The sequence below is a fragment of the Lytechinus variegatus genome, chromosome 7 (genome assembly GCF_018143015.1).
Source record: "Lytechinus variegatus isolate NC3 chromosome 7, Lvar_3.0, whole genome shotgun sequence".
NCBI classification, from domain to species: Eukaryota; Metazoa; Echinodermata; class Echinoidea; order Temnopleuroida; family Toxopneustidae; genus Lytechinus; species Lytechinus variegatus.
In genome coordinates, this window is record NC_054746.1 from 31,850,886 (window position 1) to 31,958,519 (window position 107,634).

At 35.2% G+C, this 107,634-nt stretch overlaps 2 protein-coding genes across 15 annotated transcripts in view; one reads left to right on the forward strand and one right to left on the reverse strand.

Annotated features, from left to right (window-relative positions):
- The window catches only part of LOC121419027 (THAP domain-containing protein 5-like), a 15,305-nt gene extending 13,899 nt beyond the window's left edge, over positions 1-1,406 (reverse strand). For 2 of the 3 annotated variants that reach the window (XM_041613289.1, XM_041613286.1), the window contains exon 1: positions 1-26. This exon is cut by the window's left edge and continues 225 nt beyond it. The gene's annotated coding sequence lies outside the window, so the exon portion shown is untranslated. Of the gene's footprint in view, positions 27-1,190 lie in introns of those variants that run through there. The other variant, XM_041613287.1, reaches the window with a different exon arrangement.
- A 17,490-nt stretch (positions 1,407-18,896) lies between these two features.
- LOC121419028 lies at positions 18,897-106,201 on the forward strand. Of its 12 annotated transcripts, none has more exons than XM_041613290.1 (28): positions 18,897-19,049; positions 24,187-24,278; positions 24,630-24,739; positions 29,684-29,826; positions 36,509-36,576; positions 38,748-38,845; positions 41,084-41,146; positions 45,528-45,701; positions 48,258-48,355; positions 49,725-49,802; positions 51,864-51,992; positions 52,932-53,051; positions 53,851-53,902; positions 54,840-54,977; positions 56,659-56,741; positions 60,749-60,778; positions 62,661-62,696; positions 65,951-66,108; positions 67,521-67,574; positions 68,376-68,596; positions 69,634-85,910; positions 87,609-88,248; positions 88,671-88,691; positions 90,786-90,847; positions 92,644-92,708; positions 93,140-93,305; positions 99,845-99,967; positions 101,927-106,201. In XM_041613290.1, exons 1-28 carry the CDS (start codon positions 18,927-18,929, stop codon positions 102,188-102,190), a joined length of 19,686 nt encoding a protein of 6,561 aa, XP_041469224.1. In that variant the 5' UTR covers positions 18,897-18,926; the 3' UTR covers positions 102,191-106,201. The 12 variants fall into 12 exon arrangements, with proteins under 12 accessions (XP_041469224.1, XP_041469228.1, XP_041469226.1 ...); XM_041613294.1 differs by lacking the exon at positions 41,084-41,146 and adding an exon at positions 42,525-42,545; XM_041613292.1 differs by lacking the exon at positions 88,671-88,691.
- The last annotated feature ends 1,433 nt before the right edge of the window (positions 106,202-107,634 follow it).

Genomic DNA, 107,634 nt, shown 5'->3' on the forward strand with positions numbered 1-107,634 from the left:
TCATTACATGCAGAAACAGATCTAGAGGGGGGGTTGCAACCCCCCAAAAAAAAAAAAAAATCTGGGGACCATTTTTTTTAAATCTTATCTTTTTTAAAAAACTTGTAATTTTATTTTATTCTATTTCTATGTAGTATTCATTTAATTTATTATTATTATTTATTTGGGGGAGGGTTGGGCGAACAAATGTCACATAGTCCTTTTTGCCCCCCATCAGCTTTTTTGAGGACACGGGCCACCGCGGAAGTGACAATCTAGGCCAGGGTTGCTGATTCTCATCCCCAAACAAAAATCCCCCCATTAAAAAAAAAAAAATGGGGGATTGCAACTTAATTTTACAAATTTTCATGGGGGTTAATTTGGCAACGACCTCTATATCAAAAATAGTGGTGTTTTAGATGCAAGGAAACGCCATTTTCACACACAGATTTTCAAAAATTTTCCCTACGTGGGAGGGGGGACACCCCCCCAAACACCCTCGCTTGCTCCGCTCGCTTGGACTCGGTCGCTACGCTCCCTCACATACCACCCCAACCCCCCCTTTATAAAAGCTGGATCCGCCCCTGACATGCCACAGCGCACAGAAAAACCAAGCCATTACTTAGAAGTGGTGTGTTTAATGCCTTATGGACGTGGACATCACTTGCAGAAGTGGGATCGCAGCAAGCCAGCATGCGCGACCCACTAACTCATTAACTGTCAATTCGAAATCCACTGCCAAACATGGTTCAATGGTTTAATTTACCAGTATTAATACTAACCTCGCAATGCGTGTGGGTGCCCAAGCTAAAGCTGTTTTTAATAATCTAAAAATAAAATCACGTCAATCACTGACTCAGTCTCAGACAGTCAATAATTATATAAAATTTGTCATCCAATGAAGTTTCCAATTTCAACATGCATTTTGCTCTGAGTCAGTCTGAGTATGAATTTTACACCATTTATCAAAATCTAGGCCTAAATATCAGCCTGTATAATTCATTACCATTTTAGGTGTGCACAAAAGACCAATCCCCCTGGCATGCCTGGCCTGGCATGGGCATGGTCGACTACAGTAGGACCCTACACAAACTTGAATACACGGGACTATAAATTGCACAGCTTCTTGCAAATGCAAGTTTGGCAACGACTAACGAATTCCCATTTTGTTTTCAACGTAATTTTGAAGTCGAAAACATAGCTAAACTTACGAATGCAATGTCCGTCCACATTCTACCAATTAGAGAAGTTGTTTGCAGCTCTCGTTGACATGAATAACGTGAAATCTAAGCTAAACAAGAAAGGTTCACCAACATGCCGACCTGTGAGTGTGACCGTCCCGCGCCCGGATATCGATCGAGCGAAGATATCGGCTTGAGCAAGGTGCAGCCAATCAGCGACGATCTCATATTCCCTGCCAGAAAGAGGAGACAGAATTATTTTACATGGACAGAATTTTTTGTGATGTGACACAAAATCATTTCGTCGACGGAATTTTTTGTGATGTGACACAAAATCATTTCGTTGACGGAATAAATATTTGCATCGCAACGAAATTAATTTCGAGGACGCAATTTTATTTCGTCTCGAGGAAATTGATTATAAGTGTGACACAAAATAAATTTCGTATACGAAATCAAACTGCATCATGACGAAATGAATTTCGTTGGAGTGAAACACATATTTTCCTACAGAATTTTCCTTTGGACAATTGGGGTGCTATTTCGTTAGATCAAAATTCATTTCGTGTGTACGAAATAAATTTTGTGGACCAAATTACATTTCGTCTCGACGAAAATTTATTTTGTGTGACAAGAATAATTTCGTATACGAAATAAAACTGCGTCATGACGAAATCATTTTCATACGAACAAAAAAACTTTTGTGTACGGAATGACGTGAATTGGACGGAATTTACCATCGGACATTTGGTGCGCCATTTTGTATGGCACGCCAAATGAAGTTTGTGGACGCAATTACATTTTGTCTAAACGAAATTTATTTTGTGCATTTCGTCGAGACGAAAATGATTTTGTGTGACACAAAATAAATTTCGTGTACGAAATTGGAAAAGCGTCATGACAAAAAGATTTTCGTCTGAATAAAAACACATTTTGTGTACGGAATTGCTTGAATTGCACAGAATATACTGGCGTACACTTGGCACGCCATAGAATTGAGTGGTCAGTCAAGGGCTATTGTAATGCCCAGATGCCTGGAGGCTGAGTCAAGTGAAAGTTGATACTAGTACAGTAGGCGGTTTCAAACCGCCTCGATCACAAGAATCCCCGTTAAATTACGGGAACTGTTTTCGGCTAAAAAATACCCGTTAATTATTCCTGCATTCACACCGCCCCGAAACACATCCTTCGGGATAAGTTCCCGAAGTTACGAGCATGCGCATTATGGTCTGATAAGCAGGCAAGGCGCGAAATTCAAAATCACTAGCCCAGCAGCCACCCACGCCAGGGTGACCAGATTTCACAAAATGAAATACGGGACAATCGACAAAAAAGATCAACAAAGAAGGCTACACAGTGTTACACCCAGTGGCGTACCGTGAGTCACGGCATTGGGGGGGGGGGGCACCAGCAAAAATTTTGATTCACCTAGTGAGCGCGCTCAGTTGCTAGGTAATACTGACCTATAGAGACATTTTAAGGACAGTGTCATTAAAGGAATGTGTATGTTACTGATCACATAAGCGAGCGCGAAGCGCGAGCTGAAATTTTTGTACATATTGACCCCAAACGGACACTTTAAGGACTATATTGTAGGAATCTATTAAGAGTATACATATCTCACCATAGTAATCTAATGTGAGTACCAAGCGCTTGCTGATTTTTTTAGAATTATATGCATCCAAACACATAAAGCACCTGTAGTCATTGTAATCATGATTAACATGCACTTCTCACTAATCAAATATTGCGAGCGCGAAGCGCGAGTTAAAAAATTCACACCTGAAGAGGGGCATTCTAAGGCTTGTTTGTAGGAATTCACGTAGTCCATGCCTATTTCACTAACCAAATGATGCGAGCGCAAGCTGAATTTTTTTAATATTCAGATCAGAAAAAGAAACATTTTAGGGACTAGTTTTAGGAATTCATGAAGAGCGGACATATCTCACTAATCCACTAATGCGAACGTAAGCGCGGACGTGAAATGTTTGATAAGACCTAATGATGTCACTGCATAAAACAATAATAATTCGAAGTGCGAGGAAATATATTTGGTGTATATTGACTTGAAAACGGGAGGTTTTAGTACAACAGAATTATATATCTCGTTAAACAGACAATGCGAGCATCAGGAACAATGAAGACATAGGCCCTGAGCAATTATGTTTCATAAAGTTATGATATCTTTTTTTATTTTCATGTAATATAACATAATTATAATATAACATAATATAATTAACAATAAATTTTCCTTCCCACTACGTTTCTCTCACTTTCTCCCTCTTTTCCTCTTTTTCCCCCGTTTTTATTGGGCCAGCCGATTGGGGGGGGGGGGCACGTGCCCCCCATGCCCCCCGTAGTTACGCCACTGGTTACACCTGTGAAAAATTATAAAGCATTGGAAGGGTGGGTGAACGAAAGAATGAAGGAGAGAAAGAAAAGACGAAAGAAAAGAGATGAATTGAGAAGAAAGAAAGAAAAATTAAGGGGGAAATGAAGGAAAAATGAAAAAAAGAATAAAAGAGCGAAAAATGTTACCGTCATTCTTTGAAATGAATACAGAAAGAAAGAAAAAGAAAGGAATGGAAGAAGGATACAATGTGCGAAAGACAACATAAAGGAGAGAAAGAAAAAAGTAAGAAAAATAAGGAGGAAAGAAAGAATGAATGAAAGAAAAATGTTTCCTTCATTCTTTGAAAGAAAGAAGCAAACAGATAAAGAAGGGAGGAGGGAAGGAAGGAGTGAATTAAGAGAGGGAGGGAGATAAAGAATAAGGGAAAGAATTAGAAGGAAAAGTAAAATGAACAATGAAAGAACGGAGGAAAGAGAGGTAGAAAGAATTTATGTGAGGAGGGAATGAAAACATAATGGAAGAAGAAAAAGAATTTAAAGAAAAAGGAGAGGAAGGGAGGGGGAGAAAAAAAGTTTTAAGAAAGAAAGAATATAAAAAGGGAAATTTGATAAAGAAGACGGGTAAGAAAAAGGGGGAAAGAAAGAAAAATGAACAGAGAGAGAAAGGATCAGGAAAGACAAATATCAAATAAAGATAGATGGAACAAAAAACGGGCAAGCAGGAAGGATAGAAGGATGAAGAAAGAAGGATAGAAAAGAAAGAAAGAGGAAAAAATTTCAAACTTCAAGCAAAAAATCCAATCATCTAACAAAAATCATAATGATATTTGGTGTTTTTCAAATATAATTTTAGTATTAAAAATAATGTTTTAGAAATGAATAAAATTTCAAAGTGAATTTTTTTCTTAAAAATTAGATGAAACATCGCGGCATCATACACAACAAGACTCAAAACGAAAGCTGAAACAACTAGATCTAGTTATGAAAACTCAATAACTTAATTGTTCCTCCGAGATTCGGGCCGAGATTACATCTCCAAATCAGTAATCTGAGAACCCATAATATAGTCATACAAATTTCCCGCCGATTTTGTGATTATTTTGGCATGTTTGGTGGAGAGAATCTGCTCAGATCCTACATGCCTAGCTAGTAGCCTGCCACACAATGGCAGGAGGCCAGTTAGTTTATGATGTAATTGGGTTAGCAAGAAAATCACCGTAGAACTTGCAAATCGATTTTATTGTTGTCTCTGCTTCGTCATCTACCTCTGTTGGTTATTTTGATGAAAATTCGTCACTTTTAAATACATTTTGTTTAATATTCTGAAATACGGGACAAATAGGCGTCCCGGGAAGGGTTTGTCGGGACGCCGGGACAAAGAAGCAAAATACGGGACAATCCCGGGAAATACGGGACGTCTGCATGGTCACCCTGACCCACGCCGCCGCGCCCAACGACACGCTGGGCTAAAAGTTCCCGTAATTTGCTTTCACATCGCCAAAATACCTGCGACCTTGGAAAAATCCCCACGAAAGTTCTCGTAATTTCGCCAAGTACCTACTATTTAGCGGGTATTTTCTTTCGGGGAAATTACGCGTAGTTTGCTTTCACATTACCAAAATACCTGGTATTTTCTGATCGGGGTAAATTTCCCGATCAGAGAATACCTGGAACTGGCGAACTTCGAGGCGGTCTGAAACCACCTAGTGTGTCTATTGAAAATTTTGACTGGAATAGTAGACACACCCAAGGACAAAAGCAGGGGTGTAATTTCAACAGTCAAAAGTCGGAAGCTGCTTTGATATGAATCTATAGAATTAATTTTCTGAGAGATCTTGAACTGTTCCAGAATAAAGTCCATTCATTTGGTAGTTTGAATGGGAAAAATTAAAGGCTGTTAAAAGATGCATGTGAAATATTCGTAATTTGGGGATCATGGCTTGTCAGAGACCTACATTTATATAAACAAGTTACATGTATTTTTATATTAAGGAGAACCATGACAGAAATCAATGCATAATTTAAGATTAGCAAAAATATGTACATTGTAGGACAAGGATTAAGTAAACCTGTTCATATCCTTCATGTACATGTACATTGTACATGTACATCTAAGTAATGAGATTTTTTTTTCCATTTTAGAGCCTTAAAAATGAAAATTATAAATGATAATTCCATCACTCTGGCCCTATACCAGAGACTATAGGCCTGTATGTGTAGGTCTACATCATTTAGAATACTGTTAATTCAATTCTATATTACTAGGCTTTTTACACAGGATTTTCTTAACCCCGGACTATCGCTAACCCCGTACTATCCTTAACCCCGTACTATTTATTTTCCTTTTCACACATGCCAAATTGTTTTTGCTAACCCCGGATAAGGAGTGCTTGCTTTTTACACACGAAACTCGCTAACCCCGGACTATTGGTAGCTCATGAATATTCACGAGCGCACTGAGGGGTCATTCGGGTCATATCCAAAATCGCTGACCTCTGGCGCGCGCTTTTTTTTCATCGCCGTGATCGCTGTTCATGAATATTCATTATACTTACCTCTGATTGGACAACAGGGCCGGCTCTGTTGCGGGGCATGAATGGGAGCGCTTAGCCCACTTTCGTTTTACACATGCGATCTTAACCCCGTACTATTGCTCTTAGCACCGCAATTGGTGGGATAACCCTGCTTTTTTGCAGGGCCAAATAATCCCGTACTATAGGTGGGGTTAGCCCACTTTGCAAAAACGCTGTGTAAAACGAAAGTGGGCTAAGCTTAACCCCGTACTATAGGTGGGGCTAAATTGCCATTTAGCCCCACCAATAGTACGGGGTTAAGGAAATTTTAGCCTGTCTAAAAAGGGTATTTGTTAATTAACATTTAACTGTTTACCATACAGGTTGTTTCGAAACCTTTCCCAATGACGAAAATTAAATGATCAATAATTATTGACTGAAAATACTGCTCGAAGTTGTGAATGAATGTGTGACCATGAACAATGAAGAGAGTAAATTGGACCACTGGAAAGTGGATACAATTAATGTACACCAAGAGTATACTGCGATAGGGCTATATTGTGTAATCATATTTAGAGTAAAGTCCTTGTATTATTTTCAAAGTGGGAAAACATTTTATTGATGTACATGCTATTTAAATGTACCCATACATGTAATCTTGGTTATTTTTCCATTCATTTGGACATTACAGGTTGCTGTTCATCAGACTACAAACTGTTGAAGTTCCATGTTTATTCATCCCTCCCTTGTTAAAATTGATTTATGTACATTTGTCTGCATGCACATTTTAACTCATAAACTTTGCACCTACTACTACTAGTATTAGACACATATAACTGGTGGGGGGATGTACATGTAACCTATGTATATACTTATATTTTTAATGAATGATTTGCATTTTCACATTTGCATCAGTTATAGATAAAAATGGTTGCATTTTTCACATTCTCCATAATCAGGGGCGGAAATCTCTCCCAAAAGGTAGGGGGACAAGGGTCTGGAAAATTTGACAAGCAAAAAAAAAAAAAAAATTTTATATTGTGTCCCCTCCTACTATTTTGAGTAGGGGAGAACACGTCCCCTCTGTCCCCCCTGGGATTTCCGCCCATGTCCATAATTCAACTGTAGGTAATTTTCCAAACCTCCCAAATATATCTTTCACTTCTCTGTACATACATGTAGGCCTATAATGTGGATTTATTCTTGACTCTATCTCGGCAAATGGATAGGAATTTATGTCCTTGCCATTTATTGATAACCAGGTTTTATTGACTGTGAGTTCACAGGAAGATGAAATTGTCCTTTCTCCTCAAAGCTAAACAGAAATCAGAGAATATCTACCAATTTCTTTCAAGGATTGAGTACAATGCACTTTCCACTTTGCAATCAAGCATTTTACATATTTGTGCCTAAATTGAAAGCTAATTATTAATCCTGACATATTTATTAAGGAAAGTAGCATTGAGTGTGAATGTCAGTGTGCTTCTAGCAGAGATATATTTCTAAAATTGGATTATTAAAAGTGTTAGCTAGCTAGCTGTAGGGAAGTTATGACATTAATAAAGCAGAGTGAGAGGAGGAAAGTTGTTCTACTGTAATGAAATCAAATCAGTGAATATACATGTAGCACTTTCACAGTGCTATTATGAACATTAGTAATCACAAAATGAACACTGATGCTCATATCAAATTTTGGTTCCAAAATCCAAATTGTATAAGTTAAGGAGGAAAAGTGGATTTTTAAAAAATTATTTGGTTGCTAGATGTACCTTGATTTCAGAAAAAAATTCAAGCATACTACAAAACTCACCCAAATAAAAATCACCAAAAAGGTGAAGCTGATAAGACACTACATATACATTTGTTGTACAAGTTCTAAAATTACTGACTCATCCCTGCCCTGGAAAGAGCGTTGTCATTGTTCATCAGATATTTTTAGATGGAAAGAAAAGAAATATTGAGCTCAAAGAGTAAAGGAGAAAAACAGTGTTCCACGTCATATTACTAGTATATCTTGTGATTCTCATCCCTTTGATGTATGGAGAGGCTGAGGTGGGATGATGTCTGACGAGTTTGGGATTGAGTTTAGGGAAATTAGACTAACATGTATGTACGCCTAATGGAATTAGTGAGTGATGGGGGTAGCAGAGTTCTTGTTCATGTCCTCATGGTCTATTTTAAGGTATGATGTCACAATGACCAGGCCTGGATATGATATAGGCCATCTTTGAAATCAGTTTAAAAATTTATTAGTCACTGTGAAGAAACATAGTGTAAAACTTCTGAAAAGCAAAAATGATTCATAGCATCATTCATGCATTACCCATTTACCCATCTTATTAGTGTGTTTAAGCCTATATTTTTTTTTAATTCTATGTTGATTAAGTAGAAAAATATTGAATTTGAATAGGCAATATGAAATGACACATGCCTATTGGTCAGAGAAGAAGATGGAGATGAAGAAGACAGAAGTATTCTCATGCAATAGACCAGTATTATCCATTATTGGTTTTCATATATTTTGATTTCATTGCACACAATATTTACATTACCAGTACAATGTATATCAAAATTCAATTAATCAACAGTTAAAGTGAAAACACGACTTTGAACTTGCTCATGGCAAGGTCAATTTGGGTTATAAATCACTTATCTGAGCTTAATCTGTACCTACACTTTTGTAGGCCTAACTCTGATGATCTATACCATCCTTACCCCTTCATGATTATACCTTGATTGCCGAGTCCCACTTCGACTGGTATTCAAGCTTTCCTTTTTCAACAGAAGAATAGGAAGATATTCAATGGCAGGCCTGGTGTCTTTATTACTTCAGTAGCTTAACACAAAGGTGTGGTCAAACTTGTTGTAAATGGAGATGGTTTTGAATAGGATGGGCATAAGGGGCTATTAAAGAATACCTGTATTGGTTGTAATGTAGGGGGTGAGATGTGTACAAGAGGCTGAATGGTGAAAGAGGCAAATTTTTTTATCAAAAAGATTCCAAGGTAGTGCTTATTATTCTCTGGAGTATAATGTCATACGTCATACATGTACTTTTGAATGCGGAGAAGTTTATCTTCATTTACATGTACATGCAGCTCTGAGGGGGGAAATCCAGAATGCTGAGTCCACTTTCTTTTTCTTTTTTACTGGAATTTTCCTTTTTTTAAGTCACAATTTTGTTTCTTGATGATGAAAAATGGGTCAAATGTTGCAATAATTCATTTTATTGATCTTGTTATTCACATTTTCTTCAGTACTCCCAACTACAATATACATGTAGAAACATTTTTTGATGTGGAAGCTAGTGACGTCACGTCAGAAGTGATGAAGATCTCTTTTTATAGTCCATGCTTTTAGAAATGAAACCTCCGAAAGATTAGATATATTCAAGTTGTACTCAAGAGCCTGAATTTACGAAAGTATATTAAAAACTTAATATCCTCATTCCTCACAGTGAAATGCTGGAAGGCCTTGTCATTCTTTTTTTAAGTTGATGTAGCCCTGGGGATACCTGTAGGCCTACATTTACATTTATGCCTACATGTACATAATACCATAATCAGGGAAAACCCAAGTTAGATTTCTCTAATCCAATGCAAGCTGTTAATATCCTCAGTCTAAACTTTTTTGTATAGCGTCAAAATGGGATTAGAAAAGGGGTATAAAGCTCAAAATTAATCCTGTTTATTCCATGTTAGAATCTCCTTTAGACATCTAATTCCTTTTAACAGGAACTGAGTCCTCTTTGCTGATTAACTGGATTGTTCTGATCATGGTATTGATGCAGACTACTGGTGTTTATTGTTAGGAACACAAGATTACATGCTGGGTTGACACAAAAGCATTTTGTATTTGATTGGTTAAAATTGAACATTAATAAAATGATATAAAGCACCAGCAATATAACTTTTTTTTCTTAATAATCAAACCACAAACTGGATTGGGACAGAAAAGTTTGGAATTATGACCCTATACACTGTATAAGTACATCATGCATTACTGAACATTGCTTAAAATGAATGAAAAATAATAACTTCTTACCATACAACTTGTTATCATTTAGTATTTACCGTTTTTTGCAAATGAAACAATCCATGGTTTCTGGACAAAAGTATGATAAGTATAATCTATACTTTAATGTACATGTAGTGCCTATCAGATGACTATAAGATGTGATCGAATAGTGATGATGTTATTGGTGGTGATGATGATCTACAAGTAGATTATCAGGATAATGATGCTACATCTTATACCTCGTTCACACTTTCTCTACGGTGGCTGTATGGCGAGTCTGATTTAAACAGCCATTTTATTTATCTTAATTCAAACCACCTATATAGAGCTGGTTTAAAAAAAACGACTGAGGTATTACTCTTCATGCATTTTATATTGAATGCCTTGAAAAGTATGAAGACTTTAAAATGTGGAGTCAAGTACTGTATATGATCAGTTAATTCACAAGTACATGTACATTGTACCTGTATTTTGTACCGGTATGCTTTGGGGGCATTCAAATCTAAGCTTTAAACTAATTTTTCTTCCATACATCACTCACAACAGTTAGAATTACAATATATTTGCTTGTGCTATGTGGAAGTATTTTTAAAATGCTTATGGTGTTAATATACTGTACATTGTACCTGTGTTGACAAACAATATATGGTTCTGTGCCTGTGATTTGCACACAATCTCATACAAAAGCCATTTGCCGCTGCAATGTACATGTGTGATTGATTGCAGCTTTGCTCCAGATGTCTGTATTGGATTAAGCTCTGCAGGGGGTAATATGAAGTATGAACATGAAAAAAATGAAGAAGCAACTGTTCATATCGTCGGCCTTATGCCAGAAGGGCCTTAACCCGATTTTAGGGGTTCTGAATATTTTATAATAAATTTAACACATTTCATGTAAAACTTAATAACTTAACACGTTTATCGAAATTGGCTTCAAAAGCAAAAAAACGACCACAAACTTTTGATTATTAGAGAGGCCAAAACCTTTATAAACGCCATTTTCTCGGACTGGCCAAAAGCAGTTAAGGCCCTTTTGGCATAAGGCCGACGATATGCAGAGTTGAATGGCACAGAGTGGACTTTAAAGCCACTCATTTTATGGATAATTGAAAGCTCTGTACGTGCAAATTTAATCATGCATTTTTCTTTCAAATAAAACTGAGATAAAGATGTTCATTTCAGTCATTTGAAATAATTTACAGTAACTTATCCCTTTGAATACTATTAAGTGCTAATTGTTACATACTATAAAGAAATTGTATTGTGTGGAATGATGAATTAGCCAATACCTTATTCATGCATTGTTTATCATATCCAGGAAAAAACATTCTGAGTTCTATGATGTTGTATCCTGTACCATTGTTTGTGTTTGATATATGATGTGAATAAATACTATACTATACTATTTATATTGCGATGTAATACTCTAAGGGGAATACAAAATATGAGAAATGTCCTTGAAAAATGTCTTTATAAGTGTTTTCACCGAAACCCAGCAGTTGCGAATGTCTACCTGACATTCTTCCAGTATTTTTTATTGAGTATTTGATAGCATTCATGATTTTAAGGTCATGGAGGCCAGTATCTTCTTCACCTTTATCTGAGTGCAGACGCAGAGAGGAAATGAATGCAAGAACCCCCACTGAAAGTACAATTCCCTCCCTCCCAAGTCTATCCTGTATGTTGAACTCGTCTTTAATCCTTATTGTAAATCTACATGTAAGAGATTAGAAGTTGTGAATGAAGACATATTGTAGGTTTGTTCCTCAAAGACATTGATACAGTAATTCTAGAAATTAATGTAAGAGTTTTTCTTGCAATAAATGTTTTTAAAGTATCAAGCAATGTTTCTTTTTTTCTCCAATACATGTATCTAATTAAGCATGTATTGATGTAATATTTTTATGTATACAAGTTATAACAAACAATACAGCCATTTTATTTGTTAGTAATGTCTCGTTACAGTTACATGTAGGACCTATGTAAATTGCTTTCTGAAAGCATACCAAATGGAGTTGCACAATACCTGATTACTGTAAAACAGGAGTGAAACTTCTAGTACATCTCTGATTTTTAAAACCCTTTACAGCAAATACCATATCCATCTTATTTTATCTTATCTTATCCTATCTTATCTTTCTCATGAGCACTGCTATTCTTGTCAGTATTCTTTATTTTTTGCATTTTTTTCAATACCTCCTTCCCTGTATTTGAGATGATTTGTCAGCACTTAGCATGCATCAGTAATGTTTGTCTCCCTCTGGACATAACATGAATTATTTCTAAATGGTCTTCCCCGTTCAGTCCCCCATTTTCATTCAATCATATTACATGTGACTGTGTTCATGTTGCAGTACCGTAATAAAGAATTTGAACTACTAGTTAAGCCTACTTATTCCACAAGCTTCAAGAATAACATTAATTCACATTCTATAGAAATGATGACTATTCCAAATATCATACAAAATGTGAAATGGTAAGAACATGTTGAAATTTATGAAGTGATTGTCCGTGCAAATACCGCTCAAATTGTTGGATTTCTTGGTTGGGACTAGGCCCAATTTGTAATTAATACAAGAAGTATCCTTTGTGTGTAGTAGTACATGTAGGCCTCTATCAGTTACATAACTTAAAGGTCAAGTCCACCTCAGAAAAATGTTGATTGCAATCAATAGAGAAAAATCAGACAAGCACAATGCTGAAAATTTCATCAAAATTGGATGTAAAATAAGAAAGTTAGGATATTTCAAAGTTTTGCATATTTTTCACAGAATAGTTTTGAACGAGTCAGTTACATTCAAATGGGAGAGTCGATGATGTCACTCACTCACTATTTCTTTGGTTTGTTATTGTTTGAATTATACAATATTTCAATTTTTACGAATTTGACAAATAGGACCTCCTTGCCTGAACCACAAAATGTTAAAAATAATGGAATTCCACGTGTTCATGGAGGAATGAAACTTCATTTTATAAGACAATGACGAGAAAATCAAAATATATCATATTTCATATAATAAAATACAAAAGAAATAGTGAGTGATGTCATCAGTTCCCTCATTTGCATACCGACCGAGATGTGTATATAACTGTTTTGTGAAATGAAACGAAACTTTAAAATGTCATTACTTTCTTATTTTACATCCGATTTTGATGAAATTTTCAGCGTTATGCTTGTTGGATTTTTCTCCTTTTATTCAAATCAAGTTTTTGTTGGGGTGGACTTGTCGTTTAAGATTATAAAGTCTCATCTGAACACAGCTAATGTTATTCAACATGCAAGGAATGAGCTAGTTAGAGCAAGTAAACAAGGATTTGATGAGCAACCTATCTTCTCGTCCTAATTGCCAATCAGATCTCTCACCTAGCACCTGCTATGTCTACCATTTCAACATCTTCTGTTTTTGTTTTGGTCAGGTACATGTATATTGGTGTCAGTGACTTTTTGGTGAACCATACATGTAAGATCATAATATATGGTACACTATATTGTTAGCAGGTAAATATACACGTGTCATAAAATAATTCATTGCATTTGAAAGGAAACGTGCAATGAGGGTAATTCATTACTTGTTCTGATCTTGTTTGTTGAATTGCAGGTTTTGTCTGTTATGCAATGAATGAGGCAGAAAAAATAAGTTTACAGGAAAAAAATTCTTGACTGTGTAGGTCTATACATCAAACTCATTTCCATGAATAATTGACAATATCTGTATGTTGGGAAATTAAGAGCAATTGCTTTTGAAACTATAAGAATATTATTAAATAGGTTCATTATTGCGGATTGAAATAATCGCTAGAGGGTATTCATTTGTCTCGCAATCTACATGTACATGTACTATGGTCAAGGAAATTCGTGATCACTCTCGCAAAAAGTGTTCACTGGCTTTCTAGGAAATTCTTGATCACTCTCGCAAAAAGTGTTCACTAGCTTACAAGTTCACGAGCTTTCGAGTGCCGCTGCAACTCTTTATCAAGTGACGAAAATTATCGGATATCGTACTCTGTTTATACTAACCTCCAAGACCATACGCACGAACGTGAGAACAATAGGTGGGCACTGATCCGTTGTGCGATTGGTCAGGAGTTATGCAAATAAGCCGGGGTATATGCAAATACGCCGTGGGTCGGCAATATGCAAATGAGACCCCCCCAAAAAAAAAAAAAATTGGCGGGCTCGCTAGTTTTCGTGGGCGGGGGTTGACTAGCTGAGCGGTCCCTCGATCGGGGCCGGGAACGATCGGAATATTATTGATTTCATCAGGATCACAACACATAATACAAAAGCAAATTATCACATCAACACAAGAAACTTAATCAAAATAAAGATGAAAGAAAAAAGAAGAGGAAAAAGATTGAAACTTGAAAGGGTATGGGAAAGATTGACTGGAGGAAGTCAGTGAATAAGTTAAAAGCTGAGATAGGGACACAATAGAAACCATAAACTCCTTAACGATCTAGCAGAGTAATTTAGCTACGTTTTTAGCAGAATTCAACGGTTACTTTCGGCATCTTGCCAAGATTCAAATCATTCCTCATATCTGGTGTCGTCGTAATTTGAGAGTGCATCCCAATGCACTGGTATGTGGCTGATCAAAACAAACTATTCCAATGAAACTCAGAAATACTCTCATGTCTGTAAAAACTTCACAATCCACCAAGTTCAACTGTCATTCTATTTAGCAGGTTAGACTCCCAATTCAGACCTTGGTTTTGATTTTTATGCTTGATTTGAATTTCAAACTAATCATTCAAACCATATTCATTTACATAACTTTAACTACTATCGTAGTGGTAACAACCGGAAAAAGAACCAAGTCCATGTTGATTTGATAAAGAACTTGTAAAAGTTAAAAGCTGTACCCTTAATTGTAAAAAGATATATGTCACTGAATTTTTGGGTTTATAATTCTACAGAATCATACATGTATGGTATTTGTAGTTTGGTGTTTGCCTTTGACGATATTGATCATTAATCAAAGTTTATGTACTGCTTACAAAGTTATAGGTTTGTGGTATGTCTTCAATTTAACCCCTGAAGGAACTCTCTCCAGTTTGCATAAATACTCGAATACATGTACGTGTACTTTCTTTCACATAACATGAAAGGGCTGAATTCATGAGACTACATTCCCAGGAATGATCTCCAAGGGGTCAAACCTGTGGAGGTCCACCATAACAAGAAGCAATGCATGTACCCCTTTCAGGATCAGGGCATTTCCATGGCAACGGTACACAAAAACCTGTGATATATTGGCACATGTACAATTCTGGAAGTGAGTGCAACGGCTGCTTTTATAGGGCCTATGCTTTATCATTTGTGTACAAAGTCAACCACTCACCCATGTCATTGGTTGCGTGTATAAAGGCTTCTAGAACTACAAGAAGTTTTTTGTGTGTGTTTATAAACTGTTGGTAGACAGGTAGAGTGTTACAGAGATAATGAAAATGGGTTTCTTGGTACAGACTTTACAGTTAGGGAGATCAAGCATAGATTTTTTTCAAGCACAGAAGTCAAGCTAGAAAAAAAGTATGGTAGGGCCTAAACTTTTTGTGCCCATTTGAAATCTCAATACCCTTCTTGAGAAAGATTGATAAATCTAAGTTCCATCATGTTCTGCCGTAGGTAAAGTAGGCCGACATGTAAAAACTGTAGGCATGTATAAAACTTGCATGAAATCGATCATGTTTATTTTCAATGAGACAAAGTTAGCTTTGAATCTAACATTGTGACCTTTGCTTTGAAAAACAATATTACATAGTGATTACTGAATACATTGCACTCTGTATCAGCAAAAGAATATACTGGGTGATATAATTTGTGTTCTGGTACTTAGTATATTTTTACATCTGCTTTGTGAATAGGCTATATTTATCTATGAGTATGAATAATTGATGATATAGAAATAGTTAAGAAAGTAAAAACGTGTTGTTATTAAAGTTATATGAAACATTACACATTTGCAGATAATATAGGCCTACTTTCATACTTTTAGTATTAACCTTTCTCAGTCTCTCTCTCTTTTTTTTAATTGGGGGGGGGTGATGTATTTAGCATTGACTAAATAAAAATTCCATTACATTACATTCCATTGACTTACAAAAGTTCAAAATATGTGTGATATATGTTCAGTTTGTTGCCATTTACCATTATCTGTCTCCCATTAGAAGTACTGTCAAATATTAGGAGAGCGCTAATATGGCCTTGTAATGTTTATTGCACAGTGAGTGGGCATATGAAAACCATGCAAAGCTCTTAGCATGTGACACACATTATAGCATTGATGCAGACATAATCTTTGACATGAAAGGTCCCAATCCAAAAGACAAATACTCATTCTGTCCCCTGTAAATGCGCTGTGTAACAGGTAATTACAATCATCTAGATTGACATGTGAAGTCGCTCTTCTGACTTGGGAATCCTTTCCTCAAGATTCATAAGACCCATTACATTCATAGGCAAAAATGTGATGGGACAAGATTAGATGTGGATTTTTTTTTAGTTACTAAAAGAAAATCATTTCATATTCAAATCTTGATAGCTCTTGACACCATTTAATTTTTCTTCCATTTTTTTTCATATGAATAATAAAAAATCATGAGCATGTTTGAAGGCCAACATGCAACATTGTGAGACCGATGTAATGTACATGTATAGGCCTTGGCTTCATATACATGTACAACTGCACATTGCTTGAGTCTTTAGTAGAAGCATAGAAGCTATACTTTTATGGTAGAAGTAAGATGCATCTCTTATGATATTAACAAAATTATTGAATTTAATTAGGTGATTGAATTTTCAATCATTCAGCTTGGTAGTCACTTAGTCAGGCAGTCATTTTCATTATCATTGAGGAAAAAAATAGATAAAGATATTGTTATTAAATGATATAGGCCTAAATCTACATCGAAAAGCCTATACACGTATTTCATCAAGATCCATTTGTTGTTGCCTGGTTGTATAAAGGTTCCGTAACTTTCTTCGTACTACACAGTACAAGAAAGGAATGGTACAAGTAACCAGGGATTGTGTTTATGAAGTCTTACAAATGTACAGATGCACATATTCATGTACAGACTTCCATTGAATCCTTCATTGTATGAGAGCTCTGTAATACCCTGTCTATGGCTCTCCCACTCCAACCCATTCCCCAAAGCGGATTTATATCAGCCTGCAAAGACACAAAGGCATCACCAAGCTAATATGGTAGTCAGATTTGTAAAGGATGCTCTGTAGTAGGAAATACTACATCTATATACAGACCAAGTCCCCTGACTGTTTACAGAGCTTTTGAGATGGGTCCTTTGTTTAAGAGTTCCCTGTGTACCCCTTGTCAAAGGACACTGGTCAAACATTAGTTTAAGGATTTGAAGAAGAAAAGAAAGAGAACCTTGATTGTTTGAACTGTGCCACCCAACTGTCATTTCCAGTGTTACTGTTTGTAAACATACAGGTAGAATCTATAAATATGTTCCATCAACTAGGAAGGATGTTTTTGAGAGGCATGTGACTTGTTGAAAATAAGAGGCATACATGTAGATACATGGAGGGGGAGGGGTAGTGTCATTTTTCTCTTTCATCATCTAGAACATTTAGGCCATCCTGAAGAGTTTATGCTAGCCCAGATCTTGAGGCTGGCCTAAGATCTGAACCATTCCAAAATGGCCTGGGCTTTTGACAAGGTACAGAGGCTATTCCTTGGTGGGCAGGTACTTAGGGGAGACTATAAAGCAGCAATACAGACAAGAGAGACAGAGTGTGAATATGCCAATAGATCAATGTCTGGTAAATGATCCATTACCAAAAGATCAATGTTACCTGATTTATCCTACTGTACTGTGCATCCAAAATATTAAAGAATGATACCTTTACTAGCATAAAATGTGCTGAACATGATTGGTATTAAGGAATAAAAAGACATGAAATAGACTATACATGAAAAATGAATTACTGAGGGGAAAAAATCATACAGGCTTACAGTGTAATAACTTTATTTATTTTCAGTGTGTAAGGGAGGTTCCATTTGAGGGTTTAAAATCATACGTTCTGTGGATTCCCTCAAAACTGTAATAGGGTTTTCATTTAGGGTGCTTCTTAAAAAATAATTTCATGGATGACATGCAATACTCAATTACACATTCTCCTCTTTCTAGAAAGTTGTATTTCCCCCCAAACAGAGAAGTGAAATGTCTATATATCTTTTATTGTGGGTCTCTATTTTGAAGCCTCACATTTTCATCATGGTAATAAATAGATGGAAGTCTTTCAAGTTAGCATAAAATACCTTCTGTTTTGTAAACTCTGTTTAAAGCAAAAAGTGAACTGCACTTTTGTTTCACACACTGATTCGTGTAGGTGTGCATAGTAGTGTGCTTTACTTTTAGCTATTTCATTTTACTTATAGTTATTCCAGATTTGTTTAATAGAGTGAACTGCATGAGTAAACTTCAAATTGTCTCCTGAAGTAGATCAGAGAAATCTACAATTTTTGTTGTGTTTTGATAATTTTCGCGTAATTATAGATAAATATACACTTGTATTTAACCTTAACAATTACAACAATGTACATGTATATAAAAATGCATTCACAACTTTTTTTTTACATGTACACAATGATGTATAAATAAACTCTTGATCAGAAATCTTCAAATTGTTGGTTCAATTACATGTGTATTCCTCTAACAAGACTTGTTGCAATCCTTGCTTGTAGAGCCATTTTTTGGATGTCCACATCGAAACAGTCATGAACTAATCCAATTGTTTTTTTAATTTCATGAGCCCTTTTATTTTGAAAAAGATGTTCAGCATTAAAGATTAGTATTAATCTACTTTACGTATAAATATACGAAAAATAATTTCAATCTTGATATTTTGTTGTTTCCAATGCAGATTTTCAATGATCTTGGCAGTGAGATATTGGATTCAAGCTTCGATGGATATAATGTCTGTCTGTTTGCCTACGGGCAGACAGGATCTGGAAAGACATTCACCATGATGGGAGATGAGGTAAGAAAATATTGATTGAGGTATTCACACATGCTCTAAGAGAAAAATATAAATATCAATTATAAGAACTTGTTACTGTATGTAAACCTCACAGCATTTATGTCTGCCAGAGCCAGATGAAGTTATTTTAGTTTTGAGCCTGCAACAAGAGTCATGCATAAAAAAAGAATATCTCATAGGTGAGAGTTTTTTCATAAAAAAAAAAAACAGTTGAACTCAACAACATATTCCTTAAAAAGCTTTTGGACCGACTATGATGTTTTTTTCAAATACTTTTGGTGAATTTTTTTTTTACATACTTGCCTCATTTTTTCTATCCAAAAGCCTTTGAACAAATAATGCTTCCCAGTTTTTACTCTTTCCCAAATAAGTCTTTTGTAACCAGAAGTACTAATACATGTAAGTGGGGGAATTATGTAATCCTTATACTGCTGGGAAACTAGTTTTCAGAACTGAAGTGACTTCCCTGGGTAAATATACCTATATTATTATTATTGTTATTAATATCACAGGGTAATATAGATACTAGTATTGTCATAGTTCATATCATGGATATAGTAGGATCCATGTCCAGATTAAGTGTGATGAAAATTTTGCTGTGAAGTATTGAAACAATTTCTGAATATTCTGGAAGAAGGAATTTTTAATTTGGTATCGCATCACTAATTTGACATGAAAAATAAGAATCTGAATTCTCATAGGGTTGTATTTTTTCATGCAACACTTGCTGGATTTTGAAAAAAAGGGAAAATGTTATGATATTAAACAAATAAACAAAGGAATTTAGTTAAATTATCTTACATATTTTGAAGAGTAGGTTCTGGTTAATCCAAAATATATAATCCTGTATTAAATCCAAATTATTTCTCAAAAATAATTGCAAACATTTCAATGATAGTGTGCAAATAATTCCACAGAAGTTATTGTTGTACTCCAGGTGTAGATGAACTATGCTCTGACATGAAGTCTAGCTTGAAACTCTGAGCTCTGAGCTGATCCTTGAAGAAACTGCCAGCTTTTATATATAAATTTCCAATATACTGTAAGCTTTTAGTACTGTCTTTAAGAAGAACATACTGCTTCTTCCTTGAACAGTCCAGATCTACTTGTTTTGAAGACTCTTGAATGACCTCAATTAAATTAACAATGTAAACAACATAGCTAAACATATTGTCCCTATTCCCTGCCAGCAGTCCCTATTGTCCGTCAAGTTCATTGTACATTACAAAAATGCCAAAATTACTCAGCCTTATATTATTTAATATGTGTACATATCAAAGCTTAATTGAAACATTCTGGAATATTCTTATTACGTAATGAATATCCATAATCCTTAGAAAAAAACAAGCTAAATGGATGAATGTAATTTCTCTTTCAAGTAACAATATATTTCCATTCTTTGTTCACAGTTTTATAAACATTTCAAAGCCAAAGAAAATACAGTTACTTATAATTCATATTAAGCCCTTGTGATAAATCACCAAACTAATTTAAAAATAAATGATGTTGATAGATTCATTAATAGGTCTCTGGTGTAAAAAAAATCATTGAACTCTGTCGAGAGTTCACTAAATGCTTTCATTGTGTAGATCTATAGTTTTTATATATATATATATACACTGTATATATATATATCCGAAGATGTCCGATAATATCTGTAACTGTAGCCATCTCACGAGATCTTGATATCTCGTTAAGCGTCCTAATTACAATCTCATATGGGATGAAGGGCCGGAGAACCTGCGTTGCCTAGCGATCGGATCTTTTAACTCATCCATGGATGGCAATATCTCATCATCTGTGCGGTTAAGAATTAGCTCTAATCATCCTCTAAGTTCATTTTCTGGATGTTGCGCACCAGGCCGTGTCGGATGTTGAGAAGGGATGCAGGGAGATTACTGGTACAGTGTGAGGTATCTTTAGCAGTTGCAAGATAAAAGTTATGGAAATTGACATAACTAATTTCTCAAAATAACCACATTGTAATCTTTTAAGATTCAAGATTATTTTATTGGTCTATGAAAGCAAGCATAGTAGCATACAAAGAAATTTAGTTTCCAGTGGCTTTGAAATAAATACACAAAGATGAAAAATACAATATATCGTAATAACTATCATAATCTTTTGTCAACTTTGGTTGGTAGTCATCATAATTCATCATAAGTTACAATTAACCAGAGCTTTACAACTACTTTAAGAACTACAGTGCGTATCAAAAAAAAGTTTACACTTAGAAAAAATCCTGTAAAATTATATTTTTGTAATATCCTGACGATTTTTCCAAATTTTAGCATTGGTACAGATCCATTTAAGCAAATGACGATATAACTGTCGAAAAATATTTCCGCTTGAGTGAGCACCACTTACTTTTGAAAAGTTGGTGAAAAATGATTTGCGCAGAACTTTGAAATAGTTATGCGAAAAAAAGTAGACCTTAATCATGAAGAACACATGGAAATTAGTTAGTAAAATTGATTTGAAGATATCTTTTACCTTTTTAAACTTGTTTCCTTGCCCAAACACTTCAAGGAGTGCATTGCGCCCCACCCCACTCCCCCACACACCGAGTCCATCGTAACAATATTTGCTTTACACTGAGCTGTGATTTACAGGAAATGGCTTAGGCTTGATTTTTCATTTTGTTAATCATTGCCAAGCTTGGGAAAAGTGTGGAGAAACAAGTATTAAATGAAAAATGAAATGTAAGCCAACTTTAATGATAAAAACTAGTGAAAAATGCTGGAGATATCTGATATAAACTTTTGTTCAGATTCAGTTATGTCCTCAGATCCAGCTGGCACAAAAAGGGTAAAGGTTGTGCTTACTAAGTGTTGAAATTTCAAATTTGGGTGGCAAAATTATTACAAAATGCTTGAATGTATCCATTTTATGTCAATTGGCTAAAAGTGCTAGGGAAATTTATGAGAAATGCTTCGCAGGGTAATTTTGATTTCGCCCTTTCCCCTTGACACAGCATGAAAACAAGCATTTCTGCGCAAACAGATTTCTGCGAGCTTTACAAAAATGAACAGTGCTCACTCAAGTGTAACATTCTGTCAAAATTTTTTATTTCATTGGATAGATGAGACCCAAACCCATAATTATATGTGAAAAAATTACCCACATGTTGCATATTTGTTAATTCCCATGGCTTTTTCAAAGTGTAAACTTTTTTTTGATACGCACTGTATAGTCTTTAAAGACAATAAAAACAACGTTTTGTATTTGTCTTCAATATTTAGCATACAAATATTAAGCCTCAATATGCCAAATCAAAATAAAGGATAAGACATTAAAATGTGGATGGGAAATGACCAGGGGCTGTTACCGAAAGCATTAGCTGAATATATTCCTTTGCTAATTGAATGAGTTCCTTATAACTGTAACTGATTTTTTACAACTCACTTACTGAAAAAAAATCATATTTAAACTATAGCTGATGGGAATTCTAATGATTGATGATCTGACTTAGCACTTAAAATATTTCATTCTTTCAAGTATCATGCATTACTTATGCATGATACAATTCATGAAATATCTACAAAATTACAAATATAAACCCAGTAATATAGAGAGCAGGAAGTCATACAATAAAATTGGCAGTTACTATGTTAGATTGCTATTGAAAAATTGAGTTTAATTTGTTATGTATCATTTATCATAAATGTATCATTTATGATGATGTAGAAAAATGTTTTTGTCCTTATAATTCAAGTCGTATTCATTTCCAAAAAAAAAATAATTGCAGAGTATCATAGACCAAGTAACTTTATTTCTTTGAGGAAAAAAAATCACACGCTTCTATCCCAACCACATCGGCACTTCCTGCTGAAACACCCCTCAACACCCATGTTGAAAATGAACAGTTGTGAAAACTGACATCTGTCTGTGTCTTGTTCCTTGGGGGCGATATTATTAACGGCTGCGTTTCCCATCGGCTGAATGCCTATTAGTGCTGCTTTCCCCCTTCAGAACAAAAAATACATTGCTTTGTGTGCACAGTAATTGAGATATGATGTTCATGGTCACGATAATGCAAAGGTATTGATTTTCCATCCTTGGAATTTTCTCTTAATTTGATTAGTGGTATGGAGTTCCTTTGTGGCCAAAAGGGTTTTCAAATGCATGCTCTTTGTAGCAAAGATGTTGCATAGAGTAGTGATTGAAGAATATAGGTCTGCAACATTTCTGGATATCCCTTTTAATCAGAGATACACTGTACAAATGTTGGAGAAAAAAAAGGACAAATAGCAGAGAAAATGTGCTCTTCTCTTTAAATTTAGGTTTACCTCTTCCCCCAACCCCACCCGAGTAGTGCCCTCTCTTTGTAATGTATTTAAAAAAGGCTCTTTGAACACTTACAAATTTAGTGATTGCATACATGTATGTTGGACAGCTACAAACAATGGAAATTACAAATAAATTGGCCAAAAATGGCAATTATCACAGCAAGAGTTAAAAATTAAGTAAGTATAAGACGGGCTAATTGAGACTGCTCTCATCTTTAGTTTCCAGTGAAATGTAGAATAATATGATATATGTATATAATTTGAATATCTTTAGTGAAGGTATAATGCACCATAATTCACATCGATATTACCATTACTTTAGCATACAGTGTATTTCAGATTACGTTTGTTTTAATCAGTGAGATAAGGAATATTTACCAAGCAGACCCATTTTATATTTGTTGAGTAAATAATAGAGATCTTTGCTCTTCTATGGTTCAGGTACATACATGTACGTGTATGTATGTCATTCTCAATGACACATATTCATATAGGTGTATTTGAGTTAAATCATGTATTATTAAATCATTGATGAATTATTGGCAGCCAAATATGGGAACTCTGTTTGTTATTGTGGTACTAACAAAATATATCTGTGCTCCTTATACATGATGGAAGTGTTTTTACACTATAGATTTAAGAACATTTTCTGTCACTCTGCGGAAATAAAAAACCATGTTGCCTAAATATGGTAGGCCTACATGTAATATAGTGGAATGTCATCTCAAGGCATTTATCTACCTTTACCACTCTCCACCCGGGTTTAGTGGATTGTTACCCAGCATAGGAAGAAACTCCTTGAATATATTGTAATTATGAAACTAATATTGTTTTTCTTGTTGTTTAAGGCGGATCAAGGAGTCATCCCTAGACTGTGCGAGAGTCTTCTTGAGAGGGTTAGTAGCTATGAGGAGGATGTCACCTTTAAAGTGGAAGTCAGGTAAAATTACTTCTTTAACATTTGATTTGATATTGATCAATCTATGCATTTATACCTCTTACATGTATCTCTTCAGATTCTACAATTTGATAAGAAATTGTGCATCTGTTTTGATCTCCATTACTGGTGATCAAAACTCTATCAGTGTTTACATTGATTCAAAGAAATCTATTTATTTACTTTTCTCCTTTCTGCTTGTCTTTTTTCATATGTATTTTATTCATTTTCTTTAGAATTTACAATCTGATTATTTGCTTTTTTTAATACAACTATAACAAATCTATTTTGATCTTCATTGCTGATAATTAACACACCAATGCTTTTTTTTTGGTATTTTCTTTTCTTTCTCAGTTTTCTAGAGATCTACAATGAGAGGGTACGAGATCTGCTGGCTCCACCCAACAAGGCCAAGTACTCACTCAAAGTACGGGAACATCCTAAAGATGGACCATATGTACAAGGTAAATAAATAAGAAGATTAAACTGTATGTAATTTTCTACATGTTGTCTTTTTTCTCAAATTCAAAATGAAGTTTTGAATGTGTTATTTTGTAAGCAATGTTCACATGTACATTTTGATCACATAATGACTTTCAAAGCGGTTAAATGGTACATTTAGCACTGATGGAAGTTAAATTGAGCATGATGAATGTTAAATTGAGTGAGAGGGATTAGATTAGGCTTAGATTGACTTTGAATCCAGGTGTTCAAAATATTGACCTTGAAATTCCCCTCATCAATTACCCCACTTTTATTTACTATGCAAGACACATCTTCATCAGCGTTAGTTTTCAAAATCTTTTGCTATTCCTGATCAGGCTAACTATCTTCATAAACACAATCTCAAATTTGTAATGAAGATGCTATTATTTTCAGGATTGTGATCTAGAGTCAATAAGGATTTAGTAAGTGCAAAATAGAGCATGACATGTATTTGATTATCTTCCAGCTAATTAGCCAAAGTGAAGATGCACTTGAGTTTTATCTTGATGAAGAGGCATTGGATTGCATACACTAATGTACAGGCCAGTGCTGATATAGAGACAACTGTTTAGACTGTTTTCACTCCACTTTATATTTCCAAAGACCATCACTTTCTTGATTAGCTCTTTTCCCATGGAACATACCTGCCACTTTTTTGCTCCCCCCTCAAGTCAGATCTTCAGTATATTCAAAATAAAACTGATTCATTTAATCATTCCTTTTAATCAAGTTAAAAATTACCTTTGTTAAGTCTTGTATTTTAGTAAGTGCTATTTGAAAGTCCATAAAACTTGTTATTGCTCTTTCTTTCATTGAATTCATTTGATTGGAGGAAAAGATTCTGATATTGTAATAAGCTCTATTTCGGATGCATTTACATGCAGAGCGTAGGGGGTCACTGGCAATGCCTTCTTGTAGCATTCCCAGCATATACAATATCAGAGTACCTGAAATGAATAAGGCTTGTCTTTCCTCCTGGATGCTCAGGTTTCTGCTCCAGCTTGAGAAATGTTTATGACCAAAACAAGCATACCCTTCTTGGCAAGGATTGGGTAGAGCTTGAGTGAATGGAAAGCTGATATGAAGCAATAAGCTTATTATGTCATTCCTGATGATGTAAATCTCTGCTGGATTTTTCTTTGGTTTGGTATTGACTAGCATGAAGGGGAATGACCATTTTTTTTTCATTTTGGCTGCAGAAAACTACTTGTATGCCAACTGATACAATTGTTGTAGTAAATCAATGTATCTTCAATATATAGATTAGTGGTTTTACTTCTATAAACAAGTATTAGTTTATGCATGTTAGATGGGGGGGGGGGGCCAAATGAAAATCGAATGATTACAGGTAGTTCCAAAGAAAGTTGGTGTTCTCCTATTTATTGTTTCTTATCTACAAGATTGGCCATCTAGACATATCTTACTGCAAAGGAAGTATTTCCATGTTTGTAAATAAGCAAATTATTGAGTGTTGCAAAAGCTGTTTTACAATCAAATGCAAGTTAAGTTTAACATGTACACCTGATTGATCAATTTGACCTAAAGCAAATCAATTAAGCAGGCCAGCAATTAATCACAATTTTTGTAATCAAATTAATATATTGTGACTGATTTATTGTGTTTGAATGTTAAGTTTGATTTGAAAATTTATAACTCAATGATCAATTTAACATATAGAAAGCAATTCATACTTAATAAAAGTATGAATTATACTTAAGTATACTTATTACACTTTACAAACTAAATTTGATTGGCCACTTTTTGTACTTTACTAGAATTACAAGTAAGATTCATGAACATAGATCTAGGTTTATATGTCTTATCAAATCTCATTTATTTCTATAACCCTTCCCCCTTAGATTTAAAATGAGTAAAGAAAAAGTGCAGGATTTTATTTTTTTTACTTGAGCTGCAGTTCCTTCCCTTCATAGTGCTCCCTTTTTTCAAATTGAGCAGTGCATTTTCCAAATCAAAGCAGCAAAATATATGTTTAATTTGACATGTGCCTGGAGATGTTTAGAAAATTTAACAAGTTGTGATTTATTACACTTTACAAAACTGAATGTGTCAATTGCCTTCTCAGACCTCTTAATATCCCAGTAGCACATTTCTGATTGGCAGTGACCTCAAATGAACTTTTGGTATCAGTTAAGCATTTCATTATTCCTAGTGGATGGGGTATGGAGGTCATTATTACAATAGGCTAATCTAGCCAGACCCTATTGTTCATTACATGTAGATCCATTTTGTTTGTATACAACATACTGTATTATTTGTTATTTATACTGTAAAGTATAGCATGATTTGATGTTAACGTTGAATTTGGTACACATTATAGTTCTTTCAAATTCATGAATGTACATTGATATACAAAAAATGAATGTTTATGAGTGCAATGGACAGAATACTTCATGAGGTGAAAAATGAAATGATCCATTCACTGAGGCGTAGCCGAGTTGAATGGATCATTATTTCATCTTTCACCGAATGAAGTATTCTGTCCATTGCACAAATGAAAAACATTCATTATTTGGTTTATGTGACACATAAAGATTGATTTTTTTTTTCATGTGAAATTTATGAATTTAGATGCAAAACATGCTCATGCAGTGCGAGTTCGGTCTGTTGATTGTTACGTCATTACAACATGCGTATTTATTTGTCCATGAGCTGTCTCGGTGTGCGCGTGCAATGGACAAAATCGTATGGATCCAAAATTGCACAGTTGATGATGTCATTGCAAAATGGGCTGAATGAACGATATCAAACAACCAATCAAATCGCAAGGATCTATCTAGGTGTACTATAATATACTCTGTAGAATTATGCTTTATAGGCCTAGTTTATGTTTTCATTTTATAAAATAAAGAATAATGCACATTAAGACTTCTGAGAAATGAAGAAAAGTTAATTGTAAAATGTAAAATGTATCAATGACATTTGCTAAGTTAAACAAGTTTACAAAAGTAAATATATACCAATGTTAGTTATATGTCCAGTATTATTAAACTGTACATCTTTTGCCAGCTGTATAATCACCTTCAGACAAGACAAATGTGCAGGGGAAATCTCAATGCCTCAGGTCCCACTTTGAGGAGGTGCAAAATGAGGGGAAAAGTAATCCCCTAAAAAAAATCTAAATAAAGAGTACTCTTAAAGATTAATAAACTTAAAAGCAATGAAGTCATAATTTCATCCCTCAGATCCATGCACTGTTTTTCATCAACATGCCACCGCTCCAGATCTGTACATAATTCAGTAGTACATGTATGATGTATTATTTATGGATTGGCTTGCAATATTGATCACCTTTAATGATTAATATGGCATCCTGTAGCTCTAATATAGTGTTTGCCCACCCATAACATACATCCTATAGTGAGATGACATTTGCCTACCCTAGCGCCCCCCAACACAAAGGTTAGTGATTAATTGTACTCTTGATTTTGAATATTGATTGTACATTGTAGTCAATGCAATCATTGTAAAAAAAATTTCTACAATGATTTCTGAGCTTTGTGTTAAGGGACCTAGATGTGCATGCATGTCTTTGGCTTGAAACAGATCTTGATGTCCTCTCGATATGGACATTATAGTACTTACCTCCCATTGAGTTGGAGGTTTGTTGACAAGTCAAGGATGTTTTTAATGAAGGAATGTTAAACATTTATGTGTGTCTGTTGAGTGATCATGTCATTATTTGCTGTTAAGTGTTTGCTTTTGTGACATGTTAGCTACACCAAGCACTGAGTTTGAATCATAAATCTTTATTAATTGACCATTTGAATTGATGTAGAATTACATGAAGATTTGCTCGCTTTCTTATATTTCAACCTATCTTTCCCCGTATGATGAGGCAACTCTACAGTCTATTATTAATGGTTTACAACTCATAGTCAAGCAACTTAAAGCAATAATAATTTGCTACCAGTACCCTCAACTTGTGAAATTTGGAAATCAGTAATCAAATGCAACATTTTACAAAGTTTATTGTTAATTACTGGTGAACAGGTGTATGGATTGATTAACTTCTAGCCATGAAACTTACAAATACAATTCAGCATATGAACTGGGCAAAAAGCTTCTATTAAAGGTCAAAAGCATTTAAAATTAAACATCTGGAACCAGTATTTTTTATTTTTTAATAATCATTTTTGAAAATGTTAGAATGGGACGTTGAATATCCCACTTTTGAAAACTTGAAAGCGTGATGTTTTGAAGAGGACTGGGGAAGTGTTTAGACTAGACTATAACCTTGGCCTTTACAATGTAAGTGCTATTCCAGAGGGACTATTCTTTGTCCATTCCTGTCACTTCACAGCTAAGCCCTGGCTTAGGGCTCTATTTATTCTAGCACATATGGGACTATGGAGAAATATGTCTTTACCCAATGAGAGATTTCAAAGCATTTTTTTTTACCTGTTACACTGTGTGTTTGAGAGTTTCAAACTTTGGTTGCTAGGATAGATGTCATTGAGTTCAGATATTCGTCCTTGGTATTAATGGATTACCTTACAAATCTAAAGAAATAAGTGATGTATAATTTTACAAAATTAACTTTGATTTATAAGCATATTTTCTTCTCCTGACATTGTAGTGTGTAACATTTATCTATGAATTTGATTAATGAAAGTATTTAAGCCCATAACATGGAAAAAAATTATTTCAGTTTAATTCACATGTTCCTTCCCAGAGGTCTTCTCATCCTACTTGAAATTTGCAGTATGTAGCTGGTACATTTCATGCTCCACACAAATAAAACAATTTCATTTGAATTAATTGAGGTTTCCAATATGATTCTATCTAGGAATACATCATGAAATATTTCAATTCAGTTATTGAATATGAAACATTTATTAATTTGAGGAATTACATACACTAACTTGCTCATCAATCTACAACAAAACTTCTTCCTACTTTAGATCTATCCCATCATCTGGTGTCAGACTACGCGCAGGTGCTTTCACTAATGCATGATGGGAATCTCCAGCGGACCACAGCGGCGACCCATATGCACGAGCTGAGCAGTCGATCACACGCCATCTTCACCATCACGTTCATACAGGTTCGTTAGACTCGGACGGAAGAATTAATTAACCTTTAAAATGCATTTCAATGGGAAAAACAAAAGATTTTTTTAAACAATGCATTATAGAAGAGAAGAAAAGTTAAAAGTACAAGACTGAGTCATTACCAACTGTTTTCATAGAATGTCTGTAAAATAATTAAGAGCTCATGACTCATAAATTTATGAAGAATAAGAGCTGAGCATTTTCAAAGGTTATAAGGATGGAAAATGAATTACTAATACGAAGAGACGTGTGTTCCCAGAAAACTGACATACAATTTATGGCATTAGATACATATCGACTGCAATTGCAATCTTGATTTGAATTAGTTTAGTAATTAATTAATCAGTATTGAGCCAGAGATAATTGGCACATGGGTAGATGAAGGTTCCCCTGCAGAAATTTAAGCGTGCCGCTTGCTAGTAACTAGCATGCGACTAGCAGGGCGCTCGCTTAATAAGCGAGTGCATGCTAGCGAACAGTCCCTGCTCGCTAAAAGATCGCTTAACTATTACTCTGCATGCATATCACACGCTTATTAAGCTAGCCGCATGCTAGTTACTAGCATGCCGCAAGCTTGCGCAAGCTAGTCGCACGCTTCCCGCAAGCTTGGAAATTTCTGTAGGGGTTAATTAGTTATAGAATTCAAGTAAAGCTTAGCTTTTGAAGATTATAATGATGGAAAGTTAATTTGCTAATAAAAAGCTTGTGTTCCTTGAAGCCTACTTACATTCTATCTAATAGGTACTAATTGTAAATTATTTTCATTAGATTGAATAATTAATATATTGGTAATGAGCCAGACACAATCTGCACATGGGTAGATGAAGGTCAATTAGGTCATGTAGGAATTTGAAACCTTACCTAGATAAATGTTTTACTGTTATGCTTTCAAAGGAAACCCAGATTTATTGTTGGGAGCTAGAGTTCTTTGCAAGAGGGAAAAACAAAGATATCTGGGGGGGGGGGGGGGTATTGTCATTACTCATTAATGTAAATGCATGGAAGGGGACATCTTCAGATCCAATAAATTTGAGAATATCAGGGTCACTTTGCTCATTTGAACCAAAGCTTGTTACTCAAAAGCCAATTGTGTACTTGCCTAATGATGCAATGGAAGTTTGATTGTATCAACACGAGATGCTACATGTAAGTCATTAATACAGTATAAGCTGATAGGATAAAGTATTTTTTTTTGCAAAAAAGTTTCATTTATTACCTAAAAAGATCCTTTTTGCAAGGTCTTTTTGTACTTCTCTTTCGTCCCCCCCCCCCCCACTTCCTATTCTCTTTCTCTTATTTCCTCCAGTCGTGCAGGGACCTGGGAAGCGGGGGTGCTGGGGGTGCTGAAGCACCCTCAGAAATTTTCCTGTGGGTGCTCCGTGTATTATTTCCATAGGCAGCACCCCCACGAAATCAGGTTCCCCCTGTATATTTTTTAATATGTCATAATGTACATAATTATCACATCCAAAAATCGCAAATCATTTACATAGTCTTTTACATATTCCAATAACATCTCTCCTATCATGCCTATAACGCGACTCAATCAAGCTCGGCACCCCGATACAGTTTACACCAAAGGTTTACACACTACTCGATAGCAGGGAGAGTCACATGGGTGTGGCTGGACTTGAAACTTCCCGGTTTTATGTCGAATTCAGTGTTTGCGCGCCCGAACGCCCGTGTTTTGTATAAACAATTACAAGTCAGACAATAGAAATCAAATTTCAGTCTTTTTCACCCTGGTCCCATGGTACTGGGAAGCGGGGTTGCAGGGGGGGAGGAGGGCTGGGGTGAAGCACCCCCCCCCAAATTTGGGGGTGCTGCATGTCATTTTCCATAGGCAGCACCTCCTGGAAACCTAGTGGTAGGTATGATAAATGATTAATGTAATGAAAATGAACAACGTTTTGTAGACCCCCCCTTCAGAATTTTCCGACACAGTACTTAAAATTGTGTTTAGATTCACCCTTTTCAGATCGGAATATCAAATATTTTCTGCTCGCGCTTCGCGCTTGCATTATTGATTTAGAATGCCCAGATACTAGGTCTATCTCTAAACACGCGCATGCATGTTTATTCATATACGCAGCTTTTGGGGGTACTCCAGGCTGAAAAATATTTAAAAATATGAAATACTTTTTATCAAAATGAATAAATTTTATGCAAATCTGATAACAAATAGTTCAGTTATTTTTTTTTTTATTCTAAATTTCAGCAATATTTTATGAAAATGGTGATATGCATGTCATCATGAATATTTAAAAGGTGGGTTGACATGGGCGGAAATCTGTCCCCAAATGTAGGGGGGCCAGGGCCCGGAGAATTTGACAAGCAAAAAAAACACAAAAGGTTATCACCCTAAATGTTAGGTCATTTTAACCCTAACAAAATTTGACAAGCCCCCCCCCCCAAAAAAAAAAAAGGTTTTCACCCGAAATGTAAGGTCATTTAGTCAAAAATACAGGTATTGTTTCGATTGTGAAGTGATGTATTTTTCTCCATAATGAAAGACCCAAAATAGGAGGGGGACATTTGATATTGTGTCCCCCTGTGCCCTCTGGGATTTCAAACCAGGTTTGAAGATGTCACATTCCCACTATCCTGTTTCTTGTGTTATTACATAGAATCAACATTATTTCATTTTTTTTCAAACCAGTCTGAATGATATGTCTCCCTTATAATGAAGTTGCAGCAAAGAATATCTAATTGACTAAATCAGTTGTCAAATCAACTGTTTTTTGGTTCTTGAAGGGAAAATATTGAATAAACCTAATTCTATATAATGAAATACAGAAGGACAAGTGGGGATATGACATCATCAGTTTGCTCATTGGATATTAATGAAGACATGCTTAAAACTGTTTCACCAGAATAATGCTAATCTTTAAAATACAATAACTTTGATTTCCTTGTCGGATTTTGATAAAATCTTTATTCTTATCAATTCATCAATTGTATATAGTTATATACCTATTCTGTTCATGATTAGAAAAGTGTTTAAGATGTCCTGTTTTTAGTTTTGAAATCTCATTTTATTTCCGCTCGCGCTTCGCGCTCGCATCAATTGTATAGTTATATACCTATCCTCTTCATGATTAGAAAAGTGCTTTTGTTTCCGCTCGCATCAATTTTATAGTTACTTACCTATCCTCTTCATGATTAGAAAAGTGCTTAGAATTTTTTTGGTCTAAAATCTCAATTTTGTTTCCATCAATTGTATAGTTATATTCCTATCCTCTTAATGATTAGGAAAGTGCTTAGAATGTCTCTTTTTTGGTCTGAAATCTCAATTTTGTTTATGCTCGCGCTTCGCCCCAATTGTATAGTTCTATACCTATCCTGTTCATGATTAGAAACGTGCTTAAGATGTCCCTTTTATAGGTCTGAAATCTCATTTTTATTTCTGCTCGCGCTTCGCGCTCGCATCAGTTGTATAGTCATATACCTATCCTCTTCATAATTAGAAAAGTGCTTAGAATGTCTCGGGGTTTTTTGGTCTGAAATCTCAATTTTGTTCCCGCTTGTGCTTCGCAATCGCATCAAATGTATAGTTATATATCTATCCTGATCATGATTACAAAAAGTGTTTAAAATGTCCAGTATTTAGGTCGGAATGTCAAATTTTTCAGCTCGCGCTTCGCGCTCGCATTATTTCATTGTTGATGGGTAACTGCAAACAGTCCTTGTAACACGTCCCTTTCGATCAGGCCAGAGCGTATATGAAAAATATCTGCTCGCGCTGATCACGTTCGCAGTTATTATTTGTTACAAACGCATCTTGTTCAGGACCACAAACATTTCTCAAAATGTTCAATTTTCAGGACAAAACACCTAATTTCCCCCCCCCCCAAAAAAGCTCGCGCTTCGCGCTCGAGTTCTCTTATTATATATCTATGTTCTTTTATAAGAAGAAAGATAAGAAATAACTGTTATTGTCATATACATATATATAGTATTCAACCTAGTCAATCTATATATATATATGTGTGTGTGTAATTATGGAAAACTCAATGGTGTCCCCCCACCGTTGAGGAGAGATTTCAGCACCCCCACTGAAAAAATCGTTCCCAGGTCCCTGCAGTCGTGCCTTTTTAATTTCCTCCTCATTTTCTTTAGTAATTTATAGATATTGCTTAACAAACTTCTAAACCAATTCCCAAAATCAACCATGCATAAGTTTTACTTTAATATAAAATCCAACTATGTGGAATAGTCTCCCCACTACATATCGCTCATTACAAAATTTTATTAAAAAACAAAATATGTTTATTTTCCATCTAATAATTATCCTCTTTGAATATTGTAAATTGAAAGCACTGGGAGAGCAAAATTACTCTTTGTGTTTTACTTTGTGGGCAGGTGCTGTATAAATGCCACAATGTATGTACCGGTATATAAGTTTATCAGTGACACCACTAAATTCTAACCATGACGTTGTTCATGCATGCATTTATGCTCCTTTTGAAATTATTTATGAGAAAAGTGCAAGTAAGTCTAACTTTACACGTAGGTGACTGTCTCCTCCACTGGCCTCAAATTAGTTGTCCGATCGGGGGTATAAGACAGCGGGTCTTTGATATTGGATTATTAATGGAAGCAGCATCCGAGAGGATAAATGAGGGGCTATATGAGAATGAATAATGATATCAATTTTTCACTATGAATTTTCCATGACGACATGCCTTATTTTTAGCATATGACCTCAACCTTGAGTTCGTCAGAATCTTGTAATCCCAGAAATGGTGGCGCTTGTCCTATAAGATGTGAACTTAGTGTTTCAAAATTCTTTCAATCATTTTTTTCTTTTTACTCCAATATATTTTTCTCTTCTTTTTGTCTTGAAAGTAAAGGGAACATCTTAATCCTTGATAGGATTTAATGCTACCCTTGCTTTACATGCAATGTAATATATACTTGTAAGAGCATTCTCTGTGTAATTTTATCAGTCATTGAATGGATTGAACATTCCAAATAGGTTTGAAAGAGGATTATTATGTTTTTAAATTGTTTTTCACCAAGTAAAGTACATTCTCTACACTTGATATAAACTAGAAAATAATTGTTAATCTTATTATATATAATTCTGATGAATAATGGAATATACTTGTTATAAATGGATTCTAATAAGTAATGCCATTACAGTGAGTCAGGGGAGGAGGGATATTTTCTTCACATGTACTTATAACAAGATCTGTTGTGAAAGTAGATTTATTATCAGACTCCTTTTTAATCTAGTACTTTGATAGCCAGAAGGTATATAGGTTCTAAAGTTTTTGTTAAGGTCGCTTGAGAGGAAAGTGCAACAGTGAGAGACACTGAAAATTATTGTAAAATGCAAGAAGGATTTTGAGAAATTTAATTGAATAATGTTTCAAATCAAGATAATTAACATGGCCAACTTTTAGCATATTTAAGCAAGTTTATACAGTAGGTCTTTATCGAAGTATATCACCTGATTGAAAAGTATGTATTCAACTTTAAAAATAAAAGCTAAAAGGGAGTACAATTTTGTAAACAGATTCAAGTGAAACTACAAAATATATCACAGACCTGCCAAGTTTCAATCTTAGTAAATGTCAGAATTGTTATTATTTTTCTGCCATATAGTCTCTCATATTGATTCCATATCTTCCATTGCTTGGGTCTCTTGTGAATCTAACATGATATCAAGATAATAGCCCTTTGCAATTAGTGTCTGAGCATGCACATGTTAACACCTTTCATACTCTCAATGGTTGATTCATGAACCATGAGTGTTACGCTTCACATGAATGACTTTGATTGAATGTAACATGTGGACCTTTATCTTTAGCTCCCCATACCACATGTTATCCAATATCTATTCTTTCCACAGGTATATTGATAGTGTTTTATTTAAGAGCTGTCTTCATGAAAGCAACCTACCATATCTAATTGAATAATGTCCCTTATAAAATCCAGTAAATCAGAACATAAAGAGTAATGCGAATCATGTCTCACGTAAGATAAGCTATCCATTTAGCTATCTGAAACGGCCATCAGAGCTCAGATTCATAAAGTAAATTACTGAAATCCTTGGGTAATGATTGACCGATATGTACTGACTCTGTGGTAACTCATTAAATATCAATTTCATATAGCTGTATACAACTGTACATAGGTGATCAATCAGATTCTCGTATCATTTTATTCCCATCAGCAGCTGTTGATTTAGAAGGATTAAAAAAGTTTCCTGTTGACAAGCATCTTAACACAAAGTTTATCATTTGTCTTTAATTTTATAATTGAATGCAGCAAATCAAATGGAATTGAATGTGGTATTGGCAAAATTTGAGAAAAAACGATGACCTTAAAATTAAAAGGACATAAGGATATTAGGGTTATAAAATATTCATTTATACTTTGTTGAATGCAGGGATACATGTATTTAAGGTGTGTCATTTTGCACCTGAGAACATATTTCGACCATGTATTAACCTTGAAGTAATGTGTGAACATCTTTATAAAACACTCCTTTGTCCCAGATACTTTTTATTGTAGCATATTTGATGACCTTTGATCCAAATTTCGGTTATTTGCTTTTAACATTAAAGTGTAAGTACATTATTACTGTTTTTTAAGTGTCTTTAGGTGATGATTCTTAAAGAAAGATGTTTTATATTTTGTCTTTTATTGTTCGTCTCTATGTTATAGGCTAAGATGTCTCATGGGATTCCAAGTGAGATAGTGAGTAAGATCAACCTGGTGGATTTAGCTGGAAGGTAAGGATATCAACCCATTATACTGCTCTACATTGACAACAAGAAGCAAGTAACAAAAGTGTAATCTCATGTAAAGGAGCAAAATGTGTTTTTCGACACCAATACATTAGAATGATGGTGGAGCAGCTATGAAATTGGCCCAGGATAAGAACTTTATTTGTTTAGTGTAAACATCAGAGGAAGTGTGATATGCTCAAACAAATGCAAAATAAAACAAACATAATAAAGAACAGCTACATATTTTCATAGTTTCATGACTGGCACTGTGGATTACTGTACAATATCAGGATATGGCTTAATATTAATCCATTGATACATGCATTGGATGGAGCACACTTTTGGAATAGCGTAAACATGTTTGAATTCCTATGCTATAAAGATAAAGATAAAGATGCAGCATGGCACCTGATTGAACAATAAATTATAAGACGGGTATTTGTGCTTGGTCTATTATGATATAACGTAGGCACTTAACACCACAAAAGGTGTACATTATAGCTATTAAGTATGAATGAAATTCATGCTTGGTGGAGCATGATTGTACTCCCGTGAATGGGGAGGCAGTCTGGCATGAAGTGCATGAAGAATGATGTATATTGAGACAACTTCATCCAAGGTCGCGGTACATGCTCTTATTCTAATGATATGTCTGTCTAGATATTTGGTACATAAAGTCTATTATTATCTATAGGATACTATTATTAAGTCCATCCCAGGAAATGTTCTTATAATTAATAGAATATTGCATGAAATATGAAAATTGTAAGATGTTAAAATATGATCATTGTCAAGGCAACTTTGATTATGTTCTGACAGAAACCAAGATTGAGACATTTTATTTTTGTGACTTTAAAGATCTACCCACTCGCATCTTGAATAACAATATGATATGATAATATATCCCATGGGAACTAAATATCTACATCCCTGGATGCTCATCTACTTTTGAAAGCATTGCATTTGATAAATGCCTCTGTTCATTGTCACAAAAATGCTGCCTGAATAAATATCGAATATGAAGTCAGTCTACACACAAAATATTCTTTTTATTGCTCTTGCACAGTGTTATTTTAGGGACTAGATACCAAATGTTTTGATGTTGACTTTTTTCCTTTTTGTCCATATAACCTTGCATGCTCTCATTATATCGGTCTGCATAGATAATGAATGCTTGTGCAATTTCTTCAGCTTTTATGTTTGGTAAAAAAAAAAAACCCATGTATTATCGGTGCTGTAGAAGTTGAAACATAGTGCCAAATTCAATGTCTCCAAATGTGGAAGTGCATTATATTAAAGCTTGAAGCATGACCAGTACCTTCATGTTGGCTCAGTTTAAGGCAGAAATTGATTGGGGATTTAGAAACGAGGTTATGTAATTAGGTCATTGCATGATAGAATTAGTGATGTCGTGTCACACTGATGCAACAGTGCAGTACCGATGTCATATTTGATTGGTTCTGTTCCTGCTATCCTCCATCTTGCTTTATTACTTGTCCTCTTTTGTCTCCTCCCTTCATCCCTCTTCCTTTCCTTCCACTATTCATCTTAAAGGATGTTTCCAATTCAGTACAGTTGAGTTTTGTTGATTTCATATCTCACAAAATATGATACAATGTAACATCCAAGAAGAAAGAATGAACCATTAATGATAAAAATAATATATTACAATAAGAAAGACAATGGGAATAACATTTGAACCTTCCTGATTGGAGACATATATTTTTTAAGTCAAGATAAGAAGGGTAAACTATAAAAAAAAATGTTTTTTACTTTGTCCATATCTCTTCAATAGCTACATGTACATTCTCCCATCTTTCCTTGGTTCTTATCTGCTCATTTCTCATTTTTCGGTCTCTTCTTTTAAAAATCAAAAGTTCATTGCTTTGAAAATTTGTTAATGAATTTCTTCATTTCTGTCACTATCTAGCAGTTTTTTATCTATATCTTGATCACTGTATTTCTCTATTCCCTCTTTTATTTCTTTGTCTCTCACTGTCTAATGTTTTTTTTTCTCTCGCTTTCCCCGTATCTTATTTCAATATCTCTTTCTTCATATCTAGTTTCCCCATTGTTTGTCTCTACTCATAAAGGAGTATCAAATGATCTCTTCTTTTTAATGATTCTACCCCATTATGTGTTTACCCAATCTCTATTTCTTCCTTCCTTAATAGTGAACGGGCATCGATCAACACTAGCAAAGACAGATTGCAAGAGGGCGCCAATATCAACAAATCGCTGGTAACCCTGGGCAACTGTATACAAGCACTAGGTAGGTACAAAATTGGCTTTTATTGCCCCAAGAGTCAATATTAGCTTAGGAACTTCAGATTAATTAAACCTAATGGTAAATTATGGTATTGATATCCTTTGCCTACTTTTTGTTTTCAAGATCAACGGAGATTTATTATATTTTTCATAACTGACTTCGCCCTGTTAAAATGAAAGGATGATTTGAGTAGATTTATTGAAACTTTTTAATTACATTTGCAAAATAAGTACAATTACACGAGTACTATTACAGCATTTTTTTGAGAGATAATAATAACTCATATAGCGCATATCACTCATGTAAGATAGTCCTTATGCTCTTAAAGATGTACTTGTATTGAGAGAAAATCTTTCCATGCGCAAATCCACCACTAAAAATTCCATGGAGAAAAAAACCTGGACAGCGGTGTAGCTTTTAATCTCAACCCTTGTGTTTGAAGAGGGATACCTTTGATAATGATTAGGAGAAAAGAAATAGATAATAAAAAAGGTTATGGGAAAATCTGTGGTTCTCTTACAAAATAAACCGAGCTACAATTGTTCACACCTGTAATCACTGGAGTGTAGATTGGTAAATTTTAGAGTGGTTAAACATTGATAATTAAAGGTTAATAGAATCATGAGAAAATGAGGGTAGTTATTTGTCGATATGACAGTACTGGAACAGTGAGAGCAAACATTGTGTTACTTCATCAAATACTACACTCCGATGAGCAAAAGAAAAATGACAATTTAAAATTGGCGGGAAATGGCTCCAATTATACATTCTTCAAATTATGTATGAATTTTTTCCACAACAGTGAAAGCAAATATTGTGTCACTTCAACAAGTAAATTTTATTCTCTGATGAGCAAATGAAAATCACTTTTAGCAGGAAATGGCTCCAATTACCTATCCTTCAAAGGTATTAACTTTTTCTTCAGATATGTAGATTGAGTAAGTGCTCTTCAATAGATGATTGAGTGAGGGAGTGTACTGTAATTAATATATTACTTTGATTTTTAAGTCACAAATCAACAAAAGCTTCTAAAAGTAATTGTTCAGTGGAAAGGTAATTGGATTACCTTTACTACAGATTTTACTGATTACAGATTATTACAGATTTGTTTATGCCCCCGCACGTATAGTTTTCCAAACCAATGATAGTTTTTTGAACCTTCATTAAATATATTATTTTTTGTTAAAGACCCAGACAGGACCCAAAAATGAAATTGTCAAATTATATACCAATCGAAAGCTTATAAGCTACTAAATACAGCAATGTATGCTTTATGCATTTTCACCGCTTCCCAGCTGAGTATTTTGCTTAAGAATATTCCAATTATCGGGCTTCGAACCCGGCTTAGAAAATAGGCTTTATTGTGCTTTTCACCTGCCTCGAGACCGTGACGTCACGTTGTGTAAGAAGCGTCGTTATTCCATAGGTTTGTACACAGAAAAACTGATTTTTTTTTTGCTTTCCAGATAACGCATTTCATTCTCTTCACTTCTATCACAGAGGGATATCACATATATTTTTTCCCACAAGCTTGAATTTATGAAATCTACAGTTTTGAACTAATTTTTGCCATATTTTATTTCCTGCTTATTTGGCGCAGATTTCAATTCTATTTGCATTTAGATAATGTAAAACAACTTTTCCTGACATAGCAATTTAGGCCCAATAAGAGCCAAACAAAGAAATCACAAAAAAGGTAGTGAATACTTGTAGGTTTACATCAATTTGAACAGTGAATAATTTTGAGTGCCATTTTCATCTGAAAACGAAAAAAAAAATGGATTCATAACATGGAAATGGAAGAAAATACCCAATGCTTTTGTACACAAACCTATGGAATCACAACCCTCCAGACACAACGTGACGTCATCATTTCCAGGCGACGTGGGGGTGCTCAATCGAAGCGTACTTTGGAGAAGTTTCTTTTTATTTTTATTTAATATTTGTAAGACATGGAAGGAGATATATGTAATATTTTTGGTATATTTGTATTGTATGAATCATTACCGTTCTTTTGATTTATGTTTGTTTTTACACCGGTCAGGGTCTTTAATGAATATCAAATATTGATTGGTTGAATTCACATTTTTTATTCTGACATAGTATCCTCTACCAGTTTAGTGTTGGAATGATGTGAAGTTATTCAATAAAATTGAAACAAAAATATTAATGCCTTTTAAGGTTGTGAATTGACAGTATTCCACAAGAGTCACCCAACATTACAAATAATATCCCCTACAGGACCTCATGTGGATCTATCCAAATCTCTTCCAGAGAATTGGTTGACATCTAGGCATAAGAGAGGTATTACTGTATTCTTGCATAAAGACAAACATATTACTACTCTCATTATCACATGTACATCCCGCTCCCTTTTTCTAACTTAAATCCTATATTTGTGGTCAACTCAGCCAGTTTTATGACATTCAATCATATGTGACCTGATCCAGCAAATATGGGCAACTGTCAGCAAAAGTTCATTTGACATTTTTGCAATCAGAAAAAGAAAAGAATTATTTTACCATTGTGAAGTCCATAGCAAAAGTATGAATAATTAATGTCTCAGAATCATCCCTTACTACAAGTTACAATATGTAGAAGTCAATTTATTTGATGCTGACATTTGCTAAGATGTAGATTTGGTCACATATTGTGTTTATAGTTGTAGCGTCATCATGTTTCTTATTTTACTTTTCTCAGACCAGACCAGTAGAAAATGGAGATTTTCTTTTTAATAAATTCCTCGAATTGTTTTAAAAAATCCTAGATTTGCAAATATACTTTTTTACATTAAAGGAAATCTTTAATTCCTATCATTCTTAAAGTTTAAGGGTCTTAGATTAAAAAAAAAGAATTTCATTGCTAATTTCATGAGTAAATGTCAGTTCCAGGCTAGATATTTTGTTCAGTCCTTTTGCATACATTGCTAAGACCCAAAGTGGTAGAAAGATACTCTACCATTTCTACCAAAAGTCTGCTGGCTTTTATGGCCAGATTCCCACTCCGCATCTTTCATTCCAGCATCCCTTATTGCTTTTTGTAAAGTGAAATGGGAGGATTTGAAATGAAAAGATGCTGTGCAGAATTATAGTTTAAAGGCTAACTTGGTTCTGATTTCTATTAAGGTGCCAAATATGATTTCATGATTAGTATAAAGGTATTGATAAACAGACTTGGATTAATTTGAATCGTAGGACAAATCTATGTGTCTGGTCTGGTTTGGAAATGTAAGAACTTCAGGAAGTCCATATCATACAGAATTCTTTTTATTTCTTCAAAACCTATCATTGACTTTTGAATAGATAGATGAATATCATTCTGTGTGACTGTTATGTATTGGTTTATCTTTAATAGAATCATATTAGATGCATTGAAAACTCTTGCAAAAACTGACAAAGGCCGCATTGCATAAAACTAGCATTCTGGTAATTTTGATATTAATGATAACCCCCATGGAAACCTTGAATTTAACTGAATTCTGAGTCCAATCATTTGATGGAAATTTTAACACTTGGTCCTTTAAACCAAAATAATCACATTTCATTGACCATGGTGTATTTAATTATGGATGGTAGATACATTTAATGATAATTTTTATGCAATGCGGACCTGTGTTTTTTTATGTTTCCTATGTTCATCAAATCATATTTCTATCTATGTGCAATGTTTATGTATACAACAGGAGATGAAATGATAGATTCTGGTAAGCTTTCTCCAACAGTTGTTTTTTTCTCTAATACTTCCACTATGATTTCACCATTGAGCTTCTATTATAAAGACTTGATCATGCAGATGCAAAAGTATGTATTTCAAGTCCTATTACTGGAGCATACACACAAAAAAATCTTGTGAATTTGGACAAGCACAATTTCTAAATGTGCATCAGTAACTTCAGTTTCTTTTCCCGTTTCCCCTCAAAATGATGTGTGGTTTCCACTGATTGCTTGAAGATTCTTTACAAGGTCAATCAATTTGAGGACAGAATCCAATATTTTTGCATCTGTGTGTGTTTTTGTCCAACAGCTTAACAAGAAATCATGACCTTTCTTGCTTTTGAATTGACCACTTTTTATTGACCTCTTATTAAAATTGTATTCACAATGCACAACAATTTGTTGCATGGCAACTTTTGGGTCTGTACACAGCTCCAAATAATCAGAGAGCACATAAAAAGAGCTTCGCATATTTATTTCTTTTGTAGACTTTTTGAACACATGTACATACATATTCCCTGCACTTGGACTAAATTATACTAAAATTATATTGGAATAGAGTTATATATAATTATATATATTCCAAATACTTTTGGGATAGAATATATACACTTACAATTATTAATATAAAATTTATTATAATTATTATTTTTCCAAATTCTAGAGAAATGCACGTGTTATGTTGCAATTTACAAGTTTGTTAAGTTAAAGCATCTTGCAATCAAAATTACTCCAAATCAATTAGGAATTGAAAAAGTATTAATATTGCCTGTAAGAATGACAGGACAAATGCACATAAAATACACTGAATGAAATTTGCAAATATGCTGTGTACTGCACCAAGATAAGGCTCATGACTCTTTGTTGGTATGGTGATGATAAAAAAAAGATCATATTGATCCTGATGGAAGGTGTGTTCTTTGTGTACATAATCCAAAAATGTTTTTGTCTACAATGACTCTAGTAATTTACAGTGTTTGCTGAAAATACAGTACAGTAGTTTTGGCTCATTACTTCATGACTTTGATTAAGATTGTATATTGCTTTTGAATAAAAAAGACAAAAATGATATGAATTTTTTTTGTTGTAAATAATGTATGAGATAAAAATACATTTGTTTATTTATTTAAAAAAATATATTATTAAATGACTTTTGGAAGGGGTCAACTGGATTGCAAAAAAAATATTGCTGTGCGTTGTTTAATCATGTCGAGTGTTGTGAAAATTTCCTGAAAATCAACTTATTCCAACTTAACCAGTTTTTTTTTATAAAATGTACCGTAATCTCTACATAATTTGTATTTTCATTCAACACAGTGGATTACTTGCAGTAACCATAAGAGCACACCTTCCTCAACTTGCTGTACATCTAATTTCTTGATTTTTCCCTCTCCCATCTCTCTTTACAGTTGATAGTGTTTGATTTGTGTTATCTTGTGTTTTACAACTGCACAATCTATTCATCATGCTTTGACCTGTATTAGCATTGTTTTGAATAATTCTCTGCATTTCTTTAAAAAAGAAATCACTGTTGCTATTAAAGATAATATTTTGATCCCAACATCACTATTCTGGGTAATTTTTACATAAACTTTAATAAAGCTATGAATTTCAAAGTGATGCTCCATCTTTTTGTCTTAAGTTATTTCCTTATTTTCATTCTTTCAAAATTGCTTTCTCATCCATTCTGAGTTCAATAACAATGACTTTTTTGTGTTTGAAGTTATAACAGACTTCAGAGTTCTCACCATTATTTGTCAGTATTTTCTTATTCACTTTAAACTCTTATTCAGTATTTTGATTATTTTGTCTTAGTAATTTGATTGATATAAAACTTTACGAATGGTGTATTTATTGCTCTAATTGTTCCTATTATGTGACTGGCATAAGCTATTTTTGTTATTCTGAATTAGATAAGTGAATCAGTAAATTATTTTAGTGTCTTGCCATTTTTTTTATGTAATGAAAAATATTGGGTAGCATATATTTGTAACTTATATACAGGTCTAATTTTGTATTCACTTGGTAGTGATACACTTGTATCAAAATAAACATATCAGTTCTTCTCAGTGGAGGTTATAATATTTATAAACTCGATATGATATTAACTTCCATTATATACCTCAATTAATTAATTATATCTAGTAACAGCTGTATTTTCAAAATTAATTTTTAAGCCACAATATATTTTTACCAATATAAAACTATGTTGTATACTGAGGAAATAAAATATGCATGCATATATGTATGCTTTATGATAATTGATTTAACTAGTTATGCTACTGATTTGTAATTTAAATTGATTTATATATCCACTTTATTATCCATGTCAACATCATATAACAATTAATCCATTATTATTATATTTATTATAGCAGTACTAGGTTTAAGAAAGTTATATTAGCACTTATATAATGGGTACTTTAGAGTAAGCATCTTTAAGAAATAAAAAAGTACATTAGATTCTGTACTTGTGAGGGAAAAGTTTTTTTTTTTCTTGGTCATCGGCAAGAAATATTTTGTCTTATGTGTTGGGCATTAATCATGAAGCTTTGTTGCCATTGATAATGCTGTGTTTTTAAAAACATCCACTTGGTTTCTTGCGCGTTGCTTTTGCAGTTTTGAGTGTCTTTAGGTGATGGGGTTTTTGTTTGTTTTGCTTCTGATCAACATTTCAGAAATAATTGTTGATGTTGCATACATGTTTGAACGTCATGTATATAAATTCTGCTCTCGTGAAATAGTTCATATTTTTATTTCAATTAAGATATTCTTGATACTCATTTTCCATTGGTTCAGTCAGTTCAACAGTACTGTAAGTACTGTGAGTACTGTAAGTCAGTGTTACTTACAGAAACAGGATAATGTCAAAATGAATGCGGAAGTTGAAAAGCTAAGGGATATCAATGTAAAAACTTTTTTTCATTTAATTTTGATATTTACAACTCTGAATCCTGTCTATTTGAATGCAGCTGCTGACAGTGCGGCTATGGCTGCTAGCATGGAGAGTCTATCAATGAGTGAAGACTGGGACGCCCTCTCTGGTCCTCGACGCAGGACAAACTATGTGCCTTATCGAAACTCCATCCTTACCTGGCTTCTCAAGGATAGTCTGGGAGGAAACTCGAAGACCATCATGATTGCAAGTGAGTATGCTTTTATGTCTGTCTGTTGGTTTTTTTGTTTGTGAGTGTTGCTATCATGCACGCTAAAAACTGAAATGTTAAATGAGCAATTGATAGGTTGGAGGAGTGACAATCTATTCCAAATGTTGCATTTCCCAACTTTAAGATAAATTTCAGTTGTGGTAATGATCTCAAAATGACTTTTTACAGAATCCAATATAATGACCACCCAGTGTCTGTTTATATGAATAAGAAATATGTGCTGAAGGATTCTGGAAGAAATTCTGTAATTGCTGAGAAGTAAGCAAAATAAGGATTCGGGCACTTCCGTCGGGTTTTTATTCCAGCAATATATACACTGTCTCACGTGTGACTATCTGTGTTGGTGATCTTCAGTGTGATTGTTTTTCAGCTTAGATTTTATGATTTCACGAAATGCAACTGTATCAGATCTAGATTGACGATGATATAGTAATACTTAACCTTGGTTTTACAGACTTTCTCACGAAATCAGTGTTTTACTGCAACTACTGTAATTTAGCTTTAAATACTCCAATCTAACACTTACATTTAAGTTGTTGAATTCAGCTTTATGCAAGGTTATATGTACAACATTTGGAAAAGGTTGCCACTGTTCAAACATTTCAATTGCTGATTTCAGTTTTTAATTTGTGACAAGTGAGTGTGCTTGTTTGTTGGTGTCTGTCTAGTTTTTTTTCTTGCTATTGGTATGTCTTGAAGGAATCCCACAGATCATAATGAGTGCAAGTGAGTCCGATTGTTTGTTTCTTATCATTAAATGGATGTCTGGGAGGAAATTAAAGACCATGATGACTGCAAGTGAATGTAGTTGTCTGTATGTTTGTCTTACCATCTTTAAAGGATACCAAATGACAGTAATAACAAATCAGTCTATCTATTTATTTGTTTGACTTGACTTGCTCTCAGTAAATCTGAAACAATTGCCCTGCGTGTGGTTGATGCTCTTTGAATATAATTGATAACTATGCAATGAGAACATGATAATCAAAAATAGAAATGATACATAAGCCTTCATGGACCATGATTATGTACTCCTAAGGTCATTGTCAACCATGTCAGCTTTCCTTCATGATAACTTCAGTTGATTCAAGGGCCCTTTAACTCAAATATTTATGATTTAAGACTGATTGCGTGCATTGATCACTGAAAACAATCATTTGTAAATCAGGATTAGTATTTTAGTTTTGTGTTACTTAGCCCAGAAATTGAATGTTGTGTTTATTGAATAAGATGAAGCATGTTAACTGAATCCTTTTGAACACGAGTGAAACATGGGATTGTTATTCAAAATGAACAAACATTTTCTTGGCAAACCGTCAATTCTTCCCCAAAATATCAATATACCGGTAGTCGTTACAACTGTATATGTTCAAGTCATTCAATCAATTACACTCCAACCACAGTCCCATTGACAGAAAAAGAGAAGGTCTTTAAAGAAAGGACAAATCCCCTTTAATTGCCATTTTAAGAAGGAGGACAAAGGCCTTTCAATTTGCGGGGTCTCCTTTGCTTTTGCGGGACAATGCTCGGAACACGACACCTCTATAGCGGCTGCTTGTTTGTGAGTGTTGGTAGAAGACCCATTAGCGTTTTGGACATGTGCTACCTGTTTGTGTTTTAAAGGAGTGTTTAGAAACTTGTGAATTTTCTTGGAGTCTGGTGATAAATGCAGTAATTTTGGATTGTGTGATGGCAACAGCTTGTTTCCAGCAGACTCAGGGATAAATTATGTGATGTGAGTGGGTAAAGTTGACATGTGATTTGTGTAATATGACTGCCTTGCCAATTTGTTTTGATGTTTCAGATTGCAAATGAGCTTTAGTGTAAGATGTCCATTCTTGATCAAAACATGCTACATTTACTTCCATCTTTAGTTTAGATTCTTGGGTTATATTCTTCCTCTTTTAAATCTTAGTGTTGTGATAATAAAATATATAAAACTGCATTGTTAAAATGATCAATGTGAATATAAAATATGTGATTATAAAATATATAATACTGTAAAATATGTGATTATAATATATATAATACTGTATTGTTAAAATGATCAATGCCCAAATGTACATGTATATCATCTTTGCCACTCAGAATTTTCATTTTTATTTTCTCTACATAGTTTAATATAGTGTAATTCAAATGTCAGTTTGCTGCTAATGTTGATGTTTTTATACTTCAATGGCTTGCATTCAAATGAGGTATTTTCAGTGAATTTTTTTCTTTCAAATGTGTTACTAAACTGGCAATGTAAGAAATTATAGATCTGATGAAAATATCAGTTGAATTAGAGATCTTTTCTTTCCTGAATAATCCAGGTCACAAGGGTTACTTGATGAATAACGTCCCTTGGGTTTGAAAATTATGACTAAACTCATAGGTATTGCCTAGTGCTGTTTTAAAATGCCATTTTTTTTTTTAATTTCATTTTGGAGATTATTGTTGTGCTCCAATATGATATCTTTCCATTTACATGTCAGTCACCTGGTAAATTCATTAACGAAGAATGAATTTAATGTTATCATTGGTTTTCTTTTATAGCGATCTCACCAGCTTCCATACATTATAATGAAACAATGAGCACATTGAGGTATGCAAGACGGGCCAAACACATAGTCAATCAACCCATCATTAATGAGGTAAGTTATTCATGTTTTTGATTTTTTTCTACTTTAACAATTATGATAAAATCATTGCTCCTTTTTTATAACAAATTTTGTGAACCATCTAGGCCTATTATTCTTCATTGTCATTTGCACAATTTTTAAAGGATGAAATATCTATTCACTACTACTTTATATCCAATTTTTAATGCAATCCAAATCTGGTATTTTCTTGTTTCCGTTTTGGTTGTGCTCATTTTCATTGAATGTATCAATTGATATTTTAAAAATCTCTTTCAACCACATTTCTCCTTTTTTTAGAGAAGAGCTATTGATGAATTTCCTTTGTCAGATTAATTTGATTCTATTTTTCAGTCTACTCATCCATTATTATCATTATACAAACATAAACTATGTTATTTCTTGTATTGTTTTGGCTAAAACAGTATTTTTATTTAAATTGATAACAAAGTTTTGTTTTGTGTAAAAGATGATCTTGATATCAGTTTTTCATCAATGTAGAAGGCACTTTTCTAAATTCAGAGCAAAGTCTTTTAACACTAGTCCTGCTGTAAAGAGCATCTTTTCCTTCATTCCCATTCTTTTGTCTACGATGTGAAGATTAATTTGCAATGAAAAGATGCATGCATGAAGGGAAGCTCTGTCTCCCTCCATGCTCTGACTTTTGGTAGGATGCCTTAATACTCAGGTCTGTATTATCACCAATGTGACAAACCCCCATTGTTTACATCAGATGATTGCAAATGCCATCAATATTACCTCATCAAAACTTGATAACAATCTTTTTACTGCAGGGCCCATTATAAAAAACCTTCATGTACCTGTGCAGGAACATAGCTTGTTCTGTTGAGTTAAATATAACTGTTCTTATGCATGCATACTTGAGATATGACTGTCCCTCCTAATGAACCTCCTATGGTATGCTTTGTTTTTGAAACCCTTGGGTAACCTCTTGATAGCGTATCTATATCAAATATTGTCTTGTAAAACAATCCTAACAACCCGACCATGCGTACAGACTAGGGTAACGCTACCCCTGTATTGACGCCTTCTTTTAAGATGTGCCTCCCTTGCAGTGGCTGGGGTTTCTGAGGTTTGTTCAAGTGTATGCATCTTTTATGAACCATTGTGCCATTTCCTGAGGCCTGGATGTTTTATTAGCATTCGTGCTGCACGGCCGCTATCAAGTCCAATTCCCTCATCAACGGCACGGAGCAATTCTCTCTCGCTCTGTCTCTGTGTTTGACATTTTAATATTGACATCACAGTCATTATGTAGCAACTCCACCATCTTGTAGAAAACCTTCAAAAGTAAAAATTGATTATGATGAAGCGGAGAGCTCATGGCGTAATATTCCTTCACCAACTTTCTCCCCCTCGACAGGATCGTAATGTGAGGCTGATCCGCGAGCTGAGGGCAGAGATCGACAGGTTACGGATGCTTCTGAACAGCGCTAGCCTAGTGAGTTACCATTGTGAGATGAGATGGTGTACATGCAATGAGAAGAGTATTCCCGTCTTGTTATGTTTGTTTGCTTGATAACGTGTGATGCGGCTTCCCAAGCCAAGTAACTGTACATGTATTCCAATGTATAGTAAATCAAGGCCTTTTTTAATAGAAGTGAGAATGAGATGTCACAGTTTACACATTATTGAGTAGAATATTCTTGTCTTGTTCTGACTGTTTGTGTGATTGTGTCTTGCATGCAGCAGGCCCTTTAGAAGAGGGGTATGTGTTATTGCATAAGACTATTATCCCCTGTGAAGACAATGTTATTCAATGTTATTTATTGAGTTGAATAATCTTATCTTTTCATCGTATTGTGCGTTTTTTTTAATGAATGCAAGATAGCATTTACACTATTTTAAGATAAGTGTCCATCTACCTCTTTTGAAAAAAAAATGTAATACATCTAAAACAGATTACAAATTTGCTTCCATAAGCAAATTAAATGACTTTAAAGGGGAATGAAACCTTTGGAACAAATAGGCTTGTGTAGAAACAGAAAAATCAAAGAATAAGAATAAAGAAAGTTTGAGAAAAATCGGACAAATTATGAGAAAGTTATGAGCATTTGAATATTACAATCACTAATGCTATGGAGATCCTCCCATTGGCAATGCGACAAGGATGTGTGATGTCACTGATGAACAACTTTCCCTTTGGTGGACTATAAAATACCCTCAAAATGTCTCTTTTTGCTTTTTCTTATGATGATACAAACTCTTTATCCATGATGTATTCTTAAAAAATATGTATTACATGCCCTCATGTAGAAAGAACACATGATCTATGGATAGATGTGATAAAAGAGGCAATTCAAGTGAAATATATACTAAAGTAATGGGGAGAGTTGTTCATGAGTGACATCACACATCTTTGTCGCATTGCCAATTTGCTATCTCCATAGCATTAGTGATCGCAATATTCAAATGCTCATAACTTTCTCATTTTTTGTCAGATTTTTCTCAAACTTTTGTTGATCTGTTTCTTTGATTTTTCTGTTTTCACACAAGCTATCTTGTTCCAATGGTTTCATTTTCCTTTAAGTTGAAGGTAGCTTCATTATGATATAGATAGTAGTAAAAAATATTTTATGTGACATGTTCTGCATATCAATGAGTGCAGGATAGAGCCAAATTTTAGAGCCCTGCTTACAAATGATTCAAGGGATGGAAGTTGGAATGTTATGAATAGTTTTAAGTATTGAATATGAAATCATACAAATGGGTCTTTGATTATTACATGAATGAAAAATTAGATAATGGATTTAAAAAAGAACACGAGTACTTTAATTTTGCATCTTATTAAATAGGAAGCTTTTAACAATACATACATTATTGGATTATTTTGAAAATATCAATTATATGTAGTGTGAGGTTTAATTCACATTAGCTTGTTATAATTCTAAAGGCTGCTACAGTATTAGGATACTGAAATAATTCTTGTTTGCTCTTAAATTTTAACCATTTGTTTGTGTGATAACTGTAATAGATAATCAACCAATCATTGATAAGGCTGATACTATAAGTGATTGGGTCAAGAGTGTGCTTGCCATTTATTTTATACATTTCAATGTATAAATATATATCTGTATTGAATGAGAATGCTTGAAATTGTTGTCATAAGTACCATATGAATTCTAATTTGATGATGTTGAGTAGAAGTAGTAATCTTTAAGTCAGATGAAGTGAAAGATTATATAATGCAACGCATGTGTAAAAAATGTGATTTGAAATCTTATGAGAGAAGTGTTTGAAAGGCCTCCATAAAACAAAGTATGACATCAATAAAAGAGAACTCTCAATCAGATATAGTGACCAAAATCATATATTTTTAAAGATTCAAACAATGATGATAAATTAATTGAATGTAAGGATATTAGTCTCAGTGGAATTCACATTGAATCTTTATCAAAACATAAGACAGGCTTTAAGAAATATCCTTGCACTTTCATGTCCTATGTTGTTTTCTGATTTTCATATTTAATAATAAAGTGCAATAATTATTGTTTTGATACAGGCGAGTTCACAGGCTTCATTGATTCAAGACCAAAACATCTGTCGCATGTTGCAAGAGAACGAGCAAAGAGTTGATCAACTGACAGAAGCCTGGGTGGAGAAGTGGAGTAATGCAGCTCGCATCATGCAGGTAAGGTTATATAAACCTCATATCATGTTTTCATCAACAACGTTATTTGTTGTTCTCACTAGGTCTGATCTCTCATTGCCTTGCCTTCATTTCAGTGGAAAGTATGCACTGTGGTACCAAGTAGAGAATGTTGCTGATTTAGGCTGAGTCAAAGGGATGATGGGTTTACTGATACTACTTCTCAAATTCTCGGATTTTACGAGCTCTTTCTCGTTCAATCATTTTACATTGCATTGATTACAAATGTTATGGACTTTAAGCTTGCATTAGAAGGTCTTGCTTTGAGTCAGAGAATATATTTTCATTATCATCATCATTCGGGTATGTTCTAACACTATTTGAAATATCCACTGTGTTATAAAAGGCACAGATATTTCTAGACAGTTACATATTTAATGCATTCTTGTGATTCAATAACTTTCAGGTCTATATTATTTATAAGCCTTTGCCCAATAGCACAAGTTTAGCCCTTGATTGTAGGACTGATTTCAAGATTAACTTCATTGATCATCATGTTTATTGTGGAGCGCTGTGGCCCAGTGGATTAGTCTTCGGACTTTGAAACAGAGGGTCGTGGGTTCGAATCCCAGCCATGGCGTAATTTCCTTCAGCAAGAAACTGATCCACAATGTGCTGTACTCAACCCAGGTGAGGTAAATGGGTACCGGTAGGAAGTAATTCCTTAAAAAGCTGTGTGCGCTATGAACGCCCAGCTTAGCCGGGTAATATAGGAGCACCTTGAGCACCTAGCAAGGTGGATATGTGCGCAATATAAATAACCTATATTATGTTTTCAGTCAGGCACACAAATTAGCCGTATGATTAATTGCTAAGCTTTGTGTTGCAGACCTGGTGTAATATTGAAATAATCGTGATAAATTTATTTGTAATGAAAGGACACAACACATTTATTTTTCCTGTTTTCTCTTGATTATCTAGGAATGCAATGTTGGGATTCGTAAGGAGAGTGTTGGAGTGATTGTAGAATCCGAGCTACCTCATCTTATCGGTATGGATGATGATCTTCTTAGTACCGGTATCATCCTTTATCATCTCAAGGTATTCAATTTTTCTCTGATGAGTGCATGTCGAAATGCTTATGTATGTTCGTTTTTAAGGTCATTTTACAAGGTATTTACCAGTGATATTCAAATAGATTTTGGGAGAAGTCTTTTGGAAGCCAGAAGTGGTGTCACATGGGGGCAGGTTGCCAGGGAACAAAGCCTTTCATTATTATTTAGGCAATAGATAAGAGAAAGGGAAAAAAGAAAGGAGTGCTCTGAACAGTAACTTATTGTATTATATGATACCTTTTTTTTTCATTTAGAAAAAATTCAATTTTGATAGCATCATTCTTCTTATGATCTTGCCAGTGATCAAATAATGAAGAAAGAGAGGAAGGAAATAAAAGATAAAGTAGAAAGAGTGCATAAGGATTAAGGGTGTGTAACTATTTGATTCCCCTAATTCTTTATTGAGAAAAATACAAATAAACTAGCATCTTCTATTGATTTTAGGTGATAAAAAATAAATAAAAATAAATAAATAAATAAAAATTAAAATGATTTTCAAGTGATCAAAATGAAAAAAAAAAAGACAGAAAAAAAACAAAATATAAGGAAGAATATTATTAGAAAGAGTTGACTGGTTCTTGTGAATATTCAAACCCATATTGTGTTATAGAGAAAAAGTTATTAAATTTATTATATAACATTATGCTCTCTGTTGCAGTTAGTCATCTCTCCATATGGAAGTTTTTTTGTCTGCTGGGTCTGACTTTAGAGCCCCACATCATTCTTCACATTGATGTAGAGTTCATGCTCAGTAAATTGCATCATTATTTTCATTTTCATTACAGGAGGGAAGGACCAAAATAGGCAGAACAAACTCAGTCAGTCATCAGGATATCGGTAGGTGTTTAATATACCTGACTCTTATGTCTACATTGCTATTATTGAACAACAGTTAAAACCAACCAGCATATTATCCATGGGCTTATAGAACTTTTTGATTAGGATTCATGAAGGAAGTTTATACAGCCTCCTGGTTTAAATCTGGGCAATTCCATAAAATCAACCTTTTTGTTTGTCCAACCTCCATTTTCAAGTCTTACTGCACTTCATAAATTGACCAAGTCATGGTCCTTTGAGAACATTACAGAATGTCAAAAGATCAAGAAATCAGAGACAGAAAACTTCAGTAAGGTCCCACATATAGGTGGTCGGACGTGCATATGGAATTGCCCATTTTCTTTTGGGTTTTGTAAGTGTGCACACAATTCGAATCTGATGCAATAGGCCTACATTTTCTTTGAATGTACATATGAGCAATGTGCTCTTAGTTGTACTTACTTTTATGTGTTTACAAGCGAGGTCTTTTAATCCTGTTATGGTTTGAACATCTTGATAATTCAGGGTAATGCTTTTGTGCAAAAAAGTTTTATAGTTTACTCTGAGATAGATAATGCACTTATCTGGATGATGTGTAAATCCCACCGCTGCCTCCATCTTCTCTGCTTCTCTATAATTGCATTTACATGGACTGTATAGTTAACTCTTGGATTACTGTGAGCTTCAAGGGGATTAAATTTTGAAGTTATTTCCTTAAAAGTTGACGTATCTAAGGTTATTTAGTATTTATATTTAGTATTTGAGTGGAAACTTTAATGTTTATCACCTTTGAAATTATGTTATTCAAAGTGTACTCATGATTTAAACAGGGAAAACCATGGTTTAATATTTTGACATTTCATAATCAAGTCATTCATTAAGTCATTTTTAATCTAATAAGCAACATCTTGAAGTGGCCCTGATAATATATTTTTGTTCTTTTTTTTCTTTGTTTCAGTATTGTATGGCCCAGATGTAGAGGATGAACATGCAGTCATCATCAATACAGATGGTCATGTTGTACTCACACCACTCAGGAACTCAAAGTGTGCTGTCAATGGGATCAATGTCCACAAACCAGTAGAACTCACACAAGGTAAGCTTGGAGTATAGTCTGCATTGAAAGAAAGTGTTATGGTCAAATAGATTGATGTCCACAGACCGACATAACTCATGCAATGTAGACTCAAAGTATAGTTGAAAATTTGCTTTCAACTAACTCAGTGTCACTGACTGGTAGAACTCAACACAATATATACTTTGAGTACAGTAGTTATTGTGAGAAAGTTGGCTGTAAATGGGGCCATAGACTGGTAGAATGTTGGTCAGAGGGATCTAATGTCCACAGACTGATATAACTCATGCAGGTTATGCTTAGAGTATAGTGGGTATTGCAACAAAGTGGCGTTCAATAATCTGAATGTCGAATGGTAAAACTCACACAAGATAGGCTTTGAGTGAAGTAGGTATTGAACAGTAGGTATCGGGGGGATGGTTTCAGCCCTCTCCAGACTTTTTTCCAAAACTGTACAATCAGCCCCCCCACTTTCAAAACCGTTCCGCGACCCCTGCCAATGTCCAGAGTGATAGAACTCAGACAAGATGAGCTTTTAGTGCAATAGATATTATAGTTAATATCTATATATAATATAGAAAGTTGGCTGTAATGAGATTATTGTTCCATACTGGTAGAACTTGCACAGAGTCAGTTAAAATATTATGTGCATTAAAAGCAAACAAAGGGATATATCTAAATTTGAGGCAAAGTGGGTTGATTTTGTTTAATGAAGATGTAACAATGTGTATTCCATATGTTTCCCTTTATGCTGGTCCTTTGATAGTACCTATACAGGTTTTTTTTCAACTATCCCTGCGGAGTAAATTTCCCATTTCCTTGGATTTACTTCCAATTCATCTAATGCCAATTTGTCCAATTACCAACTTGTCTACTATCATTCGGTCTACCATCAGTTGGTTCATTATCCACATGGTCTAATTGCCAATTCATCCACTCACCATTTCGTCTAATATCCAGTTGGTCCAAAAGCCATTTAGTCCATATACCATTTGATCTAATTGGACTAAGAGTTACTTGTGCAAAATGAATGAAAATGAAATGGATATTAGACCAACTGGTATTGAGACGAAATGGTCCTAGAAGAAATAGTGATTAGACAAAATGATGATTGGATCAAATGGTTATTGGACCAAATGGTTGTTAGACGAAATGTTGATGGAAGGAATGGCATTAGACTAAATGAAGGGAGACCATATGGTGAGTGGATGAGTTGGCAATTGATGAATTGGCAATTTATTCTTCCTTGTAGCCAGAAAGGCTGTATAACTCTTGTTCTTTAGGATGCAAATTATTACATTTATAATCTCCAATATACTCTGTAAGATTTTCCATTAATAACTGAGTGGTTGACACGATTCGATTAATCAATCATATTAGGCTGTGTTTATGCTTCCACTTTTCATGCCAGTATCAGCATTTCCATACGTGATTAGTCCAAAACATGGTTGTGTCCCGCATGCTTACTTTCATTTAAACGACGTTTCAAAACTCACAAAAAGGTGTGTTTGTAAACGTCGTTTGACCAGAGTTTACAATCAGCATTTTGACTCGTTTGAAAACACTAATTCTGTCCTCGCAATGGAAGCATAAACACACCCTAGAAGCGTTTGCAGTGACAAAGATTATATACTCATTGTTTGAAAGTTTTCTGCACTTTACGAATGTATTATCAATTATGTATTGTTATTCTCTTGACCAGGTGCTGTAATCCTCCTTGGAAGTACCAACATGTTCCGCTTTAACCATCCTGCAGAAGCAGTCAAACTCAGGGAAAGAAGAGCTGTAAGTTCCTTGACATTTTTTAGAGGTAGTACAACATAATGAAACCTGCCACACCTGTAGTGGTATTCCATAAAGCTGTGTGGATGTTACACACAACTTTCAGCATGACTGGGGACCCTTTCTTTGACCCCTATCTTTTTTTATTTCCGTTAGCTTGCGTTCAAATCTGCTCTTGTTTGATTTGAATTTCATTGATCTTAATGAAAAATACAGTATTATGATAAGTTTGATGAGGGTCATAAGAAATGCAGAAAAGTTTGGGTACCTGTATGTTATTTAGCACAAAACAGTGTCACCTGGGGGTGTTTCACAAAGATTTAAGTATGACTTAGAGTTGCACTTAAATATCTAGAAATGTCTTAAATGTCTTAGTTGCGCACTGTATAAAAGGCATGACAGTATTGGTCAGAGGACGCACACTACTGTGTATTGCTCAATAAGATTGCGCGTTCCATATCATGTATGCGTCGGCATTTAAGTGCGACCTAAGTCATACTTAAATCTTTGTGAAACACACCCCAGAAACAACTCCATGAAACACCACCCAGAAATGCTAGATGGAAAGTGGGCTAGTTCTTGGTCCCGTAACACAAAGATTAGCAATTAATTGTATGCGTGATTCTCATGATTAATTGTATGTGGTAGTCAATGCAATCTATCATCTAAAGTGTTATAGGCCCCAATTGTGTGTGATAGTGAAACACCATCCAGACATGCTAGATGTAAAGGCTCGTTCTGAACAAATGAACCAGTCAGGGGAATGGATCCTTTCTATATTAAGCTGGTTCAGTCTACTAGCCTTCAATTCAACCAATGTCTGCAGATTACTCCATCTTGAAATAACTTCAATAATTCCCTTACACTGTTTCGCCTAAGTCATCATCCATACATGTTTGTTTCCATTTCAATATCCTGTAAGCAGAAGTCGAGTCTAAAATCACTTGCCAGGCATTGAATGTTCTGGATATGATATTCATAGCATTTTTTAGATTTGCAGTTCTATATATCAGAGTATTCACAGCTGATAATCACATTTTAAAAGGTGTATTTCATGTAACATAATGAGTGTATATGCAATCTAGTTTGCCTCACCGCGTGATGTATTCTATTTGTCATAAATTTCATCATTCGTTGCAGACATAATTCTTTTGCTTTTAAATCAATGCTTTGTATAGAGCAGCTGGCAAACAGATTTATACCATGAAAATTAAATGGCTTTGTATGTACTGAAAGTTTTATTTAGTTAAGTGGGTTTTCTCAAACCAAGCTTCACCGAGGAAAAAGGGTTCAACTGTTCAAATTTGAACAACTCCACCTTCAGATTTCAACCGAGAAAGAGAACTGCGGTGTTGAGATATATGTAAAACATATTTAAAGGATGCTGCTCTGTATTCATTTTCATTTATTGAATTTTGTTAATAAGATGCATTTATATTTTAGTTACTTCCTCAAGATTTTGTGTTTTGATGCCAAATGATTTGCAAATCCTTGTATTTCCATAATTATCTTACAATTTTAATGTTTTTTATTTCTTATATAATTTGAATTTAAGATTAAACATGTTCCAGAATTTATTCATGTTCAGTTTTGATTGAGAAAGTATATATTTTGATTGGCTCAGAATGTGAAATAAGCAGAGTTTTAGAACAATTTATGAAATTTGTATTTCCCATTCTAGGTTTATACCCAATACCTGAACAATGCAATTAAGGGTATAGCCATGTTCCAGTAATTTTCTTTTTAATAAATAACGATACAAAGTTGTCATTAGTATTGGTAAAAACAAGCCCCAAATTAACTTAATTATATTCAGATTTTTTTAATCAAGGGAATGAATTTTGTCAATGGGTTGATTGTGAATCATATGGATAATATTGTTTAATTGAGAGAGAGTATTCTGTTTGATCACTCTGATGACTATTCTGAGAACTTTCAAAGTTTGGTAATATTTTTTTCCTTAGGGTTCATCTTATAAAGCCAATTATATTGAAAAAAAAGGGAACTGTTATAGGCTACTTAATATCATAGCATAAAAATAGCATGTTTTGAGTACAACTTGTGTCATTACACAGGGCCAAGATTCTAAGTGGAATATGTTTTACTCTATTTTTTTTAATGAAATTTAAAGAGGATTTGTAGCATCAAGAAAAAAACATGTATTGACTGTTTTTCCCCTATTCCTATCATATAAAATATGTAATTTATTGCTAGAAATGGATTTACTCGACAGTGGGGACATGCTTCTAGGCAGCAAGCTAATACAATACAAAATGTATGTGTGTGGTCTTGAAATCTAAGCTTGCCCCACCTCCTGAGTGCCACGCGACAGATTAAATGATTAGATATCCATTGCATGGGTCGACACCCATGAATGAATCGATTGAATCAAATTCAATGATTTAAAGTTCACTGCTTGATGTGAGCCAAGAAATATTGGACGAAAATACCCATTTCTGATTAAATCACCTTTATTAAGTTTGTGCATGCATGCATGTATGTTATTATTCCTAACAGAATGAAGAATAATAATTTTCCTTTTATTCTCAAATGGACCTTACTTGTACAGTTGTAGAGAAAAGGAGAGAAGTGAGATAGAGAGGAAAACAAGGGAAATAAATTAGGGTGCCTTGTTTACCTCCACATTGGTGTTGGCATGGTAACCCAAAGCTAATATTTGCGTGAAGTTGGAGTTGACAGGGTGTGTGGGTGTTAGTGCGTGAGGCCTGACTGATTACTGAATTATGGAATAAGGAAGCTCTGATATTTACACATTTAGTCACCCACAGGATGGCACAAAATATTGAATAAAGAGCATTCTATTTTTTCCGTAGGGGATAGGTCTTTGGGAGATTTTTGTCCAAATTTATATATTGGCATATCTTAACAGATTTTACTTGCTCAATGATTTACTTGTCCACACAATGAATAAATGTATTTAACAATGTTAACTTCACAGTATGTGTCTGGAAGATTCTGGATACATGTTGTAATATTTGTTAACACTTATTTGAATCATGGATTATAAATAAGGTGTTTATAAACTACATTTTAGATTATTGTATTGGAAAACCCGAAATCATAAAGTTATTTTGCAGTTGTTGTTAATTTAAAATCAAATTATAAAATGCAATATAGGAGTGTGAAAAGGATTTCATTGGATTATAAAGAGATTAATGTGATTGGTATTAATATTTCTAGTATTTATTAATTTGATAAGAATGATAAGATAATATATAAGTGTAGACTCCCTAAAAAATATAAGCCTAATTCAAATGATATCAGTTTCATCCTAAAGAAAAGGGACATGTATCCATAAATCCTGATTTTTTTGTAATCAAAATGTTGTGTAAAAAGATCATGGAAGGATTGATCATCTGATCATCTTTGCCTTTTTGGAATATTATTGTCAATCTATGTCAAAGGAAAAAGATAAATTTTTTAAATGTTGCGTAAGTGGTACTCACACTGAGAAGCCATTTTCTGTTGCCATGGCAACTTCATTACAGGTACATTTAAAAGCTTGCTCCCTGAATAGAATTTTTACTATAGTCCTTTGAGATGCAATTAGTTTGTAGACAGGAGAATGGATTTCTCATCAATTTGAGAGGTTCTGTACTTACGTTGCCTCTGCTACGTTATTGTATTCTGGGGATTGTAAAACGGGGTTAATGAATAGCATCAATCAAATGTGTACCAGGAAAGAATGGTGCAGTTTTTACACCATGAGCGATCTTAGAAAATGTGTTTCAAATCTGTATTCAGGTTGTTCCATAGGAAGGATTGGTATACATGGACTGCAATGTTCCAGGTTATTTTGTTCTAGTTAAAGTTCTATATTAATGTGCATAACTCATTCTGTAGGGGATATTGGAGATAAACCTATTTTGATTCATATGCTTGCCAAATGTATGACTGATTTGGAGACCTGCATGTATTACCTGCAACTAACCAGCATATGCTTGTGTGCATTCTCATCCCTTTTCCCTCCCTACCGAACTGAACATTAGTCCAATATACCCGGTCGTGGATTGAGAAGAGTAAGTGCATGAGTTCCTTACCTTTAGTTTTTTGTGTGTCTGGTCTGGTGTGGCCCATTATTATTAGTTTTTTTTTTATTGCACATTGAATTGTAATTTGTGTGATCTGCTTCAGTGCTTCATCATTTGTTATTATTCTTTCATTTTCATATTTTCACTGTATGTACATCATTCATTTTTTTCCCTTCAGTTTCAGTTTCCAACTTTCTTAATGCCCGGTACCTTTCTAATTGGTGTTGACATCCCCCATCATTACTGTGAACTTCTTCTCTATCTATTCTACACGATTGTATGTAGTTTATTGTGGAATCTCCATCTTACCTGCTTTCTCTCTCCCTCCCTTTTCTTGTTCTCTTTCTGTATCATGATGGCAGGCAGAAAATGAATTTATTATTTTAGAGGCTATACTTTTCGCAACTCACTACATGAATCTGCAACATTGGATAAGATCTAACATTGCAACAAATGGGGATTTTCTAGGGCTCCTTTTGTTAGTTTCTAAGGCTGTTTTCAGCATTCGGGGAGCTTAATCACCCCCAGCCTCCGTGTAATTTTTTTCCTGCAAGAAGGGTTAGGAAGACTCTTTGGTCTCAATTTCTCATGTATTCTCTTCTCTTTCTCCTTGTATCTCTCTCCATTATCCATCTCTCTCCCTTTCTCTCTGTTTATTATCTATTTGTTCTCTTTCATGCTTCCACCCTTTCTCTATAAGTAATACCTGTATTTTTCAGTCCCACCATTGCTCCCCTCCTCTCAGTCTTTCACGCCCCGACCCTTCTCTCTCTCTCTCTCTTTCTCTCCTTTACTATCATTTTCTTCCTCATCCACTGTCTCATTTATCTGTGAACCAATTTACCTTTTCCTGTATTATATTTATATCGTAATTCATTTGCCTCATCTGTATGTGCATCTTATTCATATCAAATACCAAATATGTTTTTTGTAATAATTATGTTATTGATGTTATTGTTTTCCCAATATGTAAGTTGTATAATATATTTTCAGTAATTATTTGGGTTTTATCTGAAAGTCAAGTCCTAATTATATTGGACAAAATGCATTTATGGGCCTCAACTTCTTATATGAATTGCATATTTGGTGTATATCTAGAGGTAATTAGATATTGAAGGCATTTGAGTTATTTGGGAATTTATTTCAATATATTATTGATAATTAGATATGTTTCATCAATGTATTTTATACAATTTTACCTCAGAAAGCAGTGTAGGTTTACACCCACTAGTTCTTGGTTATATATACATAGGACATAAATTTGTATTCAATAAAGATATATCATAAGGGATAAAGAGAGAGGAGGACAAGAGAGATGATGAGAGGGTTAGGCACCTAGTTTGTCCATGTTTGTTTAATTGATTATTTGCCCATTATATTTACTTGGTAACATTGACTTTGCACAGCACCAATTTCATTATATCACCATATCTAGTACACCAAGCCAAAGTATGCATACAAAACTAGCCTCACTTCAGCAAAACAGGTTCATCATTATCACTAAACATTTTTATTCAATTATATATCGCAAATTTTTAAAGAACCCATTATAGTTATTAAATACCGTTAAGCAGGAATTTAAAGTGCAATATTTTATATGAACTTCAAGGAAGTAGTGGGAATCTAAAGCTGCAGAAAATGTTGTTAACATACTTGATTGGTTCAGATGTTTGTTCAAGCAGCAAATTTTGTGAACTGAAGTAAAGACTAGATAAACTAAAGGTTCCTCAAATGGAGTGCTGAAATGGCGAAAGAAAAGAAAAATGAAAGGCAGCATTTATTTACGGTACGGTATTACATGTACGAGTGTAGCTTCTGTCCGTTTGCTGATTGTATTTTTGTGCTTCCATTCGCACTTTCACACATCCAGAAAAGCGTCACACTTCACGTACCTAACTCAGGGGATGTAAGTAAAAGAATGATCAAATTCATTATGTAATAATCCATCTTTGCTAACAATCACCCATTGGTATTTCTTTAAAAGCTCTTCTGGTTTAAATCTATGTGTGGTTTAAATCTCTGTTTCTTTTCTAGTATTGATTATCATTGTGTTCTTTCTAAACTCTTCTCTTAAGAGAACTCAAATGTATTTTCATGGTGCGCTTAACAGTGAATATTGTATTTCATAATTGTTATGTGTCCATATTTTTTGTAGAAACAATCATCTTTCTCATATGTTTACCAACCATTAACATTTCTCTTGAACAGTCTTATCTTTATATTCTCTGTGTTCTGCTGAGGATATTTTTTGTTATGGAAGGGTGTGAATTTTTGTAAAGATTTATATCATATACTTTTTTCATGAAGTGAAATTGCATAAACTGATACAGAGAGTGTGGATATATGTATCTATTTCTAGTGTCAATGTGTCTTTCTTTAAAGAAGTAATAAAACTAGGTAAAGAGGGTGTTCAAAAATCAAAATTATCCTAGGAATTGAGAAGAAATTCTAGTTCCATTTTAACTTGTCTCTGACGGTAATTAAGACATACATGTTTAAGACCCATTTTATAGTCATTTTAAACTCACAATCTTGATAGAAATTGTTAATTTCCTTTAATTATCTGCTTTGAATCTGTTTTTCTTGCAAAGAAATAACTTCAATGTTCATGATATTTTCTGACATTAATAGTGTTTTATGGACTCATGTTGAAATTGTTAGTTCTCTCGTTTTGTTCCATATTTTGGACTCTTTCTAACTTTCAAAATTATTGAATTATTGTTTGTTTTTAATGTTTGTCCATTAATATTTTTCCTGAGCCATCAAATTTTCTAAAATATATTAATTTTGTACTTCATAGTTTATGTAAGATACATATTATCCAGACTATGATGTTGGACCTAGGTGGTATTTGTGATTAAATTCATTCAAATTCATTCCTTTTTAACACTTTGTACCACACCAAACACCACAATATGTATTGACTGATTTACAGACAAAAATAAAATTATAGTCATCCAGTGGAGATTATATTGGGAGATCAAATTCATTCACATTTTGCATATAATAAGACAATAACAATGGGTGTATGCAAGCGGGAGGTATATCAATCAACGATTACATTGAATGGTAAGGTCATGTGATATATTGTATTGATTGGAACTGGGTTTGATGATAAAAGACAGAAAGCCATTTTGCATAGTTCAGTCTCACACTTGCTACGTGCAGCCGTTAGAGCAAGATTGTACTGGTTGGTTTGCAATGCTTCTGAAGATATTCATTGGTTTCCATGGTAACACTGTACTTTGTTGTTAGTGTGCTGATCAGGAGGAGCCTTTGAAATACCATCCAGGCTACCTAGAAAAGGTATAAGTTCTAAAGGGCAAGGGTAAGGGCAGAAATCAAAGTTAGCATTTGACTCTTGATGCATGCTGTACATTTTAGAATTGTTCATTTTGTCATTGGTGATGATATACAGTTAAAGAAAACCTGAATAATAACAATGATAATAATAACAATGATAATATTTATATAGCAATTTACAAATGTTTTGATGCATTTCATACTATTACACTTGGTTTAGATTTTTTCTTTTATATTTTCAGTTGGGTTGGGGGTCATTATCAAGGGACACCCAAGATGATCATAGAAAGTATTTCATGTAGATCATATATGTTAGTCTACACATTAAGGCACTTGTACTTGTTAATCAGGTAATGTGATTGTTTAATATCTTTAGGTGATATCATTCATTACTACAGGATAATGACATGAGTTGTGCAGAACATTATGTAAAAAGTAAAACATACAATTAAAGTGAAATTCAGCCAATTGCAGTAAGAAGTGGTAGAATTTTGTTAATTGATTAGTGTAGAAATTGTGTATTTGATGTGCACAACATCACTCGCTGAATATTTTTTTAATGTAATATAGGAAAATGTTTAGAAGCAGGATTCTCCCAACAGGTTCTAGATTCAAATTTGATTTTTGTTTAATTCATAACATTGTTCACACTGGAACCAGTCACAAATCTCAATGTGAGAGCAATTGCAAAAACTTCTTATCCCTAGCAGTATCAATTTTGTTGAGAAGCTTTTAACCATATGTACTTGTAGTGAAAATAACAACATATTCCCTTTGATCCACAAAAATGAATTTAGTGCCTTTTGGTACGAACTCATGATCATGCCATATGAATGGTTTTCAGAAGAAGATTGCTTTATAGAGCCCCATCATGATATATGGTTCTTCTGTTTGCACGCCATTGTTCATCAATCTGCAACCCGGATCCTCATACCCATGAGCAATCTTTGTGAAATAAATCAAAAGCAATAAGTGTTTTTCATCAGCGCTGCTTCACCATATTCCTTGTGCCGTATGCCAATATCATTTCTCATTACATTCTACCAGCTATCATTCATATCTCTGATTGAATGTTTTGTGAGTGCTCCAATTAATGATTTTTCTCTGGGCAGGAATCTATCTTTGGTATGTACATTATGTACTAATACAGTATTTCTTTCAGGGCAGCTAATACATGTATCTTGTATGCTAACAGTTTTCATTTGTGGTTATCATTTTAGGTGTTGTAGGATTTTCATTCCATATCATTCATATTCTTTTATTTTTGCAGATCATTTTAATTTCTCTCCTTTTTTTCTTTGATTTTCAAGGAACTCCTTGACTAATTCTATTGGTATATATGCTTCAACATATTCCTGTCTTGTTGAATTAAAAGTTTATTGATCTTTGTCTTTGTGTTGATAAGGCATTTCAAGGATTAAAGTATTGATCTTTGTTTCTGATGAAAGAGGACACTAGAAGGATTTAAAATGCCATCTTCTGAAGTCTACATGAACATTGTAGATAGAGTTGCATTTAAAAAACAACTTTAAAAATCAAAAGTCCCAAGTGAATTATTTTCATTGGTTGGAAATCAGTTGTGTTGCATTTGATCGCAGCTCCTACATTGTATGCCCATGGGACAGCAGGATCTTGGCTTCATGCGCACTAAGGGGCTTTCACAATTGGTTGTGTTATCATTTGTAACCTTTCATTAAAAATATATTTGAAACAAGCAATGGTTATAAAGTGTCACACATCCAATTATGAATGCCCTTTAAAACATGTCAAAATTCTTCTGAAACTTCATCTGACTTGAGAACTTATCCTTTCAATCAGTATTGACTATTCAAAACATGTATTTCAATGCTGTTGCAGGCACTTTCTGCCGAGTTTGGTAAAAGGATTAGTCTATCGATGAGCTTGGATGGATCATGGAGCGCTGAACCAGACAGTAACCTCAAGAAGACTCCTATGCGATCATCTTTCAGTGACCTATCCTCTGATATATCACCTATCATGATGTTCAATCCTGGGTAAGTAGTCATTGAGAACCCCTCACATAGTTTTTAAAACTTAAAGGTCAAGTCCACCTCAGAAAAATGTTGATTTGAATCAATAGAAAAAATCAGACAAGCACAATGCTGAAAATTTCATCAAAATCGGATGTAAAATAAGAAAGTTATGACATTTCAAAGTTTCGCTTATTTTTAACAAAATAGTTATATGAACGAGCCAGTTACATCTAAATGAGAGAGTCAATGATGTCACTCACTATATCTTTTGTTTTTTATTGTCTGAATTATACAATATTTCAATTTTTTACGAATTTGATGATTAGGACCTCCTTGCCTGAAGCATAAAATGTTAAAATAATGGAATTCCACGTGTTCAGGGAGGAATGAAACTTCATTTCACATGACAATGACGAGAAAATAAAAATATTTCATATAATCAAATACAAAATAAAATAGTGAGTGAGTGATGTCATCAGTTCCCTCATTTGCATACCGACCGAGATGTGCATATAACTGTTTTGTGAAATGAAGCAAAACTTTAAAATATCATAACTTTCTCATTTTACATCCGATTTTGATCAAATTTTCAGTGTTATGCTTGTTGAATTTTTCTCTTTTTATTCAAATCAAGTTTTTGTGGGGGTGGACTTGTCCTTTAATGTAGAAACGTTTTGAGGTATTTTTTACCAGTCACCCAAGGGATAGGTAAAGCCATTGAATTGATACAATTACATCATTTTGTTTTTACTGGATGGATAATACATGGATTTATTGTAGAAGTGGTGTGTAGAGAGGTCCGAACCAAATTTTCTGAACCATACCCATGAGTGTGTGTATTCTAACAAGACAACTCCCCAAATAACCCATTATGTTTCTGTAGAATGCATCTTATTTTATGGAAACTTTATGCAAGTTTTTGTCTCTCCAGAATTCACCTTACCTAAAGGCAACTCCGTCTTGAACAAATTCTAAGTTACCAAGGCAATTGTCCTTAAAGGGTTTGACCTATACATTGTCTATGATCTGATCAATACACAGATAAAAACTTGCAGAGCTTTTCTCTCTTTGAAAGAAAAATGAATTTAAATTGCCATGAGTTCAATTTATTCTTAGAGAGACACCCCTTTCTTCCATCTGAGAAATGTCCTGACATTCTACCTAGATTGAACTCGTGTACTTTGTGATTTAACCCAACACTGTATTAAAAGAATAAAAATGATTTTATCTCTAACGTAAACCCCAGAAGTTATATTTGCTAAGGGTATTATGACTTGCCTCATGATGTAACTTCAATTAGGATTGTATACTTTACTACTGTTGTACTCTCTTCATTACTACTCTGCCATATAAACTCATACTATATGTGTGTGATATATTGATGAAAGCTTGTGTATTTATGGTTGAGGCTTTACTATTTTTTTTCTTTGCAGATTGGAACTAGAGAGAAGACACAAGTTGGAGGCTGAAAAGCTAGAAGATACAAGGTATTTATTACCCTTGAGTACATCTATCCTGTTATTATTATACTGTTAACTGTTATTGGTTACATTCAGCTTGTCTTATCTTACAGTCTTCAGCCTATTCATCTTTTCATGAACTAGTTTCAATGTTTGTATCATTTATGAATAAGATTGTGTGAAGTATAACACTCACTGAATACCGGTACTGAAGATAGATATTTTGTATCTTATAAATCATCATCTAGGATAATTTTGAAAAACACCCTCTTTATAAAACCAGGTAATTAGTCAAAACTTAATTTTGGTGCAAAATACCTCTTACCCAGTATTTTTGCCTATCATATAGAGGTGTTTATGGGCGGATCTGAGAAATGAATTGGACAGTTTTGTGAAAAGAATTGTCACAAGGACTGTCTCAAATGCAACCTATTAGAATATTTACTGAAAATAAAAAACCTGTTATTGTGTTCTTTCATTATTTAGACATCAAAGACTATTTTGTCTGTTGGTGCCGAATATTTAGATGTCTTTAGAAAATGGCGCTCTATTTTGTCCAGAAAGATCGTTCACTGATTAGATTGAATCCCACTGCTCTAGTTGCTGGAAATAAGAAGAAAAATAAGAACAGTTACCATCGTTTCTCATAGGATGCAGATATATTGTTTCTTGCATTGAGAAGGGAATTTAATTTTTTTTTCTAGTTATTGCCCATAGCAAGACTATATATTTTAAAGGGAAAAAAAGGAATGTTTTCATAAGTGCTCATCTCCATGTATATGGTATAGAAATGTTTCAATGTATACAATTTTATATTCAAATATATAGGAAACAGCTTGCTGAGTTGGAGGCCAGGAGAGCTGAGGCAGTAGCAGCCAGGGAGGAGCAGGAATCGATGATGAAAAGAAGCCTGCATGAACACCAGGAGCGCATCAGGGAGCAGAAGGAGCTCATTGAGAGGTTGAAGAAGGAGCACCAGGAGGCCATGGCTCTAGCTCAGGAGGAGCTTGCTATGATGAAGGGGAAGATCAGTAACCAAAAAGAGATGGGTAAGGACATCCCTTATTATTTTGCTTCTATTGGTCCAGAGATTCCAAATACCAATAGTTTGCATTGCAGCAGTGGAAAAGGATAGACAATATTTACATGTATTAATATCTCAATCAATCAACTTTTATTAGTTTCAAATGTGTATTAATAATTTTGAATGAATACACAGTCTCTAAATATATATTTTAGGTAAACATTGCACCACTTGTCTTTGGACTACGGCAATGAATATGTTTTATTTTTAATGAACAGAGAATTGAATTGCTTTGAATTAAATACAGCATAGAATCACCTCTCGATTTCAGGTGAGGAGACAAACTATTACTTTCCTCAAAAATGATAGTTTACCCATCACCTTCACCACTGTTATTTGCTTAAAGTAGAATTAAACCCGTGGGCGCAGAAAAATGAAATAATGAGATCAACAAATATTTGAGTAAATTTTGAAAAACAAATTATGGCTATTTGAATGTCAAGATCAGTAAATGCTATGAAGATGTTCCCATTGGTAATGTGACCAAGATCTGTGTTGTCATGGATGTACATCTCTCTCTTTAGACATTGAAAATATACAAAAATATACCTCTTTTTACCATTCTAATTGTAAATCATCCATGATATTATATTGCGAACCTGTATTACATATCCACCCCCCCCCCCAATAAAACCCCAAACACAAGATCAAGTACACCAGATCTTAAGATTGACTATGCGAAAGGGAAAATTTAAGTGAATTATGTTCATGTACTCTAGTAATAGGGAAGAAGTACTTTTGTCATATCACATTTCTTGATCGCATTGTCAATAGGAGTATCACATAGCATTAGTTATCTCAATATCCAAAAGGCCATAATTTTCGTATTATTCGTTCAATCTTTCTCAAACTTTCATTGATCTGTTTCTTTGATTTTCTATTTTCCATGAATTCAACTGATTTCAAGTGTTTTGTTCTCCCTTAATGATATGTTGCTGGTGGTGATTGATTGTACTTTAATTGTTACATGTCTGTAAAATCTTTCTTTTAATTTTACTCCAGGTAAACAAAAGCTTGAAGGAGAATTGACCCAACTGAAAGATGCACAAACAACTTATCACTCAGATCTGTGTACCATTCCGAGTGTTGTTTCTGATGTCAGCATTGACACTAATGACCTCTCAGGGTTGGACGTTGCTCGGAAGCGTGTTGCACTAATGGAACTCCTACAAAAGCAGTCACAACGCAAGGCATTGGCTGCACTGGAACGGCGACAGGCAACCCTTGAGGTACAGAAAAGAACTGCTCAATTGATTCTGAAACATGAAGAGCAAAAACTCCAGGACTTTGAAACAGATCCACGTTTGCTCGAAGGAGAGTTCAGTTCGGAGTCACCTGAAAAAGAGCTTGGAGATCGTGACATGGAGAACACAGTAGATAGCTCTACAGAAAATGTGAGCACAGAATTACCAGCATCAGGACGAGTCAGTCCTGTAGGGAACAGTGATCCTGAAACAATGCACCATAACAATCTTCCTTCTCCCAAAAGAGAAACAAAGCGCATCCAAAAGCAGGAAAAGAAAGATCAGATTGTGGATAAAAAGAACGACCAAATGAAAAGTTCTAAGAAAAACTCCAGAAATATTGATGCTAGACCTGCCAAAAAGGTTGAATTAGGACCGCCAAAATCTAAACCCAGGGAAGAACAATTAAAGAGGGAAAGTGATGGTCAATCTGCTTCATCTTCAAGGTCACCTTCACCAAGTAAAAGTTCTAGGTCAAGTTCTCCAAGCAAGTCGTCAAGGTCTAGCTCACCCACCAAATCATTGCGGTCAGATTCACCAACCAAGTCTTCGAGGTCTGCATCTCCATCCAAATCTGTAAGGTCTGATTCCCCAACCAAGTCATCAAGATCATCTTCTCCTGCCAGCACATCTTCAAGAAGGTCTAGGCAATCTTCAGGAGATGTGTTTTCTCGTTTGTATCCCCAGCAAGAAACAAAATTTGATTATCTCAGGAAAAAGAGTCCTCCAAGGTATAGTGAATATGATCCTCATAGAGAAAGAGATAGAGACTCTCCACATCTGATAAGGAGAGAACTGTCTCCACCAGAGCATGATCCTATTAAGTTGAAGGACAGGAAACATGAATTTGTTCAGGATCATAAACATATGAGAACCAATAGTGTGCCTTCAAGCAATCTTCCAGACAGAACAAAGAACCATTCAAGGAGTAGGAGTGCTAGTCCAAGCATAAATAAACCTGTTAAACCTGTAGCAAGGCCAAAGAAATCTCCATTATCACAATCATCACAAAAGACTGATGAGAATGGTAGGAAAACCAAAGTGAAACCAAAAGACACAGTAAAATCACAACCTGAGAGAACTCAAAGTGATCCTGGTAATGAAAAACAAAGCAATAAGTGCCAAGCAAATATGAAGAGAGCCCACCAAACAACTCCACAAGAACAAACTCTGTCCAGTCCAACAAAGAGAAAATCAAGTAAACCAGAAAACACTTTAAAGGCGAAGACTCCTAAAGGTTCATCTGCCTCCCCTTCCCGGTCGAGACCAAGCAGTAATAAAGCAATAGACAGAAGTCCATCTCCCAAGAAGAAATCAGAACAAACTCCATCTCATCGAAAGACAGTGAAGAGGCCCCTCTCAAGGAGTCGCAATGGCAATGAAAATTCTGTTTCTCCCAGTCCTCGGAGGAAATTTGCAAGAACTCCTGTTGTCAAACCGAAGAACTGGCCATCTCTCGAGAACTTACCAAAGAGTACACCAAAATCTGAAGCATTCTATGTTCCTCTCACTAGTGAACAATTGAGGCTTGAACTTCAGAAGCACACCAGTGAGCAGGAGAGTAGACTGCATTCAGAAGATTTTGGGGTTTTAGGATGTGAACAGCCCTGTAGTCCAAGTCGTAAGAGGTCTATTGGAAAGCAACCACAAGAAACGCAAACTGACCCAAATAAGGATACTATTGGTGTGGACACATGTGATTTGGAGATGGATGGAATAAACGTTTCAATCAATGTAGAAGATTGTTACAGCTCTTCAGAAAGTTTTGTTGATTCCCTGGAGGAAGATCTTCAATGTGATCAACAAATAGAACTGGACCATGATGATGGACCAAGAATTGTTGATATGACATCTGCAGATGAAGACGAATTCTGGGCCATACCTGTCTCATCCGAGGATATTCTTACAGCTTCTAGTGATGAGGGAGAAGATGATGAAGATGACATTGCATTGAACCTTGATATTCCTGACAGGAAACACAGTTCAGATACTCTTGAGAGTGTGAACAGCAATGATGAACTAGAAACCGATTATCCTTGCCATACTACAATGATGGAGGTAGAAAATTCAGAGCCAATTGCAAATGAAGAACAAGGAAGTGCAGATTCTGATGATAACTCTTGCAACAGCCTACACTTAAATGGAAAGCGACCATTGCCAGATGATGATGTTCCTAACAGTGAAAATTTTGTGAATGCTCCTATTGTATGTGACCATGAAGAAGCTAATGGGGATATCTCATGTAATTTGGAACATTCTGATAGTGAACCAACACCTGCTATGCAAAGAGAGGATGAAATTATTGAAGAATCTGATCACTTTGATGAAATAGGGCTTGATGAGGATCAGATTTCACCATCAGAAACACATGTGCATAATGGAGACAAAGTGTCAACAGAACCTCCAAACCCCAATATAGAATTACAACAGAAAATTTTTGAACCAAAAGATCAGGAACTAGAAGTTTGTGAGAGAGACAAAGGTGAACAGATTGCTGAAGTTAAAGACACAGACACAGAAACACAAGAAGAGACATCACAGGTGAACTTCAGTGAAAAGAATGCAGTTTTACCCCTGAAGCCAAATACTACTGAATTGAACTCAATGCCAGACTTGCCTGATGAATGCTTATCCTCATCAAAGTCCAGTCCTGCTTCATTAATAAAGGAAGAAATTAATAAGCCATCAAATGAAGTTGAGCCACCTGTTGTTCCTGACAGAAATGTGCAGGAAGAGACAAAGAAAAACTCCCAAGATCACCATGAAAATATCAGTTATCAAGAACCTTTAGGGGAAATGCACGGTGAGGAAGATGTACAACATTTAGAATTCACTGATGATAATAGAGTTTGTGACCCAGTGGATCCTTGTGAAATCTCTGATGATGATGTAGTCCGATCAGCATCCACAAAACCACCCTGTCCTGATGCCACATTTGACCAACAAATCAACAAATGTTTGGGTCCGGGAGCAAATGAACAGAATAGCTCACAAGAAGACCTCTCAAATATCAGTGATCAAGAATATCTAGGGCAAATGCTTACTGGTAAGGCTTTATTAGACCTTGATAAATCATCTGATTATGAAGTAGCATCATCAAAACCGCTTTGTTCTGGTTCCAGCTACAACAAAGACATCATCATACCATCTAATGATGATGAGTCATCTGTGAGTCCTGCAAGAAATGGGAAGAGTACCTCACAGGAGATCTCATCTAATAGCCCTTTAAATATAGGGGATCAAGAATCTGTAGGGGAGTCGCTTACCAATGAATCTTTAGTCAGTCCTGGAATAACATCTGATGATGAAGAACTTAGACTAACATCTTCAAAACCACCTTGTCCTGATGCCGCATTGGATAAAGATTTCAACAAACCACTTTATAGTGATGAGTTACATGTTAGTCCAGCAAGAATTGAGCAGAATGTCTCACAGGAAAACTCTAAAAATGATCCTTATGATATCGGTGATCAAGAATTTCCAGAGAAGCTGCTTAATGATGAACCATCAGTCAATCCTGATATAACATCTGACGATGAAGAAGTGAGATCATCATCTTTAAAACCACTTTGTCCTGATTCTACATTCGACAAAGAATTCAACAAACCAATTTGTGATCGGCTGTGTGTGAGTCCAGAAAGAATTGAGCAAAATATTTCACTAGAAAACTCTAAAAATTACCCTAGTATCAGTTCAGAGAAACTGTTTACTGATGAACCATCAGTCAATCCTGATATAACATCTGATGAGGAAGAAGTTATATCACCATCTTCAAAACATTGTCCTGATGCCACATTTGACAAAATATTCTTCAAAGCAATATATGATGAAGAGCTGTGTGTGAATCCAGCAAGAGATTATCAAGATATCTCACAGGAAAACACCAAAAATGATCCTTCAAATATCTGTGATCAGGAATATCCAGGGGACACCGTTACTGATGAATTTGTAGTCAATCCTGATAAAACACCTGATGATCAGGTAATTGGACCAACATCATCAAAACAACTTTCCTCTGGTTCCATCTTTAGCGATGACATTAGCCAACCAGCTCATGATGATAGGTCATGTGTGAACCCAGCAAGAAATGGGCAGAAGACTTCTCATGAAAAATTCCTAAATGTTCCTTCAAATATCAGTGATCAAGAATCTCCAAGAGAATTATTTAGTGATGAGTCTTTAGTCAATCCTGATATAACATCCAATGATGAAGAACTTGGACCAACAGCTTCAAAACCACTTTGTCCTGAGTCCTTATTGGACAAAGAATTCAACAAACCAATTTATGATAAGAAGTCGTGTCCAGCAAGAATTGAACAGAATACCTCACAGGAAAACTCCAAAAGTCCTTCAAATATCAGTGATCAAGAAAATCCTGGGGAATTGCTAAATGCTAAACCTTCAATGGAACTTGGTGTAAAATCAGATGATAGAGAACTTAGACCAGCTTCATCAAAGCCACCCTGTTCAAATGTCTCATCTGAAAAGGAAATCAGCAAACCATCATCTTATGATGAGTTTTCTGTGGTTCCTGAAAAATACAAGCAGAAAAATACAGAATGCCCTTCATTGAAAATGAATGATAAAGTATCTTCAAAGGACTCACATCGTGATGAAAATATAGACCCTAAATCCGTGGACCTTGATACAATATCCAACAATGAAGTGGTTGGACCATTAGATGCTGAAATAGAAGCTTGGGAGGAGAGTAGGGATGCTGACTTTGATGAAATTACTTTCAAACTGGCAGGTCTATCCCCTGATATTGCTGTGAATGATATAGAGCAGCACATCAGCCAAGGTTTACCAGAAACAGACCTTCCATTCAATGACATGTCTTCTGACTCTTCTTACTCTGATGGCAATTATAACAGACCAACCTGGGAAACAGAAGCTGCTGAAGGAGGAAATGATTTTGAGGGCCTGAAAGTATTGAAAACTGTGGAGGAAAACCCTCAAATCTGTGATTCACAAAGTCTGAAGCCATGCAATAATGAAAATCAGTCAAGCACAGACATGCTCATTGAATCTCCGATGTCATCTCATCCAGTAATTAGTAATGGTAACCATGGAAATGAAGCATGTGGACCAATAAAGAAATTGGAAACTTCTAACGATTTTGATAACAGTAATCCTGACCAGCATAAAGAAACCGATGGTGATTTTCAAATGGATACTAGTGAAGCATTTGATCCTGTACACCAAGAATCATTTGAAGAATCTTCATTAGCAAAGGAATTACTTAGTGAGCCTACTGATCGTTTGGATCCTTTGCCTCCTGCTGCCTCTCACAAAGAAGAAGCAGAGGGACAAACAGACAATATTGAAATGGGTAGGAATGATTCTCCCGTTGAGGTTCCTGAAATGAATGAGCAGAGAGAGGTGGAAGAGGATCAAGAACTTGAGGTCAGTGACAATGAGGATTTTCCTCAAGAGTCATACTCTGATGAGATTCAATCAGGTGCAGACAGTCTAGGTGGTGATATTTCTTCTCCTTTCTCTTCAAATCCTGATGTTTGCATTGAGGAAAAGGATAGATCTTGTGGATCAGATGTCAGTGTGTTGCAGACAGAAGGGGACAGTGATATCCCAGGAGAAAATGGCCTTCAACCCAAAGAAGATGATCACTTTGTTGATATCAAAGACATTTGTAATCAAAGTGTGTTTCAAGAAGAGCAGCAAATGAATGAACCTGCCTTGAAGCAAGACTTACCTGAATGTGTAACTTTGAGACCAAGTAGTCTGAATGATATGAATGTTGCCTGTGACAAGCAAAATGATGAAGAATCTTCTTCTGTCTTTGGCTCTGGTGACATTAGGAAACCTGACATTGTGTTGGTCAGATATTCTGATGAGGAATTACCCAAAGTTGGAGGAAGTATAGAACAACATCCAGAACTCTCAAATCTTGAAGTTTTTCCTGAATCTAATCAGGCACTACCAATTGCTGAAGAATTGACATCAAGAGATCTGGAACCTTCATCTGTATTTGAAAATAAGGACATAGAACTCTTCAGTGCAACTCGAATTCCCACCCTTCCAGATTTTCCTGAAGACCACAGTAAGGTTGAGATTGAAAAAGAAGTGACTGGAAAAGTTCACGATGGCTTTCGTAATCAACCCGAAAATGAAGAGTTATACATGGATGAAAATCAGAAAGATTGTGCAGTACTAGAACCAAAGGAGGCGGCAAATAATGCAGTGACAATACTAACATCATGCCCATGTGAACCTGATGAGGTTATTCAAGATGATACTAAGCAAGAGCCAAAAGACTCGGGTGAATCAGAAACTAGTAATTATGAAAATGATGGCATGGATACTCCAAAAGGTGATTTGGATGATTATCCACAACCAAACATAGCAGTTTACTCTCCATCTTCTGCTAGTTACACTGTTGATGCCTCTCCAGCTAATGACAGAGATGATCAGGCACAACATGGAGATCATATGATAACCAAAAGTCTTGGGCTAGATGAGCCAAAATCATCAAAGAATTCAGCTATTTTCAATGGAAACACTTCTTTAGAAAGTAATGATCAAGATCAAATAAAAGATAATAAGCAACCACCCATACCTATGATAGCGATACAAAGTGAAGAAGATGAAGTTCCTACTGTTTCTTGCGTTGTTATGGCCAACCAGCTGGATCAACTACAGCGCCCAGTGATTGTGGACTTGTCCGAATTTGAGCTGGATTCAAGTGACAGTGAGAGCGATGAAGTTTCATCTGATAAGGTGACCGATGATCAATCAGAGTACAGTGAAGAAGAAAAAGAAATTTCACAAGAATCACCTTTTGATGATGAGTGCCTGTCACCTGAAAAAGTTCTGTTTCCTAATGGGGAAAGTGGCACTGATTCCCCAGATAACAAATACCAGCAGAAGCCATTAGACAAAAGAAAAGTCTCACAAAATATGGGTCCACAGCATGCACAACAACATTCTGATATTGACCCTGGTGATGATAAGCTGGAAAAACATGGTAAAGAAGACAACCCAAAGATGAAAAGTCTTCCTGATGGATTGTGTGATGAAACCAACAAGCTTCTACATGGTAATGATGACTTTCAAGTAAAGCCCCCGACTGTCAGAACAACTGTGAAGGATATTGATAAAAAGGAAATGGGACAAAATATACCTCAAAACATTGATCATCGTATTAACCAATCAAAGACTCACTGTGAAGATCAAAAAAATGTAAATGGGCCATCAGACACCAAGGACTTAACCAATATTGACAAATCTCATTCAGATCCCCACCTTAATCAATTGCCAGTGCTGAATGGCAACAGTGAAAGGAATCAGATCTCAAACAATCACAATTTCAGGATCACCCGTGCATCTCCTGTTCCCTTTTCCGATGAAGAAATGGAGAGCATGGAAAGTCCATCCTCATGCTCATCCACTAGTGCAGCAGACTATCATTTTGACGAGGAGCAAAGCCTCTCAGACTTTCTGGAGGATGTGGATAAAGTTAAGGATGAAGAAGAAGCCATGAGTGACAACATGTCTGCTCTACAAAATTCAGAAATAAATGGGGAAGGAACAGATACCAGTGATGAAAATGGTACTAGTAATTCATCAGTTCAATTGAAAACTGAACCTCACATTCCCGAAGGAATGAGAAAGAGAACTGTTCCTTCTATTCAAGCATCTCTACCACCAAATGTGTACAAATCTATTTTCAATGCTGATTCTCCACATAAACAGGACACCCCTACCAATTCATCTCAGGACAGCAATCTGCCAGATGACTCAGTCCTATACCAGAGTGCAATAGACACCTCTATGTATCAGACTGCAGTCGAGTCTCCTTCAGCATTCAACAAGAATGAAATTATTCCATTGAAGAAGACTTGGGGTAAAGATCAGATAATCTCATGCAGCACTCCGATAGGAACACCTGAAGGAACGCCTGTATCAAAGACTCTGGACTATGAAAATCTGGACCAAAGGAAATATGGTTCACCCCAGATAGACAAACTTGGAGGCTCTCCACTTGAACATGAATTGGGTGCTTCTCCAGGTTCCTTAATGGCAAGAAAATCGCATGTGTCTCCTGACATAACAAATCTGCAGGAACCTGCCAGAACTGTAGATGTTTCTAAAAGGAATGAGAACTTAAGTCCAACAGATATTTCAGTTTGTCATGGAGACATCAACAATGATACAAAGTCAGGTGCCACTGAAACCAATTTAGATAAAAAAGACAATTGGAAAGATGGAGGTAATGGAGAACAGACAAGGAGTCCATATTATTCACCACGTGATCTGCCTGAACAAAGTTACATTTTACACACTCTAGATACTATCCAGGAGGAAGAAAGTGTGACAGAAGTTTCAGAATCGGAAGACACTTGCAGCACTTTACATTCTGTCTCACCTCCAAATAGTAGAGTGGCATCTCCAAATATTGAGCATATGTCAGTTACATCACCAGAGAATGTTCACTATGATGTTCCTCCAGAAGTATCTATGTCTGTTAATAATGAAAAAACATTGGATCCATTGGACAAAAAGATCAGTCCCACACATCCATCTGAATTATTACAAAATGCAGATCAAGGAACAAAATCTGAAGTATACGAATCATCTGAAAATACTGATAAATTAGATGACTCTGAGGATATGACTACGCAAGAAGATATTCCTACATTTTGTAACATGGCTTGTCAGCAGGGTGATATGGTATCAGAAATTAATGAATCTGGAAATGAAAGTCCCATCAACAAGTTAACTGAAAATGATGAGGGTATTCCTGCAATTCCATCCACTGCTGATAACACAGATTTGTCTCACATACCAGGAAACTCAATGAATACTAATGAGTCAACTAATGATGATACTGAAAGTATTAGTAAGCTGGCTGAGTCACATACTGGAGATGAAGCTTCGCAAGTTGATTCACCAAAAATAAATAATGGTAGAAAAAAGAAGGATGTCTTTTCTAGACTGTATCCAAAGAATGTTCCAAAATTTGACTTCAAAAGGAAAAGTGCAGCATCAGTTATTCCTAAGGAGAAATCTCATGGAAATGTTTCACCAAAAATACAGAGGAAAGATCTTAAGGCAAAGAAATTAGAAATGTCTGAGACTACAACTGAAGATCATTTCGGGGAGAATGTTCTTGGTACAGGAAACTGCAATAATGATGAGACTGTAGGTCTTGTATCAAAGTCTCAGCCAGAAGATTTTGACAATATCTCTGAGGAAGACCAACAAAAGGAAGGCATTGCAGGCATGGCCATGGCTTCTTATGATCCAGCCAATACAGATAAAGACCATAATCCAAGGGACTTTCTTGAGGAGAAACCTGAAATGCCTGTTGATGATAGTTCAAAAGATCCTTTGGATGATGTAGTAGCAGATGATGGAGCCACAAATCATGAAGATTTTTACAAAGATGATGGGAATATTAGCAGTGACATCCTAACAACGTATCCTGACAAGTTTCTAGATGCAAATGAATCACAGGCTGTCGAAAACCTAAAACCTTTCCTTGGAAAAGACTATGCTGTTGCAAGTGCAAAATTAACAATGTTCATGAAGATGTTTGGCCTCTCTGTTGAAAGCACGGATAGTTCAGAGGGCTCTGACTCGCTTAGAATGCATAGAGACAAGGGACTAGTTGATAGGATTGTTGGCGATGGTGTCGGATATGACCCTGATTCATTTGAATGTAATGATTCATTGACAAATCCATTATCTGGAAGTCCAGGAAGAGGTGATCTCAAAGGAGTTGATACTGTACCTGGAGGCGATGAGTGTGAAGATCAGTCTTGGACAGCATCAGATGTAGCAGTTGATGGTGACTCTTCAATTCGAGAAATAAGAAGCAGATCAACCACTGTCTCTGATATGGAACTGGTGAGTGCAGGAGATGACATTATGACAGACAGTAATTCAGCTGTGTCCCTACATAATATAGAAGAGGACCAGCGGCTTGAAACTTCATCAAAATATCCAACTGACTTTCAGGGTTTACAGCTTGAACCCTGTGTCACTAAATCAATGCAACTTGCATATCCAAGAGAGGACATTACTCTAATATTGAGGAAGATGGATATTGATGCTTTCAAGTCTAACACCTTGAAACATGATTCTGCCATCAATGTACCGGCTGACTCATCTTCTGCTGATGTGGATAAGAACATTGCAGAACATCTGGATGTTAATGAGATTTCTGAAGATGATATCAGTGATGAGACCAAGACTAGTAAGAGCGGGAGTGATCTAGATCACAATCATAATATAGATTCTCCCCCAGAAGTGAAAGATCTTGATTTTGATGAAACTCCAGTTGGCATTGGTAAATCTACATTACCTTTGTCATCTTCAGTGGTTAATGACAAGGTTCCAGTTCAGATTCAAGAATCAGTATTAACCCCTTTCAAGGTTGTTGAGATGAAACACCCTAGTTTGTCTCCAGTTGGAAAATTGAATATCAGTGATAGGCCATCCAGATCACCAGGTAATAACTCAAATTTAGCCGAAGAAGCAGGTCAAGAGGAATTGTCATCATCAGAATTTGAAAGACCTCTCAACATTTCCAACCCAATATCTGATGTAACAGAGGTTATATATGCATCAAAGGTTCAGCTTGAAGAGAGCATGGTTTCTTCATCTCAGAGATTTAAAAAATTGTTTGCCAAAAGCAGTGAGATTCCAGATGGCAGGGACAATTTGCCTATTGTTGACACAGAAGGGGAAAAGGAAGTGCCGCTAAATAGTACAGGGGTTGTGGAAAGTCCTGTCCACAATAGAATTGACAATGGTGACTGCAGACTTTTGAAGATGCCAGTATCAGAGCAGATCACAGTTGACAGAGTGCATATACCAGAAGTGAGTTTATCATCCCTCTTCAAGAAGGATAGTGAAAATGAAAGCAATTCTAAAATCTCTGTTAACAGCCAACTTGACCCTAGAGCTGAACAACTAGGTGATCCATTTTCAGTCCATAGTCAATGTGAATTGAAGCAGCTTGAAGTTTTCCAAGACATACCCAAATATCAAGTTTATGAGACTTATACTAAGAGTCCACATCATCTTCCTGAAATTCCACTGTCAGCAATGTTGATGAAGCTAGGAGAAACTATGAAACCCCTTTCTCATCCTGAATATTATGATGAGGCTAAGTTTGATGATGCACATAAGCCAGAAGAAAATCATAGAATGAATACAGAATCGCTTGCTATGGAGGAAGCACAGCAGCAAAGAACTCAAGATGAAAATCATGATCAGCCAGACCATAAGCAACTAAGTTCTTTTGTCAGCACTAAAGATAATGTAAATGCTCATCACGATCAGAGCAGATTAAAGGAGCCAACATTTCTGGCACATGATACAAGATCTACCCAAAATTTGTCCAGAGTCCATGTAACAGAGGCTTGCACCGAGCATCCCATAAGTCATCATGAGGAGCCCTTGTTACCGATGCTTTCCAAGTTAATGGAATCTCCAGATTCTGATGAACATCCTTCACAGCAAAGTTCAGTAGTTGATACCAAAGGGATGGTGATTATAGAGCCAAAGCAAAAGGACAAATGCATAGATTCTGGACATTCGTTACCCAAGAATGCTCAGCAGAATATCTTTTTGGAACATCAAAATCCTGAAGAATCTACTGTTTCTTTTGTTGATGATAAGAACAACAGAGTTGGTACATATGGCGGAAATGAACAGAAGATAGCTCTGCCAGGGAAGAACAACTTTAAGAAAGATCAAGGAATGAATACAGATGATCCAAGTATTTTGGTCAAAGATGATTATTCCCATCATAAAACAACCAAGGAGGTCTCCCATGCTTCCTGCAGCACAGATGACATTCTTACACAGCCTGATAGTGATATCAGGACACAGGAATCTGCTGAAGAGCATCAAAGTTACCCTGAAATAACTATCAATGAAGAACCCATAGTAATAAAAATTGCCCATCCAACCAACGAAGAACCTGTCAAGTGGCCCTTGTTGTCGACTGACTCCAATGAGCATTCAACCCACCCACAGTCATCTATGGAGGACATTGGAATTATTACTACAGCTGTCGTTGACAAGTCAATCCAATGCAAGCCTTCAGACATGACTGAAGGACAGTCTGGTGACTTAGTATCAATTGTGCTTCATGAAAGAAAGGATAGGTCTACATCACCAGAGGCTCTTGATGAGAGCATGCATTCTTTTAAACCGATCACACCATCACCAAGACTCATCATTGCAGCTGGACCACTTGATTCTACAGTTACCGAGATTGAGGAGCTTAGCAGAGATTCTGAAAAGGGCACCAAAGACAGTGGTTGTCAGAGAAAGGAGCATAGACACCCATCCTTGAAGATTAATCAGTCACCAGAAGAAACCATCCAAGAAGCCATTATTGAAAAGGAACCACAAAGTAATCTCCCTTCATCTCTTAATGTTCATTCGATTGGTGGAGCAAGTCCAGCACATTCTCCTTTGCACAGCTCTAGAAGCACAGATGATGAGCTTGCTCAGATATTTGCTGCAGCTAAACAAAGATCATCCACGAAGCACAGGTTTACTAACACGTCTCCAGAAATTCCAGCATCGCAAAGATCATTAGTGGATGTATCCACTATCACTGATGGTACTACTGTCTCTGCACAACAAACATCACCAATTGACCTTCTAACAGAGCAGAGATTAGTATTAGATGCATCTACCACCACTGACAGTAGTCTAAAATTAATATCAAAAAGCCCTGAAGTAGATGTAGACAGAGCATGCAAACAAACATCACCATGTAATGAACAACCTACCACTGCCAGTGTGCAAACCTCTCCTTATAGAGAGATTGATGACATTAAAAATTGTGAAAAGTCATTTAAAATCTCAGCTACAGAAACAGTAGCATCCACACAACCTGATATGCAAAAATCTGCAGTTGATTCCAGTGCTGCACATTCTGTTGTTTCTGGAGATGGCATGGAAATTAATCAGCAAACACATGAAGAATTTTCATCATTGGAAAACAGAAGTATTGGGACAAGTCCAATAGCTCAACCAGATCTCCCCAAATCAGAGCATTTTTCTCCTCAGAACATCAAGACAAGCACACCAAATATTATTAGTGTAGATGAGCAGGAGACCCAAGCCAATTTATCATCTCTTTCAAACAACCAGGAATGCCAGACTGACTTGTTGCCAAGTGGTCCATCGAGTCCATCATCTATTGAAGCTGATACATGTGGCCCCTGGAGGAAAGCAAGTGAGGTCTTGGATGAACTTTCAAAGAACATGGATACTGAGGAGCTGGAACTCTTTGCTGTGCTCATGCATAAGAGGCGATTTTCTGAACAAACTGTAGACAGGGTCAAAGGACTTGCTGAAAAACTTCGGAAGAGGAATCAGTTAGATGAACAAGCACTTCTCAACCCAGATGAAGGATCAAAAGAACCATCTGAGAATCCACCCATTTCAACTGATACTGCACATGAACTTTCTTTACCACAAGTTTACAGTCCTGATGTATTGGGTAGTGGATTTGGCACTCCAAAGATACAACAACTTGAAAACACTGAGAAACATCTAGACCAACCTAAAGCTGTCTTGACATTATCACCATTGCCACTATCTGAAACGGGAACAAGAGAATTTGACTTTGAAGGCAATGAAGGCACATTCCCTGCACATGATATCAATACAAGTAAAGATGATTTGCAGACACATTCTCCAGTAGATGATGACTTCGTCACTCTCCCTGGTCAGAATGGTAGTATGTCACCACCAATGGTTCCAGCATCTGAACAGATCCCTTCTCCAAGAATTGGATTGCCTTTTGATAGGAAGCCAACTCCTCCTACCAAGACTTTTTCAGAAAAAACAGTACCAAAATCTGATAGACCAGCAACATCTTCTCAAGTGCCTTTGAGTCATGTAATGGGTACCGGCTCTTGCAATGATTGGCACTCCTTACCACTGCAATCTGGGTGGGGTGAGCCATTGAATAGAAACAATAACAGCAGCACTGACTACAGTGAAGATGACATAGGTATTGGGGAAACAGCAACAGATATACTGAACAGTGACCCACCACAGTCTGCTGGAATTGAGTTGAAGCAATCACCAAGAGCCACGCTTTCAAAGTTCTCTGATGTCAGCTTTGATTCTGAATTAGACTTCCCTGTTGGTGCTGATGACCTGAAAGATGGGTCTAGGCTAGACAAGAAAGATAGGGTGAACGATCTTAGTATTTATGCAAGCACGCAAAGCTTGGATTCAGACCTCTTTGGAGATGGTACTGAACCAGAGTTATTAGCTCTACAGGGAGATACTGATGACAGTAATGCAAATACCAGCTCTGTGCCAGTTGACATCAGTCATGGTTTTGTAGGAGACAATCCGGTAGAGGAAAAAGATGATCAAAGAGAGATGGAAGAAGAGCTGACCGATGCAGAGTCTTTAAGGATACATATGCCACCAATATCACCATCGAAGTTGGAATGGCTGTTGGCAGAATCTGAAATTGAACCAGATGTCAAGTATTTACCTCTGAGCAAGCACCCTGAGAAAGACAAGATCCCTCTTCCAGGATTTAAACTTCATAGCTCAGAGAATCCGTACTTGATTGAAAAACAACCGAATGAAGCACTTATGCAAAAACCAGAAGGAAAAATCCATCCTCAGGTTACAGAAGTGGAAGCATATCCAGTAAAATTCAAATTGGACAAGGAACAGAAAGGGAGTGGTCTGTCAAGCTGTGTAACAGGCCCATCAGCAAGATCTAGACCTGTTGCAGGATACAATAATCAGATATCAACAAGCAGCAGACAGGATCCAGGGGTGGCCCTTCCTCCCACAGGTATCAGACATGCAAACCTTGAGAGGACAGGATCAAGCCTTGGAGAAAGCAGTGGTATTTACAGTCTTGCAAGTGAGATACCCCACCTTCATCAAGTGAAGACTCCTTTAGGTTCTTTGGACTCATTGATTATTGCTTCATCCACTGATGAAGAAAGAGACATGCAGCAGTTACAATCAGAGTATGAGAAACTCCTTCAAGAAAGAAACTCAAGCAGCCTCAATCCTGATGATCATCGCTGTTCAAGGAATCTTCAACAACCACAGAGTCTCAAAGATTCATATGATGACAACAAGAGTGCACAACCTCATAATGGATTTCTAAATGGGTACAGTAGTGGAGATTCTGCAAGTAGTTCAGAAATTGATGGTTTTGTGTGTGGACTCTATGGCCAAAGCATGGACAGAAAAGACATTTCCATTGAACTACTTGAAGCACAGGTGATGCATGGTATAGGAGAGACTGATGCATTACTTAAGTTCCTTGATGATGACCTTCCCTTGGAACACTGGACAAATCGTAAAAAGAAAGCAAAACCACATCATGGAGAAACAGAACAACGAAGGCCATCTTTAGATAAAAAAGTAATAACTCACAATCCAAATAACACTAGTAATAAATCCCCTGGGTATCAAGTAAGAAAAAGTCCCAGCCCTTCTCTGAGGAAATCCCCTTCAGGTGTGCAGTCCTTGAGAAGTTCGCCCTCCGCAGTGACCCCACCTCCTCTTCAAAGGGTTGTGAAACCAATCCTTGATACTTCTCCAAGTGAACAGTCTCCATCTCCAAGGGGTCATTTCAGACCAAGTGAACACTTGAAATTTTTAAAGCGTGTCAGGGAAAATGTAGTCAAAGCAACAGCAAACCCGTTAAGCCCTACGCCATCTTCACCATCTCCAAGTCCCCAGATGTACTCTCTGTACCCATCTGAAACACCATCTGAAAACCACAGGAACTCCTCAACATTCAGTCCGGAGAAGAATGACATGGAGCTTTTCCTGAAAGAACTTCGAGAGGCGAGGAAGATGTCCCGGTCAGAGATCGCTAAGGCAGAAAAAGAGCTCGAACCAGCCAGAAGAAGGTACTCAAATGGAGAAGACAATGTGTTTGCTGATGGTATGCCAGGCAGCAATGATGATTCCAGAAACCATCCTCCATCATCTGTTGCAGAAAAAGATGAAGAGTGCCCTGTGATACAAAGAACTCAACGATCAGATGAGGCAAGTTGTTCTTTTGATTAATACTTCTAATAAGAAATTGTTAATATACAGTGCATATCAAAAAAAAGTTTACACTTAGAAAAAAATCCTGTGAAATTATACATTTGTAATATCCTGATGATTTTTCCACATTTTAACATTGGTACAGATCCATTTAAGCAAATGAGGATAAAACTGTCGAAAAATATTTCCGCTTGAGTGAGCACCACTTACTTTTGAAAAGTTTGTGAAAAATGATTTGCGCAGAACTTTGAAATAGTTTTGGGAATAAAAGTAGACCTTAATCATGAAGAACACGTGGAATTTAGCTACTATAATTGATTTGAAGATATCTTGTACCCTTTCAAACTTGTCTCCTTGCCCAAAACACTTTGAAGAGTGCATTGCACCCCACCCCTCCCCCACACACCGAAACCATCGTGACGATATTTGCTTTACACTGAGCTGTGATTTACATGAAATGGCTTAGGCTTGATTTTCATTTTGTTAATCATTGTCAAGCTAGGAAAAAGTGTAGAAACAAATATAAAATGAAAATGAACTGTAAACCCACTTTAAATGATAAAAACTTAGTGAAAAAATGCTGGAGATGTCTGATATAAACTTTTGTTTAGATTTAGTTATGTCCTCAGATCCGGCTGGCACAAAAAGGGTAGAGATTGTGCTTACTAAGTGTTGAAATTTCAATCTGAGTGGCAAAATTGTTACAAAATGCTTGAATGTATCCATTTGATTTCAATTGACTAAAAGTGCAAGGGAAATGTGTGAGAAATGTTTAGCAGGGTAAGTTTGATTTTGCCATTTTCCCTTGACACAGCGTGAAAACAAGCAATTTCTGCCAAACAGATTTCTGCAAGTTTTTCAAAAATGAACAGTGCTCACTCAAGTGTAACATTCTGTCAAAACTTTTAATTTTATTGGATAGATGAGATCCAAACCCAATATTACATGTGAAAAATTTACCCACATGTTGTATATTTTTTTAATTCCCAGGGCTTTTTCAAAGTGTAAACTTTTTTTGATACGCACTGTATATTGCACTATTTCCCCCCCCAAAAAAAGTCTTAATTCAACTGGGCATTACAGAGTAAAGAAAAAAGTTTGATATTCTATAATATTCTAAAGACGTACCATAATTGAATATCAGGTTGAATGTCTGTATTTACAATTCAAGATGATTTCTTAAAATGATGATGAAGAATTGTTTTTTAAGGAGACATTTGAAGATGATGTGGTTACACTGAATAGTGGGATTGAGGTTCCAGAGCTTGGACTTAAAATGCTTAAAATATCTATTTTTTGTTCATAGATATGTATTTATTTTTAAGCCAGGTCTTAATTATGAATTAGATTAATGAATCATTGACAATATCCCAATGACTATTGACAGTTTATGTAAAAGTAATAATGTACATACTGCTTTTGTAATGCTAATTAAACTTGTACACATACATTTACTGCATGTTACCATGTAAACTAAATGTACACAACGTAGAATAACAAAGAAATAAAATGTTAAGGGTCATCGTTGTGGTATATCATGTCTGGAAATGGCAAAAGTTGTCTGAGATGGCAGCGATACATATTAATTTGTTTCATTTTGTCTGTTTTTTTCTTCATTTCTTCATCAAAATGAAGCTTTATTGAATTGATTTTTTAGATTCATTTTATCAATTTGATTGACTTATTTCATTACAGGACCTCATTGACCAGGAAATTGCTTCCATGCGTGCGGCTGCAGCTGTCATCCTTCCGTCCACATCAACACCCACTGCTGGGACCAGTCCATGCAAGGATGGGGATGAATCCAATGATGACCTGTTGGAAGAATCACCAAGCAAGCCACACTACTATGAGCTGTATGATCTGCCTTCAAGAACTGGACCCCCGAGCAGGAGTGATAGTCAAAACCGTCCATCATCACAGTTTGGTTATAGCCTCTATAAAGACCCACCAAGATCACATGATGCCTTGACCAAGACCTACCCTCCGACAAAATCCCTCCAGGGTGAGGACTCAAAGAGAGATACTACACCTCTAAATCACAGTGGAGGTGTCCAGCTGCAGAAGTACACACCACTCAAGAGCACAGGATCATCTGGCAGTCTGTCTGCCCCTCCCAACAGGAGACCTACCCCACAGCCAAGAGGAGTCTACCTGTCTACCCCACAACACAGAGGAATGACCAACACTCAGGAGGGTGGTTCCATTAGAAGTTATAGGGGTTCTCCTGGCAGCCAGGTGAAGATATCTCCTGTCAAATCAAGTTTAAGGAACAGACGGCTTCATGGAGCAAAACCCTTTCAAGAGCTTCCAACAGTCCGGGAATCCAAACTAGGTAATTAGCTTCATATATTTGCTTCAGAAAATATTTATTATATTTGGGTTCGCCAATGAGATATATGGGTTCAAATTGAACAATAAGTTGCAATTCTGGAATGAGAGTAAAAATATGAAAAAGAGAAAGGGAATGGAATATTCAGTGTTCTCCTTAATCATTATAATGTCCCATCTTATATTTTAGTGATGATAAGCATTCCTCTGAATACTTTTTCTTTGAAATTTACATTTCACATTTTAATATCTAATGAGTCAAAATATGTACGATTGCTAGCCAGAGGATTAGCTAAATGAATGTAGAAGTCAGGTAATAGACCTATCCTGTTTGTGAAATGGAATGTAGACTGTACTATATCATCTCAAAACAATTTTTCTGCCTTTCTCTTGAAAACTTCCATTGGACATGTGTCATATCTACAGAAAGCAGAAGTAAAGACAAGGGTAATTCTATCTGTTTGTGCTGAATTGTTTTTGTTTTATAAGTTCTTGTTTGATGTGACCTTTAAACCGTGTCTTGATGACATCCTCTTTTCAATCTTAACAGCTTCAGGACTCTACCACTTGGGCGTCTATTAGGGGCATTTTTTGCAAGAGTGACAACAGAAAGTATATTACACACAATGTAATTCACTTCAATAACATTCACCCTCAATATACATGTATACACACAATACTACCACTGATTGTCATAAATATTTCTTCACAAAGAAAGTGTTTCTAAGAGTGTAGAGGATATGATAAAAATGTGTCTATTGATGATACCAATCATCCTTTGTTTTGGTTTAGACATGTTGTATTCATTTATTATACATAAGATTCACCATCGTGACTGAGGCTAAATCGAAGATTTAAATGTCTTCCCTACTGATTTTTAAAGTAAATCATCTAAAGTTTTCAACATTAATCATGTCGAAGTTTACATACCATAGCATTCAAGATACCATACATTTATATTTAGTATTGCAACATTAAGTGTAAATGTGTTACTTGACTCACCACATTATTAGATATTGTGCTTTAAATGTAAACATCATCATTAGCCCATGATTTGGTGAAAGGGGGTATTTCCCTATTCATAATAAAAAAAAATGAAATGCAGTGTTAAAAATACAAGTTTGTGATATATTTAGTGCTGCCAGTTTGCAAAAGGATTACCGTATGTTACTAGCATTTGGAGTGTTGAAAGTGATTCCATTTCGTGAAATTGCTATTTATTCTTAATGTGTCCATTGATTTTTCTTGTTGTCAGTCCAAAATATATCTAATCAAATCAAAGTTTGAAAGAAATTATTATTATATGGAAGCTACCATGAATTCATCATTGAAATTTGTTCATGCGCTGACACAAATTTACTCAGCATGAAATCACTGACCTCAAAGATTAATTACTACATTATGAATCATAGGCTCATCCAACCAATATAAAGAATGTTCATGCTCATTCAGTCCTCGATTCATATAAAGGGGTTCAAAAATTCAACACCATCTTGCTTGATTTTCATTAAATCAGCATATTTTGTTCAATGCTTAGAAATGATACTAAATAATTTGAAACAACAATGTCACTTAAATCTTCCTTATTCAATGAAAGCATCACTTTCACTGATTTTTTAGTAGGAAGAGAATTCTCTAGAACTCCCAAATTAAAGGCAATTGACACTCCCAAAATCTGACACCCCCCATATAAAATGGTTCTGATTTTGGCTTTCATGCCAATTGAACTTCAAGTACCATGGAGCCTTGATGGTACATGTCTTAGGTTTGAAAGACCTTATCATGTGCCATTTCATATACTACTGATCCAAATGATTGGGTAAAAGTTTTCTTTGACACACATACTCATTGAATTGCCTAGCTGATTCGTGACTTTCATTTATTATTCAATGTGTGCAGCCTACAGTATTGCATTCATCCACTGCTATTGTAGCATTGCTTATTGTCCAACTGGTAACATATTAATAAACTGCAATGAAGCTAACAAATTTAATGTAAACATACGATGGGAAGGGGAGAGAACTCAATTGTGACTATTGATCTATATTGATTAGTTCTTCTGTAGCATCTGGTTGTTCAAATGCATGGTCATGGTTATGACAAGAAGGTATCCAGGCAGGGTAAAACAAAAGAAAACATTTGCTTTTTCTCCAACACAATTTCCTGACATAAGTGATGCAGTATTGAATAGTTCCAGTCAAAGCTCCTTCGCTCAGATTTTGGATACTAGAATGATATCCACCATAGGAAAATCTTATAGTTGATATGATGTATCTTTATTTTTTCTGTTTCTTTCTGTATCAATGTATTATTTTACACCATATTTCAGTCACTACTGTACATGTATACTCTTCATTTTGCTCTCACAATTTATCCAATATCTGAACACAGTTACTGCTGCAAGCATACAAAAGCATTTTTTTGTTTTTTTTTATTGTTACGATCTAAAATAACGGATTTGTCACATGATGTTTCATTCTATCTTCTCATTTTTCATTTGTGCACGACCTTGTCCCTGTCCTTGTCCACTCTCCCCTGTAGTATGGTCACGTCCTGAATGTCACCTTGTGGCGGAGGCAGCATTACATACTCTTATGTCTGAGGTAAAAAAATGCTGTGGAGAGCGCAAGAATCCACCTTGAGCTGAGCTTTTGTTAAAAATATATTATTCAAGCTGACATTCTCTAATATTTTGGGCTTTTGCACGTGGTTCATAACAAAAACACACCCTCGCTGCTTTCCCCTAAGTCGTACATCTAGTAACTTTGAAATTAGAACTGATTTCATTGCTTACTATTAAAATAGAAATGCTTCCACCATTATTTTTTTTCACATCACTGCAATATTTATTTATTATTCTCTTTTCTCTTTGTATTCAGTATTTGTTACAATGTGTATATTTGTACTTATTTTCTGTTCTTAAATCTATGACCTTTTTCCCAATTTGATGTTCAAATTTGCTAAACGTCTTTTGAGAACCTGTGCAACACTATCCCAAACTTTTTTAGTTGATTTCCATATTTATTGCCTTTCATCTTTACTTATTTTATACTCTTCATGTGTATATTCGTATGAGTATATCTTCCTTAAATGCTATGCTTCATTTTTCTTTCCCGCTTTTATTTTATAATCAATATTTGCTATGCAATTGTAATTGTATTTTCTCCCTCGTAGTCTCTTTATAAATATTCTCTTCTCTTTTTGTCTTTTTTTTCTTATTAATCTATTATTTTTACCCTTCTCCTATAATGTATAGTTCTTTCAGTTATATGTAATATGTTTATTTTTTCAACAAGATAGCAAGTATATGTTTAAGAATTTTTTTAACCTCAGTTTATGTACCTTACCATATTCTCCCCCCCCCCCCCTTTGTTCACTAGACCTTTTCTGAACAAAATAATATTATCACAGTCTACCCAAAACATTGTAAATGTAAAAATATATGGGCTTCTCTATTCCTGTCACAACTTTTGCTTAATTCAATTATTTTCCATTTTACATTGTTGTACTCACAAATGTAGTATTTTTCTATAATTTGTTTCATGATTTATGCACTTTTGAAATGGCACATTAGATTGCATAAACTTGTGACATCACATACAGTAGTTCTCAGAAAAAGCCAATATTTCATTAGCAGTATCATTGCGCTTCATTTTAGAAATAAAAATCAGGTAGAACGTCATTTTGCAAAATAGCTGATCAAATCCTTCCATTACCAGTTGACCAAGGCCCTGTAACCCACAGCTGAGCAATGATGATTTATCAATTTTAATGATTGATTGTATTGGCTATGATGTAGGCCTACAAAAATTGCCGCCTGCAATTAATCACAGAGCTTTGAGGTATGGGGGCCCAAATCAGTAGTAATTTTACATTGAGTATGACAATGACTCTTTAATCTAATAATCTAATCTTTAAACTTTCAGTGGAATTATATTGCATTATCCCAGGATTCATTAATGTCAAAGTTCGGTTAATGGTGATAAGGAAGGTGGATTACATCACTCCTTAGTGATCATTTATTATTATTGTACTGCTTGCATGCAGATGGTGCTTTTTTTAATTAGACCAAAAGCACTTAAAGTGTATACAATTAATAACAAGAAGAAACTCTTAGAACTACAAAGTGCTAAAAGTGATGGGTTTTCTTCCCTTCTAAAGATATTTACCAATGTAGACCGTCTCCTTGAAGATGATAAATCATCCCAGTATATTAAAACTGAAACAGTAAATGTTGTTTCACCACTTGTTACATTGCTCAAGAGTTGGATTATCCGTTCATTAATAGCAATAAAGTCACACCATTTGGAAATAGTATAGAGTTTACCTTAGATTGAAATATCACCAGTTCGTTGCACTTTCTTAACATCCTTTACTTTTTTGTGTTGTTTTAACCTAGATGGCTCCGTCCGAAAGTTTTGACCCAAGCAATTCCCAACAGCCAGAGGAAGAAAGAGGATGGAGGTAAAAATATAAAACTTGTTCTTGAAATCATGTTTTTAATGAATTTGATGATGAAGATGAAGTAGGGATGATTTTGATGAGGATGATGATGATGATGATGAGATGATGATGATGATGGTGATAGTAATGATGATGATGATGATGATGATGATGATGGTGATGGTGATGATGATTATTCTTAAAGGAGCATTCACTCATTTTTTGTTACTTGATATTAGTGACAGCAGCATTCATGATTTGATGCATGTTCTTTCCAAAATTATACCTAATACAGAAAGTAAGGGATTTTCATTCATTAAGATACATTTATCTTGATAACAATTTTTTAAAGTCAGATTATTTATCATGACTCATGAGGATAAAGTTAATTTTAATTTTTTTTATGTTACACTTTGTATCTAATACATCATATGATTGACCTTCTACCCTAGGTATGAAGGAAGAGAACGAGATGTTTTACTACTTTGCAAGACTCACTCACCCACTAGTTCCATCAACAGTTATATAGGTATTGGTAACATTAAAGCCCCTGCAAGAACAGTCTTCAACTACATCAAGAACCCAATGTGCAGACAGCTCTATGACCCTATGCTCAAGGTAACTAAATGACAACGGGAGATGGTGCTGTGTCTACATGGTTTATACACCTATCAATTGTAAGACGCACCCCTTGACCCCCGGGAATGGTGCGTCATGGGTGGGTCATTTACCAACAAATTAGTGACTCAGGGTACCGTCATGGAGGCAATTGGTCAGTCAGAGCATGGAGAATAGGTGCGTCATAGTCAGTCATTTTACCGGGGTGCGTCATAAAGCCTCAGCATGGTACGAACGGCTCTGTCCACGCACTTTACTCACGTCGTCGGGCGTTTGTATTTAAACCCTGCATGCTCATCGGGATGCTCATCCTTGGATTAAAATCTTGTCTTGAATTTTCTGTCACCTTGCATAAGAAGTTATTTCACTTTTCTTTAGATCCATTTTTATATATCCAGCCCGCAAGCCCGCACGATGGCTTAGGATGAAAAACAAGTTTTTCTTGCAGCGCGCGTCTCGTACGTCGTTCCTCTCAGATCAAAAACTGATTATCTTGGGGGGGGGGGGGTGTTCTTTGCAAAGGACGTCTTTCGTGTTGCGGATTTATGATGCGCCGTAGGACATTGGTTTTTTTTTAATGCCTGCCAACATATTTTATTCATTTGTTGGTGAACAAAAACCGTTGCTTAATAATACCGTATTTGCCGGCGTAAAGGCCCCACCCCCATTTTGCGAATCATCTTTGAAAAAAAAATGCATGACAGAATACCCGGCGAAGTCTTGGTTGGAAAATTGTTCAACAATCGCCGCGGAATGGGAAATAATAAACACGCATGCTGTAATTCTTCTTACTGTTTCATCTTTTTCGGAAGGCGACGCAAGGAAAATAATCCACCATCGACGTGAAGAAACGGCCGATCGAGGTAATCAAGCGCTGCGGATGAAAACAAGAGCTGCGGAGGTAAACAAGCGCTGCGGAGGTAAACAAGAGTGGCGGAGATAAACAAGCGCTGCGACAGTAAACAAGCTCGGCGAATATATTTTATTTCTTTCAATTAACGTCTTCTTTTCATACAAATAAAGTTGAAGGTCAAGTCCACCTCAGAAAAATGTTGATTTGAATCAATTGAGAAAAATCAGACAAGCACAATGCTGAAGATTTCATCAAAATTGGATGTAAAATAAGAAAGTTATGACATTTCAAAGTTTCGCTTATTTTTAACAAAACAGTTATAATATATGAATGAGCCAGTTACATCCAAATGAGAGAGTTGATGATGTCACTCACTCATTATTTCTTTTGTTTTGTATTGTTTGAATTATACAATATTTCAATTTTTACGAATTTGACGATTAGGACTTCCTTGCCTGAAACACAAAATGTTAAAATAATGGAATTCCACGTGTTCGGGGAGGAATGAAACTTCATTTCACATGACAATGACGAGAAAATAAAAATATTTCATATTTCAAACAATAAAAAACAAAAGAAATAGTGAGTGAATAACATCATGGACTCTCTCATTTGGATGTAGCTGGCTGTTCATATATCTTTTTTGTGAAATGAAGCGAAACTTTGAAATGTCATATTAACTTTCTTATTTTACATCCGATTTTGATGAAATTTTCAGTGTTATGCTTGTTGAATTTTTCTCTTTTTATTCAAATCAAAGTTTTTTTTGGGGGGTGGACTTGTCCTTTAAATAAATACGCAAGCACGGGCAGTGTTTCAATGTTTTTTTTTTTATTGAAGTCGGTGATGTCACATGAGATAAATAATCTACAAGATGTACTGACATGCCATTGATTGAGTTTGCCGTGCCCGTTTGGGCATTTAGCATTACCTGCCAACAATCCGCTAGCATTGAGTGGGTTCAGAAGAGGGCTCTGCGTATCATTGCCTGGCCAAATGTCTTGACATACATTGAACTTCTACAAAGTATGAATGTGTCATCTCTTAAAGACAGACGGAGTGAGCTTCTTGAAGGATTTGCACGCTCGTTGCTAAAATCGAAACGACATCACCACTTCTTGCCTGAAACCCGTAGGGTTAGAACTGGTCTTTCCATAAGAAATGCACATCATCTTGAGATTCCTCAGACTAGAACAAAAAGATACCAACAGTCGCCAATCCCCCACTTTGTGCAATTGTTGAACTCTGTAATATAATGTAATTTTATATGCAGCTTTATTTTTTTAGCAACTGTAACACTTTTTGTACTCCACTTTGTTTATCTTTAATCTTATTGATTTTATTTTATGTTTGTCACCTTTTTATTCCAATGTTCTTTTTTTTACTTACTTGAGTTCCACTTACATGTAATACGACTATTCGATATGTAATTCTGCCCAACTTCAATGATTTTTTGGTTCATTTATTTATTTATTTTTTACTATAAAGCATATACTGTACCAGTCACATTTCTTTGACTACCTATTTGCCTGTTTCGGCCGGAGAACATTGGATTCATTGCACTGAATTTGCTGTTCTCTGGTTTAGGCAGGTAAACATGGTAAACGGGTGGTCAAGGGATTGTGACTGGTGGTGTACTATCTACAGCATATCACATGGTTAATTCCAGAAGTTCATACCAATTTATTGTAACATCGTATTTATTTCGCTTTTGTTTTATGACTGTCATACAAGGCTCAAACTAATTGGAAATTGCAATTATTCACAACATTGATTTGGTTTATATTTTTATAGGACTTATATATTATTTAATTTGTCTTGCTATTTACAATTTTTTATATCATGTACATATTTTTCTTGTTTTAAATATGATATTTTAAAAGTGTAACTTAATTTATATATGCTTTTAATACTTGCAACTTTGCTGATGTGATTTTGACGATGATAGTTTTACAATGTTATAATTTCAATCAATAATCTTTTTTTGAGATTGTCCAAATTATTTTCTCTGGCTTTATTTGTTGATTATTTGTCAAGCACTAGAATTGTGATGTAATCTTTTAATAATATACATGTACATCTTTACTTTGTAAATATGATAATATGAGTCTTCGGACTTTTGTCATGTACCATTTTCACAATAAAACCAGAATTGAATTGAATAAATAACGAGTGAGAGAGAGGTAAAGACCAAGTGAAATAAAGACATTGGCGGCGGAAGCCCAAAGAATTAGAGGGGGTCTACCTTAGTGATGGACAAATGTAAGTAAAATAATTTCACAAGCAAAAAAAAAGGTCATCAACCTAAATTTTAGGGGGGGGAGGACAAGAGACATTTTAGGGGTCCACCAGAATTTAGGGAGGGGGATGCAGGAAACAAAATTGACAAGCAAAAAAAAAGTTATGAACTAAAAATTTAGGGGGATCGTCCCCCATCTCAATTTTTTTGGGGACCTGCCCCCCGCCTATGAATAAAAAAGATGAACCCCGGGGGGCCACTTACATTGACGAGTGGATACCATGCGCGACCAAAAAAAAAACGTAAAAAGGATGTCTTTTTCACGATAGGGCACGTTACGTACGTAACGTGATAAGGGTGTCAAAAACACAAAAATAAGGAAAAAGGGTATCTATTTCGCTAGGAAAAATACGTGTTTAGGGTCGAATTTGCGGGGATGATAAAACAAAATTAAAATGCTTTGTAAAGGATATCCTTTTTGCCCCAACACTTCGTGTTTAGATAGTCTGATTTGCGCGAGGTGTAGGAGGTGGGGTCGTACATTAGGTAAAGCCGACGACCAAAGAACCCGTAACAATAAAACATTCCTGTACTTAATTGTTTAAGGGTTCATTTCAGGGAATATTTGCCAAGAGTATCGTTTGTTTCCAATACTTGTTAAGGGTAGGGTTTCACCATGGAGCTAACAGAGAAGGGGTGCATTTTCAGAATATGGAAATTACGGTGTTTAGGGTGCTTTCGAAACCCCATGGTCGCGCATGGTATCAACTCATGAATGGAAGTGCCCCCCCCCCCCCCGGAGATGAACACTGATTCTTTCTTGGAAGTTTACGTGGCCTTGAAAAAGACCGTTATTAATTCACGCACAAAGCAATTGTAATTGACATACCTTGTCATGTTCCCTCGGTCTCTTTCAGCGGGAAAATATTGAAGGCGGCATGATTCTTTTTTATACTTACGCTATTTTTCCACCTGCAATAGAATATTAAATTGCATGCAAACTTCGTGTATCACCGTGTCATCTTTATCGTCGCAAAAAAATCGTGTATACTATCATCATTTACTATTGTCAACATAAACGTGCTCTATCATCATCATCTTCGTCGCCATCATAATAATCCATAATGCCTAACCAGTAAAAATCTAAATCACTCATCTCAATGTTGTAACTTTAATTATCATTTTATGGCAATTCGTTGACACAATATCATTGTCACCATTTGCATTATCATCACATAATTCATCCAAAATATTTGTATTCACAACCAACCAGCCAATCATCACCACTACCGCCATTTCCCGCAGCAGACCACAGCACACATCGCAAGGTAGGTTTTTATTATTATTTATTGGCCGATGAGACTTGGAGATGCAAAACAAAAGAAAAGATCAAAAGGTAAATATTTTCATTTTATTTTCCATTACGATCGATGACGATGTAAAAATAAATTTAAAAATGTAGAACGAGGTGCTGCTAATCTTCCTGGCTCCTGCAAGGAAGATAAAAATGATAACATGTTAAATCAATGTTCCACATAATTTCATAATAGTAATGACATTCATTTCAATTAGATGGGTTGTTTCATAAGTCTACCAATACATATTGCAAACGTACTATTACACATGCTATTGCCGGGGAATGCCGGCCCCAGACCCCCAGACAGAGTCAGATCGCTTGAGTTGCACGGTCTCTGAGCTCTGCTACGTTATATGGAAACAAATTTAGACCTAAATAGAATTTAATTTGAAAAGTAAGTTATCACGTACCGGTACTGAAATGTTTTCTTAGTTAAGTCATGCTTTTTACTATTTCATCCTATAAACGCGCTGTTTTAACTACCATTACAATGGAAGCGTCACTGTAGTCCCAAACGTACGCATACGTGCTGTTTTGACCACGTATTCAGTGTTGCCATCAATCTCCATCCCCAAATTTTCAATATTTGGGGACTTTGAGAAGCCTTTGGGGATGAAAAAAAATTATTTGGGATTAAAAGAAATTTGGGGATTTCTCATGCAATTTAGGGTATTTTTGAAGGTTTTGATGAAAAGCACCGATTCGTTATTTTTCAGTAATATGATGCTAAAATACATGAGATATATCACTCTTATGCTAAAATATGTAGATCATCCGCAATTCAACCGATGAATTCATTTTACATTGAACTTCATTGGTTGAAAATATGCGGTAAATGGTGGGGTTGCCAATCTACTTTGAATCGAAACCTAAAAAAAAGAAAAAAAATCTGCTGTGTGTTGTATGAACACATCAACTAATTTGGGGCAACAACCATGATAAATATCCTCACTTTTTCATAAATTATTGTGATTTAAATAATTTGGGGATTTAGGTTCCAATTTGGGGATTTTTCGAGTGCCATTTGGGGATTTTATTCAGCTCGGACCTAGTACTGGCAACATCACGGTATTCAGCGTTCGCGGGACACGGCTTTTGACTATCGTCACGTATAGGCCGCACCCCGACTTTGCTTCTTTTTCTCATCAAAAAATAGTGCTGCCTATACTATAGACGCCGGCAAATACGGTAGTTCATGATTAAAATGCGATACCAAAGACAGTCCTTTCAAAGACCCTCTCGTGCATTCGCCCCCTGAATGGGTATTATTCCATAGTACTTTGCAAGGTTCCTTCGCGAGAGATGTACGTACAGTACAGCGGCACGTTCGTGCCGCGCCCGCGGAGATTTACTTGACGGAGTGCGTCATAGAGACAGTCGATGGTCAGTCAAAATCCAGCACTGGTGCGTCATATTTTTTCGTCCAGGCACAGTCATCGTAAGAAAAGGTCCGTCACAGTCGAGACACACAGGTGCGTCATGGTACATGAAAATCCGACTCACATCTGACAAGTGACGCACCATCCCCGGGGGTCAAGGGGTGCGTCTTACAATTGATAGGTGTATTAGATTATCTAATATTGAATGTTTAAAGGCTTACTGGGGAAGTGACTTTTCTGACTTGCACCCAGTGAGTTGGATTGCACGTCCTCTCTTAAAAAATAAGTTGGGTAAAAATCTTACCCAACTAGCTGTCATTTATTAATTGCTGGTCAGCAACTCTACCACCTGCCATTACTGGTCCATTGGACAGTCAATGAAATTAAGAACAAATACATCAGTACATCTGATTTCATCCTGGCTTGCATTCATAGTCTCCCATGGACATTACAATGATTGTTAACTTGGTAATATATTTCATAAATTTTAGGTTGCTGTTTAGTCAACAGAGATGATGCTACTGATGGTAAATGTAGTTATCAAAATAAAATGTCAGTTCTTCATGAACAACAACAAAAGCATAAACCTTGCAAGCCTTACCTTAGATACAGTATCCTTTAGTCTGAGATTTAGCAAGTACTACCTTGGAATATTACTCATTTTCCAAACTGACTTTGTGTATTATATTTCTTCTGTCCTATGTTCTATAGGAAGTCAAAATGAAGAAAGATTTTGGGAGTGATCTTCAGGTTGTATACATGGTATTCAAGACTGATCAATGTCTACTTCAACATCCAAGGGACTGTCTGTGTGTCATCAAGACATTAGAAATGGTATGTTTATCATTGAAAATTCTGCAATTTAGATATAAGTAAACAGAATTCCAATCATTGTAAATGTTTAATTAGGTGATCTGTCAATCAACAGATCAACTATTAATTTCGTAAGAATTTTTTTTTTTTATTTATTTCTTAATTTTTATTTTTCCACCCTTTTCTTGTTACCATAAAATCTCCAAATCTACATCATCAATTATCTTCAAAATATCATCAGATAGGGGGACTTATCATGTGATGTGTATAAAGCAAGTTCAAGGTCAAAAGGTCATCATGACGTCATCATGACGTCATCTAGACGCCATTTTGTAAAATCACATTATCAATCATATCTTCATTATCAATTATCAAAAATTAACAATATTTACATCACATTAACTTCAGGTCAAGGGTCAACTGTCCATGTCATCAAAGGTCATGTAAAGGTCACTACGTGCGCGTACGCACGCGCCAAAATTTTAGAATGCTCAAAATCACTTTTTGACCAAAGTAGAGTATGAATCAGGTCATTTTAAGCATTTAAAAAATATGCGCGCGCGTTTCCGCGCGTAACGGCACTATACAACATAGGATCACCATTTTTTTTCATATCAATGCATCCGTAATATAATTCTGAGTAATTTGATACCTTGATCAACTTTCTACGACAAGTAATAACGTAGTTAGCCTCCATCAAAGTTTACAGCACGCGCGCACTAACCATAGGCAATATATGTGCAAAAACATGCCTATACAAAATTCATTATAGCTCTTCAGGTAGTCCGTTGACCCCCAATTTTTTTATATTCGAATAGAGTATGGATGGGGGATATGATTTCATGTCACATTTGACCCGAAATTATATCATAACGTCATGAAAATGACGTCTGAACTCAAAATTTCCATTTTGCTACTTATGACGTCATCATAATTATGCCAATTTGACTCTAACTCTGTAAATATTGGTCAATTTTCGCTCAGTTTTCAATATGTTGTAGCTGAGGACATACTCTTTCTCTTGTGATGGCTATATTAACATTTAAAGGAATGGATCATCCTAAAAAAATCCAAGTTAAAGAGTTATGTCATTTTCGCTCATTTTGTGTGCAATCACTATGGGAAATGACTTTTTCTCAAAACTAGATTTTACATTCCTCTATTTCGCAAGCCATATCTCCATTTCTATTTGTTGGATTTCTCTGAGCTTGGAGTATGTTGAAGCTGAGATTGTAAGCTATCGCAAGTGTGGTCTTTGTTTTCCAATCAGATTCCGGGATCATGCCTGTATTTAACTTGCAATGTTGGGTTTCAGATCCTCTTGTTTTGCTTATGTGTAAAGTCTATGGGAAGTGTGAAGCTCAATGGGTAAGGCATCAGACTTGCATCCTCAGGGTCCAGGGTTCGAACCCAAAAGTGGACAGAAATTTTTTTTTTCTTTTCAAAATTTCTCAAATGTTCCTTAATCACCATTACAAGGTATATAAGTTCAAATACCGCACAATAAAGTAGATTAAAATCGTTTTTAATAAGCCTATAAAATGTACAATATGTATCGCCTACACCTACATGTATTTCACATATTCTCATTTCCCTCTTTTTAAGAGTATTCCAGATGTTCTTTTCGTAATAAAAAATTAGTTTTCAATATGAGCATCATATTGATCTCAATAAACATGGTGATTGTATTCGTGATCATGAAAATCAGAGACAGATCACCTAATTCGTCCTCATGACGAATTAAAATTCTAGTTGTTTTTGTTTTCCAATTCAAATGGGCTCTGTTCCATTAAACTTGGGATTAGCATTATGATTTACAAGCTTTATTTTATGTGTTCTACTGGGTGACGTGATTTTTTTTCTGTAACATTTTATTTAATATTGATTCCTCTGATTGCAAAGGGTAAGGGAAATAAAGATTTTTGTTTGGAAAATTTTATTCAAGTCTGATTATTGATACGTCGTTACTTGCCTTGACAGGATGATCGTTTCCTGGTGGTTGCCACATCTATTAAGCACCCAAGGATCCCTCCCAAGAAGAAGACCATCCGGGCAGAGGTACTTCTGGCAGGATGCAGCATCCAACCTCTTCAAACTGGAGACATGGAGCACTGCCGTGTCACCCACCTCTCTCAGGTCAACCTGCATGGTGATCTTCAACCAAAGCTTATCAATGCTCTGAGCAGCAGACTGCCGATGTGCATAGCAGATCTGAGGAACGTTGTTCAGATTGGTGATGTTTGACTCCTGGACCATTCAGAGCAGAGGACTTCCAAATCAGATGCAGCATCCACCTGCAGATCAAAGACATGGAGCTCTGCTAGATGACCCAGATCAATCTTGATGGTGATCTTCAACCAAAGCTTACAAATACCTTGAGCAACATGCTGCCGACATGCATAGCTGATCTGGAGAATTTCATCTAGCTTGTACATGCTTGATACAAGCCCCATTCAAGCAGATGCCTCTATTGCTGGATGCAGCATTCAATCTATGCAAACTGAAGTTGATATTCAGTCTGCGATTGAACTGCTATTGATTAACCTTCAGGGTAATCTTTAACAAAATTTTATCAATATTCTGAGAAGTAGGCTGCCTATGTTCAGCCAGAAGTTCTGTCTAGGGTTCCCTTACGGTTCATGATTGATAGCACACATGAAAGAATGACACTGACTGATTCCTGATCAGTCAACAAAATGCATATGCAACAATGATCTTGATTGGCAATTGCTATTTAGCTATTGATCATGAACCTTAGTGTTACCGAATCTAGATCAGTTGTTTGACTTTGAAGCCATTGGAGCAAAGGTTGACAATTGCAGATCGAGACAGAAGAACATTGTTCTGGCATTCATCTTACACAGATCAAATATTTAGAGTGATCTGCAGTGGAACCTTTTGCATGATTTGCTCTCATCGTTGCAGGAATTACCCATTCATATTTACCTCTGACATCACATGATCAATTGTCTCTTTGTCAGAACTGATCATTTTGATGTAGACAGTGAAGATGTGATGCTCCCACCTCACTTGACAACATGCAAACTTCAAGTTACATACATATGAATCCCCAAAATATTAACCTGTTTCCTACAGAATTCTGTAATACAGTTTCTATAGGCAATGGATCGACAATTTGTTTATATATGTACATCAGTCACCAGTGGTGCCTTCAAATTGAAAAGAATATGAATTATTAAATGAAAACCTGTTACTTCACAATAACTGGAGTTTAACCATTCTTCTTGAAAACTACCTTTCAATCAACCTGCTATACAATTACTGTTGCATTTAGGCATAAACTCTACTGAATCACCAGAGCAATACAATGTTTTCAAAATCCCTGTTGCCAGAAGAATACAGCATCACTTCTTTTTCTGGTGAGAATTGTTTGTAATTTGTCATATCTGTTTAGTGCTATATCATCATAAAAATGTGATGAAGGCATCTATCTTGAGACCCTTCAGTTCTCCATCTCTCTGTCTCTAGTCAACTATATCCTTCATTCATTCCTCCCACTCATGCAGAGTTTTGGGCCCTAATTTATAAAGTAACTATCGTGGAATCTTTGCCATTCAATGGTATTAAACTCATGGAATCATTGAAATTTACCATTGGATGGCAAAGGTACTGTTATACTACATTTTATGCAACCAGGATCTGAACTTCATAAACCAATATTTTCTTACATATGACTGTAAAAATAACATGTTTATTGTTGTTCCTTTAAGATGGGATGGCCATATTGTTTAATGACTATTCAATTAAATGTCATTGAATGTAATTATTTTAATGAATAGTCATGAGTAAATGAATGGTCACGACTTAATAGATATCAATGACTTAATGAAAAATCATGATTTCATTCATTACTTCGTGATTTCAGTTATATTGTTGTTCATCTTTATTACCAAGATTGAATAAATTCTGTTCCTTTAAGCAAAGTGATAGAAACACCTTGATTGTTGAACTTGCCATTTCTTATAGTGGTAGGTAGCTAGCATTAATTAATAGATTCAGACTTTAAATCATCGAATAAAGACACTTTTTGAGGTAGTTATGTTCTAATGAAAATAATAGTGTTGGATAAATGCAAGGGAAACAAAACAAAGACACAGCTAGATCATTTGTAATTGGTATTGGATAAAATATTTCTTTGCATTAAGGAATATTCCAACAGTGTATTCATTTATCCAGTCTACAGAAGCTAGCCATGCTTGTTTTTTATCAAGTTTCCATTTAGCATGTATCTTTATAGAATGACATAGTACAATATTTCAAATCAGCTGAACTAGAAAATGCAATATTAGAACAAATTCTAAGCTTCCATCATGTGAGCGCAAAATTTTAATTGATTTTTCTTTTTATATGAAAAGTAGATTACAAGGAAGTTCAAATGAAATTAATATATTCTAGCAGGAGCCTATGTTTGATTGCAATGGGAAGTACATATATTGGGTTTTTAGGCTTTGTTTGGGTTGACAAAGTTGAGTGAAAAAAAATCATGAAGATTGAAAGAGAGAGAGGTTGATGATTATGCATGAATATATAACAAGACATTTTTATGGCACAATTATTTGTTGCTTATTTATCTGAAAGTTATTGTACTATAGAAAATAAAAACATTGATGAATTACAGAACAACCTCTTACAATCACCTTGACAATGGCAGCTGAGATGTAAAATGAACTGTAAGAAACATAGAATTGATTATTTCTTTTCAATGTGTGTAATAAAGATGATCAGCTCATTGTATCCATTTTCTACACTCTGTTGATGCTTCTGATTTTCTACAAGTAAATTATTTATGAAAAAAAGTTTTATACTCTTTCTGTAATGCTTGTTTTGACAGTATGTAGAACCTGCCCTAATTAATTGTGATGATGTAAGATTCGGAATATGAACTGTTACTTAATTGTTGAATTTTAAATTGAGTCCATGATGCTCGGTTTCTTGATGAATCATTCGTAATATCATTAATGATGGCTTTTCATTTTTGAAGACCTAAATCCTGAGATTAAAGTGACAATTATCATGAATGCTTCTACTAATGAAACAAAAATGCAAAGAATTAATTGATATCAGCTTTGATTAACTTTGCTACATTCAAAATAACATTTTCTGCACTAAACTATCTAAACTTTGATCTAAAATCATTTGATTTGATTTAATGTATTTTAATTTCTTATGTAAAGTTTGGACTCTTTATTTTTATGTTTAACAATCAATATCTAAAAGATTTCGTACATTCGCCTAGTCTTTTGAAACTCACACAAGTCTTGAAAAGAGACTTAGTAATTGTATTAAACAATATATTTTTCTAGGTAAAACAAAAGATTGAACATTTTACCACTTTTTTATCGTTAAATTCCTCCATATATTTACCTGCAATTTAAAATGGATTCGGTTTGTAAATTGAATCATGAAAAAAAGAGTGAATCATAGATATAAATCATGAAGTATTCAAAATATATAAACATTAATTATGCCATTAATTCATCATTGGAATAATTCCGTCCATTTAATTACAATCAATTTTTGCTTCAAACATTAATTCAAACCTTAATCTATTGAACTCCAAACTGTGTTATTTGTACAGGATTGGTGAAGGGACATTTCATTTTTATATAGGCAAATTAGGGTTGATTCATATTCTCAGACAGAAACTGCCAACTCATAAAGATATAAACTGCATGTCAAGTCCTGTAAAATACTTTATCCCTTATTTATTAAAAACATTCCATTTGTACAGATTATTTTTCTTTGTTTTGATCTCAATTTGTTGACATTACGGTACTTGTATATAGTGTTAGGGAAGTGACTGTAACTTTGCAATTGGTTTTGATTTTATCTGAAGATTACAAGAAAGCAACTTCCAGACGTTTTTGTATTTAAATTGAGATGAATTTATTTATAATAAAAAGAGTTCTAAACTCAGAAGCCATTAAAATGTATTTCTGAATCTCATTTAGATTGTTTGTGATTAGAAGTTACTTAGAGAGTGAGTATGTTATATGTTTGCCATGTAAATTTGATTGTATTTTACAGTATTTCTTATTTATTTATCAGGGCAAGGTGCTATTATGAATGTAATATTTTTGTTTGTTGTTTTTCCTGTTGATTATTGTACAATTTAGATTTTGTTGTTAATTGTAATCTCATTTTATGATTTTCATTTTCAATCAGTTGTGTGTCACTCGTGTGCTTATTATTATGATGAAAAATACAGATCAATTAAAAACATTAATATTTTCGGCATTCAACAATGGTTATTAATGTTGTCTTTATGTGAATAAGATTGAAAATTCATTTTAAATGTTTTTTAGGGATTTGATAGGTAAAGGTGACGATGATGGGTGTTTAGAATAAATGATACATTGTCTTTGGTATTGAATATGACAGCTGAATTGGTAGTGATGATGACTTGTGATGTTAGATACACTTTCTTTGAATGTAAGAGTTGATGATAAGGTTGGTGGAGGTGATAATGATGTTGATGATGACGATGACAATGATTATCAAGACATAATGATCATGATGATGATTGATGATGATGATCATGGTGATGATGATGATGAAGTTGATGGTGATGATGAGGATGTTGATGATGATGAAGGTGATGGTGATGTTGATGATGATGATGATGATAATGAAGGTGATGGTGATGTTGAAGATGATGATAATGAAGGTGATGGTGATGATGGAGGTGATCATTACTAACAATGGAAATGCAATTTGTGATTAGAACCTACAATTTGTAAGTTAATTTTTGAATACTCCTTAATATCAGTGTGACATAATTAAGGTGTTGTTGGACATCAGGCCTAACACAAATAATATTGAATATTTTTTTGCAAGGGTCCTCTTCAAAGAATTGATGCTCTTTTCATAGGATGTGTGTCGTGTAAAAAGTAATAAACAAGTGGAATGCCTCTGGCCGTCTCACCTGCATCACGCGATTCAACATAGCAGCAGTGCTGACTTTGAAAAGTACTATAACTCACACAAGATGTTCAGTGATACTTGGTTACTCTTATTTCCACGTTTTATGAATTAGACCAATACACTTACAGAGATAGGATGGTAATTCAACAAATACCCCCAATGCGGCCAAAGTTCATTGATCTCACATGACCTTTGACCTTGATCATGTGACCTGAAACTTGCACAGGATATTCAGTGATACTTGATTACTCTTAGGTCCAAGTTTCAAAAGTCAGATCAATAAACTTGCAAAGTTATGATAGTAATTCAACAGATACCCCCATTATGGCCAAAGTTCATTGACCTTTGACCCTGGTCATGTGACCTAAAATGCGCACAGGATGTTCAGTGATACTTGATTACTCTTATGTCCAAGTTTTATGAACTAGACCAACACACTTTCAAAGTTATGATGGTAATTCAACAAATACCCCCAATTTGGCCAAAGTTCATTGACCCTAAATGACCTTTGACCTTGATCATGTGACCTGAAACTTGCACAGGATGTTCAGTGATACTTGATTACTATTATGTCCAAGTTTCATGAATCAGATCCAAAAACTTTTAAAGTTTTGATTGTAATTCAACAGATACCCCCAAATCGGCCAAAGTTCATTGACCCTAAATGACCTTTGACCTTGGTCATGTGACGTGAAACTCATGCAGGATGTTTGGTGATATTTGATTAACCTTATGTCCAAGTT

What these genes read in the sequence shown, in the direction of transcription:
- LOC121419028 (XM_041613290.1), top strand. Translation starts at nt 18,927, where the DNA reads ATGCAGATTTTCAATGATCTTGGCAGTGAGATATTGGATTCAAGCTTC. An exon ending in CTGGTGGATTTAGCTGGAAG is followed by an intron (nt 36,577 to 38,747) that starts GTAAGGATATCA and finishes CTTCCTTAATAG; the next exon opens with TGAACGGGCATCGATCAACA. An exon ending in GAACTCAACGATCAGATGAG is followed by an intron (nt 85,911 to 87,608) that starts GCAAGTTGTTCT and finishes ATTTCATTACAG; the next exon opens with GACCTCATTGACCAGGAAAT.